This window comes from Triticum aestivum, chromosome 1B, assembly GCF_018294505.1.
Source record: "Triticum aestivum cultivar Chinese Spring chromosome 1B, IWGSC CS RefSeq v2.1, whole genome shotgun sequence".
Taxonomy (NCBI): Eukaryota; Viridiplantae; Streptophyta; class Magnoliopsida; order Poales; family Poaceae; genus Triticum; species Triticum aestivum.
The window spans coordinates 413,573,209-413,717,387 of record NC_057795.1 but is presented as its reverse complement, the minus strand read 5'-3'; positions in this window follow the sequence as shown (position 1 = coordinate 413,717,387).

The window sequence follows — 144,179 nt, the reverse complement described above, 5'->3', positions numbered from 1 at the left end:
TTTTGAGCACTGCGACTCTATTACACGAGCACCACGCAGCACTTCGCCAAAATAGTGCTCGGCGGGTAACCGGTTATCGTCCGAACCCGGGGTCGCAACAGCGGTGGCATCCATCTCTGTCCAATGTGTCTTCACACGGGCGAGTGCCATCCGCGCACCCTCTATGCAGGCCGACCGCTTCATCGCCTTGATATGCGGCACCGCCCCAAGAAATTGCTGCAATAAGCCAAAGTAACTCTTCGGCTCGGGCCTATCCGGCCAGACATGGGTCACTATATCCGTCATAGCAAGCCCGGACAACCTATTTAGCTCAGCCCACTCGGCCAAACGGTCGGTCAGCGGAAGTGAACACTCCGGACTATGGAATTGAGACCAAAACAGCTCTTCCGTCTTGTGATCCTTCTGGCTTCGAAAATGCACAACGGCATCCGCCGCACTCGCTGCTAAGTCCATATAAGGGTCCTCTGGACCCCACAGTTGGCCCAGCTGAGCATACTTTGGATCCGTAAACCTTCGGCGCAGCAGAAAAGGCTTGCCAGCTACAATTTCTCCGGCCTGGCGCAGCTCTTCCTTTATAGCCCGCATTGCAGAGCGGGCATCCTTGGCTTCGGCGGTGGCCTTCTCCAGGTCTTCTTGCCCCGCTAGGCGCTCCTTCCCAAGAGCCTCATTGCGGTCGGTAGCATCTTTTAACTTCACGGCCATTTCGGCCATCTCTTCCCTGCTCCGGCAGTGTGCGGCCCTTTCGGCCGCTAACTCCTCGGCCGCCCTCGAGGCTGCCGCATTACTCCTTCTGGCCTGCTCCTTGGCTTGAGCAAGTTCGGCCCGAAGGCTCTCCACAGCAGCGGCACTATCTGCATTTCACGCACATGTTGTAAGGAGCTGGCTTCGGCCCCCTTACCAAGTGACCGCACAGAAACACTTACCTTGCGACTCATCAAGTCGCCTGTTGACCAGCGTGATGTCCGCATCCGCAACAGCGAGTTGCCGCTTTAGTTCAGCAACTCCATCAGTCCGGCTGGCCCCCGGACGACCCGCCACCTGCATCGGCACGGCGGAAATTTAAACCTGCGATTTTGATCCTCGGCACGCTGTCGATTTCGACAACCTACCGAGTCTCAGGGGCTACTATCTATACAGGGCGCATTCTATATGCTAAACTGTTAAAAGGTGTGTCATTTTTACGCACCTCAAACCCCGCCAGCAAACTCCTGACGGCATTATGCAACCCGCCTTCGGCGGACGAAACCCTTTCAATCACCATGCTCATCAATGCGTGGTGATCTTCTGAGATAGACGCCTTCTCAAGCAGATCCTTCAGCCGTACACCAGTTGGCGCCGAACTATCCGGCTTTGCCAAACCCGGGGGCTCCCTCCGTGACGACACTTCAGGCTCGTCCGCCCTATCCGACGGCGCCCCGGACGGAGGCGTCTCGCTCTCCATCATCTCCGGACGAAGGTCCCCCGAAGACGAGCTCATTTGCGAAGGACGGAGATCCGAACTACAAGGTAAAAACTTTAGTTATCCTCAGAAGCACAAATAGGGATGTCCCTTATTATAAAACTCCTTTCTTTCTACTTACGGCTCGTTGGAGGGCTGACTCTTTAAGGGAGATTGTGCGGCCGGGGCCTCCCCGGACGCAGGACCCTCTGGCGAAGATTTCTTCCCCCGTTTAGGGGCTTTTGCCCCCGGGTCCTCGGAGGCAGTCCTCTTCTCCCCTTGGAGGGAGGGATTCTCGATCCCCCCTCTTTCAAGAGCCTCCTTAGGCGAGGCAGTAGCTTTCCTGCTTTCCCCTTCGCCTTCCTCTGGAGGCGCAACCTCAAGCATCCGAACCAGCACGGAATCCGGCGCGGTCTCGGGGAGGGGGGCCGGACACCATATCAATTTTGCTTCCGCTATCCACTCCTGTTTAGAAGGAAGTTGGTCATAAGGCGAATTATCGAAAGGCAAACAAACGGTATGTCCGGACTTGGAACTACTTACTTGAGTATCCGGGCGATTGCAGCTTAGGCCAGCATCCTCGGTCAATTCCGGACGCGCCTCTTGCGATCCGAAGAATAATTTGTACATCTCCAGGGGTGTCATACCCATGAAGTGTTGAAGAATCCGTGGGCCCTCCGGATTGAACTCCCACAGCCGGAGAGGGCGGCGTTTGCAGGGCGGGAGACGCCTAATCAGCATAACCTGCATTACCACCACCATATCGACCTCCCTCGTTTGGAGATCTCGAATCCGGCCCTGCAGTAGGGGCACGTCCTTTGACGGCCCCCAGTTGAGCCCTTGGTTGACCCACGACATCAACCGTCGTGGAGGTCCCGGGCGGAATAAGGGCGGCGGCTTTTGTCTGCGGCCCCTCGGAACGGTGATATAGAACCACTCTTGCTGCCACGGGCCGAGCTCCTCTTGGAAGGAGCCAGCGGGCCACGGGGCATCGGCCCTCCTACTTATGGCCGCCCCGCCGCACTCCGCTTGACGCCCCCCGATCATCTTCGGCGCCACATTGAAGGTCTTCAGCCACAGGCCGAAGTGAGGGGTGACGCGGAGGAAGGCTTCGCAGACAACAATAAATGCGGAAATATGGAGGATGGACTCCGGAGCCAAATCGTGGAATTCCAACCCATAGTAAAACATGAGCCCTCTCACAAAAGGATCCATCGGGAAGCCTAAACCCCGACGGAGGTGGGATACAAAAACGACATACTCGCCGGGCTCGGGGGTGGGGATGGCCTGCCCTTCGGCAGGCAACCTGTGCGAAATCTCATAAGCCAGGTACTTGGCCTCCCGCAGCTTTAGCACGTCCTCCTCCGTGACGGAGGAGGGCATCCACCGGCCCTGGAGGTCGGAACCGGACATCGTTGAAGGTCCGAAGCGCTCGAATCTGGAGCTCTAGGTGCTGGAACTTGGAGCGGGGAGAGGATTCGATGGAGGATTGAAGAAAAGAAACGAGCCTTGGTCCCGTTATAAAGAGGGAGAATACCAAGAGCCGTCTCCGTGACCGTTTGGGACTCGCCTTCGATAGAGGGGGCGTGGCGACGGGCGCGGTTGGGTTACCCACGTCCGTATTGATGAGAATCCCGGATTAAGGGGGAACACGATCTCTGCTTCGACAAGACGTGCCAAGGAAACCGCTTCGCTAAATGCGCTGAGGTGGTAGAGTAAAAAACGATTCAAGTAATGGCTTGGTAGTGGCGTGACGTCATGCCGCAAAAAACGTCAGCAGATTGAACTTGTGTATATATTATTCTCTCTACGGTGGAATGTGGAATTTATTTTGCAGAGCCGGACACTATCCTGGTGTTCACAATCTTCTATCATTCGGAGGAGGAACCCGCCTTGCAATGCCAAGCAATATACGCGCCGGACTTATCGTCATTGAAGCCTGGTTCAGGGGCTACTGAGGGAGTCCTGGATTAGGGGGTGTCCGGATAGCCGGACTACCATCATCAGCCGAACTATCATCGGCCGGACTATCATCATCGACCGGACTCCAAGACTATGAAGATACAAGATTGAAGACTTCGTCCCGTGTCCGGATGGGACTTTCCTTGGCGTGGAAGGCAAGCTTGGCGATACGGATACGTAGATCTCCTACCATTGTAACCGACTCTATGTAACCCTAGCCCTCTCCGGTGTCTATATAAACCGGATGGCTCTAGTCCGCAGGACACAACAACAACCATTACAATCATACCATAGGCTAGCTTCTAGGGTTTAGCCTCCTTGATATCGTGGTAGATCCACTCTTGTAAACATCCACAATATCAGTATCAATCAAGCAGGACGTAGGGTTTTACCTCCATCAAGAGGGCCCGAACCTGGGTAAAACATCGTGTCCCTTGTCTCCTGTTACCATCCGCCTAGACGCACAGTTCGGGACCCCCTACCCGAGATCCACCGGTTTTGACACCGACACCAGGCCTCGCTCAGGACCCACACAACCCAAGATAAGTCAAAAATAACTATCTTGCTCAGTGGCCTACAGCCCTATGGGCCCCCGCCCCGGGTGTTACTTCAAAAGCATTTTACGATCTCATACATCATAAGGGGCACCCCCTTTCTCAAATGCTCTCACAAGAATGCGTTCAAGTTATCGTGGTACAGGTCAAAGCAAAGGGAAAACACATGCCTAGTTGGACGCGCCCTCTTCATCAGCTCCATCCGTGTTGCTCGCGCCAAGAGTGTCGCCCTCTTCGCCATCATCGTCCGCGCCAAATTCTCCGGCCGCGATCACGACTGAGTTGTCCTCCGGGGCGAATTATGCTACCAAGGTGTCCACGTGGTCATCTACCCATCCGGCCAGGTTGTCCTGGACAACCGGGGGCACGGGAACTAACACAACGTCAAAGTCAAAGTGGGGGTCGCGGTTGAGGAGATGGCCGAAGACACGCAAGAATGCGCGCCCCAGAAGACCATGGCTCCTCTCCTCTACAAGCTCGCAAGATTTTACAGCCCGAGCCTCCAGGCGGGTCACGATGTCAGTGAAGAAGCTCACGTGGCTAGCGTAGTCACGCTCGCGCGGGTGAGGAGCGCTCTCGTCGCAGATGGTTCCCAAGGCGGAATTAGCTCTAAGCCTGAGGTCCTGAAGCATCGAGGCATGCTCGCGCTGCAGCGTCTGGTGGCGATTCGCTTCGTCCGCAGTCCTCTCTGCCAAGGACGCAGTGTCCTTAATCTGCTGCTGAAGGGAAGACAGTTCAGCCCGGACGGAGGTCAAGGCAGATTCAAAAGAAATAAGGGCCTCTTGAGAAGCGCCCTCACGCTGCTCCGCATACTGCAGCTCACTCCTTAGGACGGAGGTCCGGCCCTCGAACTCCACCTTGAGCAGCTCTAGGTCCAGGCGATGCCCTCCATCCAGCTCGGCATGTGCCTTCACCACCCTCTTCTCCACCTCCGCTTGGACCTGAGCTTCTCGAGCGATGATGGCATCCTCAGCAACAGTGGCCTGACGCTCCCTCACCTCCAGCCTCTCCAGCGCCAAGCTGTGTTCCACGGCCTCCAGCGTCAAGTCCTCATGGCACCTCAGGAGTTCCGCCTCGGCAAGGGCCACCTCGCTTGGTGAGGAGGCCAGCAGGGCGCGGTGCTCCTTGACTTCACGCTGCAGGGCCGCGATTGAAGACAGAAGACCTCGCTCCCGCTCCTCAGTTGCCTCGCAACGGCGGTCGGCTGCCTTGGCCTCTTCCATGGCACGGGTGCGTGCCCCGCGTGAAGCCGCGAGCGAGGCTGCCGCGCGTGCCTCGGCGTCGTCACGCTGAAGCTTCCCCAGGTTGATGGCCACCTTCAGCCGCTGCCACTCATCCTCCAAGCGGCGTTCCTCTGCCCCAAGCCTGGTGTCGACATTGGCAAGCTCCCCGACAAGATGGACCATCGCACACATCTCTTCACCAAAGAGCCTGAAGCGCACCACACTACGGCCGCGGGCAAGCCCGAGATCATCGCCAAGAACTGCACCGGCTCTGGGGGCTGTCTGACTGGCACTGGATGCCCCGCCAGCCAAAGGTCGAGGGCTGGCCGGTGTGGCCTCACAGCTGGAAGGCGAAGGTTGCCCAGGGCGCGCTCCCGTGTTGGAAATAACAAGAGGAAGGATCACTGGTGCACCCCCTGTCCCGTAGGCGGGTCCGTGGGAAGGGGGCACATGGAGCACGATGCCGGGACGCCCTTGTGGTGTCACATCGGTTAAAGCTGGCCCAACACCCCGCACAGGATCGGGGCGATGGGGGTTGCGCGCCTCCGTCAAGCTGGGGCCCTTAGGGGTGCCCGCCTCCAGACTTTTCGTCCTTGCGAGGACCCTACAAAACCACAACCATGAGACGGCACCGACCATACTGTGTTTGAAGGTCAAGAACAAAGGTACTTACTCATCAACGGCCATGTATCTCCTTAGTTTCAGTGGCCGATGGGTGCCGTCGTCACGGCACAGAGACCTCGTCCTCTTCAGAAGTGACTCAAGGCACAGGCGGCGCGGACCAGATCCCGACAGGCGATCCCCAGGAGGGGGAGCACTTGGTGTGGTATCGGGAGCAAGGGTCCCGAGGCCAAGGACACCCGGCAATACCTCCCGGCTCACAGCTTCTGGGCCGTTGGAGGGCTCCATGTCATCAGCAACCACTCCAGAGCCTTCACCCTGGGTGGTAGAGGTCCCGGCCTCCGCAGCCTAGGGCCGCACCAGCTCCGCATCAACTCCTTCCAGGGCCCCAGGAGCCTCGGCCTCCTGAGCCTCTGGCGGGGCCGGGCCTCCGGAAGATCTCTCGGCAGATTATTAAGGCGCGCGCTCCCCCACCCCCACACTCGGGGTGTGCGCGGCAGGATCAATCAGGAGAGGAGCCACGAAGACGGGGTTCTTGCGGGGGCCCTCAATGCCCTCGGGAAGCAACCCCCACTCGTCAAACAGAGGCATTTGTCCCACTAAGACCTCCTTGTTCGAGCACAGATAGAGGAGGGAGCCACCCCCCTGGGAGGTCAGCAGGCTCGGATTCACCGGTCAGGAGCTCGAGCACCCTTCCTAGAGTATCGACAGCCAAAGATGGCTTCTGCAGCCTCATCGGGTCCCTGCCGCCTAAGAAATCCCACATCATGTGGGAATGGCACTGAAGGGGAGCAATGTGCTTCTTCACAAATTCCTTCACCACCATTGGCGCAGTCACCCCCAAGTCCCGGAGCTTCGTCAACCTCCTCGAGACAAAAGCAGGATGCTGACTAGAGAGCTTCTCATGGCCCCAGCCGGAGCTGGGCGAGGCCGGCGACCCCGGAATCATGAGCAGGGGGTTGAATGCGCGGGCGTCCATCAAGAGCCACTGCTTCCGGAATCCTTTCGCGACGGGCGAAAGCTTAAAGTCAATCCTTGAGCCAGCGGTCGCAGCCACGGCTTCTAAGGACACACATCCAGAGCGCTGGCGGGCGTCCACTAGCCGAAGTAGGAAGAAATGGCGGAACAAGGCCACGAAGGGAGTGATGCCCACCATGGCCTCGCAGAGGAAGGCGAAGACAGCGAGGAGGATAACAAAGCGAGGATCCAGGTGCAACAGATGGATCTGATAATGCGACATCACAACATTGAAGAAGGGGGAGAAGGGAGGAATCAACCCAGCGTGAAGAGCATGGAGGTAGATGGGGATCTCAGTGGCACTCCTCTCAGTAATTCGCCAATACGCAGGGCAGATAGGCGTCGCCTTCCTTTTGTTGGAGTCAGCGGCGAGTGCGTGGCGAACCTCGTCCACCCCCTCTTTACTGATCACCGTCGACTGCTCGAGGGCTGGCTCCAAGGTCGGTGAAGGGTCGGCCGGCATGAGCAGCTTTCCCTTCTTCTTCCTCGTCTTGGAAGCCATGGCGAGCACTAGGAGGAGATAAGGCGCCTGTATCGATCTACGGACGCGGCGGCAAGATTGGAAGGGAGGAAACAGGAGCCGGGCGCATAGATTTGCAAAGGGTGAGCTGCTCTAGCATGGGGGACTGCCGGGCCTGCCGGATATCAAGGCGGCGCGGGGAAGCGGAGTTGCCCACATCCCATCAATCGCCACGCGTCATCAAGGCCGCAGGCGGTTAGGGCCTACGGCGCTCCTGACTTGCCCTTTGGCTTCGCCTCGAAGCCAAGTCCGAGCACGCCTTGGGCCCGGGGGCTACTGTCGACGTCCTGGACTTGGGGGTATCCAGTCCTGCCTGCCCGCGGCCCACCACGTGGCTTCATCGACAGCCTGGTACGTCCCAGCTTCAGCACCAACATTGCAAGACCCTCGTGAGGGGCCAAGCCTCGCGAGGTGGACGACGCCAAGACCCCCGAAGGAAGAAGCCTCCTCAGGAGGGCTCCTGAGGGGCGGAGAGTTCTATGCAACTACCTCATGAGGCTCAGCTAACGTGAGCCATGACGACCAAGGCCAGGCGGGCCCAGAGCACATGTTTCCTCTTTGATGCAAGGGAGGCAAGCCGCAGGCGCGGAGTCCTAAGGAATCAGCCAAAGGTTTCCATTCTGGTGCAATGAGACCAAGACCGCCAGGACGGCAGGACGGAGGTCATCACGGAGCCCACTGCAGCGTCACGACCAGAGGCTTTTCGCAGGCGATGACTACTTTTGTCATGATAGATTGTACTACTTGTCCCCTTTCAAATCCCATCGTTGTGGAATCCCTTCCCACTCATATTTGGGAAGAGGACCAAGGCCACTATAAATAGGACCTAGCCACCACCATAGAGGGGGGATCAATCGGTTCCAACTCGAGCACGCACCAGCTCAAGAACTCCTCACCTCCTGAGGCTAGTTCATCCTTTATACTTGTTCATCCATAGCCCCTCGAGGCAATCCACCACACCACACTGGAGTAGGGTATTACACCACAATGCTGGCATGAACCAGTATAAATCTTTGTGTCTCTGTGTTTCTTTGAGCTCGACGCGCTAGGCCTAGTGAGATCGCGAGTAGTTAGGCTGGGCAGGTTGAGATCTCCGCACGCACCCTAGAGTTCAAACCTTTCACAGGTTGCCGGATCCCAAAATCTGACAAAGACGGTTTTTAATTCTCAATAATATAGAAAGATTTTTTTCCCTGATTTAAGAACGATTTTCAATTCTCATTTAAGGAGAAAGGTAGACGTCAAATTTTTTGTCCTTTTAAAGATGGAGAGAAGGTAAGCTTTTTTGCAGAAAAAATATTGACAACGGTGTGATTTGAACCCTCAACATCTCCATTGAGGATTGAGTAAGATAACCACTAGATTTTCTAATCATTTGTGTGATTTGACTAATTGAGATCTAATTTATAGACATGTGAATCACACTAGAAAATTTGAGTATTGTATTGAAGAGAGGCTTGGTAGAAGAGATTTTTTGAGGGAACTTGTGTAGTGAGATCTTTAGAGGTACGGTCATCGGACTAACGTGATTAGAGCTTATGTGCCGCAGAGTTGTGGTAATTTTTTGTGTAAATATCTCTCTGGTAACTTTTGTGTCAATAGCATGATAACTAACACTTCGCAGACCTGATAACTTATGTACCCCAGTCCTGATTGTTGGAAATACGCCCTAGAGGTAATAACATTTGTATTATTATATTTTCATATTCATAATTAAGGAGTTTATATCCTATGCTATAACTGCTATGATCCTGGAATATGCGATTCAATGAAAAACTCATATGCATGTGTTGGATGATAAACGGTAAATAAAAAAGGTTTCTAGTCTCGCCTCTAAAACTAGCTCAAGTGTTGTTGGTGATCACGTTTTCCGGATCTTAGGATATCGTTAAGTGTAACAATGATCCTAAAATAACTTTGAGATTATGACGTTAGAAGAACGATCATATTGAATCGACTCAATCTTGTTTGTTACCAGTTGAGTTAATATCGTCTGTATTCAATTGTAATAACACGGAATGTTAACGTGTGATATTGCTCCTTATACCATGAGAGTATCATGGTCACTTCTTACCATATGGTGGACTTTGTGGTTGCTCAAATGTCACCTGTAACATGGTGATCGTAACAACAAATTATAGGTTCATCGGAAAGTTTGACAAGTGACCAGATAGCTTGAGAGTGGGATTTGCTCCTCCGACGATGGAGAGGTATTCTTAGGGCCCTCTAGATGTGGCAGCATCAAGCATCATCTAGCCGTATACACGTGACTTTGTTAGGGCGATGCCGGAACACAGTAATGAGAAAGAAGAACAAAACTAGTAATGAGGATTTCGTTATAGTGAGCATGTTTATGACTCATGATGTGTGACGCCCCCGCCTCGATCATGCACTAATCATACACGCAAATGCACATGATCAAGATCAGAGACTCGCGAGAATATATCACAACACAACTCTAAGACACAAGTATGAACATAAAGCCTTATATTACAAGCCAGGGTCACGAGGACCCGAATACATGAGTCAGCGAAAGCAACAATATCTGAGTACAAACATAATTAAATAAGTTTGCATTAAGAAGGCTAGCAAAACAAACTAGCGCAGACCTCCTGCCTAGGGCCTCCTAACTACTCCTGGTCGTCAATCTCCACGTAGTAGTTGGCTCCGTCGGTGTAGTAGTAGTCACCGGCGGGATCAACTGGCTCCTGAGCTCCGTCATCTGATCACAACAATCAGGTAAAAGGGAAAAAGGTAGCAAATCAACCATGGGTACTCATCCAAAGTACTCACAATAATTACATCAGATCTATGCTAAGTATGCATGAGTATCAAAGGGAAGGGCTTGAATGAGGACTATACTGTAGAAATGCCAAAATAGAAGGGAAAACCTAGCGTAACAAAGACTAGCCTCTTGCAGCATCTTGCAGCAATAGAAGAGAGTAGAGTAACATATCATATAGTAACAAGTATACAATAGCAATGCCTAGAGATCCTTCCTCGTCTACCCCGTGAGGAAGCGATCCTAGAGCCATCATATCTGTTTACTGTCACAAGTATCCAGTTCTAGTTGTAGTAGATCGGGATACAACTTTGAGCGTCCATTACCGTGGATACAACTATTCGAATGGATTACTTCCCTGCAGGGGTGCACCAACTTACCCAACACGCTCGATTAACTTCAGTCGGACACACTTTTCTGGGCTATGCCCGGTCTCGGCTGATCGACACGCCATAGTCCTACCTAAACTCAACAGAGAGGTCAACACAATATTCTAAATCCTAAGTGTGAAGGCGTCGTGGACCGATCGTCCTAAGCACTCCTACAATCACATGACTGACCGGGTACCAGGTCCACCTCTTCATCCGGCCTGCTGCCCACCCCAATAATCAGCCTACCTTTCTAAACTATGACATCTGAAGAGCTTTTGGGAGAATTATACGATGCCGAGTGCCCATAACTTATTCCGCATGGTGGTTAGTGTGAAAAGGCTAGAGGCCTACTCAGATCACATATCCAAACCAGTTAGTGTGTTGGTAGCTTGCAATGATGATCAGTACTCCTGTCGCCCCATCTCGCAGACTTACGACAAGGGCCAGGCCCATCCCTTTCTAGGGCGGTCTGCCTGCCTGGTCGTGTCGCGTTATTATCTCGCGGTTACCCTCGTGGTCAACCCATCTTCAATAACTCTTGTCGGTACCCAATGGGTCGACCCAACTTCAACAAAGGGCTGAGGTGAAGGTCCAAGTATTCGTGTGTCCATAATATCGAGGGGGAATCTAAGGAATCACCCTTGAAGGATTCCTACTCGACGTAACTGTCAAGGTGACCTTGGAGGAATCACCCTTGAAGGATTCACACTTGAGGTGTTGCACGACAGAGTCATCATCGAGAGTGGTGAATGAGGAATCACCCTCAGTAATCCACGACCGATTAGCTATACTACAGAGATATCATCAGGAGTGAGGTTCGAGGTATCACCCTTGGCACTCGGTAGTAGCTCTTTAGAGTCGTACAACAAAGGGGGTGCCGGTGATGTGTTAGTCTCTGCACCTCGATCACATTGACCGAGTTATCTGGAAGCAAAGCATGGCAACACGGACAAGGGTGCGGCGCCACTGATGGATCCCTAACCAACCTATACTAAGCATATATGATAACAAGTAAAGTAACAACAACAGGTTACAAAAGCAAGCTATGCATCAGAATAGGAACTATCGAACAACAATAGCAAAATATAATGCAAGCACAAGAGGGAAAGAATGGGCGATATAGGAATGATCAAGGGGGTTTGCTTGCCTAGAGCTCTGCTGAGAGGGGCTGGACGTCAGGAGCGTAGTCATACTTGGGAGTAGCATCGGTCTCAAGGTCTACCGGAGAGAAGATGGGGAAGAAATAGTAAATACAAAGCAAACGAATGCAGCACAATGCATGTCATGACAATATGTTGTGTTAGGGTGACCTAATGCAATGCTAACTGTTACAGACGGAGCGAGAAAATATCCGGAAATGTTTTCTCGGCTCCAGGACTTTGTCGGTGAGACGATCCAGAGGGGAAGGTTCCATGATTGCTGCGTTGGGGGTATGTGTCAGGTATGTGGATGGCGTATTCGGTTTTGTCTTACTTTTCTTATCATTTTTCATATATAAATTATTTTCATCCGAGTTATGGTTTATTTTCTATGTTTTTTCAAAGTTTATTTGAAATTCTGTAATTAATTTAATTAGAAAATCAATTAAGTACTAAATGCTAGGGGTACACAGAAGTGTACCCAGCAGAGTGCTTTGTGAGGCTGACAGAGGGGGCCCAGCCGCTGAGTGAGCAGCTGACTGGGCTGGCCTTATCCACTCGAACAGTGCATGGGCCCCACATGTCATTGACTCACTTAACCAAAAGGTTATTTAGCTAGCGAGGGCCTAGTAGCTAGTGACTAATTAGGGTTAGGGGTTAATGTTAATTAGTGATTAGGCCCTAAGCTAATTAACAGATCAACGGGGCCCATTAGTCAACGAGCCGGAGCAGCGGTGGATGACAGCCGTGAGAACAGCGCGCTGCAGCATTGCGGATCTCGCCACTCTGGTGACCAAATCGGGCGCGGGGCTACCTACAGGATGAACGCGTTACACCGTGTCCAACGGTCCAAATGACTCCTACTAAAATGGTCGGAAACCATGGCGGCCATGAGGCCGAGTGACGGTTATGGGCGGAGCTCGATGGACTCGACAATGGAGAGGGCCAAAAATAAAAGGGAGGAGCGCCATTGATGCAGGGGCTCATAGTGAGGTCAGTGGGGGGCTCAGGGGAGCCTGGGGTGGTCGGAGATGAGCAGATCAAGCAATGAGGTGCGGCGGCCGTGGCAGAGGAAGACGGGTTGATGGCGGCGCTTGACGACTTCCCGGCTCAAACTTGAGGGTGGAGACGACATGGATGAGCCCAGCAGAGCTCCTGGACATGCTCGCACGGCTCAGATGGCTCCTGGCCATGAAGAAAAAGACGACGAGGCAACGGTCGTGCTGCTGCGAGTGGTTGAGCAAGGGGGAGAGAGCGTGGGGATGCGAGGGGGAGGACTGCAAGGTGGAGCAAGTGCGGGGAAACCCTAGAGGCCAGGGGGCACTATTATCCTCTCCCGCATCGCTACATTGCACGGAGCCGAGTGCTCGATGGCCATGGCATGGCCTTTATAGGGTGCGATGGGAGGTAGGGGAAAGGCCAACTGTTAGGGCATATCTCTCTCTAAGTGGTTTTGGTGTTTGATGACAATGCATTTGCGAACTAATCGTGTGCATTGAGCATTTCAGATATTCATTCATTAGCATGAGACGGTTTATTCCCATCGGAGCTCAAAGTGAACATTGTGTAGTTCTCTTTGGTTTCGGTTTTGGTGGACTTGAGTTGTAGGAGACAGGTTTTGGTGTATCTGAAAGGCTAGGGTGGAATCAACACATACACATCTGTGTCACACCCCCAGCTCCTTCCCTCATCCTTGAAGTATGCTTGTTATCGTGGAAGTTGCATAATGAAGGCGCCAGTGGTAGTACTGCATCCCCAGAGTGGCAGTACCGCTGAAAGCCATAAGCGGTAGTATCGCTATTTCACAACGGTAGTACCTTCCATGGCCATAGGTGGTAGTACGGCTTTGGTTCCGTGCGAGTACCGCCTCAACTCGATACCTACGTGTCTCGTGTCAGGTTCAGGGGCAGTAGCAGCGGCAGTAGTAGTGGTAGTACCGCTTGTAAGAGGTAGTACCGTCGTACTACTGCTACTAGTGCCGCTCAATGGTCGTACCCTCTGTTCCTTCTCCCTTAGACGTTGTGCGAGGTCCCAGCGGTAGTACCACTGGGCAGAGCAGCAGTACCGCTGGGCAGAGCAGCAATACCGCTGCGGCCAGCAGTAGTACCGCTCATTAGAGTAGTAGTACCGCTCGATGCGGGTTGAATAAGGGGATAACGGTTGGATTGTTTCCCCCACTATATAAGGGGGTCTTCTTCCCCAAGAAGACCTACCTCTTTTCCTCCAAGCTCCATTGTTGCTCCAAAGCTCATTCTTGCCCGATCTCTCTCCCTAGCCAATCAAACTTGTTGATTTTCTAGGGTTTAGTTGAGAAGGCCTGGATCTACACTTCCACCAAGAGAAATTTGATTCCCCCCACTAATCCCTTGTAGATATTGTTACTCTTGGGTGAGCACCCTAGATGGTTGAGGTCACCTTGGATCCACATTCCATTGTGGTGAAGCTCCATGGTATCGTTGGGAGCCTCCAATCAAGTTGTGGATATTGCCCCAACCTTGTTTGTAAAGGTTCGGTCGCCGCCTTCAAGGGCGCCACTAGTGGAATCACGACATCTCGCATTGTGTGAGGGCATGAGGAGAATACGGTGGCCCTGGTGGCTTCTTGGGGAGCATTGCGCCTACACACCGCTCCAACGAAGACGTACTTCCCCCAAAGTGAAGGAACTTCGGTAACACATCCTCGTCTCCACCGGCTCCACTTGTGGTTATCTCTTCCTTTACTTTGTACAAGCTATTGTTGTGTTGTATTCTTTGCTTGCACTTGTTGTTGTTGTTGTTGTTGTTGTTGTTGTTGTTGTCGTTGTTGTTGTTGTTGTTGTTGTTGTTGTTGTTGTTGTTGTTGTTGTTGTTGTTGTTGTTGTTGTTGTTGTTGTTGTTGTTGTTGTTGTTGTTGTTGTTGTTGTTGTTGTTTGCATCATATAGGTTGCTAACCTAAGTTGCACATATAGACAACCTATTTGTTGCTAAACCTAATTTGTTAAGAAAGGCTAAAAATTGGTAGTTGCCTATTCACCCCCCCTAGTCAACCATATCGATCCTTTCAATTGGTATCAGATCCTTGTCTCTTTATTAAGGGTTTCACCACCCGAAGAGTATGGGTGACACCGAGGAGGAAGTGCCCAAGGCCGTGGAGTTGACTTCGATCACACGTGATGACTTAAATGAAGCTATGGCTTCACTTAATACATCCATGACGACCAAAGTCAAGTCTATGCTTAAAGAATTGCTTGAGGGGATGAAATCCACTCCTGATCCCTTGCTTGTGGTTAATCCCACGACATTGGAGTCGGAGGCCAATTCCATCAAGGAAGCGGCTAAAGGTACTCATGACAATAATGGTATGGGAACCTTTGCCTCGGTTCCCCCTCCCCCGGTTTATGGAGGACTGGTCTCTACACCTCGCATTAATAATTATGGTCCTCCACCCAAGCTTATTAAGGGTGATTTTGCTAATTGGGTCTTTCGCGTTAAGTCCCATTTGAATCACTGATCAACTAACCTTTGGAGAATCATTGAGCAAGGCTTCTACCCGCATGATCCAAACAACTTCACCCCAAGGGAAGAAGTGGACAATCAATACAATCACTCCGCTTTGTTCATCCTTCAAGATGTGGTCTCACCCAAAGATTTATCTCACTTACGTCCTTTCACTCATGCAAGGGATTTTTGGGAGCACATTGTTTCTATGTACAAGGGGAGCTCAAGCATCCAACGGTCCAACTTTGAAGTGGTCCTTGATGAGGCCGATGAATTTGTGATGATAGAAGATCATGATCCACGTGATCTCTACCAGAGGGTGACTACTCTTGCGGTTGCTCTCCAAGACCATGGGAGCAAGGATATGGATGACACTTGGATCAAGGGCAAGTTTCTCAAGGCCATCATGCCATTCAACAAGGCCATGTCTTCCGTGATTTGTCAAAGGCATGATTTTCACACGTTAACCTCAAGTGAAGTGGTGGATGAGTTTATTGCCATGAACATCATGAACAAGACCGCCAAAAATGCTCTTGCTCGTGTCCGGTCAAAGAAAAGCACTCCCACCCTTGCTTTGAAGGCCAAGGCCATTCCGGAAGAAGAAGAGGAGTGTGGCCCCGAGGACACCAAATATGCTTACCATGAGCTCATGGCTCTTGCGTCAATGCAATTTTGGAGCAACAAGAGGAACTCAAGGCCCAACTTCACCAAGAACAACACAAGTGGGTCAAAGAACAAGCAATGAGTAAGGACTTGCTACAATTGCGGCAATGTGAGTCACTTTGTAGTGGATTGCCCTTACGAGAAAAGGGAAGACAATGGTGGCAAACTCATTTGCAAAGACAAAGCCAAGTATTTCCCTAGCAAGAATAACTTCACCAAGAAGTCTCCTCCAAAGGGCTTGGTGGCACATGAATAGTACCCCTCCGATGATGATGAGGAAGATACAAGTGGAGAAGGAATGGCAACGGAAACCATTGCCATTGCTACATTCTCCCCCTCCAAGGTGTCTCTCTTTGGTGCCCCCAATGAAAACACCATTGCCAAGTGCCTCATGGGCAAAGGTATCAACAAGGTAACTCCTAACATTAGAACCACCATCATTACTACTCCTTCATTGTTAGATTGTGTTGATGATAGTGAGGTGGAGAAAGTTGATGAGAATGAGTTCACCAAGTTTGTGAGCAAGCTCAAGGGTGAGTCCAAGAAGCACTTTGTTGCTCTCTTGGAACAACTTGGTGAGGCCAATGATATCATTGAGTCGCATGAGGATACTATCTCCAAGTTGGAGGGGCATAGTCGTGACTATGCCGATGAGATTGCGGATCTTTCCATTGCTCTAGAGGAACAACGAGATCTTCGTTTGACTCTTGAGGAGTAACACAAGATTGATCATCCTAAACTGCGAAAAGATCTTGATCATGCTACAGTTCTTACTCGTGTGCTTAAATCCGAGAAAGTTGCACTTGGGGTTGGCCATGATAGACTCAAGGAAGAATTTGATACACTTGACAAGGCTCACAAGGTCTTGACGGGTGTTCATGCTTCTCTCAAAGAGTCTCATGATCAACTCCAAGTGAAGCTAACCAAGGAGATTTCCACTTGCCCTCCTTTCGTTCTAATTGATGATGTCCATGCTACTAACCCTTGTTGTGAGCATGTGCATCCTGTGGAGGAAAATGCCAAGTTGAAAGAGCAACTTGAGAAGGGCCTTGTGACATGCATACAAGGTGAAAAGAACCTCAATGACCTTTTGACGAGCCAAAAGGAAGTTGTAGGGAAGGATGGACTTGGGTTTGAACCCAAGTCAAAGAAGAAGAAGAAGAAGAAGAAGAAGAAGAAGAAGAAGAAGAAGAGGATTGGCTTGAAGCTATGCACGATGAACTCAACAAACTTCAGGCGCAATCAAGTTTGGGAATTAGTTCCAGGGCCAACGGAGGAACACAATGTCATTGGGACCAAATGGATCTTCAAGAACAAGCAAGATGCGAATGGTGTGGTTGTTTGAAACAAGGCAAGATTGGTGGCAGAAGGCTACTCCCAAGTCGAGGGTATCGACTTTGGTGAAACCTTTTCCCCCGTTGCACATCTTGAATCAATTCGCATGTTGCTTGCATATGCATCTCATCATGATTTTAAATTGCAACAAATGGATGTGAAAAGTGCATTTCTTAATGGTCCTTTGAATGGGTTGGCGTATTTCAAACAACCTCCGGGATTCGAGGATCCCAAGTTCCCCACTCATGTATACAAACTCAAAAAGGCGCTTTATGGCCTTAAACAAGCCCCACGTGTGTGGTATGAGCACCTTACCGAGTTGTTGCAAGATCGTGGGTTTGAAATTGGGAAAATCGATCCCACTATTTTTACTAAGAGGGTCAAAGGGGATTTGTTCATATGCCAAATATATGTTGATGATAATATTTTTCGTTCTCCTAACAGATCTTTCAATCATGAGTTTGCCACACTAATGCCCGAGAAGTTTGAGATGTCTATGATGGGAGAGTTGAAGTTCTTTCTTGGGTTCGAAGTCAATCAAAGAAGAGAAGGAACGTTCATCAACCAAGCCAAGTATACCCAAGACATGCTCAAGAGATTCAAGCTAGATTATGTCAAGCCGATCAAGTTTTCAATGCCCACCAAATGCAAGGTTGACAGTGATCCCAAAGGTAAAGTGGTGGATCAAAAGGTATATCGTTCCATGATTGGATCCTTGCTTTACCTTTGTGCATCTAGACCGGATATCATGTTGAGTGTGGGAATTTTGTGCACGGTTTCAAGCTGCACCTAAGGAAAGTCACTATGTTGCGGTCAAGTGAATCTTTTGATATTTGGCTCATACCCCAAACTTTGGTATATGGTACCCCAAAGGAGCAAGCTTCGATCTCATGGGTTACTCGGACTAGGATTGGGCGGAATATTGTGTGGACAGGAAGTTAACTTCTGGAGGGTGCCAATTCCTTGGTTGCTCTTTGGTAAGTTGGTCTTCTAAGAAGCAAAATTGTGTGTCTCACTTATCCAGCGAAGCCAAATATACAGCCGCCGCAAGTTGTTGTGCACAATTTCTATGGATGAGGAAAACTCTAAAGGATCACGGTGTCACATGTGACAAAGTGCCTCTTCTACGTGGCAATGAAAGTGCTATCAAAATTTCTCGCAATCTAGTGCAACATAGCAAGACAAAGCATATTGAGATTCATCATCATTTTATTCGGGATCGCATAAAGCATGGAGATATTGATATCATCTACATCAACACTCAAGAGCAACTAGCAGATATTTTCACCAAGCCTCTAGATGAAGCAAGATTTCGTGAGTTAAGGCATGAGCTAAATATCATTGATTTGAGCAATGTGGCTTGAATCTAGGCACACCCCACCACACTCATCATTATATATTGTTCTAGGTGTAGGCATGGACATAGGGGGAGTGTCGTTCTCTCAATGAACTCTCCCTCCCCCCATTATGCATAAATCGATCATGTATTCCATATTAGCCATTTTTTATGGTACTTGTGCTTCAAAGGTGAGTTTTGGTCATGGGCCCCAGGTTAAAATTTTCACGGTGCCATACCAATTGACTCAAACATAGGTGGCCTCGGCCACCGCCTTGAGAGGTGTTTTGTTTTCTTTTTCCTCGAGTTGGTTTGGTTTGTGCTTTTGATGTGCTTTGCTTTAAGTCTCTCCAAGGGTGCTTCTCTTGTTTTTGGTTGTCTTTTGCTCTTGGAGTTGCTCCCTCGGTTCGTCTGTGTCTTTTTATTTCGTAGCTAAGCCTTCGTTTTTCTTGTGTCTTGCCTTGTTGTCGCTGGGCGATGATGTTTGCTTGAACTACATCGGTGTTTCCCCAAAGAGGAAGGGATGATTCAGCATAGCAACGGTAGGTATTTCCCTCAGTGATGAGATCAAGGTTATCGAACCAGTAGGAGAACCATGCATAACTACGTAAATGGTACCTGCACACAAAGATCAAACTTGCAACCCGACGTGTACAAGGGATTGTCAATCCCTTTCGGGTAGCGGCGCCAGAAATTGGCTCGTGGACGGGAGAAATTTGTAATAAATTGATAGATGCAAATAAAAGCAAATAAAATTCAGCGAGGTATTTTTGGGTTTTTGATAATATAGATCTGAAAATAAAAGTGGCAAATAAATAAAAAGACAAATAATAATATAGATCTGAAAATATATGATGAGAAAATAGACACGGGGGCCGTAGATTTCAATAATTACTTCTCTCAAGAAAAATAGCATATGATGGGTAAACAAATTATTGTTGGGAAATTGATAGAACTTCAAATAATTATGACGATATCCAGGCAATGATCATTATATAGGCATCACATTCAAGATTAGTAGACTGACTCCTGCCTGCATCTACTACTATTACTCCACACATCAACCGCTATCCGGCATGCATCTAGTGTATTAAGTTCATGGAAAAATGGAGTAATGCAATAAGAACAATGACATGATGTAGACAAGATCTATTCATGTAGGAATTAGACCCCATCTTGTTATCCTTAATGGAAACGATACATATGTGTCGGTTCCCCTTCTATCACTGGGATCAAGCACCGTAAGATCAAACCCATCACAAAGCACCTCTTCCCATGGCAAGAAAAATCGATCTAGTCGAGCTAACTAAACCAAAGATTCGAATAGAAATACGAGGCTATAAGTAATCATGCATATAAGTGATCAAATGACTCAAATAACTTTCATGGATAAAAACATATAGATCTGATCATAAACTCAAACATCGGATCACAACAAACACACCGCAAAAAGAGTTACATCAAATATATCTCAAAGAGACCATTGTATTGAGAATCAAAAGATAGAATCCATCTAGCTATTAACTACAGGCCCGTAGGTCTACGATGAACTACTCACGCATCATCGGAGAGGCACCAATGAGGATGATGAACCCCTCCGTGATGGTGTCTAGATTGGATCTGTGGTTTCTGGAACTTGTGGCGGCTGGAATTGATTTTCGTTGACTTCCCTATGGTGTCTAGAATATTGGGGTATTTATAGAGCAAAGAGGCAGTACAGGAGGCGGCTGAGGTGGGCACAACCCACCTGGGCGTGCCTAGGCCCCCAGGCGCGCCCTGGTGGGTTGTGCTCCCCTCGAAGCCCCCCTCAGGTACTTTCTTGGACCATCGTGTGTCTTCTGGTCCAGAAAATATCACCAAAAAGTTTCACTGCATTTGGACTCCATTTGGTATTGATTTCGTGCAAAGTAAAAAAACAAGCAAAAAACAGCAACTGGCACTGGGACTATGTTAATAGGTTAGTCCCAAAAAATGATATAAAGTTGCTATAAAATGATTTCAAAACATCCAAGAATGATAATATAACAGCATGGAACAATCAAAAATTGTAGATACGTTGTAGACGTATCAGGCGGCACTACCACTGAAGAAGGGCGGTACTACCGCTACCTGGCATCAAGCGGTACTGCTGCCCGTCCGAGCGGTACTACTGAGGTGGGGCGGTGATACGTCCATTTTGCATCATGTTTACCTACTGTTATTTATGTTGTTTTATTGTATAATAATGCTTTTTGGAGTAACTCTAATGCCTTTTCTCTCATAATATGCAAGGTACACACAAAGAGGGAGAATTCCGGCAGCTGGAAATCTCGCCCTCGAAAAGCTACGTCAGGCCACCTATTCTGCACAACTCCAAACAAGCTGAAACTTTACGGAGAATTTTTCTGGAATATTTGAGGAATATTGGAGAAAATAAGTACCGGAGGGGCCACCCTGGTGAACACAAGACACCAGGGCGCGCCTGGGCCCCCAGGCGCACCCTGGTGGATTGTGCTCTCCACGGCCCATCTTCGGTGCCCATCTTCTGGCACATCAATCATTTTGACCTAGAAAAAATCAGCAGAGGACTTTCAGGACGAAGCGCCGCCGCCTCGAGGCGGAACCTGGCAACGAGCACTTTTGCCCTCCGGTGGAGCGATTCCGCCGGGGGAACTTCCCTACCAGAGGGGGAAATCATCGCCATCATCATCACCAACAACTCCCCATCTTCGGGAGGGCTATCTTCGTCAACATCTTCAACAACACCATCTCATCTCAAACCCTGGTTCATCTCTTGTGTTCAATCTTTGTACCGAAACTATAGATTGGTGCTTGTGGGTGACTAGTAGTGTTGATTACATCTTGTAGTTGATTACTATATGTCTTATTTGGTGGAAGATTATATGTTCAGATCCATTATTCTATTTAATATCCCTCTGATCTTGAGCATGATTATCATTTGTGAGTAATTACTTTGGTTCTTGAGGTCACGGGAGAAATCATGTTGCAAGTAATAATGTGAACTTGATATGAGTTTGAAATTTTGATCATATGTATGTTGTGATTCCCTTAGTGGTGTCATGTGAACGTCGACTACATGACACTTCACCATATTTGGGCCTAAGGGAATGCATTGTGGAGTAGTTATTAGATGATGGGTTGCCAGAGTGACAGAAGCTTAAACCCTAGTTTATGCGCTATTCCGTAAGGGGCCGATTGGATCCAAAAGTTTAATGTTATGGTTAGAATTTATTCTTAATACTTTTCTCGTAGTTGAGGATGCTTGCGAGGGGGTTAATCATAAGTAAGAGGTTTGTTCAAGTAAGAACAACACCTAAGCACCGGTCCACCCACGTACCAAATTATCAAAGTAGCGAACACGAATTAATCCAACATGATGAAAGTGACTAGATGAAATTCCTATGTACCCTCAAGAACGCTTTGGTTATCATAAGAGACCGTTTTGGCCTGTCCTTTGCCTCAAAAGGATTGGGCTACCTTGATGCAATTTTATTACTACTACCGTTACTTTCTCGTTACAAATTATCTTGCTATCAAACTACTCTGCTACTTACAATTTTAGCACTTGCAGACATTACCTTGCTGAACACCACTTGTCATTTCCTTCTGCTCCTTGTTGGGTTCGTGTAACATCCCAAATTTTCAATTTGGAATGTTATACACTAGATCATCATTGCATATCATATTTTATTGCTTTTGGCTTGATCCTAAAATTTTACGCAACTCAAGGACCCTCAGAGAGAGTTGGGAATTTCGTTATTTTCATATTTGAGTTTTCTCAATTTTTGAAAATAGGATCATTTGATTTATTTTATTTTATCTTCAATTATTTCTATTATTAAAATATGAGAGAGGGAATAAAATGACTTTTCCAAAATAAAGAAATATTTAGGATTTAATTAAAAAATCAAATAAGTTTTGCTTCGGAGTTTTTGGCATTTTATTTGAATCTAGGAAAAATTGCACGTTTTTCAAAACTGCATTTTAGGGCCAAGAAAATGTTCATCTTGTCCTAAATATTTTATTTAGACGGTGAAAAGTTGTTTTGGCATTTTTAAAATTTTATATTTTATTTTCTAGGATTTTTTTGTTCGGCGGAATTGTTTAAAAAAAAGTTATCAGCGCCCGACTGGGCCGAAGCCCAGCCGAGCCGGCCCAGCTCCCCGCGCCGCCGTCTCCTTCAGGAGACCACGCGACTGCTGCCACCGCTCGGACCCCAAGTCCGACCAGGACTCCCCCGCCGCCTTGCCCCCAGGCCACCACCTCCCCCAATACTACCCCACCCCACAGCCAAACCCCGTCTCGCCCACCGCCGCCGACGCCCGCAGCCCCGCCGCCCCACACCGCCCATGTCGCCCCACCGGAGCCGTCCCACCTCTCCGGAGCGCCTCGTCGGAGGTATACACCGCCGCCCGCCGCCGTGGTCCCGTTTTTTAAAAAAACCGATCCGGTTTTTTAGAAAACCCTAGCTTTTTTTAGATCAGTTTATTTTTTTCCAATTTATTTTATTTAGCGAGCGTTCGCTCGTTCGTTCGTTTGAACAGACGAGTTCATCGTTTAGTTTCAGTTAGCGAACGTCCGTTCGTTAAACTGTTCGTCAGTTTTTCTTTTCCTCGGATTTTCCGCGATTATTCTAGATCGTGATTTCTGATCCGATTTTCATTTTAGTTTATCTTTTCGCTCGTTTATCGGAATCAGGCGATTCAAGCGCCTAGAGTTTCGTCTCGAAACCCTCTTTCCGTTTAACCAACTCAAACAAGTTTTTTCTACTGTAAAATTTGACTTAGGTCCAGATTAGTAAATGAAGCTTTTTTCTTTCGCTGTTTGAGTTTCGTTGCTTCGTTCGATTTGATTCTTTCTGCAAACCGGAGTTCTTAAGTTGAACTTTCTAGTTAGTTCTTTTATTTGAGTTTTACATGTGCATTAGATGAGTACTTATTGTATGCTTGTTTGCTTCTTTGTTTTTGACAGAGTATCCGGAGTGTGCCACTTGCTACTTTGAATCTCTAGGTTTCATGGATCATCAGCAAGGCAAGTAACACTTTGATCATACCTCTTTACTACCCAGTTTTATTCCATTAGATCAACCCTCAAACAATTGCATGATTAGGATCTGATTAATATGTGGGTTTTGGGAAGTAGATGAGGTAGAACCTATTATCCTGTTATATTATCAAACCCTTGGGAGTTACTTCTACGTTTGCTTATATTGTCATGCTATGCTAGTAGATGTGGATTGGCTGAGTGTATCCATGACAGATGTGAGATTGTTATTAATGGTTTATTTAAGGTGGCAACTTTAATACACATCTGGGTGGATTGAGGCACCTGGGTATTCCAGCGATTGCCTGTTTTCTTTATGGACCGCCACCCAGGCTCAAAGGGATCATGAGATTATTCATGCTAGAAACTTCCGTGTGCAGCCACAAGCTACTATGGGCTCTAGCATAGTTGATTAAGTCGTGTGAACTCTTACAGTGGTAGACTAGCAGATGTAGGGGATGTAGGTTGGTACTGTCTACCCGTTCGTAAGGTGCAAACGCTTCTGAAAGACTATGTCTCGGTCATCCGTTTCTCAAACACCATGTAGTGCGAGAAATCCAACGGAGGAGATCGAGTCTTGTGGGGAAAAGTGCGCAAACCTCTGCAGAGTGTATAAACTAATCATGGTTAGCCGTGTCCCCGGTTATGGACGTTTTGAGTATCTAGTACTTGGATTATCATGTGAATCTCATCATGTTACTTTTAAATTAATTTGTTGGGTTTAATGTTGATGCTTAATTGGGATTGAGAGGGTGTCTACACTCTCAATGTTTAACAACCACCATGATAGATAAATAAATTTTATTCCTTTGTAGTAGGGAAAAATTGGCTTTACGCAAAACTGTAACCATAGAGCTTTCCACCAGCCATATATGCATGTAGTATAGCATATCTCTGTTCATTACTCTCTATGTGTTACATTGCCAGCATATTCCATGTGCTGACCCGTTTTCGGGCTACAACGTTCATGTTGCAGACTTTTCAGACGACGAGTAAGATGCCTTAGGATCGTGGTCCTATACTCAGTGATGCCGTTGGAGTTGATGGACTCACTTATCTTCCAAGCCTTCCGTTATTATCGTTATTAGATGGCCTTAAGCCATATTTATTGTAATAAGTTCTCCTTTGGAGCTCTTCGATGTAATAAGTGTGTGATTGCTACTCTGTTATAAATCCTTCAAGTAATGTGCATGTCAGCATTACTGATCCAGGGATGACACTAAAGCACAGAGATCAGACTATTTGAGGTCTGGTCGCTACAAGATGGTATCAGAGGCAGGGTTGACTGTAGGACACGACCACTAAGCTAAAGCCCTAGATCACTAATCACTCTTCTCATTTCTGACTCCTCATCTTTTCTACTCTTTTAGGATGGCGGATGCAAGGGACAAGTTCACGCAACTGGATGAAGATACACCCTTTGGACGCCACTTGAAGGAAGTCACTAAGTACCTGAACATCGAAGTACCAAGTTTCACCGGGACCTACATCGCCACTCTACCGGAAGAGGAGCGTTGGATAATTCAAGTTCAAGTTCCACGAAGGACGTTCATGCCAGTCACCAAGCCCATAGAGTTTTCCTTTGATGCACCAACTTGGAGTCTAGGAAAAAGCATGGCAGCCCACATCACAATGGGACGCATTGGAGAAGTTTACCACAAGGATCTCAAGGATACTATCTACCAGATTTGTGAGCGCCGAGATGAGCAATGTGAGATGATCAGCACCCGGAAGGATAGATCAATTACAGCTTTCATCCAGGAGTTAAACCAGAACATTCGTCGCCAGGAGAACCAGATGTGTGCAGGCATGATAGATCTAAAGAAGGCTATGACCAAGATCATGGAATTGGAGGAAGAACTCAAGTCTACATGCGATGGATATGAGGAGGAAATAGCAACACTCGTGGAGAAGAATGAAGATCTGAAGAAGAAGCTGAAGGTGTTTACGGGATTTCCCGTGATTGGAGGAGAAGACGATGATTGCACTTGTCCAGAGAACTACATCATCATCGACGACACCGACTCGGACCTAGATGATAGAGATGATGACTATGTGGATGAAGCGGGAGCAGATATCATGGAGTCTTCAACGGAGCAGTTTTTCTAGTCGACCACCATAACAGTAGTAGTATTTCCCCCATTTATCTACTATAGTCCGAGCACTTTTGTAACGACAGTTAGACCATTGTATGCCCTTGTTTGAATTGAATGAAGTGATTTGTTTGCATTTGTCTCATGTGCATATGGGTAGTGTTTTCTCTCTAGACCTCATTCTATTCTATATTCTCATCTTTTGTAAACCCTCAGATGCCTCTGAGACGTGACAATGGATTTGCTTTCCCATCGGAGCTCACTCAGTTGATCCAGCAGCAGAATGCATTGATGCAGTTACTAGTCCAGAATCAGAATCAGGGGAACAACAACAACAACAACAACCCACCACCACCACCTGTTGATCACTTAGCCCGTTTCTTGAGACTGAATCCGCCGGTGTTCTCCAGTAGCACCAGCCAATAGTTGCAGATGATTGGCTCCGCAAGACAGGAAGGAGTTGACCACTGCAGGATGCACAAATGCGGAAAAGGTGCGTTTTGCCGCACATCAGCTTGATGGACCCGCAGCATCATGGTGGGAGAATTTCACAGCCACATATCCTATCAACATTGTCACATGGGATCAGTTTCAGGAGGCTTTCCGTACTGGCCATGTTTCAGCAGGAGCTATGGCCATGAAGAAGCACGAGTTTCACAATTTGCGCCAAGGAGGACGTACTGTTGGCCAGTATGTGGATGATTTTAGTAATCTTGCACGTTATGCCCCTGATGACGTTGTTACGGATGCAGCTAAGCAGGAGAAGTTTCTGGAAGGACTGAATGATGAGCTGAGCATGCAGTTGATGGTAGCAACCTTCAACAATTACCAGGAGTTGGTAGATAGAGCTCTCATGATTGAAGGGAAGCAGCAGCAGATTGACAACCGCAAGAGGAAGTATGGACAAGGAAAGTACAATTCTGGAGCTCAGCAGAAGCCTCATTTTACCCCGAAGTCGGGCGGACAGTTTCAGCATACTCATGGAGGAGGGAGCTCGGACAATCAAAATGGCCCAAAGCATGGGAATGGGAATGGAGGAAGCAACGCCCAGAACCGTACCAACCCATCAACCCCAGCTAAGAGAGACCTGAGCCAAGTCACTTGTTTTAAGTGTCAGAAGACTGAACATTATGCCAATGAATGTCCTGAAGCCCAGAATGGAAATGGCAATGGAAGCTCTGGGAAGAAGCCGAACCCTTTCAACAGGGGACAGGTGAACCACGTTAACATGGAGGAGGTTGAAGCCTAGCCAGATGCAATAATAGGTAAGTTTTTGGTTAAGTCATTTACTGCAATCGTTCTTTTTGATACTGGTGCATCGCATTCATACATATCAAGGGGATTTGTGGATAAGTACAAACTAGCAACCCAAGCCCTTAGGTCACCCATGTTAGTAACCTCGCCTGGAGGAGAGTATACGGCTAGTTTATGGTGTGATCGGTTGCCATTAAGGCTTGGTAACTACGTGTTTCCCTCGGACCTAATAGTATTGGAATCGCAAGGATTGGATGTGATATTAGGCATGGATTGGTTATCGAAGTATGGAGGGAACATTGAATGCGCCAATAAGTCGATTTTGCTTACCACCCCAGAAGGGAGAAGGATCAAGTATGTATCCCGGCATGTGCCGAAGAGGACTCAAGTAAATTCCTTATCAGGAGTTGTACAGGAGGAAGTACCAGTTGTAAAGGATTTCCCTGACGTATTTCCAGAGGATTGCCAGGCATGCCACCGGATAGAGACATCAAATTTTTGATTGAGCTTTTGCCAGGCACATGTCCAATATCTAAGAAACCATACAGGATGCCTGCACAAAATTTGGAGGAAATTAAGAAGCAGATTAAGGAGTTATTGGATAAAGGCTATATTCGCCAAGTTCTTCACCTTGGGGATCGCCAGTACTTCTAGTGGAGAAGAAGGATGGATCATTGAGGATGGTTGTTGACTATCGAGGATTGAACAAAGTGACTATCAAGAACAAGTACCCACTGCCGATGATCAATGATTTATTGGACCAGTTGCAAGGAGCTAAGGTATTTTCAAGATCAATCTGCGATCAGGATACCACCAGCTGAAAGTTCGAGAGCAGGATATACGTAAGACGGCTTTTACCGCCAGGTACGGGCTGTATGAATATACTTTTATGTCATTTGGTCTGACTAACGCGCCTGCATATTTCATGAACATGATGAATAAGGTGTTTATGGAGTTTTTGGATAAGTTCGTCGTGGTGTTCATTGATGACATTTTGGTCTACTCGAAGAATGAAGAAGAGCATAAGGAGCATTTGCGTTTGGTACTTGAGAAGCTCAGAGAACATCAGTTATATGCCAAATTCAGCAAATGTGAGTTTTGGTTGAAGGAAGTTGGATTCCTCGGACACGTTATATCCGGAGAAGGAATAGAAGTAGACCCCACCAAAGTTGTCACTTTGACAAATTGGGTAGCACCAACAACAGTTGGAGAGATCCGGAGTTTTCTTGGACTTGCAGGATATTACCGGAGGTTCATTGAGAATTTCTTGAAGATTGCAAAGCCCATGACGGAGTTGTTGAGGAAGGATACCAAGTTCAAATGGACTGAGGAATGTGAGGCTAGTTTCCAGGAGTTGAAGAAACGTTTGGTTACATCACCCGTGTTGATTCTGCCTGATCAGCGCAAGGATTATGAAGTATATTGTGACGCTTCTCGTCGAGGACTTGGAGCAGTGCTTATGCAGGAGGGAAGAGTTGTTTCGTATGCCTCACGACATCTTAAGCCCCATGAGTTGAAATATGCTACCCATGATTTGGAGTTAGCAGCCGTAGTGCATGCATTGAAGACCTGGAGACATTTTTCTTATCGGAAATCATTGTGAGGTGTACACGGATCACAAGAGTTTGAAGTACATTTTCACACAAAAGGAGTTAAATCTCGGGCAAAAGAGATGGTTGGAACTCATCAAAGATTATGATATGAGATTGCATTATCACCCCGGAAAGGCTAACGTAGTAGTCGATGCATTGAGCTGCAAGAGCCATGTCAACACTCTCATGACCGAAGAGTTGCCAAGGGAGTTAGTTGAGGATCTTCGTGAGCTATGTTTGGAGATAGTTCCGAGAGGCTATGTTGTAGCATTGGAGATTCAGTCGACTTTGATGGATAAGATCAGAGAAGCTCAGTATACAGACAAAGAGATTGCCTCTATAAAGGAGCGGATGAGCAAAGGAAAAGCTAAAGGATTTCGTGAGGATGATCACGATACCTTATGGTTTGAGGACCGCGTTTATGTGCCTAATGACCCGTAGATCAGGAAGTTGATTCTGCAGGAGGCCCATGATTCGCCATATTCGATTCACCCAGGAAATACAAAGATGTACCTGTATTTGAAGGACACTTTCTGGTGGACCGAATGAAGAAGGATATTGTGGAGTACGTAGCAGTTTGTGATGTATATCAGAGAGTGAAGGCAGAGCATCAGAAGCCAGCAGGATTGCTACAGCCATTGCCGATACCCGAATGGAAGTGGGATAAACTAGGCATGGATTTTATCATAGGTTTGCCCAGGACTCGTTCAGGCTATGACTCGATTTGGGTTGTAGTCGATCGTTTGACGAAGGTAGCTCATTTCATCCCAGTAAAGACCACTTACACCAGTGCTAAGTTGGCAAAGATATAAATGACCAAGATCGTATGTTTACATGGAGTTCCGAGGAGCATTGTATTAGATAGAGGAACCCAGTTTACCTCAAAGTTCTGGAATCAGTTGCACGAAACTTTGGGTACCAGGCTAGAGTTTAGTACAGCCTTTCATCCGCAGACAGATGGACAGACCAAGAGAGTCAATCAGATTTTGGAGGATATGTTGAGATCTTGTGCGCTCGATTATGGATCTAGTTGGGACGACAATTTGCCATATGCAGAGTTCTCTTCCAACAATAGTTATCAATCTAGTTTGAAGATGGCCCCTTTCGAGGCCTTGCATGGAAGGAGGTGCAGGACCCCGTTGTTGTCGGATTAGGTTGGAGACCGCCAGTTGTTTGGACCAGATTTGATTAAGGAGTCTGAACAGAATGTGAAGTTGATTCGCGATAGGCTCAAGGTAGCCTAGTCCAGGCAGAAGAGCTATGCAGATTCAAAATGCAAGGAGACAGCTTACGAAGTTGGATACAGAGTTTATCTTCATGTATCTCCACTTCGAGGAGTTAAGCGCTTTGGAGTTAAGGGAAAGTTAGCACCACGTTTTGTGGGACCATACAAAGTTTTGGAGCGTATGGGAGAAGTTGCTTACAAGTTGGAATTTCCCGAAGGATTGTCAGGAGTTCATGACATGTTCCACGTTTCCCAGTTGAAGAAGTGCCACGCAGAGATGGCTGATATACCGCTGAGAGATACAATGCCTCTGGAGGCGATTCCGCTGGATAGTGATTTAACTTACGACGAGAAACCAGTCAAGATTCTCGAGTATGCCAGCCGAGTCACCCGCAACAAGGTTATCAAGTTTTGCAAAGTTCAGTGGAGCCACCACACCGAGGATGAAGCCACCTGGGAGCGAGAGGAAGATCTGCTAAAGGACCACCCTCACCTATTTTCTAGCCAACCCGAATCTCGAGGACGAGATTCATCTTAAGGGGGGTAGGTTTGTAACATCCCAAATTTTCAATTTGGAATTTATACACTAGATCATCATTGCATATCATATTTTATTGCTTTTGGCTTGATCCTAGAAATTTTACGCAACTCAAGGACCCTCGGACAGAGTTGGGAATTTTGTTATTTTCATATTTGAGTTTTCTCAAATTTTGAAAATAGGATCATTTGATTTATTTTATTTTATCTTCAATTATTTCTATTATTAAAATATGAGAGAGGGAATAAAATGACTTTCCCAAAATAAAGAAATGTTGAGGATTTAATAAAAAAAATCAAATAAGTTTTATTTTGGAGTTTTTGGCTATTTTATTTGAATCTAGGAAAAATTGCACGTTTTTCAAAACTGCATTTTAGGGCCAAGAAAATGTTCATCTCGTCCTAAATATTTCATTTAGGCAGTGAAATTGTTTTTTGGCATTTTTATAATTTTATATTTTATTTTCTAGGATTTTTTTTGTTCGGTGGAATTGTTAAAAAAAAGTTGTCAGCACCCGACTGGGCCGAAGCCCAGCCGAGCCGGCCCAGCTCCCCGCGCCGCCATCTCTTTCAGGAGACCGCGCGACCGCCGCCGCCGCTTGGACCCCGAGTCCGACCGGGACTCCCCCGCCGCCTTGCCCCTCCCCCAAGCCACCACCTACACCCCCTACTTTAAATACTCCCCCACCGCACCGCCAAACCCCGTCTCGCCCATCGCCGCCGAACCCGCCGCCGCCGACGCCCGCAGCCCTGCCGCCCCACGCCGCCCACGTCGCCCCGCCGGAGCCGCCCCGACTTGCCAGAGCGCCTCGCCGAAGGTATACACCGCCTCCCACCACCGTGGTATGTTTTTCTTTAAAACCCGATCCGTTTTTTTAGAAAACCCTAGCTTTTTTTATATTGGTTTATTTTTTCCGGTTTATTTTATTTAGCGAGCGTTCGCTCATTCGTTCATTTTAACGGACGAGTTCATCGTTTAGTTTCAGTTAGCAAACGTCCATTCGTTAAACTATTTGCCAGTTTTTCTTTTCCTCGGATTTTCCGCGATTATTCCAGATCGTGATTTCTGATCCGATTTTCGTTTTAGTTTATCTTTTCGCTCGTTTATCAGAATCAGGCGATTTAAACGCCTAGAGTTTCGTCTCGAAACCCTCTTTCTCTTTAACCAACTCAAACAAGTTTTTGCTATTGTAAATTTTGACTTAGGTCCAGATTAGTAAATGAAGCTCTTTTCTTTCGCCGTTTGAGTTTCGTTGCTTCGTTCGATTTGATTCTTTTTGCAAACCGGAGTTCTTAAGTTGAACTTTCTGGTTAGTTATTTTATTTGAGTTTTACATGTGCATTAGATGAGTACTTATTGTATGCTTGTTTGCTTGTTTGTTTGTGATAGAGTATCGGGAGTGCGCGGCTTGCTACTTCGAATCTCTAGGTTTCACGAATCATTAGCAAGGCAAGTAACACTTTGATCATAACTCTTTACTACCCAGTTTTATTGCATTACATCAACCCTCAAACAATTGCATGATTAGGATCTTATTAATATGTGGGTTTTGGGAAGTAGATGAGGTAGAACGTATTGTCCTATTATATTATCAAACCCTTGGGAGTTACTTCTACGTTTGCTTAAATTACCATGCTATGCTAGTAGACGTGGATTGGGTGAGTGTATCCATGACAGATGTGAGATTGATATTTAATGGTTTATTTGAGGTGGCAACTTTAATACACATTTGGGTGAATTGAGGCACCTGGGTATTCCAGCGATTGCCTGTTTTTTTATGGACCGCCACCCAGGCTCAAAGGGCTCTAGCATAGTTGATTAAGTCGTGTGAACTCTTACAGTGGTATACTAGCAGATGTAGGGGATGTAGGTTGGTACTGTCTACCCGTTCGTGAGGTGCAAACGCTTCTGAAAGACTATGTCTCGGTCATCCATTTCTCAAACACCATGTAGTGCGAGAAATCCAATGGAGGAGATCGAGTCTTGTGGGAAAAGTGCACAAACCTCTGCAAAGTGTATAAACTAACCATGGTTAGCAGTGTCCCCGGTTATGGACGTTTTGAGTATCTAGTACTTGGATTATCATGTGAATCTCATCATGTTACTTTAAATTAATTTGTTGGGTTTAATGCTGATGCTTAATTGGGATTGAGAGGGTATCTACACTCTCAATGTTTAACAACCACCATGATAGTTAAATAAATTTTACTCCTTTGCAATAGGGAAAAATTGGCTTTACGCAAAACTGTAACCATAGAGCTTTCCACCAGCCATATATGCATGTAGTATAGCATATCTCTGTTCATTACTCTCTACAGCATATTCCATGTGCTGACCCGTTTTCGGGCTGCAACGTTCATGTTGCAGACTTTTAAGACGACGAGTAAGATGCCTTAGGATCATGGTCCTATACTCAGTGATGCCGTTGGAGTTGATGGACTCGCTTATCTTCCAAGTGTTCCGCTGTTATCGTTATTAGATGGCCTTAAGCCATATTTATTGTAATAAGTTCTCCTTTGGAGATCTTCAATGTAATAAGTGTGTGATTGCTACTTTGTTATAAATCCTTCAAGTACTATGCGTGTCAGCATTACTGATCCAGACACTGAAGCACAGAGATCAGAATGTTTGAGGTCTGGTCGCTACAGTTCGACACTCTTACTTAACGAAAAGGCTACAATTAACCCCATATACTTGTGGGCCATCAAGCCTATTTTATGGCGCCTTTGCCGGGGAGTGAAGCGCTTTTGGTAAATTGAAATTGGTAAGGAAACATTATTACTACATGCTGAAATTTACTGTCACTTGCTACTATGGAAAACAATCCTTTGAGGGGTTTGTTCGGGGTATCTTCACCTCGACCGGAACCACAATTAGTTGCTCCGCAACCTACTGCACCTACTGAAAATATTGGATATGAAATTCCTTCGGGTATGGTAGAACAACTGCTAGCTAGTCCTTATGCAGGAGGTGGTACCGAACATGCTGATATGCACTTGATATATGTGGACGAAATTTGTGGATTGTTTAAGCTTGCAGTTCTACCCGGAGATGAACCTAATAAGAAGGTTTTACCTTTATCTTTGAAGGGAAAATCATTGACATGGTATAGGCTATGTGATGATATTGGATCTTGGAACTGGAATCGGTTGAAAATTGGAATTCCATCAAAAAAAATTATCCTGTGCATCTAGTTCATCGTGATCGGAATTATATATATAACTTTTGGCCTCGTGAAAGAGAAAGTATCGCTCTAGCTTGGGGGAGGCTTAAGTCTATGCTATATTCATGCCCCAATCATGAGCTCTCAAGATAAATTATTATTCAGAATTTTTATGCTAGGCTTTCTCATAATGATCAATCCATGCTCGATACTTCTTGTACTGGTTCTTTTATGAAGAAGACTATTGAATTCCGATGGGATCTTTTAGAAAGAATTAAATGCAACTCTGAAGATTGAGAACTCGATTAAGGTAAAAAGTCAGGTATTGAACCTAAGTTTGATTGTGTTAAGTCTTTTATGAATACCGATGCTTTTCAAAAGTTTAGCACTAAATATGGACTTGACTTTGAGATAGTAGCTTCCTTTGGTGAATCTTTTGCTACTCATGTTCATCTCCCTAAGGAGAAGTGGTTCAAACATCACCCACCTATTAAATAATAAATTAAAGAACTGGTAAAGCTAAAGAAGAAACTATCATTTACAATGTTGATCCAGCTGTTCCCACTGCTTATATTGAAAAACCACCTTTCCCTGTTAGGATGAAGGAACATGCTAAAGTTTCAACTGTGGTCAACAAAAGTTATATTAGAACACCCAAACCAGCTGAAATAATTAGAGTTGAACCTAGTGTTGCTATGGTTAAAGATCTCTTGGTCGATAATATTGATGGGCATGTTATTTACTTCTGTGATGAAGTTGTTAGAATTGCCAAACCCGATGAAAAAGATAAACATAGACCAGTTGTTGGCATGCCTGTTGTCTCAGTTAAGATAGGAGATCACTGTTATCATGGTTTATGTGATATTGGTGCTAATGTGAGTGCTATCCCATTTTCCTTATATGAAGAAATTAAGAATGAAATAGCACCTGCTGAAATAGAAGACATAGATGTTACTATTAAACTTGCCAATAGAGATACTATATCACCAATTGGGATTCTTAGATATGTTGAAGTCTTGTGTGGGAAAATAAAATACCCTATGATTTTTTTGTTCTTGGTTCCCCACAAGATGACTTTTGTCCCATTATCTTTGGTAGACCTTTCTTGAACACCGTCGATGCTAGAATAGATTGTGAGAAACAAACTATCAGTGTTAGCTTTGGTAATGAATCTCATGAATTTAATTTTCCAAGTTTAGTAGAAAACCTCATAAGAAAGATTTGCCTAGTAAGGATGAAATTATTGATCTTGCTTCTATCGATGTACCTCCTACTGATCCTTTGGAACAGTATTTGCTAGACCATGAAAATGATTTGCATATGTGTGAAAGAAATGAAATAGGTAGAATCTTGTTCGAATAACAACCTCTGCTTAAACACAATCTACCTATTGAAACTCTAGGAGGTCCTCCTCCACCTAAGGGTGATCCCGTGTTTGAATTAAACCAATTTCCAGGCACTCTGAAATATGCTTATCTTGATGAGAAAAAGATATATCCTATTATTATTAGTGCTAACCTTTCAGAACATGAAGAAGAAAGATTATTAAAAGTTCTAAGGAAGCACTGAGCTGCTATTGGATATACTCTTGATGATCTTAAGAGCATTAGTCCCACTCTATGTTAGCACAAGATTAATATGGAACCTGATGCTAAACCCGTTATTGATCGCCAATGTCGGTTAAATCTAAAGATGAAAGAAGTGGTAAGAACGAAAATATTGAAACTTCTAAAAGTAGGTACAATCTATCCTATAGCTGATAGTAGATGGGTAAGTCCTGTTCATTGTGTCCCTAAGAAGGGAGGTATAACAGTTGTTCCTAATGACAAGAATGAACTTATTCCACTAAGAATTGTCATAGGCTACAGAAAGGTAATTGATTATAGAAAGTTAAACAAAGCAACTAGAAAAGATCATTACCCTCTGCCTTTTATTGATCAAATGCTAGAAAGATTATCTAAGCGCACACATTTTTGCTTCCTCGATGGATATTCTGTTTTTTCACAAATACCTGTTTCACAACCTGATCAAGAAAAAGACCATTTTTACTTGTCCTTTTGGAACTTATGCTTATAGATGTATGCCTTTTGGTTTATGTAATGCACCTGCTGCCTTTCAAAGATGTATGACTGCTATATTCTCTGATTTTTGTGAAAAGATTGTTGAGGTTTTCATGGATGACTTTTCTATTTATGGGAAGTCTTTTGATGATTATTTAAGCAATCTTGATCTTGTTTTGCAGAATTATGAACAAACAAATATTGTCTTGAATTGGGAGAAGTGCCACTTCATGGTTAACGATGGTATTGTTTTGGGACATAAAATTTCTGAAAAGGGCATTGGGGTGGACAAAGACAAGGTTAATGCAATTGAGAAAATGCCTTGTCCTACAGATATCAAAGGTATTCGTAGTTTCCTTGGCCAGGTTGGTTTCCATAGGAGCTTTATCAAAGACATTTCTAAAATTTCTAGGCCTCTTACAAATCTTTTGCAAAAGGATATTCCTTTTGTGTTTGATGATGATTGTATGGAAGCCTTGAAAACACTCAAGAAAGCCTTAATTACTGCACCTATTGTTCAACCACCTGATTGGAACTTGCCTTTTGAGATTATGTGTAATGCTAGTGATTATGTTGTTGGTGATATTCTAGGACAAGAGTTGATAAGAAAATAAATGTTATCCATTATGCTAGTACAACTCTAAACAGTGCTCAACAAAATTATCCTACTATTGAAAAAGAACTCTTACACTACTGCAGGATGTTGCTAACGCGACACTAGGATCAGAGACCCTTTGAGAAACTGTGTATGATGCAATAATTGCAAGTGGTGGTGTAAGAAAACTGTCAAAAATGTGCAAGACTTTTGCGATGACGGATGCATCAAACACGGTTCAGATTTTAGTTGCGTGTGCGATGCAGGGCATATGGATCAGTCTAATGAACTATTTGCGATGAGGAGGAATAAAAGAAACGGGCAGCCAGATGAAGGTGTGTGCGATATACAACATACGATTCACTTGGATGAACTATTTGTGATTAGGAAACACAAAAGAAACGGTCAGGCAGATCAAGGTGTGTGCGATATACGACATGCAGTTCACTCGGATGAACCGTTTGCGTTGAGACAAGAGAACAGAAACAGTTCAATATAACAAGATGTGTGTGATATGTGGCAAACAGGTCTGTAATCAGAAATGTGTGCGAAGACCGATAATAACATAGATGATTGCTTCTAATAAGACGTATGTGATATGCTCTGTCTACACAACATATATTGGCCATTGGGGGATGGGCGGTCATCCGGATATGCCATAAGGATGCGAAGAGGCATCCTATATCAACAAGGACTAATTGTTCCACCTGTAGCTCATCTAAGAGAACTCTCAAGTTAAGTGTGCTAGGGCTGGAGTAGCCATCAGATGGGTGACTGGATGAGAAGTTGTGTTGATGTTAAATTAATTGATAGGATGGGTCATTTCGGTCATTTGACCGAAATGACCCATTCCCTCAGGTAATTTAACCTCGAGGTCCTTGTTTTTTATTTTATTTTATTTTTTAACATATGTTAAAGAAGGTCTACCGCACTACTTTTTGACAATGTGTATACGTAGTATACAGTTGATCCATCCGACCTGTTTGTGATGGAATAAGCCATGTGTGTTGTGGGAAAATGCTTGCTAGTGTACAACCATTTGCGGTTGATGAATTCATCACCGATGGGTTCCCTAGTGTGGTCCATGTTCATCTCACCATCATCTACTTCTTGTGCTAGCTCGATGTTCCTTATACATGCTAAGTTTCCATTAATTGATGGCATTCTATGAACACGCCACCGTTTCCCGCCATTTCCTCACCTGTTTCCTGCCACCCAGCGATATTGCACATAAACCTAGGCGCGGTGCAACACATGAAGGCAACAAGTGCAGCCTATAGCACATCCACCTTTTCCAAGCATGCCAACGCACCAAAGCGCCAACTCTGCCATCAATCTCGTCGACAAGGAAAACCAGAAGGCGCCACGACCCGTTGAGGCCGCGGTGCTCTCCGGCAACGCGATGGACGATGTGGCGATGCGCGTCATCGCTAGGGTTGAGCAGACCCTTGGCGCATGGTGCTTCAACACCATGGATCAAGATTGGCATGTCAGCGCCGAGAGGCTGCAGCTTGCCACACAACATGATCGATGGCGCGTCCGTGCCAATAGGTTGCGGATCGCCACACAGCGAGAGCATTGGAGCACCGCAGAGTGAGAGGCACGGTGCACCGCACAACAAGAGCGGATCCATCGGCACTTGCGTGTTGTCGACAAGGCGTCGCAGCTAGGTACACGTCCTGTTAGTACCCCCATTCCTCGCTAGGAGTTGGCACATGCCCTCTGCGTCGTACTTGCACTAGAGGCCGGCGGCGCCATACTTGCACTGGACGCCCGCCGCGCCGTTCACATGGGCCGCACTGTTCACCTTGTCCGCGGCCCGCTCGATGCCAATGCATTGATAGGTAGGCTCAACCGCTTCCTTGGCCCAGGTGTCCACCTAGGCACAGTAGAGGAACATGGCCGTCGCATCCTCGTGGTGGTGATCTCCGATGAAATAGCCAACTTGGAGCCCGAGATCACGCTCCAGATGTACCATGAGCGTGTCGACCTCTTGGACGAACGCCTGCACGAGTTCAGGCAGAGCCAAGAGATACCGTAGGCAAGGGCTGCTGGTCATGGTCTCATGGACGCGTTTTATTTTGTTGAGTCGTTTTGACGTGGATAGCTATGTATTCACAACAATCATACTATTACTCTGTTTATTGCTCTGTTTCAATGTGTGTACTTTGTTTTCCGTTCTTATATGTTCTGTTTCAATGTGTGTTTATACGCTCCATTCTGTATATGTGGATGATAACAAATATATTCAAATTAGTATAAAAAATAATATAGAAAATGGAATTTATAATATAATAACAAATAGATTCAAATTAGTATATAATATTAATTCTTCATTAGTTCATCGCAGAATATATATAATATCATCACATATACGTGATGATACTTAACTACTAGGTACAATGCATAAAATTGAAAATGAACATCACTAAAACTAATAATCCCTCCTAGGGCCAGTATTCCGGCAGCCCCACGCCAGCAGCTCCCTGGTGCGCGACATCTTCCCAGAGCGGAGGTAGTACTCCACCTCCTCCACCTCGCAGCGCTTGACATGTCGATCTGCCTCTTGGAGGCAGACGCACGCGAACGATCTTGCCATTTTGTTGGGCGCCCACCGGAGCTCCTCGTCGGTGGCACGCTGGAGCTTATCAGCCCACTCCACGTGGAGATGAGGCACCTAGCCCCTCTGACCTTCCTCACGAAGTACTCATCTTTGTACACCTCCTCCGCATGATGACATGCCCGCCCCCAAAGCTCCGCCTCCTCCTTTTTCCACGCGGCATCACGGCCTTCACAGGCCGCCTGGTACCTGGCATCCTCCTTCGCCATCTCCTTCTTGAAAGCCACTTGCCTGGCTTTCTCAGCCAGTGGCAGTGACTTCCAAATACAAAGATCGTACTAGCCCCAAAGCCAACCGAAAGTTGGGGGGGTCCAACGCAACCTTGTACGGCAGCGCGTAGGTGTCCTCGTCGCTGCTCTTCGAGTGAGTGTCCTCAGGGGGAGGCGACTCCTCGTCTGCACGTGGGCAGACCAGCGGCGCCATGGCAGAGATTTGAGAGAGAGAGAGAGAGAGAGAGAGCAAGGGGAGGATCTAGATGAGAATGCAGGCGGGACGACGTGAGCAAGGTAGTATTTGTTGGCGACCAGAATCTAGATCGATGGTTACAGTACACACGCCGGTTGCCGGAATTTACGAGTACTGTAGTGTGAATTACACACGATTCCCGCAGGAAAATCCGTGTGTGAATATAATAGCTTATGGTTCCCAATGCAGAACCGTGTCCGATTAATAAAGCCCGCTACTCACCTTCCAAACCTCGAGGCACGAAATAGAGTGCCAATCGTGTGGGGCCGGTTGTCTTGCCAGATTTTGCATTTTCTTTTTTGAACACCAGATATTTATATCGTCTGATAATTTATTAACTCGCACACAAGTAGACAAATATGATTTTTCTAACCGTTATGGTTAGCCGTTGCATGTAGATGTAGTTAAAATTTGAATTACGGTCATTAAATGGCTACAAAATCACTTAAATGTCTTCAAAAGGTCAAATGACCCCTGAAATTTTCCAAATTTTCACATGACAGTTGTATTAGTGCATGTTACATGTAGAAAAAAATTGAAGGCCGTAAGAGGAAGCTATCTGCCATTCGTCATTAAACGTGCATTGTTCCCTTCTCAGAACCATGAGACTTCTAGTGAGTTGCTCCGGTTTGTGAGGGGTGTGTGTCCAAACTTTCATCCAACAGGTCAATTTTTTACCACATCATCTTGGTGGCATGACATTACATCAAGCAAGGTTTCATGTTTTTCTGATAATTTTTTAATTTTTGGAATTAAAATGTCATGGCACTCCATGCATGTGTCCATGCCGTGAGACCAATATGTTTTAAAATTCCTTCTAATTTACTGCACATGGAATTAACTAACACATAAGTACACAAATATGATTTTTCAAACCGTTATGGTTACCCACTGGATGTACATCTAGTTCAAATTTGAATTACGGTCATTAAATGGCTAAGAAATCACTTAAATGTATTCAAAAGGTCAAGTGACCGCTGAAATTTTCCAAATTTTCACATGACAGTTTTGATCAGTGCACATTACACGCAGAAAAATTTTGAAGGTCGTAAGAGGAAGCTATCTGCCGTTTGTCATCAAACATGCATTGTTCCTTCTCGGAACGACGAGCCTTCTAGTGAGTTGCACCGGTTTGTGAGGTGTGTGTGTGTCCAAACTTTCGTCAAGCAAGCTCATTTTTGTACCACATCATCTTGGTGGCATGACATTACATCAAGCAAGGTTTCATGTTTTTCTAATCATTTTTAAAACTTTTGGAATAAAAATGCCATGGCACTCCTTGCATGTACATGTTTCCATGCCGTGAGACGAATATGTTTGAAAATTCCTTCTAATTTACTACACATGGAATTAACTCGCACGCAAGTACACGAATATGATTTTTCAAATTGTTATGGTTAGCCATTGCATGTACATCTAATTCAAATTTGAATTACGGTCATTAAATGGCTACGAAATCACTTAAATATCTTCAAAAGGTCAAATGACCCCTGAAATTTTCCAAATTTTCACATGACAGTTTGTATCAGTGCACATTACACATAGAATTTTTTTGAAGGCCGTAAGATGAAGCTATCTGCCATTCGTCATCAAACATGCATTGTTCCCTTCTCGGAACCATGACCTTCTAGTGAATTGCTTTGGTTTGTGAGGGGTGTGTGTCCAAACTTTCATCAAACAGGACAATTTTTGTACCACATCATCTTGGTGGCATGACATTACATCAAGCAAAGTTTCATGTTTTCCTGATCATTTTTTAATTTTTTGGAATTAAAATGCCATGGCACTCCATGCATGTGTCCATGTCGTGAGACCATTATGCTTGAAAATTCCTTCTAATTTACAGCACATGGAATTAACTCGCACACAAGTACACAAACATGATTTTTCAAACCGTTATGGTTAGCCGTTGCATGTACATCTAGTTCAAATTTGAATTACGGTCATTAAATGGCTAGAAAACCACTTAAATGTCTTCAAAAGTCAAATGACCCCTGCAATTTTCCAAATTTTCACATGACAGTTAGGATCAGTGCACATTACAGGTAGAGAAAATTTGAAGGCCGTAAGAGGAAGCTATTTGCCGTTCGTCATCAAACATGCATTGTTTCCTCTCGGAACCACGAGCCTTCTAGTGAGTTGCTCCGGTTTCTGAGGGGTGTGTGTCCAAACTTTCGTCAAACAAGCCAATTTTTGTACCACATCATCTTGGTGGTATGACATTACATCAAGCAAGGTTTCATGTTTTTAATTTTTTGGAATTTAAATGCCATGGCACTCCATGCTTAATTGTGTCATAGCCGTTAGACCAATATGTTTGAAAATTCCTTCCAATTTACTGCACGTGGAATTAAATCGCACACAAGTACACAAAATATGACTTTTTAAACCGTTTTGGTTAGTTGATGCATGTACATGTAGTTCAAATTTCAATTACGGTCATTAAATGGCTAGAAAATCACTTAAATGTCTTAAAAGGTCAAATGACCCGTGAAATTTTCCAAAATTTAACATGACAGTTGTATTAGTACTACAAATTTTCTCGTACATATAAAACACCACCTGTTGCCACTTTACTCCAAATTCGTCTTTCACAGCTAATAAAAAATATCTACAACATCACACACGTTTGTTTTGTAGGAATCGTTTGCGATGAAAAAATTTGGGTCTATTTAAGTCTTCCTCCTTAAGCTTCGCCGGCTCGTCTGCTCCGGTGCCGGCAACCCCCGAATCCACAAATACCGATCCCCATTCCCGCTCCCCCTTCTTGCAAACATGACGCCGTGGAAATGCTTCGTGAAGGCCCGTACGATGCCCCCCCGAGCACAGCCGCCTGCGCCGAGAGCGTGGCCGCCGATGCCGAGAGTGCCGCCACATCCTCATTGAGCGTGGCCGCTTCCACCGAGAGGGCGTCTGCGGCAGCCGACAGGGCAGCTGCAGCAGCCAAGACAGCTGCAGCTGCTACTGCGACGGTGGCTGCAAACACTGAGAGCGCTCAAGCTTCCGTTCGTGCCACCGATGTCGCCCTTGCCTGGGTCGAGGCCATCCACGCCAACATATTCTAGACCACCTTGGAATCCAGCATGCAACCTACATATGAAAAGGCGACGGTGACCATGGAGCACCTGCTTCCTCATGAGGTCGTCGAGCGGCAGCTAGAGATGCAGGAGGCGGCGGAGATCGAGTAGCGCCAAGAGGAGGAGTTGCGCGTGGCCCAGGTCGAGGTAGAGAAGAGTCTGTCCGTCGAGGAATCGGCTGTGGAGTACCAACCCGAGCTCTGGCGCAGCCACTACTACGAGTGCTACAACCTTGAGGGCGGCACCAAGGATGAGGATGAGGACGCGGTCGACTTCAGCAGGAGGGACGCGGAGTCCACCAACGGCGCCATGTCGCCATGACAAGTCATCAATGTCTCATCTCACACCGGCGATGCATAGGCCGGCGCGGCGGCAGATTTGTTAAAATTATTCGTACTTCAGCTTTGTAATGCCAGTCTTTTGTTAGAGCAATGTTTAGGTGAACTGTCTCTGTTTAATTACTAAAATTTCTCGATTCAGTAAGTCTAGTCTGTGTGTTGCATGCTCTTTTGTGTGCCCAAACTAGCAAGCGATGTTAAATTATGCAATGACATACGCAGAGAAATTTCCACCAAAATTTTAATTATCAAACTCATCACATGCGCGTTAAGCAGAAGAATCGTTTGTGGCGCACACTATCGTTCAAGGTGAATGGTGTCCAGCGGCACCGCGCGCAAAGTTTCCCTCCACATTTCGAAATTTTTGGCCTACCACCGAAATATCTACCCTCCCCCCTCCCCATCCCCTTTTTCCCCCGATCACAAGTCACATTTCCCCTGTTTTCCCCTTCCTTCCTTCCTAAGCTATTGCCGCTTCCTCGCTTGCTTCCTCGCTCTCGTCGTCTCGAATCCTACCGCCTAGGTCGCCATGGTCTTCTTCAAAGACCTCTCCAGCGGTTCCTCCTCCTCCGACGACTCCTTCACCACCCGGGTATGCCTCTCTTCTCTCTCTCGGGCTATGGCTTGGAATTGAGGATTTTTACCCGGCGGTCGATTTGAGTCATTTCTTCCTCTTGTAGTTCCCTAGGACCATCAGTTGCAACGAATGGAGCGGGGTGGCTGAAGATCTATCTGCTCGTTGTCACCATCAATCTCCATGCGTGAAGCTAGTTGCGTTTGAATCTGTGGACAGTGGGAGGAAGTTTCTGGCATGTCCAGAGAAGGTTAGACCCTCTTTCGTTGTTACAAATCATTTGTTAGATTTGATTTAGACACTGTCATGGTCCCAACCCATTCATACCACACCTTCAACCAAAGCATCCTAAGGCAGTGTCACAATTTGTACCTAGTATCTAAAAATGTTGTCATCTCATCAGCGGTGCCATTAGAAAATTATTTGGCACCGCTTCAGCAGTTTGTGGAGCCAACTTGTCCACACATGAGCAGCCAAGCAGTAAAATACTAAATCTTTATGGCACGAAGGAACTGGGCGTCAGAGCAAGTAGGTGCTCTGGAGTTTGGGTCCCTGATTTTTTTTCTGCTGCATCGTCTCGCTAGTGCAGGGCACCGGTGCTAGATGTAGCAACAGTTGTCTTTACACTGGTTCTGGCATACATAGTGGACGCCTTAGTGCTATTAGTTCTATGTTACTAAATTTGTGCATGTACACACATGTTAGTATCAATTTGCTGTCATCCAAACACTGTCGCTATGTTGTTGCAGTTATATTTACCTTCTTCTTAAAATGTTCAATTTGTTATTTATAGTACATGAGTAAGAACGTGTAGCGTTGTTGTAGTTAATTATAGCTTCTGATGTTTCAGAATTTGGTTGTTGTGTCAGTAGCAATTAATTCATTTGCACATTGATCTTTTTGAGAAGATATGTCATAATTAACCTGTTTAATCAGTTTTTCAAAATAAGTATTGGTGATTTTCTATGTTGCTATAAACCTATTTTCCCTACAATTGTTACTGATCTAGTTTTAAATATTATAGGATGAACGGAAGTGTTCTTACTTGGAGTGGGTTGATCAAGAGTGGCCACAGTCTTTGAAGATGTGCCTAGCAAAGCTCTAGAGCATGTATCAGGAAGAGAACAAAGGTAGGCTTAGAGAAGGTGTTGTCAACGCTGAAGAATATTTGAAGATGCGGAATAAAAAGAGGAAGGTGGAGAATGAGCTCAGGTTTTTTTAAATCAGACTTTGCTAAGACGGTGTTGGCGAAGGAGGAGGCACTTTCCCAGTTGGCCAGTGCAAAACAGGTTCTTACTAAACTGAAAGCAGAGGTGGATAAGGCGAGCCTGGATGTTTTCGATTTGGGAAATAGATATATTATTCTAATATTGTTCTTATGAAGTTGAACTATCTATATGTTGTACTGTGCTATTTTCCGGTAGCTATCGTACTGTGATGTTAAAATATATCTATGTGCCTGATATGAAATTGGCAAACAACTATTCAATATGAAATGTGAATTTGTGTAATACTGGATTGTTAATTGTAAACTAATAAACCTGCGAAATGGGTCATGGAACTTTGCAAACGGTTCTAGAAGTAAAAGCGCTTGTGATGGATAGCCCAATGCCACACAGTTTTTCTTCATCAAATTATGTGTGATGTAGTTGATAAAAGCAAATGGTTAACCAAGGCGGAGCGTGTGTGATAGTTACACGTACCACACATGAGACTATACATCAACCTATGTGGGATGTACATACGAATGGAAACGTTTTCCCTGGATTGACTGTGTGGGATGTACATACGAACGGAAACATTTTCGTTGGATTGACTATGTGGGAAGTACATACGAACGGAAATGTTTTCCCTGGATTCACTATGTGGGATGTACATGAGAATAGAAACGTTCTCCTTGGATTGACTATGTGTGATATACATACGAACGGAAATGTTTTTTTGAGGTTCACCGTGTGGGATGTACATACGAACGGAAACAATTGGCTTTCGATGCCTCACCCGATCACACACAAGTCAACTTGTGTGCTAGGAGGGCCTATTCCCAAAGGTTTCTGGGTCATGTGGGAAGGACCCCCCTATATCCCACACTCACTTGGCGAAGGTTCCAAATGCCGTTGCGGAAAGGGGTTAAAAAGCGTTTGTATAGCACCGACGCGTACCAATGTTAGTAGTGGTGTTTGCTTGTGATAAATTTAGATCCTACATTGTTGATTCCAAAGTGAACGTGCACACCGATCATGCTGCTAGAAAATATCTTATGGAAAATAACGATGCTAAACCAAGACTCATTAGGTGGGTTCTTCTCCCTTTTACTTTTATGTATTTACTTTCATGCAAGAGTCAAAGTTCTTCTCTCTATTCCTTTTTATTTTCTCCTTTCGCAAGCATCATGTGGTGGGGAAAGATCTAGGCACATATATCCAGTTGAATATGGATAGGTTAAGTTATTATTGTTGACATCACCCTTGAGGTGAATACATTGGGAGGCGAAACTATAAGCCCCTATCTTTCTATGTGTCTGGTTGAAACATTTTGCTCATGTGTACGCGGTGGGTGTTAGAAATCATAGAATACTAAATGATGGATGAGTATGTGGACTTGCCTTAAGGCTCCGATACATGACCCTTCCTAAAAAGATTATGAATTGTAGTTGCAAAGTTGACTAAGAACATAGTATTGGTTTCCAATAGAGTTTATGCTTTATACTTGTGTGATGAATTGTCACTTGTTCATGAGAAGTCTATGATAAAATTTCTATGATAAAAGCTTTATGTTAAAGTTTTTTTCTGTTATAATAAGTTACATGATGCTGCTATGTCCGTATTTTTATTTTTATCGACATCTCTCTCTCTCTAAGCATGTGGACATGTTTTCTGATTTCGGTTTTCGCTTGAGGACAAGCGAGTTCTAAGCTTGGGGGAGTTGATACGTCCATTCGTATCATGTTTACCTACTGTTATTTATGTTGTTTTATTGTATAATAATGCTTTTTGGAGTAATTATAATGCCTTTTCTCTCATAATATGCAAGGTACACACAAAGAGGGAGAGTTCCAACAGCTGGAAATCTGGACCTAGAAAAGCTACGTCAGGCCACCTATTCTGCACAACTCCAAACAAGCTAAAACTTTACGGAGATTTTCTTATGGAATATTTGAGGAATATTGGAGGAAATAATTACCAAAGTGGGCCACCCTGGTGAGTACAAGACACCAGGGCGCGTCTGGGCTCCCAGGAGCACCCTGGTGAGTTGTGCTCTCCTTGGCCCACCTCCGGTGCCCATCTTCTGGTACATAAGTCATTTTAACCTAGAAAAAATCAGGAGATGACTTTTGGGATGAAGCACCGCCGTCTCGAGGCGGAACCTGGGCATGAGCACTTTTGCCCTCCGGTGGAGTGATTCCACCGAGGGAACTTCGCTCCCGAAGGGGGAAATCATCGTCATCATCATCACCAACAACTCTCCCATCTTGGGGTGGGCTATCTTCATCAACATATTCGATAACACCATCTCATCTCAAAGCCTAGTTCATCTCTTGTGTTCAATCTTTGTACCAGAACTATTGATTCGTGCTTGTGGGTGACTAGTAGTGTTGATTACATCTTGTAGTTGATTACTATATGGTTTATTTGGTGGAAGATTATATGTTCAGATCCATTATGCTATTTAATACCCCTCCGATCTTGAGCATGATTATCATTTGTGAGTAGTTACTTTGGTTCTTGAGGTCACAGGAGAAATCATGTTGCAAGTAATCATGTGAACTTGATATGAGTTCAATATTTTGATGATATGTATGTTGTGATTCCCTTAGTGGTGTCATGTGAACGTTGACTACATGACACTTCACTATATTTGGGCCTAAGGGAATGCATTGTAGAGTAGTTATTAGATGATGAGTTGCGAGAGTGACAGAAGCTTAAACCCTAGTTTATGCGCTATTCCGTAAGGGACCGATTGGATCCAAAAGTTTAATGCTATGGTTAGAATTTATTCTTAGTACTTTTCTCGTGGTTGCAGTTGCTTGCAAGGGGGTTAATCATAAGTAGGAGGTTTGTTCAAGTAAGAACAACACCTAAGCACCGGTCCACCCACATACCAAATTATCAAAGTAGCGAACACGAATTAAGCCAACATGATGAAAGTGACTAGATGAAATTCCCGTGTACCCTTAAGAACACTTTGTTTATTGTAAGAGACCGTTTTGGCCTGTCCTTTGCCTCAAAAGGATAGGGCTACCTTGCTTCACTTTTGTTACTACTACCGTTACTTGCTCGTTACAAATTATCTTGCTATCAAACTACTTTGCTACTTACAATTTTAGCACTTGCAGACATTACCTTGCTGAAAACCACTTGTCATTCCTTCTGCTCCTCGTTGGGTTTGACACTCTTACTTATCGAAAAGGCTACAATTGGCCCCATATACTTGTGGGTCATCAGGTGGGACTGGGGGTTATGAATCGGGTAGGGGAAGTTTTACTCCCCCATACTCATTCATCTCCCCCCCTCGTTCGTTCCTCTCTCCAGCGACAAACTCGCCGCGGGAGGGCCGCCTTCTCTGAGCCGTCCTTCATGTTTCCAACCGGTGGGATCGATTCCCACTCCTTCCTCTTGCCATGGATGCTTGTATTTCCCCCGCTCTTCTCCTTGTTGCTTCTAATTTTCGGTTCTAGGCTTTTGGGGCAATAGTCTTGGCATTTATCGATTTTTGGCCAAATCGAGACATGAGTAGGACATTGAAGGCTGCTAGACTAGGTGGATTCGAGTTTCGTAGGAGGAAATTTGGAGTTTGCACCCCCAATTGTACCGGATCCAACATCGGCAGTGGTCAGGCTGTCGTTCTCCGCCTTGGGTGGTACTACCGCTCTCCTGGAGCGGTACTACCGCTTGTTGGCTGCACTACCGCTCTCTGAAGGCGATACTACCGCTTGGGGTGCCAAGTTCCGTTTCTCTCATACAAATCCTTGATTCCTCTTGCTTTTTCTGCTAGCTTATGCTTGTTTTTTCGTTTGTTTTCTTTGTTGGTGTGTGTAGTTCTAGGCGATGGCACTTCAGAGTACCATGTCCATCGTATCCACCCCGGGCGTCCTGGAGGGTTAAAGCACTATCGCACCTCTGAGGCAGCAGTTGCATCTTCAAGTGTTCCTCCAACTCAGCCCAAGCCTCCTTCCAAGCAAGTTGCGAACAAGCCCAAGCCAACGGCCAACTCTATGACAGAGATGACTGCTAAGGAGTTCTGTGTGGCTCGTCGCTGCAACCCGTATGCTCAAGATCCAGATCCAGCTCTTGTCAACTGCCCCTTTTGGAACCGATTTCAGTGGTCTATCTACTTTGATGTGCTCAAAGAAAAGAAGAACCTTTTTGTGGATGCTCGTTCCATCGATATCCCTTATTTGAAGAAGGACCATGCCTATTTTGGCGAGGCACTTGATATGTGTGGTCAACTAAACATTCTCAAGCTCATGGATTTCAACAAGGATTTTGATGCTGACATGGTGGCTCAATTCTATGCCACTGTTCATCTTGGCACTAATGAGGAAAGGACCTTGACTTGGATGACCAATGGCAGACTTCTCATAGTCAAATGGAAGGCGTTCATGGAACTTTGGGGTGTTGAAGATTAGGGGCTTGATAACCGGTTGGATTTCTTCCTCACAAGAATGTTACTTCTACTCACAAGTCAGCTCTTTGGCCATACATCACCATGAAGATTCACCCCAACATGCAGAAGAAGACCTATGAGTTGTTTCCTTTCCTGGATATTCTTCATCGCATATTCAGGAACACCCTTTGTCCTCGTATTGGCAATTTGGATCGGGTTCATTCTTACCTGGTGGATATGTTGCTCTTTTGCTAGCATGACAAGGACAACAACACATGAGAGACTCTGGATATTTTGCATGTCATGTGGTCAGAGACTCTGGATGTTGCTTATTGAGAAGGCATGGGCACACTCTTATCTTGGTGTCAGGCTGGAGACTGGTGAGATGGTCTCTCATGAGATTAAGCGACTGAGACAAAAGGAGCATTGGGGCACTCCTATTCCTGAGACTGAGATTCTATTAGGAGCTAATGAGGCTGAGGCTGATGATGATGAGTATTATGAACCCTCTGGAGTGGAGCCTTCGTGGGTAAAGAAGCTCAAGCACAACAAGAAGAAGCTATTCTGCATGGAGTCTAACGGGCTGTACATGACACATGTGTCTGAGAAGAAGTTCCGTAGCCGTCACAAGGATCTTATGCGTCAGCTTGGTGCTGAAGTTAACAGTGGGTCTGAGGACAAGATCAAAGATGAGGAGGAGTGATTTCTCAGCACTGTCCCCGGATGGATTCAAAGACTGAGCAGCCTACTGCCGATGACGGGGGCGCGGGCGACCATGCAGGGATGTGATGATGGAGATCTTTGGCTTTGCTATCACCAGTGATCATAGCAGCACTCTTTGCCATTTTGGTGTCTCAATGCCAAAGGGGGAGAGAGTTTAGGGATTTGTCGAGTTGCGAGTGCGTCTTTTTTGCCTTGTCTTTCTCTCTCACAAACTCTTTTATCGGTTGTTTGCTTTGGTTTGGTTTGTGCTTGTGAGACCTGGTTACCCTATCATATGGTGTGAGACATAAGCTATCCTATTATTATCTTATGCTTGTCTAGTACTTTGGTAGTATGTGAGTTACATGATTATCTTGATTCTCTTATGCTCACTTACTACTCCTTGCATCCTAGCTTATATTTCCCTTATTATAGATGCAAGTGTTGTCGGTCTATAAAATATAGGGGGGGGGTGTTGATCCTAGTGTGTGTGCTTTGCATTCCAAAAGCATTCCTTTTAAGGTGCACACATCTAGGGGGAGCCCGTCTATCTTTTGTAGACCTTGGGGTTTGCTTATTTTCTTGTTATATCTCTATGCAAATCTTGTGTTGTCATCAATCCACCAAAAAGGGGGAGATTGTCAGGGCATATCTCTCTCTAAGTGGTTTTGGTGTTTGATGACAATGCATTTGCGGACTAATTGTGTGCGTTGAGCATTTCAGATATTCATTCATTGGCACGAGACGATTGCTACGTCTCCGTCGTATCTATAATTTTTGAATGTTTCATGCCAATATTCTACAACCTTTGTATACTTTTGGCAACTTTTTATACTATTTTGGGACTAACATATTGATCCAGTGCCCAGTGCTAGTTCCTATTTTTTGCATGTTTTTTGTTTCACAGAAAATCCATATCAAACAAAGTCCAAGCGCGATAAAAACTTACGAAGATTTTTTTGGACTATATGTGATTTTTGGGAAAAAGAATCAACGCGAGACAATGCACGAGGAGGCCACAAGGCAAGGGGCACGCCCTGGGCCCTCGTGGCCACCCCGTAAGGCGGTTGGTTCCCTTGTTCGGTCACAAGAAAGCTAATATCCGGATGAAAATTGTGTTAAAATTTAAGCTCAATCGGAGTCACAGATCTCCAGGAATTTAAGAAATGGTGAAAGGCCAGAATCTGGGGATGCCGAAACAGAAGGACACACACACACACACACACACACACACACACACACAGAGAGAGAGAGAGAGAGAGAGAGAGAGAGAGATCCAATCTCGGAGGGGCTCCCGCCCCTCCGCCACCATGGAGGTCGAGGACCAGAGGGAAATCCTCCTCCTATCTAGGGGGGAGGTCAAAGAAGAAGAAGAAGGAGGGGGCTCTCTCCCCCTCTCTCCCGGTGGCGCCGGAACACCGTCGGGGCCATCATCGTGACAGTGATCTACACCAACAACTTTGCCGCCGTCATCACCAAATCTCTCTCCCTCTATGCGCGGTGTAACCTCTCTTCTACCCGCTGTAATCTCTACTTAAACATGGTGCTCAATGATAACCCACAAGTATAGGGGATCACAACATTTTTCGAGTGTAGAGTATTCAACCCAAATTTATTGATTCGACACAAGGGGAGCCAAAGAATGTTCTCAAGTATTAGTAGCTGAGTTGTCAATTCAACCACACCTGAAAGACTTAATATCTGCAACAAAGTATTTAGTAGCAAAGCAGTATGGAAGTAGCGGTAAAGGTGGCAAAAGTAACAGTAGCAATTTTGTAGCAACCGTAACAGTGGCAACGGAGAAGTAACTAAGCAAAGATCAATATGAAACGAGATCGTAGGCAATGGATCAATGATGGATAATTATGTCGGATGGCATTCATCATGCAATAGTTATAACCTAGGGTGACACAGAATTAGCTCCAGTATCAATATAATGTAGGCATGTATTCCAAATATAGTCATACATGCTTATGGAAAGGAACTTGCATGACATCTTTTGTCCTACCCTCCCATGGCAGCGGAGTCCTAATGGAAACTAAGGGATATTAAGGCATCCTTTTAATAGAGAACCCAGACAAAAGCATTAGCACTTAGTGAATACATGAACTCCTCAAACTACGGTCATCACCGGGAAGTGTCCCGACTATTGTCACTCCGGGGTTGCCGGATCATAACACATAGTAGGTGACTATAACTTGCAAGATAGGATCAAGAACACTCATATATTCATGAAAACATAATAGGTTCAGATCTGAAATCATGGCACTCGGGCCTAGTGACAAGCATTAAGCAACAAAGTCATAGCAACACCAATCTTAGAACATAATGGATACTAGGGATCAAACCGTAACAAAACTAACTCGATTACATGGTAAATCTCATCCAACCCATCACCGTCAGCAAGCCTACGATGAGATTACTCACGCACGGTGGTAAGCATCATGAAATTGGTGATGGAGGATGGTTGATGATGTCGATGGCGACGGATTCCCCTCTCCGGAGCCCCGAACGGACTCCAAATCAGCCCTCAAAATGAAGAATAGGGCTTGGCGGCGGCTCCGTATCGTAAAACCTGATGAATCCTTCTCTCTTATTTTTTTCTCCCCGAACATGAATATATGGAGTTGGAGTTGAGGTCGGTGGAGGTCCAAGGGGCAACGAGACAGGGGGCATGCCTAGGGGTAGGGTGCACCTCCCACCCTCATGGCTAGGGTGTGGGCCCCCTTCGGTTGATTCTTTCGCCAGTATTTTTTATTAATTCCAAAAATTACCTCCGTGAAGTTTCACATCATTCCGAGAACTTTTATTTCTGCACAAAAATAACACCATGTCAATTCTGCTGAAAACAATATCAGTCTGGGTTAGTTCCATCCAAATCATGCAAATTAGAGTCCAAAACAAGGGCAAAAGAGTTTGGAAAAGTAGATACGTTGGAGATGTATCAACTCCCCCAAGCTTAACCCATTGCTTGTCCTAAAGCAATTCAGTTGACAAACTGAAAGTGATAAAGAAAATTTTTTACAAACTCTGTTTGATCTTGTTGTTGCAAATATGTAAAGCCGGCATTCAAGTTTTCAGCAAAGATTATGAACTAACAATATTCACAATAACATTTAGGTCTCACGTTTACTCACATCAATGGCATAATCAACTAGCGAGTAATAATAATAAATCTCGGATGACAACACTTTCTCAAAACAATCATGATATGATATAACAAGATGGTATCTCGCTGGCCCTTTCTGAGACCGCAAAACATAAATGCAGAGCACCCCTGAAGATCAAGGACTGACTAGACATTGTAATTCATGGCAAAAGAGATCCACTCACAGTCATACTCAGTATCAATTAATAACAATGCATACAAATGACGGTGGTGCTCTCTAACTAGTACTTTTCATAAGAGGATAATGACTCAGCATAAAAGTAAATAGATAGGCCCTTCGGAGAGGGAAGCAGGGATTTGCAGAGGTGCTAGAGCTCGAGTTTTGAAATAGAAATAAATAATATTTTGAGCGGCATACTTTCATTGTCAACATAACAACCAAGAGATATCGGTATCTTCCATGCTACTTGCATTATAGGTGGTTCCCAAATAGAATGGTAAAGTATATACTCCCCCACCAGCAACATGCACATTCCATGGCTAGTCCAAAACAACGGGTACCGTCCAACTAACAACAATCCTGGGGGAGTTTTGTTTGCAATTATTTTTGATTTGATTTGAGCATGGGACTGGGCATCCCGGTTACCGGCCATTTTCTCGTGAATGATGAGTGGAGTCCACTCATCGTGAGAATAACCCACCTAGCATGGAAGATATAGACATCCCTAGTTGCTACATGAGCGATTCGAGCATGCAAAACAGAATTTCATTTGAAGGTTTAGAGTTTGGCACATCCAAATTTTATTGGAACGGCAGGTAAATACCGCATATAGGTAGGTATGGTGGACTCATATGGAACAACTTTGGGGTTTATGGAAGTGTACGCACAAGTAGTATTCCCGCTTAGTACAAGTGAAGGCTAGAAAGAGACTGGGAAGCGACCAATTAGAGAGCGACATAGTCATAAACATGCATTAAGATTAACCAACAATGAGTGCAAGCATGAGTATGATATAAATCACCATGAACATAAATATTGTGGAGGCTATGTTGATTTTGTTTCAACTACATGCGTGAACATGTGCCAAGTCAAGCCACTCGAATCATTCAAAGGAGGATACCACCCTATCATACTACATCACAACCATTTTAATAGCATGTTGGCACGCAAGGTAAACCATTATAAACTCCTAGCTAATTAAGCATGGCATGAGTAACCATAATCTCTAATGGTCATTGCAAACATGTTTCATTCATAATAGGCTGAATCAGGAATGATGAACTAATCATAGTTACAAAAACAACATTGGCCGAGTTCATACCAGCTTTTCCTCATCTCAATCATTTCATCATATATCATCATTATTGCCTTTCACTTGCACGACCGAACAGTGTGGATAATAATAATAGTGCACGTGCATTGGACTAAGCTGGAATCTGCAAACATTTACTCAAAGGAGAAGACAAGGTAATATGGGCTCTTTATTAGATCAACAATAATGCACATGAGAGCCACTCATCATTTTCATCGTGGTCTTCTCCTCTCGACCCCCAAAGAAAAGAAAAGAATTTCAAAGAACGAGAAAAACTATTTACACGGGAAAGCTCCCAACAAGCAAAAAGAAGAATGAGAAATCTTTTTGGGTTTTCTTATTGATACTACTACTACAAGCATGAAAAGTAAACTACCTAGAAGTTATAACTAATATATTTTTTTAGTTTTTCTCAAAGTTTTTCAAACACACAAGAATTAAGAAAGAAGAAAATAAACTAGCATGGATAGTACAATGAAAAAGTATGAACACCGACAACTAGAATGAGTGTGTGAACATGAATGTAATGTCGGTGAGAAATACGTACTCCCCCAAGCTTAGGCTTTTGTCCTACGTTGGTCTAAGCCCATGGATCAAAGTCGCCCTCTCCGGTGTACTGAGGAGGATCCTCGGGGTTCCACTGGTTAATGAGCTCCTGCGGATCCCACTGATAAATAGAGTCCTGATATGGATCAGGTGATGGCTCTGGCTCCGGATATGGGGATCGTGTCCCCCTCCAATATGCGTGAATATCCACAGGCAAAACAAAGTGCCTGCCTGAATGAAGATCGAACAAAGTAGGTGTAGGCAAGGTAACAATCTGAAAATTATCCTCGTTAAATATCAGGTTATAAATAAGTATCTTTTCCTTGTCATGTGCTACCATACTTTGATAATCTAAGTTAATAGCGGGTGATACGTCTCCAACGTATCTATAATTTATGAATTATTCATGCTATTATATTATCTGTTTTAGATGTTTAATGGGCTTTGTTATACACTTCTATATTATTTTTGGGACTAACCTATTAACCGGAGGCCCATCCCATATTGCCGTTTTTTTGCCTATTTCAGTGTTTGGCAGAAAAGGAATATCAAACGGAGTCCAAACGGAATGAAACCTTCAGGAGCGATCTTTTTGGAACGGAAGCAACCTAGGAGACTTGGAGTATACGTCAGGGAAGCAACGAGGAAGCCAGGAGGCAGGGAGGCGCGCCCTACCCCCTGGGCGCGCCCCCACCCTCGTGGGCCCCTTGTGGCTCCCCTGACAGACTTCCTTCGCCTATATATATCCATATACTCTAAAAACATTGAGGAACACAATAGATCGGGAGTTCCGCCGCTGCAAGCCTTTGTAGCCACCAAAACCAAATTGGGACCCTGTTCCGGCACCCTGCCGGAGGGGGGATCCCTCACCGGTGGCCATCTTCATCATCCCAGCGCTCTCCATGACGAGGAGGGAGTAGTTCACCCTAGGGGCTGAGGGTATGTACCAGTAGCTATGTGTTTGATCTCTCTCTCTCTCATGTTCTTGATTTGGCACGATCTTGATGTATCGCGAGCTTTGCTATTATAGTTAGATCTTATGATGTTTCTCCCCCTCTACTCTCTTGTAATGGATGGAGTTTTCCCTTTGAAGTAATCTTATCGGATTGAGTCATTAAGGATTTGAGAACACTTGATGTATGTCTTGCATGGGATACCCGTGGTGGCAATGGGGTATTCTATTGATTCACTTGATGTATGTTTTAGTGATCAACTTGCGGATTTCGTGACCTTGGGAATCTTTGCATAGGGGTTGGCACATGTTTTCGTCTTGACTCCCCGGTAGAAACTTTGGGGCACTCTTTGAAGTACTTTGTGTTGGTTGAATAGATGAATCTGAGATTGTGTGATGCATATCGTATAATCATACCCATGGATACTTGAGGTGACATTGGAGTATCTAGGTGACATTAGGGTTTTGGTTGATTTGTATCTTAAGGTGTTATTCTAGTATGAACTCTATGATAGATCGAACGGAAAGACTAGCTTCGTGTTATTTTACTACCGACTCTTGAATAGATCGATCAGAAACGATAACTTTGAGGTGGTTTCGTACCCTACAATAATCTCTTCGTTTGTTCTCCGCTATTAGTGACTTTGGAGTGACTCTTTGTTGCATGTTGAGGGATAGTTATATGATCCAATTATGTTATTATTGTTGAGAGAACTTGCACTAGTGAAAGTATGAACCTTACGCCTTGTTTCCTAGCATTGCAATACCGTTTACACTCACTTATATCATTAGTTACCTTGCTGTTTTTATATTTTCAGATTACAAATACTCATATCTATCATCCAGATTGCACTTGTATCACCATCTCTTCGCCTAACTAGTGCACCTATACAATTTATCATTGTATTGGGTGTGTTGGGCACACAAGAGACTCTTTGTTATTTAGTTGCAGGGTTGTTTGAGAGAGACCATCTTCATCCTATGTCTCCCACGGATTGATAAACCTTAGGTCATCCACTTGAGGGAAATTTGCTACTGTCCTACAAACCTCTGCACTTGGAGGCCCAACAACATCTACAAGAAGAAGGTTGTGTAGTAGACATCAATCTCTTTTCTGGCGCCGTTGCCGGGGAGGTGAGTGCTTGAAGGTATATCTTTAGATCTTGCAATCGAATCTTTTAGTTTCTTGTTTTATCACTAGTTTAGATTATAAAATAAAACTACAAAAAAATGGAATTGAGTTTGCCTCATACGCTTCATCTTTTTAATATCTTTCATGAGAATGATGGAAAGGAAAATTGTGCTCAAGGGCTAGAAGAAGAAATCTATAAAATGTTTGGCACTAAATATGTGAATGATGAGCATGATTGCAATGTTGTTAGTATGAATTCTTTGAATACCCATGATTCTAATGATATGCAAAGCCACAAGCTTGGGGATGCTATGTTTGATGAATATGATATTTTTTGTACCCCAAGTTTTGATGAGCAAATTTATTATGATGACAACATGCCTCCTATTTATGATGATTATATTGATGATACATATGCTATAGAATAATGGTAACCATGAAACTTGTCATCATGATTTTAGTTTTAATTTGGATTATGCCTCACATGATAATTATTTTGTTGAGTTCGCTCCCACTATTATTCATGAGAGGAAATTTGCTTATGTGGAGAGTAATAAAAATTCTATGCTTGTAGATTATGAAAAGAATGCTTTAGGTGCTGGTTATATGGTTGATTTCATTCATGATACTACTGAAAATTATTATGAGGGAGGAACATATGCTTGTAGGAATAGAAATAATATCAAGTTCCCTCTCTATGTGCTTAAAGTATTAAAGTTATGCTTGGTTTGCCTTCCTATGCTAGTTGATTATTGTTCCCATAAATTGTTTGCTCACAAAATCCCTATGCATAGGAAGTGGGTTAGGCTTAAATGTGCTAGTAATATTCCTCATGATACTCTCTTTATTTTTCAATTCTTATCCATTATGTGAGCATCACTGAAATCATCATGCCTAGCTAGGGGCGTTAAACGTTAGCGCTTGTTAGGAGGCAACCCAATGCTATTTTTGTTCTTTGATTTTTGTTTCTTTTTAGTAATAAATAATTCATCTATCCTCTGGTTAGATGTGGTTTTATTATTTAATTAGTGTTTGTGCCAAGTAGAGCCTTTGGGAAGACTTGGGTGAAGCCTATATGATCTTGCTCTAAAAAACAGAAACTTTGCGCTCACGAGATTAGCTGCCCTGTTTTAATGGAGAGTTATTTTAGGTTGATTAGTTTTGAAGATGATTAATATACAAATTCCTCATGTCCACCAATTTATTCCAGAATTTTTAGAGTTCCAGAAGTATACGTTTGATACAGATTACTACAGACTGTTCTGTTTTTGACAGACTCTGTTTTCATTGTGTTGTTTGCTTATTTTGATGAATCTATGAGTAGTATCAAAGTGTATGAACCATAGAGAAGTTGGATTACAGCAGGTTTAACACCAATATAAGTAAATAATGAGTTCATTACAGTACCTTAAAGTGGTGGTTTTTTTTCTTGTACTAACGGAGCTCATGAGATTTTCTGTTGAGTTTTGTGTTGTGAAGTTTTCAAGTTTTGGGTAAAGATTCGATGGACTATGGAATAAGGAGTGGTAAGAGCCTAAGATTGGGGATTCCCAAGGCACCTGAGGGAGTCCTGGACTAGGGGGTGTCCGTATAGCTGAACTATCATCATCGGCCCGACTCCAAGACTATGAAGATACAAGATTGAAGACTCCGTCCCGTGTCCGGATGGGACTTTCCTTGGCGTGGAAGCCAAGCTTGGCGATATGGATATGTAGATCTCCTACCATTGTAACCGACTCCGTGTAACCCTAGCCCTCTCCGGTGTCTATATAAACCGGATGGCTTTAGTCCATAGGACGAACAACAATCATACCATAGGCTAGATTCTAGGGTTTAGGCTCCTTGATCTCGTGGTAGATCTACTCTTGTAATACCCACATCATCAATATCAATCAAGCAGGACGTAGGGTTTTACCTCCATCAAGAGGGCCCGAACCTGGGTAAAACATCGTGTCCCTTGTCTCCTGTTACCATCCGCCTAGACGCACAGTTCGGGACCCCCTACCCGAGATCCGCCGGTTTTGACACCGACATTGGTGCTTTCATTGAGAGTTCCTCTGTGCCGTCGCAATCAGGAGGGATGCCTTTTCCCGTCTTTAAAGACGGCACCGTCGTCAAGGGAGCTTTGGCCCTCGGCCAAACTATCCGGCTAGGCGGTTTTCTTATGACCGCCTGTTCGGCCGCCGCTCCGACAATGACCTCTCGAGTCATCAAAAGCGATCTTCACGTCAACTCGGAATTCGCCGAGCAGCTAGATCCGATGGGGCTCTCCTCCGTAAATGAGCTCTTGGATCGCATCACCGCCCTGGGAGTCGCCACAGACTACGATCAGATTGGGCTTAAAACTGATCTGAGAGAAAGTAACTCTCCCCAGGCTACCCACCACGTTGTCGCGGTAGAGGAACAACGCGGCGACTCTTCCTCTATGTTAAAAACCAGTTATGTCCGGATTCCCGATCCCTTCACGCTGGATTCCCGTGAAAGGACGGACATCAATCAAGTATTGAACCTAAAGTCAGGCATCGGACCAGATTTGTTGGATAACATCCAGCAATCCAAGCTTCCAAATCCGGAAACTTCTCGGCCTTTGAGCCTCAGACCGGGCAGGGTTCCGAATTCAATTCCGCCCGCCCACACAAACATAAGCGACTTATCTCAAATACAGCAAGAGCTCGATGAAACAGTACATCACTACTGGGCCAGATTCCTCCTGGTCATGGACAGGATAAAAGACTGTCGTGAGGAAAGCGCAATCTCAATTTTCTACAAAAATTGCACAGACAAGGGAATCATGAACGCCATAAGTCGTCGCGAAGTTACACGCTTCGCCGATCTGGCGACCATAGTACAAAAATACTATGCGATGGAGAGTGCCTGGAAAACCAAAACCAGGTTTTGGGACAATCTGGCCCTGAATACAACCCTAGTCCGAAATAAAAGGGTGCGTCATACTCAAGCACCTGGGTTAAAAACCAAAAAGCAAAAAACCCCTAAAGGGCACGGAACCGTACTGGAGGGATGGCTCAACGGACCTTGTAAAATCCACAGTACGGAGGGTGCCACTCCAACACATAGCCTTCGAGCATGTTGGATACTACGGCAGGTGGCCAAAAGTGGCGAAAGCTTTCTAGCCTCGGACAACCAGCCCAACAGTACAAGTACGGTATTAACAGTGTTCGAGACTTTCGCATCAAATAACATGCGGAAACGAACAATCCGCAGCCTCACCGAAGTCTGCCAAGTAGCAACAACAAATCCATGGAGCGACACGGCTATCACCTTCAATGCCAGCGACGAACCTAAATTCCGAACAGCTCGAGCACCAGCCGCATTGGTCCTCAGTCCGATAGTGGAAGGCTTTCGTCTTACCAAGGTACTCATGGATGGCGGCAGCGGATTAAACCTCATCTACGAGGAAACCCTCCAAAAAATGGAAATTGTCTGGAGCCGCATTGAGCGAAGCAGCACAACCTTTAGAGGAATAATCCCTAGTCGAGAAGTACACTGCACAGGAAAAATCACACTAGACGTAGTGTTCGGCACGCCGGACAACTACAGGTCTAAAGAGGTCACGTTCCAAGTGGCCCCATTTGGCAGCGGATATCACGCCTTGTTAGGGTGAGAGGCATTCACAATCTTCCAAGCTATACCCCATTACGGGTACATGAAGCTCAAAATGCCCGGGCCCAATGGAATAATCACTCCTGTAAGTGATCCAGATATAGCACTCCGTGCTGAAAATAAAATGGCCGCATTGGCCCTAGAGGCATTATCCAAAGCCCTAGTGGCAGAAGAACTCACTGCGCTGCGCTCCACGGTGGATAGGGACGATGTGATACTCGATAAGATGTCCAAGTCCACCTCTTTTAAACCAGCAGATGAAATAGTCAAATTCCAGGTCCATCCAACGAACCCTACAAAGACGGCCTCCATGGGGGCACAATTAAACCCTGATGTAGAAGCCGCACTACGAGAATTCATGTGGGAAAATTGGGATATTTTTGCCTGGCACCCTTCAGACATGCCAGGAATCCCACGCAGGCTGGCAGAACACAACCTAAATATCCTAAAAGGATACAAGCCAGTCAAACAGGCTCTTCGGTGATTTTCCGAACCCAAAAGACAGGTAATGGGAGAGGATCTAGCCAAACTCTTAGAAGCCGGATTCATCAGAGATATAAAACATCCGTACTGGCAAGCCAACCTGGTAATGGTACCAAAAAAGGACAAATCCTGGCGCCTTTGTGTCGATTTCAAAGACCTAAACAAGGCATGTCCAAAGGACCCTTTCCCTATCCCTCGCATCGACCAAATCATCGACGCCACCGCAGGGCACGATTCATTGTGCTTCCTCGACGCATACTCCGGATACCATCAAATTAAGATGGCGGAAAAAGACCAGGCCGCAACGGCATTCATTACTCCGTACGAACCATTCTGCTTCAACACAATGCCCTTCGGACTCAAAAACGCTGGCGCAACATATCAGCGCATGATTCAGACATGTCTGGCCACCCAGATAGGCAAAACAGTGGAGGCGTACGTAGACGATGTGGTCGTTAAGACCACACACGTCGAAACTCTAATAGACGATTTGAGGCTTACATTCGACAATCTCCGAGCATACGACATTAAGCTCAACCCGGAAAAATGTGTTTTCGGCGTACCAGCCGGAAAGCTCTTGGGCTTCATTGTATCCGGTAGAGGAATTGAAGCAAACCCAACCAAGATCCGGGCTCTGTCACAATTGGATATCCCAAAAGACCTCAAACAAATACAAAAATTGATGGGATGCGTGGCGGCTCTAAGTCGCTTCATCTCCCGCTTGGGAGAAAAGGCGCTGCCCCTCTATCGCCTCCTCCGGTGCACCGAACACTTTGAATGGACGGATGCTGCCACGGCCGGACTCGAAGAAATTAAGGCCATATTGGCAACAAATCCGGTCCTGGCCGCGCCCAACTTGGGTGAGCCTATGTTATTATATATCGCGGCAACAAATCAAGTTGTCAGCGCCGTACTCATCGTCAAACGAGAAACAGAAGGGCGAAAATTCCCTCTTCAAAAACCAGTGTACTACGTATCCACTGTCTTAACTCCATGCAAGTCCCGGTACCCACATTATCAAAAGATAGCATACTCGGTGTTCATGGCATCCTGGAAGTTGCGACACTACTTTCAAGAGTGTTCCATAACGGTGGCCTCCGAAGAACCTCTCAACGATATTATAAATAATCGCGACGCGACGGGCAGGATTGCAAAATGGGCCATTGAGCTCTTACCATTTGACATAACCTACAAACCACGGCGAGCTATAAAGTCACAAGTTTTGGCTGACTTCATCGCTGAATGGACCGAAGCCGAACTCCCTAAAGAGTACGGCGCATACTCCAATTGGATCATGCATTTCGACGGCTCTAAAATGTTGGCTGGCTTGGGGGCTGGCGTCGTCTTGACGTCCCCAACCGGAGACACAGTCCAATACGTACTTCAAATAATGTACATGGACTCCAACAATGCAGCCAAATACGAGGCCCTTCTACACGGCCTCTGGATGGCAATCTCCATGGGTATTCAACGCCTAGAGGTGCGCGGGGATTCAAACCTTGCAATATCCCAAGTAAATGGAGACTTTGACGCCAAAGATCCGAAAATGGCAGCCTACCGTAATGCCGTCCTAAAAATGTCAGCCCGGTTCGAAGGACTCGAATTCCACCATGTAGCCCGGGATAATAACCAGGCAGCAGACATGTTGGCACGCATCGGCGCAAAACGCGACGCCGTCCCTCCAAACATCTTCCTGGAATGGCTCTTTAAGCCATCCATATTATGGGAAGAGGAGTCCGGAAATAACAACCCGGAACCAACTTCACAACCCAACACAGAACATTCTGACACAATTGGTGGCTCAACCAATGAAATAACACCTTCAGCCCACGAAATAATGGCAGTAATTGCCCCGTGGACGGAACCATTCTTAGCCTACTTAATTAGGTAGGAACTTCCCAAAGACCAAAATGAGGCCCGCCGCATAGTTCCGCGATCTAAAGCCTACAAGGTCCATGAGGGAGAATTTTATAAGAAAAGCACAACCGGAGTCCTTCAAAGGTGTATCTCCGAAGAGGAAGGGCGAAATCTCCTGGCTGAAATTCACGCCGGACTCGGCGGGCACCACGCTGCAGCCCGGGCCCTTGTAGGCAAGGCCTTCCGTACAGGATTTTATTGGCCGACAGCCCGGGCAGATGCTCAGGACTTAGTCCAACAATGCGTTGGTTGCCAGCTCTTTGCTAATCAAAGCCACATGCCACCCACCGCCCTCAAAACTATACCCATCACTTGGTCGTTCGCGGTCTGGGGGCTTGACATGGTTGGACCCCTTAAAGGGGGAACCCACAAGCACAAATACTTATTGGTCATGGTGGACAAATTCACCAAATGGATAGAGGCCAAGCCGGTTAAAACGGCAGAATCCGGACCTGTGATAGACTTCATATCCGGGGTAGTACACCATTTTGGCGTCCCCCACAACATCATCACTGATAACGGCACGAATTTCACGGCCGACGAGGTTAAACTCTGGTGCAAAAACATGGGCATCAAGCTCGACTACGCTTCAGTCTACAACCCTCAAACTAACGGTCAAGTGGAACGAGCAAATGGTCTAATCATGAGCGGCATTAAACCCAGATTACTGCGGTCCCTGACAGAATCTAACACGCACTGGGTAGAGGAGCTCGACTCCGTACTCTGGGGGCTGCGCACCACGCCAAACCGCACTACCGGATTCACACCCTTTTTATGGTATACGTCGCCGAGGCAGTTTTGCCCTGCGATATAATTCATGACTCACGTCGCGTGCGCATGTACGAAGAAAGAGAAGCCGAGTTGGATCGGTAGGACAGTTTGGACGCCTTAGAGGAGGAGCGCGACGTGGCAAAATCCCGTTCCGCATTCTATCAGCAGCAGGCTCGAATATATCAAAGCAGAGAAGTACGGGCCAAAACTTACAATGTTGGCGAGCTAGTTCTACGCCTGTCGGACAAGAAAAAGTACAAACTTAAGCCCAAGTGGGAAGGTCCCTTCATCATCGACCAAGTCCTTACCGGCGGTGCATACCGTCTATGCAACGCATCTAACAATCGACTCGAGCCACACCCATGGAACGCAGCCCGTCTCCGAAGATTCTACGCCTAGCGCCGGACTCAGAGTTCGTCTCCTTCCTCCGTCCACCTTTCATATTTTTCCACTGTCTTTGTTTTCCATCCTTTTTCCTCCCTCTTTAAATACAAGCCTCTTGAGGGCTGATCTGCGCTTTGTTCGCACTCACTCGATGTGCTACTCGCACTCGTTATACCTGGGGGCTTCTATAACAGAGGCTTATTTATATGGGCCTCATGCCCAACACATGTGTCATACTTCCGCATGTACCTTTTACTCACCATTATATGCATCGCTATGACTTAAGTTTTGGCCAAGCCGGGTTGCCTGGCTCCTGTGCTTACCCCTACGTTCCCGATTGTTCGGCTAGGAGGTAAAGGGAGCACCTCTGCGATTGTTACTGCCGGGTAAGCCGGATGTGTACCTCAGACTGGGTGAAGCCGAAGGCTAGCGTTCTTAATGGAATATTCGGTCGGTGACCTGAAAGATGATTTATTACTTATTTATTTATCTGCCCCCAGATGTTTTTTCTGCTCTTTTCGTAGTCCGGTCATGCACTTTAGGGCATGCCCCCTAGGGAAAGGAACCCTTATGGAACTATTCTCCCTGGAAGATGTTTCTTACTAACCATGTAATATAACATAGCTAGTTGGGCACTTGTCTGATAAAGCACTTATGACCCCTACGCCTTGTCTCCATGCATGCCCCGGTTTCTCTTTTTTTATAACCGTAAGGGTATTCGGACACACTCCGGACTTTCGGGTCCCGAGGTTGAAGCGAAAAGGTCCACAAAGACAAACGATCTACAATCCGGCTTGAAGGCATTTTACATGTCATTTTAAATTGCATCGTCAAACTGACTGATTGTACTCCTCATCAATCCCATCTAACAGGCTGTCTAATTTACAGTCCTGTTGGGAATATTTCACGGCCAATTCTACTTGGCCGTACATTAGGCTCACAGGGATCTCCTTCCCATCGGGTCCCGCAGGTCCGACCTCGGCCATGTGGTTTGGATCAGCCTTCGGGTACCGCGTCTTCACCATGGCCCAGGCCTCCCTGGCGCCTTGACGGCAGGCCGATATCTTCCATAGACGGAGATGCCGCCGTACTCCCTGAAGCTTCTCAGCAAGCCCTCCAAGACCCTCGGGTAGGGAGACGGAAGGCCATAAGGCCTGAACGACGCCGCTCATCGCCTGCCAAACACGTTCGTGCAGTTGCAGCAGCTCGGGAAGAGGGTCTTCCGTGGAACCAGGCATCTCTTCCGCCGGACGACCAGTGAGCACACCTACAGACACATTTCTGTCAATCGACTTCCTCGCCGAACTCTTCTCCTCGAAATAGTTTGCTCAAGCACTCACTATAAATGCCGCGACAAAGCCGCCGATTCTCCTTTACGGAGTTAGACAGCTGGACCCGAACATCTTTTAGTTCTTCGCCCAGCTGGGTGTTGGCATCTTGGAGTTTGTTCCTCTCCTGCTGCACCCTCATAAGCACCTTCTCGCCGGCCTTCAGCTGGCGCAACAGATGTTGCTTGTCCGGATCTAGTCCGGCACCCGCTGCAAAATTAGTGTCAGACTATACACACGCCGCACTTCATAAACTATTTATCTTTTCGAAATATGAATTACTAGAGGGGGTCTCTGTGGCTCCCGCGGCAGCGGCTAGTGCAGCCTCAAGTTGGGCCTTACATTCTTGAAGCTCCTGGGACAGGTGGGTATTCTTCTCTGTAAGATCCTGCATAACAAATGATCCTTAAATCAGTTAGTTTAACTATTTTAAGTCTCGGGGGCTACTGGCATATATAACTACTAAAATTCCTCACCCGTATGTCTTTTACATACTGCTCCGTGGCTCTGGTTAAACCATCTTGAGCAGCACGGAGGTGCGCGTCTCCCGCATTAAAGGCATTCAACGCCTCCGGGGAGAAACACGCGTCACGAAGAACTGTCCGACGGCGCCTGTGATTCATGGCGCTCTCCACCTCAGATCTGGTGGCGGACAACCTGTCGCCATCCTCCGTTGGAGGAACATTCGGCTCGCGCCTTGCGCTCGCCTCCCTCTCTGGACCAGGCGTTGGAGCCTGGCTGGCGGAGGCTTGGTTAGCAACCTCTCCGGACTCAGTCCAGCAAGTACTCTTTCTCCTGGAAGAATCATGAGCATTAATATACCTCCTAGGAGTCTTTCCCTTAAAAGACAATGGTGCGCCATACCTTTGCGGCGACGTTTCGATTCACGCCGCACTCCTCTTCCGCTTGCTGGACCGCACTGACCTTGGTTGGTCGGTCGCCGCGGGCTCGGCTTCCCGCCGTAAAGGCCCCTCCTGCGAAGCACCGTTGGTACACGGTGGTCAGAAATAAGCATTAAACAGGTGACGGTGTCAGGACTTCGGTCGTACTCACCTGGGAAGCCGGGGATAAACCGGGGTAGTCAGCCGTAATGGCGACTAGAGCATTGTCTATGCTGAGCTGGTGGAACACCCCGTCAATCAGTTCCACCGTTATGTCCGGATCCTCCCCGGAGGCCGGATCAAGGGATCTTCTCGGATCCTCGGGTTGCGGAGTCGGGCTTTCTATGCCCTCCACATCCCGGCGCAGTTCCTGCGTCGAAATCATAAAGTAAGACGCTTATCTTTGAAGGCACGGATCAGATATATAAACGTCCTCTTACCCAGCTCCGAGGGTTATTCATAGAGAATCCATTCAATGGATTCGTTCGGAGGAAGTCCTCCTTCTCCCCCTTGTACAAGCCGGACAGGATCTTCACCAGATCGGCGGCCGATCCCGGCCCCTTGCGGCCATGACGGGTGGTGTCGTTCTCCCTGTTGAAATCCCACATGGGGTGGCCCCTATATTGGAGCGGCTGCACCCCTCGCATAATGCATGTGGCCATGACTCCAATCATGGTTAATCCGGAATGGGCCAGTAGCCGTATCCAGCCCATCAGATAGTGGACGCTCCTATCATCTTCCCGTTGAGGGCTCCGCGGGCGCCAACTCAGGCGTTTCTTCAGAGGAGCGTTGCTAAACTCCGGGAGGCCGATCCGAACTAGATCCGGCAGCGGGGCGTCTTCCATATAGAACCACTCCGAAGGCCAGTCTTCGGACGCCTTCCTCGGGGTTCCGGATAGATATCTGGTCCCGGCGATGCGCCATATTTCGGCTCCGCCCACTTGATATATCGACCCCTCGTGAGAACGGGGTAGGAGGCAAAACAGTCTCTTCCACAGTGCAAAATGGGGCTTGATGCCCAAGAACAGCTCGCAAACAGCTACAAAGCCCGCGATGTGTAAAATGGAGGCCGGTGTGAGGTGGTGAAGTTGGAGTCCGTAGAACTCCAGGAGCCCCCAGAGAAACGGATGTATGGGAAATCCGAGTCCCCTTATTAAGTAGGGTACGAAGCATACCCGCTCTCCTTTGGAGGGATTGGGGACGCTCTCCGCCTACTTCCCACCCTTGTAGGTGGCCAGTCCGGCTCGAACCAGAACCATAAAGGCTAGGGGAAGGTATCCCTCTACTTGGAGCGTCACAAATTCGCTATGCGGGACTGAGCATCTCCTCCAATCTCCTGGCTGAGGACTCGAAGTGTGAGAAGAGGAGCCGCGTCGACTATCCATGTCGGAATGGATTCTTGTCAGATGCGCTTCGATGAATACTTGCGGAAGGAGGATGATGTGATTCGGATCTGGATCCACGCCTCTCTTATAGGTGGCTTATTCGCGCAGCTAGGGGGGTAAAATGTAAAAATACCCTGGCTTTTCGCATTCGTGCAACACGTGGAAGAAGGCCATTATTGGACGTGGAAGCCAAGGAGCGCGACATTTATGAAGAAACCGGACACTATTCGGCTAACACATGGAACGTGGAGGAGAACCTGCCTTGCAAACGCCGACAACAACATACGCGCCAGACTCGTCGTCATTGAAGCCTGGTTCGGGGGCTACTGAGGGAGTCCTGGACTAGGGGGTGTCCGGATAGCCGAACTATCATCATCGGCCGGACTCCAAGACTATGAAGATACAAGATTGAAGACTTCGTCCCGTGTCCGGATGGGACTTTCCTTGGCGTGGAAGGCAAGCTTGGTGATACGGATATGTAGATCTCCTACCATTGTAACCGACTCCGTGTAACCCTAGCCCTCTCCGGTGTCTATATAAACCGGATGGCTTTAGTCCGTAGGACGAACAACAATCATACCATAGGCTAGATTCTAGGGTTTAGCCTCCTTGATCTCGTGGTAGATCTACTCTTGTAATACCCACATCATCAATATCAATCAAGCAGGACATAGGGTTTTACCTCCATCAAGAGGGCCCGAACCTGGGTAAAACATCGTGTCCCTTGTCTCCTATTACCATCCGCCTAGATGCACAGTTCGGGACCCCCTACCCGAGATCCGCCGGTTTTGACAGCGACAGCACCCCAAGGTAATATTCAAGGATAACCAAGAGCCTAAGCTTGGGGATGCCCCGGAAGGCATCCCCTCTTTCGTCTTCATTCATCGGTAACTTTACTTGGAGCTATATTTTTATTCACCACATGATATGTGTTTTGCTTGGAGCATCATTTTATTTTGTTAGTATTTGCTTGATGTTATTTAGAATAATGTTTTCATCTATATTTTCAATAAAAATGTCAAGGATAGCCTTTACCATGCTTATTTTGCAAGTATACATGTTGCTGTTTCAAAACAGAAAGTTTACCGCTGTTGCAAAAGTTCCCTATAAAAGTCAGAGAATGATATAATGTTGAAACTTTTTGCATATTGAGCTCTGATAAATCTTCTATAGTGTACTACTTTTCTCATAGCTTTTGGAGTTGTGGAAGTATGATGAATCTTCCATTCTTTACAGACTATACTGTTTTGGCACATTGCTATTATGTTTGCATTGTTTGCATATGTTTGCTTGTTTAATGATTCTATTTGAGGATAGGAGTATTAAATATGCAGATACATTTAGTATGCAATGTTGAATTATAATTTTAGTTATTTTTTACAGTAGAAAATGATAAGGTTTTTGCATTGGTTTATAGTAACTTATCTCACGAGTTCTTGTTGAGTTTGGTGTGGATGAAGCTTTCAAGATTTAGGAAACCGAGATATAAAAGGAATTAAGGAAACACAAAAGCTCAAGCTTGGGGATGCCAAAGGCACCCAAGATAATATTTCAAGAAGTCTCAAGCATCCAAGCTTGGGGATGCCCCGGTAGGCATCCCACCTTTCTTCTTCAACAATTAACGGTTAGTATTGGTTGAACCTAAGTTTTTGCTTCTTCACATTAGTTGTGCTATCCTTGAAATGTCATTTTGTTTTGATTTGCTTGTTGCTTGAATAATATCCCAAGATCTGAAATTATTAAATGAGAGAGAGTCTTCATATAGCTACATAATTATTTAACTACTCATTGATCTTCACTTATATCTTTTTAGAGTAGTTTGTCATTTACTCGTGTGCTTCACTTATATCTTATGAGTAAATGGTTGAAAGAATTGAATATCATTAAATCTGAAATTATATGTTTCATATGCTTACCCCATGGGGAGTAATGACTTCACATATAAGAAGTAGAGGTAGTAAATTTATTGAAAGTTAGCAAACATTGTATTGGTCACTTGAACGATTCATGAAAGAATATTGAAGGAAGAGAGATTTCACATATAAATATACTATCTTGGACATCTTTTGTAATTGTGAGCACTCATTAAAATATGACATGCTAAAAGGTTGATGTTGGACAAGGAAGACAACGTAATGGGTTATGTTTTCCTATATCTGAAAAGTTATATTGTCTTGGGTCATCCAACATGTTGAGCTTGCCTTTCTCCCTCATGCTAGCCAAATTCCTTGCACTAAGTAGAGATACTACTTGTGCTTCCGAATATCCCATAAACTAGTTTTGCCATGAGAGTCCACCATACCTACCTACGGATTGAGTAAGATCCTTCAAGTAAGCTGTCATCGGTGCATGCAATAAAAATTGCTCTCTAAATATGTATGATCTATTAGTGCGAAGAAAATAAGCTTTATACGAACTTGTGATAGGGAAGAAATAAAAGCGACGGACTGCATAATAAAGGTCTTTATCACAAGCGGCAATATAAAGTGACGTTCTTTTGCATTAAGATTTTGTGCATCCAACAATAAAAGCGCATGACAACCTCTGCTTCCCTCTGCGAAGGGCTTATCTTTTACTATTATCTTCTACCCTTGTACAAGAGTCATGGTGGTCATCACCTTTCCTTTTTACACTTTTTCCTTTGGCAAGCACTTTGTGTTGGGGTGATCTGGATATATATATCCACTTGGATGTAGGCGTTCATAAATTATTATTATTGACATTACTCTTGAGGTAAAAGGTTGGGAGGCGAAACTATAAACCCCTATCTTTCTCTATGTTCGATTAAAACTTTGAACCCATAAATATCACGTGAGTGTTAGAAATTGTGAAAGATTAAATTATAGTTGAGTATGTGGAGTTTGCTAAATTAAAGCTCTAAGATAGACCCTTCCTGAAAAATAAGATGAATTGCAATTGTTTGATGTCTGAGAATGAAGTTTGCTAGTTTTCAAGAAAGATTATGGTTTATGCTTTAACATGTGAATAGCTTGTTACTTGATCATGAAAAGTTTTATGAGATGAGCTACTGTTATGACATATAATGATGCTAGAAAACGTGATTGAAATTATCATTGATCAAACTTGTGCACCTGCTAGCATTCACACTTCACAAATTCTTTCTTTTATCATTTATCTACTTGAGGACGAGCAGGAAGTAAGATTGGGGATGCTGATACATCTCCAACGTATCTATAATTTATGAAGTATTCATGCTATTATATTATCTGTTTTAGATGTTTAATGTGCTTTATTATACACTTCTATATTATTTTTTGGACTAACCTATTAACCGTAGGCCTAGCCCATATTGCTGGTTTTTTGCCTATTTCAGTGTTTCGCAGAAAAGGAATATCAAACGGAGTCCAAACGGAATGAAACCTTCGGGAGCGATGTTTTTGGAACGGAATCAATCCAAGAGACTTGGAGTATACGCCAGGGAAGCAACGAGGAAGCCACGAGGCAGGGAGGCGCGCCCTGCCCCCTGGGTGCGCCTCCCACCCTCATGGGCCCCTCGTGGCTCCCCTGACCGACTTCCTTCACCTATATATATCCATATACCCTAAAAACATCGAGGAACACAATAGATCGGGAGTTCCGCTGCCGCAAGCCTCTATAGCCACCAAAAACCAATTGGGACCCTGTTCCGGCACCCTGCCAGAGGGGGGATCCCTCACCGGTGGCCATCTTCATCATCCCGGTGCTCCCCATGATGAGGAGGGAGTAGTTCACCCTCGGGGCTGAGGGTATGTACCAGTAGCTATGTGTTTGATCTCTCTCTCTCTCTCTCTCGTGTTCTTGATTTGGCACGATCTTGATGTATCGCGAGCTTTGATATTATAGTTGGATCTTATGATGTTTCTCCCCCTCTTGTCTCTTGTAATGGATTGAGTTTTCCCTTTGAAGTAATCTTATCGGATTGACTCTTTAAGGATTTGAGAACACTTGATGTATGTCTTGCGTGGGATACCTATGGTGACAATGGAGTATTCTATTGATTCACTTGATGTATGTTTTGGTGATCAACTTGCGGGTTCCGTGACTGTCGTGGTGGGCGCACGGCAAATGCCAAGGGATGGCTAAAGAGAGGAGGAGGCTCGAGGGGGCTGGTGGGCTCTAGAGGCGAGGTTGATATGCGCGGGCGCGGGATGCCGGACATACCCAGGTTCGGTGCTCTCCGGAGAGATAACACCCCTAGTCCTGCTGAGTTTAGTTGGATGATCGATAGTATAATGTCGCTCCTGGAGGTGTATGGAGGAGGAAGGAAGCTGGCCAAGGCTTGGGCTGTTCCTTCTCCCCGGTGTTGCTATTGGGTGGCTAGTGCTATGCTTGCCTATGTTTCTCTTACAAGTGTCTCATATTGCTTTGCCTCTCTTTCCTTTCGTCCCCCTGTAGGCGTGGGCTCCTGGGGGGGGTTTATAGCTCAACCCTCCCATGGTTACAATGATAATATGACGAGTCGGTGGGTCTGTATTGTCGGTGTCCGAAGTACCGGGCTGGGTCCCGCTTGTGGGCTTGTGGTTCGCCGGGTTCCCCTAGGTGCGGGCCCCGCGTGCCTAGGGGGACTGTGCGCCGTCTTGTCGATTGTCAGGGCGTGGCCGAGTTGAGCCGTGTACAGTGTTCTCCGTCAGGCCGCCGCTTGCTGTCATCAGCGGTGAGGGCGGGAACACTGTTGCCATGCCAGCCCTGGTCAGCGGGTAGGTAAGGGGCACTGTTGCCACACTCCGGCTGACCATAGGCATGGGCGGGAACACTGTTGTCTTGGTCATCGGTGATTGAGGTCTCGTCCCATCATACGGCCTGGATGGGACGGGAGCTGACCCGTGGCTGGGTTCACATGGACGCAACGGGTGGGTTGGCTTGCTGGGGAAGCCATGGCTACGCCGGGTTGAGTTGTCTTGCACCAGCTGCTGCGGCCGGGTCGACGTTCCTTGCCGAGTCGAGGGTCTTGGCCGGGTTGCGGGCCTTGCTAGGTCGAGCGACCCGGCCAGGCGCGTGCCAGTTTATGGGGTGATGTGGGCCCCGCTGTTTTTGAAATGGATCTGGGTTCCGTTGCCTGCCTGGGGTTCACCCCCCAACAGTAGTCCCCGAAGCTGTGAATGTCCGCCGTCTTCAGATGAGTGGGCCTTCACAGTTTCCCCCTTGAGCAAGGCGGAATCTGCGAGCGCCGGGTCCGGCAACACCCACTGTGTGCCGGTTTTCTCGGAAACCGAATCGCTGCATCCCGGCCGTGGCGGGAACCGAGGAGTCCGTCGAATCTTGAGGCGACCCCTCGGGCTTCACGCAGGCGCCACAGGGTGCCCGGAAGTCGGAGGGGCCTGACAAGCCACGCATGTGACGGGACTAGGCGACGGGCCGGGGCCCGCCGTCGAGCGCCCTTGGCCCACGCGCGTGGATTTATTGCGGCGTCTGGGGGCCGGTTGCACTTCCCCGAGCAGTTAGTGCGCGTGTACGTGCGCACTTATTGCAGGGTAGTGGAACGGGCGTGTGTAGACGATCCCACTCACCCACGTTTGAACCAGGGATTATAAATTGTTGGGGGCAAGGGGGCGGCGGACATTATTCTCGCTCGCGCCCTCCTGTCCCCCTGCTCCTGCTCTGCTCTTCGTCATCGACGCACAGCTGCGCCTGCGGCCCCGAGCAGAGATCTCTCCGTCGTCCATATTCTCGCTTTCTCTTCCGGCGATGTCGCTGCCGTCGGGCTCCTGGATGGGCTCGACCGTCACCGTCGACGACATCACCTATCTTCGGTCTTCACGATGCCTATCACAGGAGACGGACGTTGGTGTCCGTCTGCCGCGCAGCGAGCAGAGGCCCCGGCCCGAGGGGCAGGAGCGCGTCGTCTTCCTCACGCATTTCGAGCATGGTTTTGGGCTGCCGGCGAGCACCTTCTTCCGCGCGTTCTTGGAGTTCTTCGGGCTCCAACCGAACCATCTTGGCGCCGGCGCCATCGTCCAGCTCTCCGGCTTCGTGACTCTATGCGAGGGGTACCTGGGGGTCGAGCCGACGAGACCTCTGGGCGCGCTTCTTCTCCTTGAAGCAGCAGGGCCCGTCAGCCGGGGAGTTCGAGGACTGCGGGGCTGCCGTCATCTCGAAGCGGTCGGGGTGGACTTCCCCAAGATCCCGCTCCAGGATTCTGCCAAGAAGTGGCAGAACTCCTTCTTCTACGTCCGCAACCACGGTGCGGACCACATTAATCTTCCTCCATTCGTTGTCGCGCCGCCGCAGGCGAAAACGAACTAGGCCTACTCGCTCCGGCGCCCGTCGCAGGAAATCGTCAATCACTGCGAGCGGCTCACAGTGATGAGGACGCAGGAGGGGCTCACCGGCACCAACCTCCTTGCCGCGTTCATCACCCATCGGGTTCTCCCGCTTCAGAGGCGCTCCTGCCTCATCGGCGAGATGATCGGGCTTCAGGACCCCAACCGGATGGGGTCGACGTGGCTGTCTATGGAGCAGGTCGCGCGTGGCGTGAACAACATCTCCAAGGCCAGCCTTGGGGATGACTAGCGATTCTGCAAGGCACCGTACAGCCACGCGAACCCGGTGCCTCAGGTGAGCGTCTGGTCTTCTTATTTTGCCGCCGTGCATCTTCTCATTCGTCCTGACGCATCACGGGAGATACTTCTGAACGCAAGCCGGCATCCTTACGCCCGGGCTCCGTCGCAGGTGGCGCCGGTGGCACCAGAGGAGCCCGCGGCTCACGGTGGTGGGGAGGTGGCCGAGTCCGACGCCGGTGCTGGGCGTCCTGCGGGTATGTCTTGAATCTTTCCTTCTTCATTTGTCTTGAATAGTTGGTCACATCGCGGCGCAGGCGACACTGACGCCGGTTGTTGGTGTAGCGGTGTTGGGTGGGGGAGGCGGCGAGGCGGGCGGAGCCGGGTCCTCGCATGGGGTGGCGCCGAGCCGCCCGCATGGGAAAGACAGCATCGTGCCGCGACCCCGGGCTCCAAAGCGCACGACGGACCCGGCCGAGCCTGGGAGGCCAGCCAAGAAGAAGCGCGGGAAGCCGACCCCGGTCCCGGTCTTGACGGGGTAAGCCTTATTTCCTGCTTGCGCCTGGATTTCTTGAGCCAGTCTTGTCTCTTGTTTGCTTATTCTGCCTTCTTCTTCAGGTCACCAATCGAGCTGGCGAGGGCGGCGGCGGAGGCCGTGGCCGCCGATGGGGTCGCGTTCCACAGGAGCCGGTCCGACCTCGCCGGCCTGGCCGAGGAGGAGGGACGGGGCGACTCGGACCTCGGCCTGGAACCGGACGACGCCGAGGCCTTGGCCTGGCGGGACCGGAACCGGGCCGAGGCAGAGCTGGAGGCGGCGTCGGTCCAGGCTTGGACCGACACAGCGGCGGCATGGGCGCGAGCCGACACGGAGCCGGCCTGACGCGAGATGCCGGAGGGCACGATGGTGGCGGCAACGGTCTTTGAGTCGTCATCGGTGAGGGAGCGCGGCCGTGGAGGCCGGGTTGTGGTGGTGGTCCTCGACCGGGAGGTCGTGGAGGTGGGGGGCGATACCAGCCGCGAGCCGATGTGGTCGAGCGCGCGGGGGCCGATGGTGGCGGAGGCGGCGTCGTCTTGGAGGAGGCGTCGCGGACGGCGGCGCCGGAGGTGCCGCCGGCTATGGAGGAGGCACCGCGGGCGGTGGTGCCTGAGGTGGTGACACAGGGTGTCCCGGCGTCTGGGTTGCTGACGACGCCGGGAGGAGCGTCGGAGGAGGTGCTGGCCGCGTCGCAAGCGGCCAGCGGGGGGCACGCCTTGGTGCTCCGTCAGGGAGGGTGCCGAGCTGCCATGCCGCAGCCTGCGCGGAGCGGGGGCGCGGCCGTCTTCAGGCCTCAGACCCAAGAGGAGGCAGCGCTGGACGCCGTCAGCCGTCATCTGCGAGGCCGGACGGAGCATCTTGAGGCCTTTGCCCAGGCCGAGGTGGAGCGAACGTGCGACCTGGAGCGCCATCTTGGTAAGTCTTCTGTCTTCTGTTTTCTTGCAATTTCTTCTTTGTGGGGGCACGCCAGTGCACCCACTGGGTGTAGCCCCCGAGGTTCGGGCCAACTATGTAGTAGTTGGGTCGAATCTTATGAGCATTGGCCTTGTTCTGACTTTTGTCTGTTTTCAGCATCTTGACGCCTTCTGGGTTCCCACCTTCAACCAGCTCCTAGGCAAGCATTGGGAGCTCAAGGAGCAGCTTGCTGCCAAGGAGGAGGAGCTTCGCGTCGCCGTAGGTACTCTTGTGCTCTTTTCTAGTGGGGGCGCGCTAGTGCACCCACTGGATGTAGCCCCCGACATTCGGGCCAACTGTGTAACAGTTGGGCCAAATCTTAACTCTTGTCTTTTTTCCTTCTACTGAATTCTTCTACTTTGCAGCCGAGGTGCTGTCTTGGAGGACCCGGCTGCTCGGTCTGGTCATCATTATGATCGGCTTGTTGCCGATACCGGCCGTCTTGGCGTCGAGGCGGCGCAGGCGAGGTCGGAGGCGGCCGCGGCCCGACGGTCTCTTGACGAGGCCAACCGGCTGCATGAGCAGCTAGCGGGTCACAAGAGCCGCCTCGAGGCCGAGGTGGAGCTTCTTAAGGCGGAGGCCGCCAAGGTGGTGGAGATGCAACAGGCCCTGGTCGAGGCAGACCAGCAGCACGGCCAGCTGGCCGACGACAAGGGCCGGCTCCAAGTCGAGGTGGATCCTCTGCGGGAGCAGGCCACCGCGGCTGAGGAGGCCCGTCAGGACGAGACTCGCCGCCGTGAGGCGGCCGAGAAGGCGGCCGAAGACAAGGATACCGAGCTGAAGGCGGCCCTTGCTAAGGCGGCCAATCTAGAGAAGGCACTGGGGAGCACGACCGCGTCTTGGAGCGGGAGCGATGTGGTACGTTGCTCGAGGCGCAGCACCTGGAAGAGTCCTTCTCCAATAAGTGATGCTTCTCGTAGTTTGCCGAGTCGGGACCCGGTCCTTCCTTCCTTGTTGTTCTTCTGACTCGCTTCTTCTTTTGTGACAAGGGCCTTCCTGGAGATGCAGCGGCTGGCGGAGGAAGCCGTCCGCTATCAGCGCGACCTGACCGGCGTTGCTGGGTCCAGGACGGATTCGTTGACGGCCTGGACCTTCCTGGAGATCATCACCACTGCTGAGGCCCGCCTGCAGGTCTCTGGGACATAGATGGAGCGGCTTTCCCGAGCCGGTACCGCGATGACGATGGCCCTGTGGCTGGACTCCATCCATCCGCGCAGCTTCTCGCGCCTGGCGCGCTGGTTAGAGATGGGCCCGGACCGCCTTGGCGACTGGCGTGTTTCTGCCGCCCTGGTCGGTGCTGAGATGGTGCTCCGGATTGCGCTGTCTTGGCATCCGAATCTTCAACTGGACGCGCTGATGGGCCAGCGCACTGGTTTGGAGCAGTTGCTGCAGGAGCAATCCGGCCGGATCGCCTCCCGGGCCAACTACATTGCCGAGTTCGCCTTCCACGACAAGTTCCATCCGGAGCGGATGGAAGACGGTGGGGTCGTGGATGGTGACGACTACTGCTTGCTTCTTCGCGACCCGGAGGGGAGCTCAGAGGAGACGGGTGTCTACGGTGATGCGGAGGCCGAAGAGGACACTGGTGCCTCGCTGGACCTGGAGGCCGGCAGGGGAGAGCCGTCGACATCGTGGCACGGCGCTGGGGATGCCTAAGAAACTTTGTCTAGAAAACTTGTTAAGTAGCAGGTCCACCCACCCACTGGGGTTTTTTTAGGGTGTAATGAACTCGGGCCGTGGGCCTTTGCTTTTAAACATTTGTGTGTAAATGTTGTGAGTGATTGTTTGCTTTTTACCTTCTGCTTTTTTCGAACTCATTTCATGCGCTTTTCCTCTCTGAAACCTCCCCCCCCCCCCCGCGAGTCAGACGGCCGAGGCTCCGGTCCGTGACAAGGAGTTCGATTCTTTGAGAGGGGCGCGCAGGACTTGGGTCCTTAGAAGCGTTGAGCGCAAGCGAAACACCCACTGGGCCGGCTGGCGGCAATCCGGCTCGGCCGGTTGGTGAGCAGCCGGTCGTGCGGCTAACTTAGTTGATGAGCGACGGGCCGGGTTGATCGACCCGGTGGCCTTTGACTTAGTGTATGAATCGTAGGGGAGCTTTGGCCCGTTGTGCTTGCCCGCCGTCAGCCAGAGCTGGATCTGCGGTTTTAGGGCAAAGTGAGGGACCGTGGCATCCTAACTTTATCAGGAATCACAAAGTAAAGCGGCGGGGTGGTGACCAAGCTGGCCTGCCCCCGAGCCCCCGGGTCGAGCGAGTCGAGCCAGCGGCCGGGTTCAGCAGTAAAGTGATGCAAAATATGGACGCAATAAATTGGTCGGCAAAAGGCAGCCCCCGAGTCTCGTTCGGGGACCCCAAAGTTTCATACGTTTACCAAAGGCGACGATACATACACTCGTGCGGCTAACTATAAAACGGGTGGAGGAGTTCCGTGTTCCACGGCCGGGTTGTTTCTTCGCCGGCGGTGTCCCTCTTGAGCTTCTTCGACTTGCGTGCGTCGATGAGGTAGTAGGCGTTGCGATCGCGTGAGGCCCTGCTCACGATGAATGGGCACTCCCATGGAGAGGACAGCTTGTGTTGGCCTGCCTGCTCTTGGATGAGTCAGAGGACGAGGTCGCCTTCGCGGAATGCGAGAGGCTTGATCTTCTTGCTGTGGTAGTACCTCAGGCCTTGCTGGTAGATAGCCGAACGGCTAAGTGCTAGAAGGCGCGCTTCTTCGAGCAGGTCGACACCGTCTTCACGTGCCTCTCTGGCTTCGGCTTCAGTCTACATCGTGACGCGCAGCGAGTCAAACTCGACATCGGTCGGGATGGTAGCTTCGGCTCCATAAACGAGGAAGAACAGGGTGAACCCGGTCGACCGGTTCGGTGTGGTGCGCCGACTCCCGAGAACTGCAGGCAACTCGTCAAGCCAACTGCCGGGTGAGTGGATGAGTGGCTTGACGAGTCGCGGCTTGATGCCGGACAGGATGAGTCCGCTGGCTCGCTCGACCTGCCCGTTGGACTACGGATGTGCCACGAAGGCCAGGTCGACGCGGATGCCGGAGACGGAGCAGTATTGTTCGAGCGCGCCCTTGGCGAAGTTGGTGCCGTTGTCGGTGATGATGCTGTTTGGCATGCCGTAGCGTACCGCTATGTCCTTGATGAACCGGACGGCTGTTGGCCTGTCCAGTTTCCTGATTGGTCTTGCCTCGATCCACATGGTGAATTTGTCCACTGCCACCAGCAAGTGCGTCATGCCGCCTCGAGCGGTTTTGAAGGGTCCCACCATGTCGAGTCCCCAGACCGCAAAGGGCCAGGCGATCAGTATGGTGTGGAGTGCTAACGTCGGCTGGTGGCTGTGTTTGCTGAAGCGTTGGCACTCTTTGCACTTGAGGACGAGTGACTCGGTGTCTTCGAGGGCTGTTGGCCAGTAAAAACCATGGATGAATGCCTTGGCCACCAGGGATCGTGATGCGGCATGGTGCCCACACTCGCCCTGGTCAATGTCGAGGAGGATGTCGATGCCGCAATCCTACTCGACACAACGCTGGAATAGACAGGTAGAGCTACGCTTGACAAGCTCGTTGTTGATGATGTTGTAGGCGGACGCCCGGCGCTGAACTTGCCGAGCTTCGGTCTCGTTTATGGGGAGAACCCCGTTCTCCAGAAACTCTGATATCGGCAGGGCCCAAGATGGGGCCGCGACCACGGTGAAGACGACCACCTGGGTGGGTTCCGAGTCGGCGGCCCCTGGGCCGGGTTGAGCAGCCCCCTGGTTGGGGACGGCGACGGCCGGGTCCGGGGTGATGGTGGCCGGGTTGAGCTGAACAGGCCTCGGGCCGGGTTCAGCAGCCCCCGGGCCGGCTTGTGGTGCGGCCGGGTCTTCTGTAACGTGGATGGACTCGGAGCCCGACGATGGCTTGACGGACGGCTTGCACAGGTGCTCAAGGGAGACGCCAAACGGGATGGCTTGATGTGACGAGGCGATCTTGGCGAGCATGTTGGCTGCCTCGTTCTCTGCACGCGGGACATGGAGGAACTCGCAGCCCTCGAAGGATCCGGACAGCTTCTGGATGAGGAAGCGGTAGCTTGCCATGTTGGAGTCGCGGGCGTCTCACTCATCGGAGCACCGCTGCACCACCAGGTCCGAGTCGCCGTAGCACAGGATGCGCCGGATGCCGAGTTCCTTGGCAAGCCGAAGGCCGTGCACAAGGGCTTCATATTCGGCAACGTTGTTGGAGGCGGTGAAGTGGATCTACAACCTGTAGCAGAGTCAGTAGCCCTTTGGAGATGACAGTACGATTCCGGCCCCTAAGACGAGTTGCATCTTGGACCCATCGAAGTGCATGCGCCAATGCGTTGAGTCGGGAGGCGGCGGCAAGTACTGGGTCTCGGTCCAGTCGATGAGGAAATCGGCCAGGGCCTGAGACTTGATCGTGGTGCGGGGCTCATAGAGGATGGTGTGGCTGGCTAGCTGGATCGCCCATTTGGTGACCCGGCCAGAGGCGTCCCGGCACCCGATAATTTCTCTGATAGGCACCATGCTGACGACGGTGACGACGTGCTCTTGAAAGTACTCCTTCAACTTCTTGGCGGTGAGGTACACGCCGTAACACATCTTCTGGTAGTGTGGGTATTTCTGCTTGGAGGTGGAGAGCACTTCGCTCAGGTAGTAGACCGGGCGCTGGACGGCCTGGATCTTGCCCTTCTTAGGTCACTCGACCACCAGCACCGTGCTGACAGCCTGCAAGGTCGCGGCTATGTAGAGCAACAGCGGCTCCTTGTCGGTCGGCGCGGCCTGGACTGGTGCGGTGGAGAGCACGCGCTTGAGGTCTTGGAAGGCTTCGTCCGCCTTGCCGTTCCACTCGAACGGGCTTGTCTTCTTCATTAGTTGGTACAGGGGTAGCGCCCTCTCGCCCAGCCGGCTTAGAAACCGCCTGACCGAGGCCAAGCAACCCGTGAACTTCTGGACATCACGCAGCCGAGCTGGCTTGCGCATGCGCTTGATGGCCTTGATCTTCTCCGGGTTCGCCTCAATGCCGTGCTCCGAGACGAGGAAGCCGAGCAGCTTTCCGGCCGGGACGCTGAAGACGCATTTTTCCGAGTTGAGCTTGACCTTGTATTCACGGAGGTTGGCGAATGTTTCCTTCAGATCGTCAAGGAGTGTGAGGTGCTTCTTGGTCTTCACCACGATATCGTCCACGTACACGTGGATGTTGTGGCCGAGTTGCGGCAACAAGCATTTCTGCATGCAGCGTTGGAAGGTGGCGCCGGCATTCTGCAAGCCGAACGACATGGTGATGTAGCAGTACGCCCCAAAGGGCGTGATGAAGGACGTCTTCAGGGCATCGGCCGGGTCCAGCTTGATCTGGTGGTAGCCGGAGTAAGCGTCCAGGAAGGATAGGAGCTCGCACCCGGCGGTCGAGTCGATGACTTGGTCGATCCGCAGGAGAGCGAATGGATCCTTGGGACATGCCTTGTTGAGGCTGGTGTAGTCGATACACATGCGCCAGGTCTTGTTCTTCTTCAGGACGAGGACTGGATTGGCCAGCCACTCGGGATGAAACTCTTCTATTATGAAGTCGGCCGCCAAAAGCTTGGCGACCTCTTCACCAATGGTTCTTCTCTTTTCTTCGGAAAATCGCCGAAGGGGTTGACGGATAGGCTTGGCGTCCTTGTGGACGTGGAGTTTGTGCTTGGCGTACTTCCATGGGATACCCGGCATGTCTTTGGGGGTCCATGCGAAGATATCCCGATTCTCACGGAGGAAGTCAATGAGTTCGCCTTCCTATTTGCTGCCGAGGCGGGTGCCTACGACAACGTAATTGCTATAGATGGGGTCTTCCGGGTTGAGCTTCACCTTCTTGGTCTCCTTGGAGGGCTTGAAGGCGGCCTCGTCGGCTGGGTCCAGGGTTGGGATCGACGCAGCGGAGGCCTCGCTGGCCAGGGCGACGATCCGGTCAAGCTAGCGTCGCTCCTCGGCAATGACCAGCGACTCGGCCAACTTGGCGCCGTCTCGGGCGCACTCCAGGGACTTGCGGTAGTCGCCGGCGACGGTAATGAGGCCCTTGGGACCCGGCATCTTCATCTTCAAGTACGCGTAGTGGGGAACCGTCATGAACTTGGCGAGCGCGGGTCGGCCCAGCAATGCATGATACGTGCTGGACAGGTCCACCACCTCGAACCAGACTAGCTCGCGTCGGAAGTGGCAGCTGTCACCGAACAGGACCTCGAGCCGGACCCGGCCAATGGGCGAGCAAGAGTGGCCGGGTACGATGCTATGGAAGACTGTCCGGGTTGGCTCCAGGTCCTCGGCCTTGAGGCCGAGATTGGTCATTGCTACGTCTTGAGCTAGCGTTGGTTTTCCCCGAAGAGGAGAGGGTGATGCAGCAAGTGTAGCATAAGTATTTCCCTCAGTTTTTGAGAACCAAGGTATCAATCCAGTAGGAGGCTCCTCCAAAGTCCCACGCGCCTACACAAACAAACTGAGAACTCGCAACCAACACAATAAAGCGGTTGTCAATCCCTTCACGGCCACTTGCGAAAGTGAGATCTGATAGAGATAGTATGATAAGATAAATATATTTTTGGTATTTTATAATATAGATGCGAAAAGAAAAGATGCAAATAAAAGTAGATTGAAAGCAAATATGATAAGAGATAGACCCGGGGGCCATAGGTTTCACTAGAGGCTTCTCTCTAGAGCATAAGTATTACGGTGGGTGAACAAATTACTGTCGAGCAATTGATAGAAAAGCGAATAATTATGACGTTATCTAGGCATGATCATGTATATAGGCATCACATCCATAACAAGTAGACTGACTCCTGCCTGCATCTACTACTATTACTCCACACATCGACCGCTATCCAGCATGCATCTAGAGTATTAAGTTCATAAGAATAGAGCAACGCATTAAGCAAGATGATATGATGTAGAGGGATAAACTCATGCAATATGATATAAACCCCATCTTTTTATCCTCGATTGCAATAATACAATACGTGTCTTGCAACCCTTTCTATCACTGGGTAAGAACACCGCAAGATTGAACCCAAAGCTAAGCACTTCTCCCATGGCAAGAAAGATCAATCTAGTAGGCCAAACCAAACCGATAATTTGAAGAGACTTGCAAAGATAACTCAATCATACATAAAAGAATTCAGAGAAGATTCAATTAATATCCATAGATAAATCTGATCATAAACCCACAATTCATCGGATCTCGACAAACACACCGCAAAAAGAGATTACATCGAATAGAGCTCCACAAGAGAGGGGGAGAACATTGTATTGAGATCCAAAAAGAGAGAAGAAGCCATCTAGCTAATAACTATGGACCCGTAGGTCTATGGTAAACTACTCACAACTCATAGGAGGGGATGTAGAGGCCCTCCATGGTCGATTCCCCCTCTGGCAGAGTGCCGGCGAAGGCTCCAAGATGGGATCTCACGGATACAGAAGGTTACGGTGGTGGAAATTGTGTTTCGTGGTGCCCCTGGATGTTTTCAGGGTCCGTAGGTATATATAGGAGGAAGAGGTACGTCAGTGGATGCCCGAGGGTCCCACGAGATAGGGGGGCGTGCCCTATAGGGGGGGCACCGTCCTATCTCGTGGAGGCTCCGGCTGTTTCTTGACTTGTACTCCAAGCTCTCCGGATCTTGTTCATTCCAAAAATCACGTTCCCGAAGGTTTCATTCCGTTTGGACTCCTTTGATATTCCTTTTCTTAAAAATACTGAAATAGGCAAAAAAATAGCAATATGGAGTGGGCCTCCGGTTAGTAGGTTAGTCCCAAAAATGATAATAATGTATAAAATAAAGCCCATAAACATCCAAAACAGGTAATATAATAGCATGGAACAATCAAAAATTATAGATACGTTGGAGACGTATCAAGCATCCCCAAGCTTAATTCCTGCTCGTCCTCGAGTAGGTAAATGATAAAAAGAGAATTTTTGATGTGGAATGCTACCTAGCATAATTCTCAATGTAATTTTCTTTATTGTGGCATGAATGTACAGATCCAAATGATTCAAAATAAAACTTCATATTGATAAAAGAAATAGTAACACTTCAAGCATACTAATCAAAGTAATCATGTCTTCTCAAAATAACATGGCAAAAGAAAGTTCATCCCTACAAAATCATATAGTTAGGCTATGCTTCATTTTCGTCACACAAAGATGTTCCCAACTTCTATACCCCCGATGACAAGCCAAGCAATTGTTTCATACTTAAATAATCTCAAACTTTTTCAACCTTCACGCAATACATGAGCGTGAGCCATGGATATAGCACTATGGGTGGAATAGAATATGATGATGGGGATTGTGTGGAGAAGACAAAAAGGAGAAAGTCTCACATTGACGAGGATAATCAACGGGCTATGGAGATGCCCATTAATTGATGTCAACATGAGGAGTAGGGATTGCCATGCAACGGATGCACTAGAGCTATAAATGAATGCTCAACAAAAGAAAACTAGTGGGTGTGCATCCAACTTGCTTGCTCATGAAGACCTAGGGCATTTGAGGAAGCCCATCATAGGAATATACAAGCCAAGATCTATAATGAAAAATTCCCACTAGTATGAAAAAGATAACTTATGAGACTCACTATGAAAAACATGGTGCTACTTTGAAGCACAATATATGAGACTCACTACATGAAGAACAAGGTGCTACTTTGAAGCACAAGTATGGAAAAGAGATAGTAGCATTGCCCTTTTTATTTTTTTTATTTTTTTTCTTTTTTGGGGCCTTTCTTTTTTTCTTTTGGCCTTTCTTCTATTTTTTCTTTGGGCAATGCTCTAAAAATGATGATCATCACACTTTTATTGATTACAACATATGAATTACAACTCGAAACTAGAACAAGATATGACTCTATATGAATACCTCTGGTGGTGTACCGGGATGGTGCATGAAAAAATAATGCATGGTGGCTTTGCTACAAATACGATGTCAACTACATGATCATGCAATGGCAATATGACAAAAGTAATGTATGTCATGATGATGATAAACGGAACGGTGGAAAGTTGCATGGCAATATATCTCAGAATGGCTATGGAAATGCCATAATAGGTAGGTATGGTGGTTGTTTTGAGGAAGATGTAAGGAGGTTTATGTGTGATAGAGCGTACCGTATCATAGGGTTTGGATGCACCGGCGAAGTTTGCACCAACTCTCAAGGTGAGAAAGGGCAATGCACGGTACCGAAGAGGCTAGCAATGGTGGAAAGGTAAAAGTGCGTATAATCCATGGACTCAACATTAGTCAAAAGAACTCATATACTTATTGCAAAAATTTAGAAGTCATCAAAAACCAAGTACTACGCGCATGCTCCTAGGAGGATAGATTGGTAGGAAAAGACCATCGCTCGTCCCCGACCGCCACTCGTAAGGATGCACAAGCCAGGTACACTTCATGCTTCAAATTTGTTACATAACTTTAACCATACGTGCATGCTACGGGACTTGCTAACTTCAACACAAGCATTCTTTAAATTCATAATCTCCCAACTAGCATGACTTTAATATGACTACCTCCATATCTCGAAACAATTATCAAGTATCAAATTGATCATAGCATCCAATTCACTTTCTATGATAGTTTTTATTATACCCAACTTGGATGCTCATCATTCTAGCACCAAATTATAACCATAGAAAATACCATGCTGTTCTAAAAGACTCTCAAAATAATATAAGAGAAGCATGAGAGACTAGAAATTTCTATAAAATTAATCCACCACCATGCTCTAAAAGATATAAGTGAAGCACCAGAGCAAAAACTATCAAGCTCAAAAGATATAAGTGAAGCACATAGAGTATTCTAGCAAATTCTAATCAAATAGGCTTCTCCCAAAAGGTGTGTTACAGCAAGGATGATTGCGGTAAACTAACAAGCAAAGACTAATATAATACATGACGCTCCAAGCAAAACACATATCATGTGGTGAATAAAAATATAGCTCCAAATAAAGTTACCAATGAACGAAGACGAAAGAGGGGATGCCTTCCCGGGGCATCCCCAAGCTTAGGATTTTGGCTATTCTTGAATATCTTGGGGTGCCTTAGGCATCCCCAAGCTTATACTCTTGCCACTCTTTATTCCATAGTCCATAAAAGCTTTACCCAAAACTTGAAAACTTCACAACACAAAACTCAACAGGAAATCTTATAAGCTCCGTTAGTGAAAGAAAAAAAACCACCACATAAGGTACTGTAATGAACTCATTCTTTATTTATTTTGGTGTTAAACCTACTGTATTCAAACTTCTTTATGGTTCATAGACTGAATTACTAGCCATAGATGCATTGAAATAAGCAAACAACACACGAAAAACAGAATATGTCAAAAACAGAACAGTCTGTAGCAATCTATAACTAACGCAAACTTCTGGAACTCTAGAAATCTTACCAAAATAGGAAGTACTGGAAAATTTGTTTATTGATCATAAGAAAAAATAATCAATGCAAAATAACGTTTCTGTGATTTATTGAATATTTTCTCGTGAGTGCAAAGTTTCTGTTTTTCAGCAGAATCAAATCAACCATCATCATAGTTTATCCTATAGGTTCTACTTGGCACCAACACTAAACAAAAGATAAAAACACATTTAAACATAAAGTAGAAACAAAATTTTAACACTAAACAGGAGCAAAAACAAAAAACATAAAGAAAATTGGGTTGCCTCCCAACTAGCGCTATCGTTTAACGCCCCTAGCTAGGCATAAAAGCGAAGATAGATCTAAGTAGTGCCATCTTTGATTTTCAGTTTCTTAGCGGAGTCATGCTCAAATCTGGGAGATTCTTTACGTTTCCCTTCATACTCGGAAATTTTTAGGTCCAAAGAATCCAACTGCTTATTACAAAGGGTAATCAACATATTCATGCGGTGAAGATTTCCGCTAACACTTTTAAGAGGCTCAAGAGATTTTTGTAAAAAAATTGTTACTTTGCAAATCTTTCAAAACACTTGGGTTTCTTCTTGGGTAGGATGTGGTCCTCCCTTTTGAGGTAGTGTTCCCACTATTCCCTCTATAATTTCATGCGCAATAATAGGATCAATTTCAATAAAGTTTCCCTTGGCAATGTAGTCCAAGAGTTGTCTATGCGTCATGTTTAGCCCAACATAAAAATTGAGAAGAAGAATTCTAAAGTTCACTTCTAGGGTGCACTTGCGATAAGATTCCATCATCCTATACCAAGCATCTTTCAAATTTTCTCCTTGCCTTTGCTTGAAGTGAAGAACTTCAAACTCGGGAGACATAGGAGCAGATAAGGAACTAGCCATAGTGACAAGGCAAATGAGCAAACACACGGGCAACGGAAAAAGGCAAGCGGAAAAGAGAGGAGGAGATTGGGAAAGAGAGGGCGAATAAAACGGCAAGGGTGAAGTGGGGGGAGAGGAAAACGAGAGGCAAATGGCAAATAATGTAAATGCGAGGGAGATGAGTTTGTGATAGGTACTTGGTATGTCTTGACTTGAGCGAAGACCTCCCCGGCAACGGCGCCAGAAATCCTTCTTGCTACATCTTGAGCTAGCGTTGGTTTTCCCCGAAGAGGAGAGGGTGATGCAGCAAGTGTAGCGTAAGTATTTCCCTCAGTTTTTGAGAACCAAGGTATCAATCCAGCAGGAGGCTCCTCCAAAGTCCCACGCGCCTACACAAACAAACTGAGAACTCGCAACCAATGCAATAAAGGGGTTGTCAATCCCTTCACGGCCACTTACGAAAGTGAGATCTGATAGAGATAGTATGATAAGATAAATATATTTTTGGTATTTTATAATATAGATGCAAAAACTAAAGATGCAAATAAAAGTAGATTGAAAGCAAATATGATAAGAGATAGACCCGGGGGCCATAGGTTTCACTAGAGGCTTCTCTTGAAAGCATAAGTATTACGGTGGGAGAACAAATTACTGTCGAGCAATTGATAGAAAAGCGAATAATTATAACGTTATCTAGGCATAATCATGTATATAGGCATCACATCCATAACAAGTAGACCGACTCCTGCCTGCATCTAGTACTATTACTCCACACATCGACCGCTATCCAGCATGCATCTAGAGTATTAAGTTCATAAGAACAGAGCAACACATTAAGCAAGATGATATGATGTAGAGGGATAAACTCATGCAATATGATATAAACCCCATCTTTTTCTCCTCGATGGAAACAATACAATACGTGTCTTGCAACCCTTTCTGTCACTGGGTAAGAACACCGCATGATTGAACCCAAAGCTAAGCACTTCTCCCATGGCAAGAAAGATCAATCTAGTAGGCCAAACCAAATTGATAATTCGAAGAGACTTGCAAAGATAACTCAATCATACATAAAAGATTTCAGAGAAGATTCAATTAATATCCATAGATAAATCTGATCATAAACCCACAATTCATCGAATCTCGACAAACACACCGCAAAAAGAGATTACATCGAATAGATCTCCACAAGAGAGGGCGAGAACATTGTATTGAGATCCAAAAAGAGAGAAGAAGTCATCTAGCTAATAACTATGGACCCGTAGGTCTATGGTAAACTACTCACAACTCATAGGAGGGGCAAGGATGTTGATGTAGAGGCCCTCCGTGGTCGATTCCCCCTCCGACAGAGTCCTGGCGAAGGCTCCAAGATGGGATCTCGCGGATACAGAAGGTTACAGTGGTGGAAATTGTGTTTCGTGGTGCCCCTGGATGTTTTCGGGGTCCGTAGGTATATATAGGAGGAAGAGGTACGTTGGTGGACGCCCGAGGGTCCCACGAGATAGGGGGGCGCGCCCTACAGGGGGGGCGCCCTCCTATCTCATGGAGTCTTCGGTTGTTTCTTGACTTGTACTCCAAGCTCTCCGGATCTTGTTCGTTCCAAAAATCACGTTCCCGAAGGTTTCATTCCGTTTGGACTCCGTTTGATATTCCTCTTCTTCGAAATACTGAAATAGCCAAAAAAACAACAATATGGGTTGGGCCTCCAGTTAGTAGGTTAGTCCCAAAAATGATAATAATGTATAAAACAAAGCCCATAAACATCCAAAACAGGTAATATAATAGCATGGAACAATCAAAAATTATAGATACTTTGGAGACGTATCAGTCATCGTGTCGCGATAGAGGATGTTGATGTGTTGCCGCCTTCGATGAGGACTCGAGAGAACTCGCACGTGCGCCGCGTGATGATGGTGGGGTTGAGGACGAGGGCGTACCCACCCGGACTTGGCATGAATGCCGAGTGATCCTCCCAGGTCCAGGTGATTGGGCGATCCGACCAGTGCATGAAATCCGTCTTGGCCGGGACGACGGTGTTCACCTCCTGCCGAAGGAGGCGCTCGCTGCGCTTGTCATTGCCGAGGTTGGTGAAGACGACGTAGGCCGTGTTCTGGTCTGTGTAGGCGTCGTTCCGCATCACGCCGCCGGCAGGAGGAGGCGATGAGGTCGGAGGCGGTTGTCCTGCGCCTGGAGCTGGAGCCGGAGCCGGAGGAGGCGGAACGTCTCCCCTCATGATGCGCTTGGTGATGGCGCACTGCCGAAGCATGTGCGTGGAGGGTCTTGCGCCATTGTGGTGCTTGCATGGGGCATCGATCATCTCTTCAAAACTCATGGCGGGCTGCCACGCCATCTTCCCGGTCTGCTGGCGCTTCGCTGCCGGGTCTGCCGCGGGCTCGGCGGCCGCGACGAGCCGGTTGTCCTGTCATTGTGCCGGTTGGTCGGCCTTGCGCTTCTTGTTCTGGTGATGCTGTTGCCGGCTGCTTTCGCCGGCCGGCTTCGGGGAAGGAACCAGTTTCGCCTTACCGGCTTCATCCAGCGCCACCTGGATCTTCATGGCGGAGTCGGCATTGGCGTACTTGTCCGCCGTCACCATGAGCGCGGCCATGGTGGCCGGCTCGGAGCGTAGGAGCTTGTGCTTGATGAGGGTGCCGTCTCGGCACCCACTGACGAAGTATTGGATCTCCTGGACTTCATGGACGCCCTCGCAACTACTCCGGAGCTCGGTCCAGCGTGCGAGGTACTCGCGGACGGTCTTCGTCGGCCCCTGCACGCACATGGCGAGCTGGCTGGGGTGACCGGGCCGCTTTTATGTCCCCGTGAAGTTACGGACAAAGGCCTCCCCGAAGTTGACCCATGCATTGATGCTGCCCATCGGCAGGCTGTTCAACCATGTGTGGGCTGACCCCTGGAGCATGAGCGGTGCGTAGCGCACGACGAGACGACGATTGGCACCGGTGATGCCAATGGCCGTGGTGTATTCGGTGAGCCAGTCTTCTGGCTTCACGATCCCATTGTACTTGGGGGTGTCGTGGGGGAGCACGAACCCCTTGGGGAAGGGATCCTCCCGGATGCGTGGGCCGAAGCATGCCGACCCGATAGCACCGCTCTCCTCCACCTCCAGGGAGCGAGCGAGCTGATCGACATGGTGGCGCGCGTCGACGTCGTCGATGGCGCACGGGCCGAGTCGACTGGCGGCCAGGCCCCGAAGGGCTGGGTCAGTTGGAGCCGGACGCCGGCCATGCTGGTCGGGTCCGCGCTGGGTCTCTGGGGTGGGCTCGTTGCCTAGAGCGTCGGCGGCGGTGGCGGCCGGGTTGCGCCGGGTCCGGGCTTGGCCGGAGTGCGCCTCGTCGGGCGGCGAGGAAGCCGTATGCAGAAGATCACATGTCCGCCAAGGCGGGCGGAGCCGGACCTCTCTGGCTTGGCGAGCTGGTTGAGGCAAACCTTCTGGGTGTTGGCGGCGTGGAGGAGCTCACGCATCCGCTCGATGCGTTCCTTGAGCTCCTTGCCCGTGAGTTGGTCGAGGCCGACCGCGGCTACCTCCGCAGCGCGCATGTTCTTGACTAGGGTCTCATAGACGGTCTGTACGGCACCGAAGGCCCGGCCGATCGCTCCTTACCGGGTGCGAGTATTAGCGACCCGGCTTGGCTCGGCCACGGCGGGCGTGAATCCGTGGGCGGCGTCATGCTCCATCTGAGTGGCCTCCAGGCGACGCCTGGTGGCGGCCAGCGTCTCGGACAGGTCCAGCATCTGCTGGCGCTTGTGCTCGAGCTGGGTTCGGGCTTCGGCGATGTTGGTGGCATCGACATCGGTGCCGATGGGGATGCGGAGGCTCTGCATCGCGGCACGTAGCGGGTCAGACGGCTCGGTCCGTGCCGCCGCGGCCGCGGCCGCGGCTTCTGCGATCCTCCTTGCCTTGCTCGACGAGGAAGAGGCGCCGTCGCCGGTGATGAAGACCTCCACATGGGTGTCCATCTCCCCGGCAGTGAATCCGCCGCTGAGGGAGAGCAGAAAGTCGGAGTAGCTGAGAACCTCACTGGGGTACTCGTCGACCGCGAACGTGTCGAAGATGCGCAGCGCGGTGAAGGAGGCGGCAAGTGCGCCCATGATGTCATCCGCCAGAGCGACGGACTCGTCGGAGTAGGAGAAGGGCCCCGTCTTAAGCATGCTCTCGGCCAGCTCCTCGAGCTGCCCCATGGTGGGCGCCAACTGTCGTGGTGGGTGCACGGCAGATGCCAAGGGATGGCTAAAGAGAGGAGGAGGATCGAGGGCGCTGGTGGGTTCTAGAGGCGAGGTTGATATGCGCGGGCGCAGGACGCCGGACATACCCAGGTTCGGGGCTCTCCGGAGAGATAACACCCCTAGTCCTGCAGAGTTTAGTTGGATGATCGATAGTACAATGTCGCTCCTGGAGCTGTATGGAGGAGGAAGGAAGCTGGCCAAGGCTTGGGCTGTTCCTTCTCCCCGGTGTTGCTATTGGGTGGCTAGTGCTATGCTTGCATATGTTTCTCTTACAGGTGTCTCATATTGCTTCGCCTCTCTTTCCTTTCGTCCCCCTGTAGGCGTGGGCTCCTGGGGGGTTTTATAGCTCAACCCTCCTAGGGTTACAATGATAATATGCCAAGTCGGTGGGTCCGTATTGTCGGTGTCCGGAGTACCGGGCTGGGTCCCGCTTGTGGGCTTGTGGTTCGCCGGGTTCCCCTAGGTACGGGCCCCGTATGCCATGGGGGACTGTGCGCCGTCTTGTCGATTGTCAGGGCGTGGCCGAGTTGAGCCGTGTACAGTGTTCTCCGTCAGGCCGCCGCTTGCTGTCGTCAGCGGTGAGGGCGGGAACACTGTTTCCACGCCAGCCCTGGTCAGCGGGTAGGTAAGGGGCACTGTTGCCACGCTCCGCTGACCATAGGCATGGGCGGGAACACTGTTGTCTTGGTCATCGGTGATTGAGGTCTCGTCCCATTGTATGGCCTGGATGGGACGGGAGCTGACCCATGGCTGGGTTGCCGTGGATGCCACGGGTGGGTTGGCTTGCTGGGGAAGCCATGGCTGCGCCGGGTTGAGTTTTCTTGCGCGAGCTGCTGCATCCGGTTCGATGTACCTTGCCGAATCAAGGGTTGCGGGCCTTGCCGGGTCGAGCGACCTGGCCAGGCGCGTGACGGTTTGCGGGGCGATGTGGGCCCCACTATTTTTGAAATGGATCCGGGTTTCGTTGCCTGCCCGGGGTTCATCCCCCCGACAATGACCTTGGGAATCTATGCATAGGGGTTGGCACACGTTTTCGTCTTGACTCTCCGGTAGAAACTTTGGGGCACTCTTTGAAATACTTTGTGTTGGTTGAATAGATGAATCTGAGATTGTGTGATGCATATCGTATAATCATACCCACGGATACTTGAGATGATATTGGAGTATCTAGGTGACATTAGGGTTTTGGTTGATTTGTGTCTTAAGGTGTTATTCTAGTATGAACTCTATGATAGATTGAACGGAAAGAATAGCTTCGTGTTATTTTACTATGGACTCTTGAATAGATCGATCAGAAAGAATAACTTTGAGGTGGTTTCGTACCCTACAATAATCTCTTCGTTTGTTCTCCGCTATTAGTGACTTTGGAGTGACTCTTTGTTGCATGTTGAGGGATAGTTATATGATCCAATTATGTTATTATTGTTGAGAGAACTTGACTAGTGAAAGTATGAACCTTAGGCCTTGTTTCCTAGCATTGCAATACCGTTTACACTCACTTTTATCATTAGTTACCTTGCTGTTTTTATATTTTCAGATTACAAATACTCATATCTATCATCCATATTGCACTTGTATCACCATCTCTTCGCCGAACTAGTGCACCTATACAATTTATCATTGTATTGGGTGTGTTGGGGACACAAGAGACTCTTTGTTATTTAGTTGCAGGGTTGTTTGAGAGAGACCATATTCATCCTATGCGTCCCACGGATTGATAAATCTTAGGTCATCCACTTGAGGGAAATTTGCTACTATCCTACAAACCTCTGCACTTGGAGGCCCAATAACGTCTACAAGAAGAAGGTTGTGTAGTATACATCAGCGGGCATCAACTTTTATTCTTTCTCAAAGTGTCTAATAGGATCTCAAAATATTTAGCAAGACAAGAAGCATAGATACCTCCGAAAATGGGGCCCTTCGTACGGTTTAAACTCAACTGTTTAGCAACCATAGCACCTAAACTGAAAGTTTTATCACGAATTAAAGCATGGCACAAAATGGCAAGGTCGTGAGCACTGAGACCCCCACTGTTTCCGTGACCAATTAAACATCTACTAGCAAAAATTGAATAGTAGCACAGGATAGGAAAATGTATACTAGTAGTTCTTGCATCCGACACTTTTCTCCTTTCCCCTAGAGTAATTTCTCTAATAAAATCTCCCACATCACTAGGATGTGGCTCCTCGACGCTGCCCTCAAAAGGAAATTTTCAAACCTCACAAGAATCATAGGGCGACATCTCCTTATACTCATCATATAAATTAAATTCTACCGATGGTGGTGGTCTCCTAGCATGAAAGTGAAAATTTTGCACGAAAGTATTAGTGAGTAGGAGATACTGATCACACTTATCATGCATAAAGTCGGTGATGCCTCCACGGTGTGAGGAAGGTTGTACTTGGGCTTTTCATCCTCTTCATTCACCTTCTCCTTCGAATCCCGGCTCGAGGAGCCTCTCAACAATCTCCTCAACATTTTTCTTCCTCTGAAAAATTCTGAAATTTTTAGTGACTCAATATAAAAGTGAACCCAACTCAACAAGATTGATAGCAACTACTCCCACAAGTGCCTAGAGACTATATCATGCATTGAAACTACCTTAGACCATATAAATTTGACATGCAAGCTCAAGAAGAGGGTCACCTCAGCAGCAAAAAATTGCAATAAATAAAGCACTAGAACAAAAACTAATTGGACCATCGAAGGAGTAACATACTGAAGAACAATCCCCCAAAGCAGTTTTGTGAATGGAGCTTTGAGCAAGGAGATCAAAAATGGCAGCAAAATGAGCAAGAAAACGAGTTTGAGCTACGGGATGATTTTTTCTGGAGGAAGACGAAGTGGATGGATGCTGGAATAAGTGGAGGGGGCATGTGGGGACCACGAGGTAGGGGGCGCACCCGGGGGGGTAGGGCGCGCCCTCCACCCTCATGGTTCACTGGTGCATCCCCCTGCTGTGTTCTTAGTGGCAAAAATTCTCAAATATTCTATAAAAAATCATACTAAATTTCCAGGGCATGTGCAGAACTTTTATTTTCAGGGTATTTTTTAATTGCAAGGACAATTCAGAAAACAGACAGAAAATACTATTTTTGCTTTAATTATTCTAAGTAACCGAAAGTGAAAGGAGGATACAGAGTGTTGTGCTTTCTAAATTCATCCACCTCATGCTCATCAAAAGGAATCCATTAACAAGGTTGATCAAGTCTTATTAACAAACCTCTTTCGAATAACATGAAACCGGAGAATTTTCGAGTAACACTAGGTTACCTCAATGGGGATATGCATGTCCCCAACAATAAGAATATCATATTTACTTTTGACAGTAGGAAGATGGAATTCAAAACCTCCAATAATAATAGTTGAGATTTTTCCAATAGAATTGATACTATGAACTTGAGGTTGGTTCTTCGGAAAATGTACTGTATGCTCAATACCATTAACATGAAAAGTGACATTGCCTTTGTTGCAATCAATAACAGCCCCTGCAGTATTAAAAAAGGGTCTACCAAGGATGATCGACATACTATCGTCCTCGGGAATATCAAGAATAACAAAGTCCGTTAAAATTGTAACGTTTGCAACCACAACCGGCACATCCTCACTAATACCAATGGGTATAGCAGTTGACTTATCATCCATTTGCAAAGAGGTTTCATTAGGTGTCAACTTATTCAAATCAAGTCTATGATATAAAGAGAAAGGCATAACACTAACACCGGCTCCAAGATCACATAAAGCACATAGTTTCTTTTAGTGGAGCATGGTATATATAGTTGGTACTTCGGGATCTCCAAGTTTCTTTGGTATTCCACCCTTAAAAGTATAATTGGCAAGCATGGTGGAAATTTCAGCTTCCGGTATCTTTCTTTTATTTGTAACAATATCTTTCATATACTTAGCATAAGGATGCATTTTAAGCATATCAGTCAAATGCATACGCAAAAAGATAGGTCTAGTCATTTCAGCAAAGCGCTCAAAATCCTCAACATCCTTTTTCTTGGATGGCTTAGGAGAAAAAAGCATGGGTTTCTGAACCCATGATTCTCTTTCCCTGCTGTGCTTCCTAGCAATGAAGTCTCTCTTATCATAACGTTGATTCTTTGATTGTGGGTTATCAAGATCAACAGCAGGATCAATCTCTACATCATTATCATTACTAGGTTGAGCATCAACATGAACATCATCATTAACATTATCACTAGGTTCATGTTCATCACCAGATTGTGTTTCAGCATCAGAAATAGAAATATAATTGGGATTCTCTGGTGTGTCAATAACAGGTTCACTAGAAGCATGTGAAGTCCTATCAGTATTCTTTTTCTTTTTATTAGCGGGACTAGGTGCATCAGTATTAATTCTCTGAGAGTATTGCTCAACTCTCTTAGGATGGCCTTGAGGATACAAAGGTTCCTAGGTTATTTTACCACCTCTAGTCATAACTCCAACAACATTATCATTATTCTTATTATTTAACTCATTGAGCAAATCATCTTGTGCCTTAAGTGCTTGTTCTAGTTGAGTCGTAACCATGGAAGCATGTTTACTAATAAGCTTAAGATCAATTTTAACTCTAGACATATAATTACTCAAGTGATCACCCATGTAAGCATTACGTTTCAATTTTCTACCAACATAAGCATTGAAGTTTTGTTGTTTAACAATAATGTTGTCAAACTCATCCAAGCATTGACTAGCAGGCTTATTATGAGGAATATCACCTTTATCAAATCTATAGAGAGAATTTACCTTTACTACCTGTGTCGGGTTATCAAGACCCATGTATCTCTTCAATAGGCGGTAAATTCTTAACATCTTCAGCTTTAATACCTTTTTCTTTTTCTTTCATACATTTCTTTGCCTCTTGCATATCTTCAGGACTGAGAAATAGAATACCCCTTTTATTCGGAGTTGGCTTAGGAGTTGGTTCAGGAAGTGTCTGATGCCTGCTTGAACTACGTCGGTATTTCCCCAAATAGGAAGGGATGATGCAGCACAGCGACGGTAGGTATTTCCCTCAATGATGAGACCAAGGTTATCGAACCAGTAGGAGAACCAAGAAACACAACGTAAACAGCCCCTGCACACAAATAACAAATACTCACAACCCAACGTGTTAAAGGGGTTGTCAATCCCTTTCGGGTAACGATGCCTCAAATTGGCGAGAAGACGTGATAAAGTTGTAATATATAGGATACATAGATCGCAAGATAAATAAAGTGCAAAAAGGTATTTTTGTATTTTTGGTTTAGTAGAACTGAAAATAAAAGCAAAGTAAAATAGATCACAAAGGCAAATATGATGAAAAGAGACCCGGGGGCTGTAGGTTTCACTACTGGCTTCTCTCGAGAAAAATAGCAAACAGTGGGAAAAAATTTATTGTTGGGCAATTGATAGAACTTCAAATAATCATGATGATATCCAGGCAATGATCACTATATAGGCATCGCAAAGGCAAATATGATGAAAAGAGACCCGGGGGCCGTAGGTTTCACTAGTGGCTTCTCTCGAGAAAAATAGCAAACGATGGGAAAACAATTATTTTGGGCAATTGATAGAACTTCAAATAATCATGATGATATCCAGGCAATGATCACTATATAGGCATCACGTCCAAGATTAGTAGGCTGACTCCTGCCTGCATCTACTACTATTACTCCACACATCAACCGCTATCTAGCATGCATCTGGTGTATTAAGTTCATGGAAAACAGAGTAATGCAATAAGAACGATGACATGATGTAGACAAGATCTATTTATGTAGAAATAGACCCCATCTTGTTATCCTCAATTGCAACGATACATACGTGTCGTTTCCCCTTCTGTCACTGGGATCAAGCACCGTAAGATCGAACCCATCACAAAGCACCTCTTCGCATTGCAAGATAAACATATTGAGTTGGCCAAACAAAACCCAAATATCAGAGAAGAAATACGAGGCTATAATCAATCATGCATATAAGAGATCAAAGAAGACTCAAATAACTTTCATGGATAAAAATATAGATCTGATCATAAACTCAAAGTTCATCGGATCCCAACAAACACACCACAAAAAGACTTACATCATATGGATCTCCAAGAGACCATTGTATTGAGAATCAAGAGAGAGAAAGGAAGCCATCTAGCTACTAACTACGGATTCGTAGGTCTACAAAGAACTACTCACGCATCATCGGAGAGGCACCCAATCAACATGATGAACCCCTCCGAGATGGTGTCTAGATTGGATCTCGTGTTTCTGAAACTTGCGGCTACTGGAATTGATTTTCGTTGACTCCCCTAGGGTTTCTGGAAAATTGGGATATTTATAGAGCAAAGTGGTGGTGCGGGAGGCCACCGAGGTGGGCACAACCCACCTAGGCGCGCCTGGGCCCCCAGGCATGCCCTGGTGGGTTGTCCTTCACTTGGAGCTCCCCTCGGGTACTTTCTTAGCCCACTGGATGTCTTCTGGTCCAAAAAATTCCACAAAAAGTTTCGATGCCTTTGGACTCCGTTTGGTATTGATTTCCTGCGATTTAAAAAACAAGCAGAAAAAAGCAACTAGCACTGGGCACTATGTCAATAGTTAGTACCAAAAAATGATATAAAATTATATAAAAATGATTGTAAAACATCCAAGAATGATAATATAACAAAATGGAACAATAAAAAATTATAGATATGTTGGAGACGTATCAGCATCCCCAAGCTTAATTCCTGCTCGTCCTCGAGTAGGTAAATGATAAAAACAGAATTTTTGATGTCGAATGCTGCCTAACATGTTTATCACATAATTTTTACTTTATAGCATGGACATTTGGACTTCCATATGGTTCAAAGCAATAGTCTAGTTTTGACATGAAGACTTTAATACTCAAGCATATCAACAAGCAACCATTTTTTTCAAAATATCAACACTAAAGCAAGTTATCCCTAGCCCATTGTGCTCAACCATTGATCCATTCATGAAACACACTCGAATATTAGCTAAACTCAATGCTCAAATACGATCATGTGCCCCTTAGTTGGTGCTTTATAAGAGAAGATGGAGACTCAAATTCAAAATAAAAATTGCATAAAGTAAAAGAAAGTCCCTTCGCAGAGGGAAGTAGGGATTTGTAGAGGCGCTAGAGCTCAAAGCGAAATTGAGAGATAAAAACATTTTGGAGGCATACTTTTCCCATCAACGGAAACGACTTAGATCTCCCAACACTTTCCATGCTAGATAGATCATAGGCGGTTCCCAAACAGAAAATAAAGTTTATTCCTTTTTCCACCATTACTTTCACTTTCCATGGCTAACCATATCCACGGGTGCCCTCCATACCAACACTTATCAAGGAATTTATTATTTGACAACATAATGTAAATTCATTTTTCATTTTGGGACTGGGCATCCCTAATGCCTTTGTCGTACTCTCGTGCAATGACAAGTGAATAAACACTCATCGTGAGAATAACACATCTAGCATGGAAAATATTGGCCACCCCTCACTGCCTCGCGAGCGGTACGAGCACACAAAAGAGAAATTTATTTTGAAAATTAGAGATGGCACATGAAAATTTGCTTAGAACGACACTGAAATACTGCATATAGGTAGATATAGTGGACTCATATGGCAAAACAGGTTTAAAGGGTTTTGGATGCACAAGTAGTGATCATACTTAGTGCAAAATGAAGGCTACAAAAAGATTGAGAAGCGACCAACCAAGAAACGAAAAATCTCGTACCCAAGCATTAAGCATAAGTAACACCGAATAATGCACCACAAGTAGGATATAAATTTCATTGCATAACTATTGACTTTCGTGCTTGCATGGGGAATCACAAACCTTAACATCAATATTCTTACTAAAACACAATTACTCATCAATATGACTCACATATCATATTGTCATATCTCAAAGCCATTACTAAGAATCAAGTTTATGTTGTCCAATGATCTTCATGAAAGTTTTTATTATATCCTCCTTGGATATCTATCACTTTGGGACTATTTTCATATGTTGCTTTTGATAAGCTCAAACAAATATAAGTGAAGATCATGAGCATAAAATCTGTTTCTCTCAAAATAATCTAAGTGAAGCAAGAGAGAATTTCTTAAAAAAAATACAAACACCCAAATAAATCTAAGTGAAGCATGAGAGCATTTCTTCAAAACTAGCAAAGCACACCATGCTCAAAAATATATAAGTGAAGCACTAGAGCAAATCCATGGCTCTAAAAATTTAAGTGAAGCATAGGAGCAAGCATAGCATAATTTTTGGCTCTCTCAAAAAGGTGTTTCTAGCAAGGATTCTAGAATTATAACACAAAGAAAAACAAGCAAAGACTCATATCATACAAGACGCTCCAAGCAAAACTCATAATATGTGATGAATAAAAATATAGTTTCAAGTAAGATACCAATGGTTGTTAAAAGAAAGAGGGGATGCCACTCGGGGGCATCCCCAAGCTTAGTTGCTTTCTACTTCTTGAACTTGGGGTGCCTTGGGCATCCCCAAGCTTAGCCTTTTGCTAATCCTTATTCCTTCATCCATCATAAGATCACCCAAAACTTGAAAACTTCAATCACACAAAACTCAACAAAACCTTTGTGAGATCTGTTAGTATAAGAAATCAAATCACTACTATAAGTACTATTGCAAACCCATTCATATTTTATTTTTGCATTATATCTACTGTATTACAACTTTTCTATGGCAAAAAATCTTCAAAGAAAACCATAGAATCATCAAAAGAAGCACACAACGCAAAGAAAATAGAATCTGTCAAAAATGGAACATTCTATAGAAATCTGACTACTTCGAATACTTCTGTAAGTCCAAAAATTCTTAAAAATTAAGACGACATGAATAATTTGTTTATTAATCTTCTGCAAAAAGAATCAACTCAAAAGCACTCTTTTTATAAAAATGCAAAATATTTTTGTGAGCACAAAAGTTTCTGTTTTTCAGCAAGATCAAATCAACTCTCATTCAAATCATCCCAAAGGCCTTGCTTGGCACAAACACTAATTTAAACCACAAAAACACATCTAGCCAGAGGCATAATTGTGTATTTTATTGAAAACATAAAGAAAACCAATAAGAAAAAAGATACAAGTTGGGTTTCCTCCCAACCAGCGCTATCGTTTTACGCCCCTAGCTAGGCATAACGTGTAGGATCTAAGTTTTGTCATCCTTAGCCTTGTTTTCCTTGGAGGTATTTGTGTCGGGAGGTTTTGTGAATAGAACAAAAAAGACATTATCCATGGAAACCTTAGCACTACCAAGTTGCTTTTTATAATAACCTTCTGATTTCCGACAGTAATCCAAGAATAGTGTTGATTAACATCATTGAAAACTTGTTGGATCATGTCTAAAACGGGGACTTGTTTTTTAAGATTCTCATCAAAGATTTGGTTATCTCCAAGAAAATGTCTCAATGCATAATCACTATTATAAAGAATTTCATCAATCATGAGTTTTTCATCATGCCATAAAAATCAAAGATTTCCCTTGCTTCTCGTATTATGTAGTCAAATTCATTCATCAGCACAAGAGTGGCTAACTTTTTAGCTTTAGGATTCTTTATAACGGGCAACTCATAGAAAATTCTTTGCAAGGGAGGATGAGTATGAATAAATCTAGTTTCAAGTTTCTGAACAAGTGCCGAAATAGCTTCCGCATAAGTTTTAGTCCTTTTAAGTATAGGAATACCATCAAGACTTAATTTTCTGACACAATTTAAAAATTCTTGGATATGTTCTTTTCCCATAAAATTCCCTTGCCCCAAGACAAATTTTTTGGCATCCAGATTACCCGTACGCTCCATTTTAGGAGGTCGGCCATCATCTGTTTCTACCATACCAAAATCACTCATGGTGACTTCACAACAAGATTGCACTCAAAAACAGATCTGACGAGAAAAAGGCAAACGAAAAGAGGGCAAATAAAACGGCAAATTTTTGTGAAGTGGGTGGGAGGCAAATGGAAAATAATGTAAATTGGGAGGAGATGAGATTTGTGATTAGGAACCTGGTTGATGTTGAAGATACTCCCCGGTATTTCCTGGTTGATGTTGAAGATACGGCGCCAGAAATTCCTTGTCAGCCTGCTTGAACTACTTCGGTATTTCCCCAACGAGGAAGGGATGATGCATCAGAGTGACGGTAGGTATTTACCTCAGTGATGAGAACAAGGTTATCGAACCAGTAGGATAACCAAGTGACACAACAGCCTCTGCACACAAATAACAAATACTCGCAACCCGACGTGTTAAAGAGGTTGTCAACCCCTTTCGGGTAACGACGCCTCAAATTGACGAGAAAACGTGATAAAGTTGTGATAGATAGGATAAATAGATCGCAAGATAAATGAAGTGCAACAAGGTATTTTTGTATTTTTGGTTTAGTAGAACTGAAAATAAAAGCAAAGGAAAATAGATCGCAAAGGCAAATATGATGAAAAGAGACCCGGGGGCCGTAGGTTTCACTAGTGGCTTCTCTCGTGAAAAATAGCAAACGGTGGGAAAACAATTATTGTTGGGCAATTGATAGAACTTCAAATAATCATGACAATATCCAGGCAATGATCATTATATAGGCATCACGTCCAAGATTAGTAGACCGACTCCTTCCTGCATCTACTACTATTACTCCACACATCGACCGCTATCTAGCTTGCATCTAGTGTATTAAGTTCATGAAAAAATGGAGTAATGCAATAAGAATGATGACATGATGTAGACAAGATCTATTTATGTAGAAATAGAACCCATCTTGTTATCCTTAATAGCAATGATACATATGTGTCATTTCCCCTTCTGTCACTGGGATCAAGCACCATAAGATCGAACCCGTCAGAAAGCACCTCTTCCCACTGCAAGATAAATAGATCAAGTTGGCCAAACGAAACCGAAATATCAAAGAAGAAATACGAGGCTATAATCAATCATGCATATAAGAGATGAAAGAAGACTCAAATAACTTTCATGGATAAAACATAGATCTGATCATAACTCAAAGTTCATCGGATCCCAACAAACACACCGCAAAAAGACTTACATCATATGGATCTCCAAGAGACCATTGTATTGAGAATCAAGAGAGAGAGAGAGAGGAAGCCATCTTGCTACTAACTACGGACCCGTAGGTCTACAAAGAACTACTCACGCATCATCGGAGAGGCACCAATGGACATGATGAACCCCTCCGATATGGTGTCTAGCTTGGATCTGGTGTTTCTGGAACTTGCAGCGGCTGGAATAGATTTTCGTCGACTCCCCTAGGGTTTCTGGAATATTGGGGTATTTATAGAGCAAAGAGGCGGTGCCGGAGGCCAGCGAGGTGGGCACAACCCACCTGGGCGCGCCTGGGCCCCCAGGCGCGCCCTGGTGGGTTGTGCTCTCCTCGGAGCTCCCCTCAGGTGCTTTCTTGGCCTAGTGGATGTCTTCTGGTCCCAAAAAATCCATAAAAAGTTTCGCTCCGTTTGGACTCCATTTGGTATTGATTTCCTGCGATGTAAAAAACAAGCAAAAAATAGAAACTGGCACTGGGTGAGGGAGTCCTGGATTAAGGGGTCCTCGGGCGTCTGGCCTATTGACATGGGCCGGACTGATGGGCTATGAAGAAACAAGACCGGAGACGCTCACCTGTGTCCGGATGGGACTCTACTTGGCGTGGAAGGCAAGCTTGGCACCTAGATATGAAGATTCCTTTCTATGTAACCGACTTTGTACAACCCTAATCCCCTCTGGTGTCTATATAAACCGGAGGGCTTAGTCCATAGAGGCAATCATAATCATATAGGCTAGACTCCTAGGGTTTTAGCCATTACGATCTCGTGGTAGATCAACTCTTGTAATACTCATATTCATCAAGATCAATCAAGCAGGAAGTAGGGTATTACCTCCATAGAGAGGGCTGACACGTCTCCGTCATATCTATAATTTTTGATTGTTTCATGCCAATATTCTACAACTTTCATATACTTTTGGCAACTTTTTATATTATTTTTTGGGACTAACATATTGATCCAGTGCCTAGTGCCAGTTCCTGTTTGTTGCATGTTTTTTGTTTCGCAGAAACCCCATATCAAACGGAGTCCAAACGGGATAAAAACGGACGGAGCTTATTTTTGGAATATTTATGATTTTTGGGAAGTAAAATCAACGCGAGACGGTGCCCGGGGTGGCCACGAGGCAGGGGCAAGCCTGGCCCCACTAGGCGCGCCCCTGACCCTCGTGGGCCCCTCGTAAGGCGGTTGCTGCTCTTCTTTGGCCGCAAGAAAGCTATTTTTTGGAAAAATATTTGGGCAAAGGTTTCAACCAGTCGGAGTTAAAAATCTCCGGATATAAAAGAAATGGTGCCAGGGCAGAATCCAGGAACGCAGAAACAGAGAGAGACAGAGAGACAAATCCAATCTCGGAGGGGCTCTTGCCCCTCCCACGCCATGGGAGCCAAGGACCAGAGGGGAAACCCTTCTCCCATCTAGGGAGAAGGTCAAGCAAGAAGAAGAAGGGGTGGCTCTCTCCCCCTTGCTTCCGGTGGCGCCGGAACACCGTCGGGGTCCATCATCATCACCGCGATCTACACCAACACCTCCATCATCTTCACCAACATCTCCATCAGCTTCCCCCATCTATATTCAGCGGTCCACTCTCCCGCAACCTGCTGTACCCTCTACTTGAACATGGTGCTTTATGCTTCATATTATTATCCAATGATGTGTTGCCATCCTATGATGTCTAAGTAGATTTTTGTTGTCCTATTGGTGATTGATGAATTGCTATGATTGGTTTAATTTGCTTGTGGTTATGTTGCTGTCCTTTGGTGCCCATCATATGAGTGCGCACGTGGATCACACCATAGGGTTAGTTGTATGTTGATAGGACTATGTATTGGAGGGCAAGAGTGACAGAAGCTTCAACCAAGCATAGAAATTGATGCATACGGGATTGAAGGGGGACCAATATATCTTAACGCTATGGTTGGGTTTTACCTTAATGAACGTTAGTAGTTGCGGATGCTTGCGAATAGTTCCAATCATAAGTGCATAGAATTCCAAGTCAGGGATGACATGCTAGCAGTGGCCTCTCCCACATAAAACTTGCTATCGGTCTAGTAAAGTAGCCAATTGCTTAGGGACAATTCCACAACTCCTACCAACACTTTCCGCACTCGCTATATTTACTTTATTGCTTCTTTATATAAACAGCCCCTACTTTTTATTTACGTGCTCTTTATTATCTTGCAATTCTATCCAACAACACCTACAAAGTACTTCTAGTTTCATACTTGTTCTAGGTAAAGCGAACACTAAGCGTGCGTAGAGTCGTATCAGTGGCAGATAGGACTTGAGATAATATTTGTTCTACCTTTAGCTCCTCGTTGGGTTCAACACTCTTACTTATCGAAAGAGGCTACAATTATACCCTATACTTGTGGGTTATCAAGACCTTTTTTCCGGCACCGTTGCCGGGGAGTCATAGCGTGGGGTGAATATTCTCGTGTGTGCTTGTTTGCTTTATCACTAAGTATTTTTTATTTTCTGTTCTAAGTTGTTCTCTATCTTTAGGTATGGATATGGAACACGAAATACAAAAAAATAGGTGTACTTGCTACTCATGGAGATGGGGAACCTCCTAAAACCCTCGATGCTCATTATGTGAAATATATTATGTACTACTTCGATAATCTTGAGAAACCCCCATTCAACTTTATAATGGGAGACACGTTGGATCAACGTGAATACTTTAGGGATTATCGCTTGATCCAAAAAGGGAAACTATTATGGGATCAAATTTATATGTTGCGTTGGTATGCTCCGGATCTATGCTTAAGATATGATTATACTTGTTGCTCTAGGATGAAGGCTCCACACCTTCCCTTTTCATGCAAATTTAATGATAATAAAACCTTGGCTTCTTATGCTAATGGTATATATGATTACTATGATGTGGAACAAATAGAAGAATTCGTTGATTTTAAGGGTGCCTATGAAATTGAATCTTTGTTTGAGAAGTATGAAGCTTTTTGATGATGATGTTTATAGGCCTGAAAATTATGCTATATTGAAATATTGCTATGAGAATTATGAATATAACTCCAATATTGATGCATTTATTGAGAAGGTCTCCGTTGTCCAAGAAGAGACTAATATTTTGCAGGTGTCTATGGAAGAATAAATTGATGAAACTGTGAGCTCATTGGATGAAAAAGATGAGGAGGAGAGCGAAGAACAAAAGGAGGAAGAGCGGATTGATCACCCGTGCCCACCTTCTAGTGAGAGTAACTCTTCAACTCATACATTGTTTAATTCCCCTTCTTGCTTACCGAAGGATGATTGCTATGATGATTGTTATGATCCCTTTAATTCGTACGAAATATCCCTTTTTGACGATGCTTGCTATGCTTATGGCTAAGATGCCAATATGAATGATTCTTATGGAGATGAACTTGCTATAGTTCCTTATGTTAAACATGAAATCATTGCTATTGCACCTACGCATGATAGTCCTATTATCTTTTTGAATTCTCCCTACTACACTATATCGGAGAAGTTTGCCCTATTAATGATTATGTTGATGGGTTGCGTTTTACTACTACACATGATGATTTTGATAGATATAATATGCATGTGCTTGCTGCTCCTACTTGCAATTATTATGAGAGAGGAACTATATCTCCACCTCTCTATGTTTCCAATATGATAAGATTGCAAGAAACTGCTTATATTATGCATTGACCTTTACTTGGTGTGCATGAATTGTTCTTTTATGACATGCCGATGCATAGGAAGAGAATTAGACTTTGTTTTTGCATGATATATGTTACTTTGTGCTCACTACTAAATTACAAATCATTGTTAGTTAAAATTGGCTTCGATATACCTTGGGATCCGGGTGGATTCATTACTTGAGCACTATATGCCTAGCTTAATGGCTTTAAAGAAAGCGATGCCAGGGAGACAACCCGGAAGTTTTAGAGAGTCATTTATTTCTGTTGAGTGCTTTCATATAGTCTAAAAACAAAAAATAAATAAAGAGGGGAACCCAAAACTTTTCAAAAAGGAAAGTGGAAGTGAGAGAGACAAGCACTGTTGAAGTGGGAGCTAGCCTTGAACTTTGTTCATGCTCACAGAAACTTTGTGAATCTTGATTACAGAAACTTTTCATGAAAAATAATTATCCCCTTGTACAATTTCTTTGTATTATAAAAATAATGTGCCAAGGTTTGCCTTTAGGATGTTTACTATGCTTGTTGGTTTGTACGGTGCAGGACAGAAACTTTGGCTGTAGTGCTCGATTTTAATTTTTTTGCTGCAATGTCAAACGGTTCTGATTCTTTTTGCACTCTCTTGCTGTACAAATTATTTATTTTCCTAATTTTGGTAGAATTTTTGGGGTACCAAAAGTATGGTGAATGTTCAGATTGCTACAGACTATTCTGTTTTTGACAGATTCTGTTTTTGATGCATAGTTTGCTTGTTTTGATGAATCTATCAATTTATATCAGTGGATTAAGCCATGGAAAAGCTATATTACAGTAGACACAATGAAAAAACAAAATATGAATTGGTTTTCTACAGTACTTAGAGTAGTGATTTACTTTATTATACTAACGGATCTTGCCGAGTTTTCTGTCGAAGTTTTGTGTGGATGAAGTGTTTGATTGAGGAGGTTTAGATATGAGGAAAAGGAAGAGAGGCAAGAGCTCAAGCTTGGGGATTCCCAAGGCACCCCAAGTAAATATTCAAGGAGACTCATGCGTCTAAGCTTGGGGATGCCCTAGAAGGCATCCCCTCTTTCTTCAACAAGTATCGGTATGTTTTCGGATTCGTTTCATTCATGCAATATGTGCAAGTCTTGGAGCGTATTTTGCATTTAGTTTTCACTTTTCTTTTATGCACCATGCTGGTATGAGATAGTCCTTGGTTGATTTATAGAATGCTCATTGCACTTCACTTAAATCTTTTGAGTATGGCTTTATAGAATGCTTCATGTTCTTCACTTATATCATTTGAAGTTTGGATTGCCTATTTCTCTTCACATAGAAACCCGCCATTTGTAGAATGCTCTTTTGCTTCACTTATAATTGTTAGATCGTGGGCATATCTTTTGTAGAAAGAATTAAACTCTCTTACTTCACATATATCTATTTAGAGAGATGACAGGAATTGGACATTCACATGGTTAGTCATAAAATCCTACATAAACTTGTAGATCGCTGGATATGATATGTTTGATTCCTTGCAATAGTTTTGCGATATGAAGATGGTGATATTAGAGTCATGCTAGTGGGTGACTGTGGATTAGTAGAAATACTTGTGTTGAGGTTGGTGATTCCCGTAGCATGCACGTATGGTGAACCATTATGTGATGAAGTCGGAGCATGATTTATTTATTGATTGTCTTCCTTATGAGTGGCGGTAGGGGATGAGCGATGGTCTTTTCCTACCAATCTATCCCCTAGGAGCATGCGTGTAGTACTTTGTTTAGAAGGCTAATAATTTTTTGCAATAAGTATGTGAGTTTTTTATGACTAATGTTGAGTCCATGGATTATACGCACTCTCACCCTTCCATCATTGCTAGCCTCTTAGGTACCGTGCATTGCCCTTTCTCACCTCGAGAGTTGGTGCAAACTTCGCCGGTGCATCCAAACCCCGTGATATGATACGCTCTATCACACATAAGCCTCCTTATATCTTCCTCAAAACAGCCACCATACCTACCTACCATGGAATTTCCATAGCCATTCCGAGATATATTGCCATGCAACTTCCATCATCATCATATACATGACTTGAGCATTCACTGTCATATTGCTTTGCATGATCGTAAGATAGCTAGCATGATGTTTTCATGGCTTGTCCGTTTTTTGATGTCATTGCTATGCTAGATCATTGCACATGTCGGTACACCGCCGGAGGCATTCATATAGACTCATATCTTTGTTCTAGATATCGAGTTGTAATATTGAGTTGTAAGTAAATAAAAGTGTGATGATCATCATTATTAGAGCATTACCCCAGTGAGGAAAGGATGATGGAGACTATGATTCCCCCACAAGTCGGGATGAGACTCTGGACTTTAAAAAAAAGGAGAGGCCAAAGAAGCCTAAATAAAAAAGGGGAGGCCAAAGAAGCCTATTAAAAAAAGAGAAAATAAAAAAATGAGAGAAAAAGAGAGAAGGGGCAATGTTACTATCCTTTTACCACACTTGTGCTTCAGAGTAGCACCATGTTCTTCATAGAGAGAGTCTCCTATGCTTTCACTTTCATATACTAGTGGGAATTTTAATTATGGAACTTGGCTTGTATATTACAATGATGGGCTTCCTCAAATGCCCGAGGTCTTCATGAGCAAGCAAGTTGGATGCACACCCACTTAGTTTCAGTTTGAGCTTACATACACTTATAGCTCTAGTGCATCCGTTGCATGGCATTCCTACTCCTCGCATTGACATCAATTGATGGGCATCTCCATAGCCCATTGATTAGCCGCGTCGATGTGAGACTTTCTCCTATTTGTCTTCTCCACACAACCTCCACCGTCATACTCTATTCCACCTATAGTGCTATATCCATGGCTCACGCTCATGTATTGCGTGAAAGTTGAAAAGGTTTGAGAACATCAAAAGTATGAAACAATTGCTTGTCTTGTCATCGGGGTTGTGCATGATTTGAATATTTTGTGTGATGAATATGGAGAATAGCCAGACTATATGATTTTGTAGGGATAACTTTCTTTGGCCATGTTGTTTTGAAAAGACATGATTACTTTATTAGTATGCTCAAAGTATTATTGTTCTTATGTCAAATGATAGACTATTGCTTTGAATCACTCATGTCTTAATATTCATGCCATGATTAGACATATGATCAAGATTATGCTAGGTAGCATTCCACATCAAAAATTATCTTTTTTATCATTTACCTACTCGAGGACAAGCAGGAATTAAGCTTGGGGATGCTGATACGTCTCCGTCATATCTATAATTTTTGATTGTTTCATGCCAATATTCTACAACTTTCATATACTTTTGGCAACTTTTTATATTATTTTTTGGGACTAACATATTGATCCAGTGCCCAGTGCCAGTTCCTGTTTGTTGCATGTTTTTTGTTTCGCAGAAAACCCATATCAAACGGAGTCCAAACGGGATAAAAACGGACGGAACTTATTTTTGCAATATTTATGATTTTTGGGAAGTACAATCAATGCGAGACGGTGCCCGAGGTAGCCACGAGGCAGGGGGCGCGCCTGGCCCCACTAGGCGCGCCCTGACCCTCGTGGGTCCCTCATAAGGCGGTTGCTGCTCTTCTTTGGCCACAAGAAAGCTATTTTTTGGAAAAATATCTGGGCGAAGATTTCAATCCAATCGGAGTTACGGATCTCCGGATATAAAAGAAACGGTGCCAGGGCAGAATCTAGGAACGCAGCAACAGAGAGAGACAAAGAGACAGATCCAATCTCGGAGGGGCTCTCGCCCCTCCCACGCCATGGGAGCCAAGGACTAGAGGGGAAACCCTTCTCCCGTCTAGGGAGAAGGTCAAGGAAGAAGAAAAAGAAGGGGGGCTCTCTCCCCCTTGCTTCCGGTGGCGCCGGAACGCCGTCGGGGGCCATCATCATCACCACGATCTACACCAACACCTCCATCATCTTCACCAACATCTCCATCACCTTCCCCCATCTATATTCAGTGGTCCACTCTCCCGCAACCCGCTGTACCCTCTACTTGAACATGGTGCTTTATGCTTCATATTATTATCCAATCATGTGTTGCCATCCTATGATGTCTGAGTAGATTTTTGTTGTCCTATCGGTGATTGATGAATTGCTATGATTGGTTTAATTTGCTTGTGGTTATGTTGTTGTCCTTTGGTGCCCATCATATGAGCGCGCGCGTGGATCACACCATAGGGTTAATTGTATGTTGATAGGACTATGTATTGGAGGGCAAGAGTGACAGAAGCTTCAACCTAGCATAGAAATTGATGCATACGGGATTGAAGGGGGACCAATATATCTTAATGCTATGGTTGGATTTTACCTTAATGAATGTTAGTAGTTGCGGATGCTTGCTAATAGTTCCTATCATAAGTGCATAGAATTCCAAGTCAGGGATGACATGCTAGCAGTGGCCTCTCCCACATAAAACTTGCTATCGGTCTAGTAAAGTAGTCAATTGCTTAGGGACAATTCCACAACTCCTACCACCACATTCCACACTCGCTATATTTACTTTATTGCTTCTTTATATAAATAGCCCCTACTTTTTATTTACGTGCTCTTTATGATCTTGCAATTCTATCCAACAACACCTACAAAGTACTTCTAGCTTCATACTTGTTCTAGATAAAGCGAACGCCTGAGTTTCCACTCGTCCAAAATTGCACGTGTTCTAGATACTCAACCCCTCGTCCGGACAAAAAGGATGCACCCTTGCGGGTCGCCCTATCCAATAGTAAAGAAATCGAAGCCCATTATAGGGCACAGAACCATTCTGGAGGGATGGCTCGATAGGCCACGCAAAATACACACAACACCGGATACCATACCAACCCACAGCCTTAGAGCATGTTGGATACTCCGGCAAGTGGCCAAGAGCGGCGAGGATCTCCTCACCAAAAATACCGTAGAGAAACACCCCGCGGAAGACGACGACCTCAGAGTATTGACGATCTTGAGAGTTTCTCCTTGAACAATAGGCCCAAAAGGGCACTCTGCGGCCTCGCTGAAGTCTGCCAAGTAGCGGCAATAAACCCCTGGGATGACACAGCCATAACTTTCAATGCCGATGACGAACCAAAATTCAGGACAGTCCGGGCACCAGCCGCCTTGGTCCTTAGTCCAATCATGGACGGCTTTCAGCTTACCAAAGTTCCCATGGACGGTGGCAGTGGACTAAACCTCATTTACGAGGAAACCCTCAACAAAATGGAAATAGACAAGAACCGCATTGAGCAGAGTAGCACGACCTTCCGAGGAATCATTCCCAGTCGGGAGGTGCGATGCGCGGGAAAAATCACACTCGACGCGGGAAAAATCATTCCCAGTCTAGAGAATTATCGGTCCGAAGAGATAACCTTCCAAGTAGCCCCTTTCGATAGTGGATATCACGCCTTACTAGGACGAGATGCATTTACATGCTTCCAAGCAATACCTCATTACGGATACATGAAGGTCAAGATGCCCGGGCCCAATGGTATTATCACTCTCGCTAGTGATCCGGACATAGCACTCCGTGCCGAAAACAAAACCACAGCCTTGGCCCTCGAGGCATTATCTGAAGACCTCGCGGCCGAAGAGTTAACCGCACTACACTCCCCAATGGATAGGGATGACGTGATCCTGGACAAGCGACCCAAATCCACCTCGTTTAAACCAGCAGATGAAATAGTCAAATTTCAAGTCCACCCGACGGACCCCAAGAAGACAATATCCATCGGGGCACAGCTGGACCCAATGGTTGACGCCGCGCTACGAGAGTTACTGCGCGAGAACTGGGACATATTCTCCTGGCACCCTTCTGATATGCCGGGAATCCCATGCAGGTTGTCTGAAATAGCCTAAACATACTGAAGGGATATAAACCGGTCAAGCAAACACTGTGGCGCTTTTTCAAACCCAAACGACAAGCTATGGGGGAGGAGCTAGCCAAGTTAATCAAGGCCGGATTCATCAGAGAAATAAAACATCCGGACTGGCTGGCAAACCTGGTGATGGTGCCAAAGAAGGATAAATCTTGGCGCCTATGCATCAATTTCAAATACCTCAACAAGGCATGCCCTAAGGATCCATTTCCCCTCAGATGTGAGTGCGGTGCTCGTCGTCGGATGAAAGGAGGACGGACACAAATTCTCGCTTCAGAAGCTGGTATACTATGTATCCACTGTCCTCACACCATGCAAATCCCAATACCCTCATTACCAAAAAATAGCATACGCGGTCTTCATGGCATCCCGGAAGCTACGACACTACTTTCAAGAGTGCTCAATCACGGTGGCCTCCGAAGTTCCACTCAATGACATAATAAACAACCGCGACGCCACGGGCCGGATTGCAAAATGGGTCATTGAGCTCCTCCCATTTGACATAACGTACAGACCGCACCGGGCCATTAAATCCCAAGTACTAGCCGATTTCGTCGCCGAAAGGACAGAGGCTGAACTCCCTAAAGAGTACGGCACATATTCCAACTGGGTCATGTACTTCGAGGGAGCCAAAATGCTGGCGGGCTTAGGAGCGGGCGTTGTCCTAACATCCCCCACTGGAGATACAGTTCAGTACGTACTCCAAATATTATACACAGACTCCAACAATGCAGCCAAATACGAGGCCTTATTGCATGGTCTTCGGATGGCTGTCTCCATGGGTATACAACGCCTGGAAGTGCGTGGGGATTCAAACCTCGCAATATCTCAAATAAATGGAGATTCCAATGCCAAAGATCCAAAAATGGCGGCTTACCATAACACCGTTCTCAAAATGGCAGCTCGGTTCGAGGGGCTCGAGTTTCATCATGTGGCTCAAGAAAGTAATCAAGCGGCGGATGTCCTTGCTTGCATCGGCGCCAAGCGCGACCCCGCCACACCTAACATCTTTCTGGAAAGGCTCTTCAAGCCATCCGTGGTGTGGCAAGGGGAGAGCGGCAACACCAGTCCGGATCCGACTATAACCCCAGATTCTGAACACACCGATATCATCGGGGGCTCAGCCATCGAAATAACACCATCGGCCCATCTTATCATGGCAATCATTGCCCCATGGACCAAACCCTTCTTGGCCTACCTTAATAGGCGAGAACTCCCTGAGGATCATAATGAGGCGCGCCACATTGTCCGGAGCTCGAAAGCCTACAAGGTTCATGACGGAGAACTCTATAAGAAAAGCGCTACCGGAGTACTTCAAAGATGTATCTCCGAGGAAGAGGGGCGGCAGCTCTTGGCTGAAATTCATGCCGGTCTCGGTGGTCACCACGCCACAGCTCGGGCCCTTGTAAGCAAGGCCTTCCGTATAGGTTTCTATTGGCTGACGGCCCGAGCAGATGCACAGGACCTTGTCCAACATTGCGTCGGATGGCAGCTTTTCGCCAACCAAAGCCATATGCCACCCACCGCTCTACAAACAATCCCCATCACTTGGCCTTCCACAGTATAGGGGCTTGATATGGTCGGACCCCTTAAAGGAGGAAGCCATAAGAAAAAATATATGTTGGTCAGGGTGGATAAATTCACTAAGTGGATAGAGGCCAAACCAGTTAAAACAGTCGAAGCCGGACCAGTGATAGACTTCATATCCGGTGTTGTGCACTGTTATGGTGTTCCGCACAGCATCATCACTGATAACGGCTCCAATTTCACTGCCGATGAGGTGAAAACCTGGTGTGTCAATCTGGGCATTAAGCTCGATTACGCCTCCGTCTATCACCCGCAAACAAACGGTCAAGTTGAACGAGCCAATGGTCTTATTATGAGCGGCATTAAGCCCAGACTAGTGTGGTCTTTGAAATAATCAGACAAGCACTGGGTTGAGGAGCTCAACACCGTACTCTGTGGGCTGTGGACCACGCCCAATTGCACTACCGGATATACACCTTTTTCATGGTGTACGGCGCGGAGGTTGTGTTACCCTGCAACATTATTCATGACTCACCTCGAGTGCGCATGTATGAAGAGAGAGAGGCCGAGCTTGATCGGCAGGATAGCTTAGATGCCCTGGAGGAGGAGAGCGACATCGCAAAAGCCCGTTCCACATTTTATCAACAACAGGCCCGAAGATATCAAAGCAAAGAAGTGCGGGCCAAGACTTACAATGTTGGCGAACTCGTTCTACGCTTGCGAGAGAATAAAAAGGACAAACTCAAGCCCAAGTGGGAGGGTCCCTTCATCATTGACGAAGTTCTCACTGGAGGAGTGTACCACCTGCGTGATGCATAAGATAATCGCCTAGAGCCGAACCCATGGAACGCGGCCAGACTCCAAAGATTCTGTGCCGAGCACCGAACTCTTTGTTAGTCTCCTTCCCCCTTTTGTTTCCATTATTTCTTTTTCTTCCCTCTCTTTTACTTTTTCCTTTTTTAAGCCTTAAAGCTTTCATGCGGTTAAACCGTGCACCTACAATGTACACATCCCCAAATATGTATGTCCATTATACCTGGGGGCTTCTATTTTGCGAGCATCAAGCTCACCACATATGTATCTTTTCGCTGTATGTACCTTTTCTTCGCCATTATATGCATCAATATGACTTAAGTTTTGGCCAAGCTGGGTTGCCTGGCTCCTGTGGTTATGCCCTACGTTCCCGTTAGTTTGGCTAGGGCATAAAGAGAGCGCCTCTATGATTGTTACTTTCGGGTCATGCGGATGTGTACCTCAGATTGGGTGAAGCCGAAAGCTAGCATTCTTAAGGGAATATTCGGTTAGCGGGCTAAAGATGTTTTTTACTAATTACAATATGAACCCCCAGATGTTACGTATACTATGATTTTTTCAATCACAGTTCGGGCATGCACGTTAATGCATGCTCACCAGGGAAAGGAACACCTAATGGAATTATTCTCTCTGGAAGATGTTTCTTACAATCACAATGTAATATAACATAGCTAGCCAGATACAACTTGTCTGTTCAAGAAACTATAACCCCTACGCCTGGTTTCCACGCATACCCCGGTTTATTTTGCCGCTCAGATATTCGGAAACGCTCCGCACCTTTGGGTCCAGAGGTCGAAGCGAAAAGGACTTCCATGACAATCATTTTACAATCCAGCTAGGGACAATTATGTCAAGGAAAGTACATAGTCACTTGGACTCAAAATTTTCCTCTTCTATGCCGTCCAACAGGTTGTCTAGCTTACAATCCTATTGAGAATATTTTGCGGCTACTTTTACCTGGTCATATACCAAACTAACGGGAATTTCTTTTCCATCTGACCATAAAGGTCTGACCCGGGCCATATGATTCGGATCAAGCTTGGTATACCATATTTTCACCATGGTCCATGCCTCTCGCGCACCTTCTCGGCACGCTGATATCTTCCATAATCGGAATGCCACTGCGCTCCCTTAAATAGTTGTACAAGCTCCTCCATACTCCCTGGAGGGGAGGCGGAAAGCCATAAGGCCTTGTCAACACTTTGCATCGCCTGCCGAGCTTGCTCATGCATTTGTGACAGCTCTGTAGCAGATTGCCTGCAGATCCGGACATCTCCTCTTCGGGATGGCCAGTCAGCATACCTACAGACATAAGTCTGTCAGTTCCTTTCCTTGCCGAATTACATGGAGGTAAGTTTGAACACATACTAAATATGTCGCCTCGGAGCCTCTTATTTTCCTTCACCAAAGTCAGCCAGCTGGGCCCGCACATCTTTCAATTCTTCGCCCAGCTGGGCGTTGGAATCCTGGAGTTTGTTTTTCTCCTCCCTGACCCGTGTCAGTATATGTTCGCCCGCGGCAAGTTGCCTTTTTGGCTTCTTGTATACCTTCTTGTGCGACTTCCAGCGTCTCTCCCGGATGATCTGACGATCCTGCCATAAGATACACAACTGTGTTAGCATTGATGGTATATAATTATGTTTTTCTCGATGGAGGGACACATTACCAGGCGATTCCTTCTTTGATTTCTCCAGTTCGGCTATCGTAGAGGTTAGTTGGGTCCAACATGTTTCCAGCTCTTGAGACAACTGGTTGTTCTTCTCCGTAAGCACCTGGTTTTATAATGATCCTTAAATCAACTAAATCAAACTGCTTCAAGTCTTGGGGCTACTAGTATATAATTATCAGGTTTATACAATGTGAGCTCACCCGCATATATTTCAAATATTGATCTCTGGCTCTGGCAAGCCCGTCTCGAGCAGCTCGGATGTATGCATCAGCCGAGCTGAAGGCACTGAATGCCTCTTTTGTAAAGCCAGGGTCGTAGAGGGCGGCCCTCTAGCACCGATGGTTCATGGCGCTCTCCACTTCTGAGTTTGTGATGGACACATCACCTGAATCCTCTGCAAATGGACAATCCGGAGGCATTCCCGTATCAACCATCATCGTTACGGCAGGGTTTGGAACCCAGCTGTTGGGAGTATGACTGGCAGGACTCCTGGACATAGTCCGACGAATGCTCTTCCTGATAAGACACGAACGCATAATGTTGCAGTTGGATGTGACGGCCAAAGGGCATATTTACGAAGCCATACCTTTTTGATAACGGCTCCGACATGTCTTCACTTGCCTTCCTCTTCGAAAGCTTGCCCGGTGGGGGCGCCGCCCTCTTTGGAGTCACCTCTGGTGCGGGATGGCATGCCGAGCGCCTCCCCTTTTGAGCACGAGATAGTGCGGTGGGTGAGGCAGAATGAGGAAGCTCTTTCGGAGGAGATGTCTCCTGATTACTTACGTGTGAGGCAGGAAGAAGATCGGGATAGTCGGTGGTGATGGCCACTTCCGTGTTGTCATAGCTCGCCTGGTAGAACACCCCATCCTCGAGTGTCACGAATATGTCCGGATCCTCTTCGAATCCGGGGTCAAGGTCCCGGTTGTGGTTGATACGTCCATTTTGCATCATGCTTTTATGATAATATCTATTGCATTATGGGCTGTTATTTCACGTTATGTCACAATACTTATGTCTATTCTCTCTTATTTTACAAGGTTTACATGAAGAGGGAGAATGCCGGCAGCTGGAATTCTGGGCTGGAAAAGGAGCAAATATTGAAGGACTATTCTGCGCAACTCCAAAAGTCCTGAAACTCCATGGAATACCTTGAAATAAATAAAGAAAATCGTCGCCAAAGATGAAGGCCAAGGGGCCCACACCCTGCTCACGAGGGTGGGGGCGCCCCCCCCCCCCTAGGCGCTCCCCCTACCTCGTGGGCCCCCTGGTGGCTCTCAGACGCCCATCTTCTCCTATATGAAGTCTTTCGATGAGAAAAAATCAGAGAGAACCTTTCGGGACGAGACTCCGCCGCCACGAGGCGAAACCTTGGCGGAACCAATCTAGGGCTCTGGCGGAGCTTTTCTGCCGAGGACACTTCCCTCCGGGAGGGGGAAATCATCACCATCGTTATCACCAACGCTCCTCTCATCAGGAGAGGACAATCTCCATCAACATCTTCACCAGCACCATCTCATCTCCAAACCCTAGTTCATCTCTTGTATCCAATTCTTGTCTCCAAGTCCGGGATTGGTGCTATTAGTTTGCTAGTAGTGTTGATTACTATTTGTAGTTGATGCTAGTTGGTTTATTTGGTGGAAGATCATATGTTCAGATCCTATATGCACATTATTACCCCTCTGATTATGAACATGAATATGCTTTATGAGTAGTTATGTTTGTTCCTGAGGACAAGGGAGAAGTCTTGCTATTAGTAGTCATGTGAATTTGGTATTCGTTCGATATTTTGATAAGATGTATGTTGTCTAACCTCTAGTGGTGTTATGTGAACGTCCACTACATAACACTTCACCATTATTTGGGCCTAGAGGAAGGCATTGGGAAGTAATAGGTAGATGATGGGTTGCTAGAGTGATAGAAGCTTAAACCCTAGTTTATGCATTGCTTCGTAAGGGGCTGATTTGGATCCACATGTTTCATGCTATGGTTAGGTTTACCTTAATACTTTTGTTGTAGTTGCGGATGCTTGCAATAGAGGTTAATCATAAGTGGGATGCTTGTCCAAGTAAGGGAAGTACCCAAGCACCGGTCCACCCACATATCAAACTATCAAAGTACCGAATGTGAATCATATGAGCGTGATGAAAACTAGCTTGACGATATTCCCATGTGTCCTCGGGAGCGCTTTCGCTATTATAAGAGTTTGTCCAGGCTTGTCCTTTGCTACAAAAAGGATTGGGCCACCTTGCTGCACTTTATTTACTTTTGTTACTTGTTGCTCGTTACAATTTATCTTATCACAAAACTATCTATTACCACTTATTTCAGTACTTGCAGAGAATACCTTGCTGAAAATCGCTTATCATTTCCTTCTGCTCCTCGTTGGGTTTGACACTCTTACTTATCGAAAGGACTACGATAGATCCCCTATACTTGTGGGTCATCAAGACTCTTTTCTGGCGCCGATGTCGGGGAGTGAAGCGCCTTTGGTAGGTGGAATTTGGTAAGGAAAAAATTATTTAGTGTGCTGAAATTTTCTGTCACTTGTTACTATGGAAAGTAATTGTTTGAGGGGCTTGTTCGGGGTATCTTCACCCCGTCCAGTTGAGCCAAGAGTTGCTACTCAACCTACTGAACCTACTGAATCTATTGAAAATGAAACTCCTTTTGGAATTCCTTCGAGTAAGATGGAAAAGCTGCTAGCTAACACTTTCGCAGGAGATGGAACAAAGCATCCTGACGAACATCTACGCTTTGTGGATGATATTTGTGGACTATTTAAGCTTGCAGGTATACCCGATGATGTTGTTGAGAAGGCTTTCCCTTTATCTTTGGAGGGAGACGCATTGACATGGTATAGGCTATATGATGATACGAGCTCATGGAACTATAAAAGAGTGAAATTGGAATTTCATCAAAAGTATTACCCTATGCATCTTGTTCATCGTGATCGCAATTATATATATAATTTTTGGCCTCACGGAGGAGAAAGCATTGCTCAAGCTTGGGGGAGGCTTAAATCAATGTTATATTCATGCCCCAATCATGAGCTCTCAAAATTGACAATTCTCCAGAATTTTTATGCTCGGCTTTCTGATAACAATCGCACCATGCTCGATACTTCTTGTGCTGGCTCTTTTATGATGAAGTCTATTGAATTTGGATGGAATTTATTGGATAGAATTAAATGCAACTCTTAAGATTGGGACCTCGACGAAGGTAAGGAGTCAGGTATGACACCTAAGTTTGATTGTGTTAAATCTTTTATGGATACCGATATTTTCCGTAAGTTTAGCACCAAACATGGACTTGACTCTGAGATAGTAGCTTCTTTTTGTGAATATTTTGCTACTTATGTTGATCTCCCCAAGGAGAGGTGGTTTAAATATCATTCTCCCATAGAACTAAAAGTAGCTGCACCTATTAAAGTTTAAGAAAAGATTGTCACTTACAATGATCCTATTGTTCCTACTTCTTATGTTGAGAAACCTCCTTTCCCTGTTAGAATGAAGGATCATGCTAAAGCTTCAACTGTTGTTCGTAAAAGCAATATTAGGACTTATACACCTCTTGAGCAAGTCAAAGTAGAACCCAATATTGCTATTGTTAAAGATCTCTTGTCGGATAATATTGATGGGCATGTTATTCAATTCACTGGTGAAACTGCTAGAATTGCTAAACCCTATGATAGAGAGAAGCATAGACCTGTGGTAGGCGTGCCTGTTATTTCTGTTAAAATAGGAGATCATTGTTATCATGGCTTATGTGATATGGGTGCTAGTGCTAGTGTTATACCCATTGACTTATACAAAGAAATTATGCATGAGATTGCACCTGCAGAGTTAGAAGAAATTGATGTTACAATTAAACTTGCAAATAGAGATACTATATCTCCAATGAGAATTGTTAAGCAAAGGTAGCATGACCAAAAGTGAACCAACCCCTTGGACTGCTGCGAAAACACCATCAGATTTCAAAGTAGCCCGGTCTAATTCAAAAATTTCCCCTAATTGAGAATGCCTCGCATATTTTTTTACAGTAGCAGGATCAGAATAACTTACTCCATTAAGTTCGCCACCATATAACTCCACCGTTACGCCTACTTGTTGAACACTATATTTGGATTCTATTCTTCTAAAAGGAACGTTTAGAGATGTTGAAGTCTTGTGTGGGAAAACCAAATATCCCGCTGATTTTCTTGTTCTTGGTTCTCCACAAGATAGCTTTTGTCCCATTATATTTGGTAGACCCTTCTTGTGTACTGTTAATGCTACGATAGATTGCGAAAAGAATATTGTTACTATTGGCTTGGATGATATGGTTCATGAGTTTAATTTCTCTAAATTTAGTAAACAACATCATGAGGAAGAATTGCCTAGTAAGGATGAAATTATTGGTCTTGCTTCTATTGATGTACCTCCTAGTGATCCTTTAGAACACTATTTGCTAGACCATGAAAATGATATGTTCATGAATGAAAGAAGGGAAATAGATGAAGTATTCTTTAAACAGGAACCTATTTTGCAACACAATTTACCCGTTGAAATCCTAGGGGATCCCCCTCCACCCAAGGGTGATCCCGTGTTTGAGCTTAAACCGTTGCCTGATAATCTTAAATATGCTTATCTTGATGAAAAGAAAATATATCATGTTATTATTAGCGCTAACCTTTTAGAGCATGAAGAAGAAAGATTATTGAAAACTCTGAAGAAGCACCGTGCTGCTATTGGATATACTCTGGATGATCTTAAGGGCATTAGTCCCACTCTATGTCAACATAAAATAAATTTGGAAGCTGATGCCAAACCAGTTTGTGATCCTCAACGATGTTTGAATCCTAAAATGAAAGAAGTGGTAAGAAAAGAAATACTCAAGCTTCTGGAGGCCGGTATAATTTATCCTATTGCTGATAGTCAGTGGGTAAGTCATGTCCATTGTGTCCCTAAGAAGGGAGGTATTACTATTGTCCCTAATGATAAAGATGAATTGATCCCTCAAAGAATTATCACAGGTTATAGGATGGTAATTGATTTCCGTAAGTTAAATAAAGCTACTAAGAAAGATCATTACCCCTTACCTTTTATTAATCAAATGCTAGAGAGACTATGCAAACATACACATTATTGCTTTCTAGATGCTTATTCTGGTTTCTCTCAAATACCTGTGTCAGCCAAAGATCAATCAAAGACTACTTTTACATGCCCTTTTGGTAGTTTTGCTTATAGACATATGCATTTTTGTTTATGTAATGCACCTGCTACCTTTCAAAGATGCATGATGGCTATATTCTCTGACTTTTGCGAAAAGATTTGTGAGGTTTTCATGGATGGCTTTTCCATCTATGGTTCCTCTTTTGATGATTGCTTAAGCAATCTTGATCGAGTTTTGCAGAGATGTGAAGAAACTAATCTTGTCTTGAATTGGGAAAAGTGCCACCTTATGGTAAATGAAGGTATTGTCTTGGGGCACAAAGTTTCTGAAAGAGGTATTGAAGTTGATAAAGCCAAGGTTGATGCTATTGAAAAGATGCCATGTCCAAAGGACATCAAAGGTATAAGAAGTTTCCTTGGTCACACCGGATTTTATAGGAGGTTCATTAAGGACTTCTCAAAAATCTCTCGGCCTCTAACTAATTTATTACAAAAAGATGTACCGTTTGTCTTTGATGATGATTGTGTAGAAGCATTTGAAATACTTAAGAAAGCACTAGTCTCTGCTCCTGTTGTTCAGCCACCTGATTGGAATTTACCCTTTGAAATAATGTGTGATGCTAGTGATTATGCTGTAGGTGTTGTTCTAGGGCAGAGAATTGATAAGAAATTCAATGTTATCCATTATGCTAGTAAGACTCTAGATAGTGCTCAAAGAAATTATGCTACTACCGAAAAGGAATTTTTAGCAGTGGTGTTTTCTTGTGATAAGTTTAGACCTTATATTGTTGATTCTAAAGTTACTATTCACACTGATCATGCTGCTATTAAATATCTTATGGAAAAGAAGGATGCAAAACCTAGACTAATTAGATGGGTTCTCTTGCTTCAAGAATTTGATTTGCATATTGTTGATAGAAAGGGAGCTGAGAACCCCGTTGCAGACAACTTGTCTAGGCTAGAGAATGTTCTTGATGACCCACTACCTATTGATGATAGCTTTCCTGATGAGCAATTAAATGTCATAAGTACTTCTCGTAGCACTCCTTGGTATGCTGATTATGCTAATTATATTGTTGCTAAATTTATACCACCTAGCTTCACATACCAGCAAAAGAAAAAGTTTTTCTATGACTTGTGACATTACTTTTGGGATGACCCATATCTTTATAAAGAAGGAGTAGATGGTATTATTAGATGTTGTGTACCTGAGCATGAACAGGAACAGATCCTACGCAAGTGTCACTCTGAAGCTTATGGAGGACATCACGCTGGAGATAGAACTGCACATAAGGTATTGCAATCCGGTTTTTATTGGCCTACTCTCTTCAAAGATGCCCATAAGTTTGTTTTGTCTTGCGATGAATGCCAAAGAATTGGTAATATCAGTAGACGTCAAGAAATGCCTATGAATTATTCACTTGTTATTGAGCCATTTGATGTTTGGGGCTTTGATTATATGGGACCTTTTCCTGCCTCTAATGGTTACACTCATATTCTAGTTGTTGTTGATTATGTTACTAAGTGGGTAGAAGCTATTCCAACTAGTAGTGCTGATCACAACACTTCTATTAAAATGCTTAAGGAAGTTATTTTTCCAAGGTTTGGAGTCCCTAGATACTTAATGACTGATGGTGGTTCACACTTTATTCATGGTGCTTTCCGTAAGATGCTTGCTAAATATGACGTTAATCATAGGATTGCATCTCCTTATCATCCTCAGTCTAGTGGTCAAGTAGAATTGAGCAATAGGGAGCTCAAATTAATTTTGCAAAAGACTGTTAATAGGTCTAGGAAGAATTGGTCCAAGAAACTTGATGATGCATTATGGGCCTATAGAACTGCATATAAAAATCCTATGGGTATCTATGGAAAAGCTTGTTACTTACCTCTCGAACTAGAACATAAGGCATATTGGGCTATTAAAGAGCTCAACTATGATTTCAAACTTGCCAGTGAGAAGAGGTTATTTGATATTAGCTCACTTGATGAATGGAGAGCCCAAACATATGAAAATGCCAAGTTGTTTAAAGAAAAAGTTAAAAGATGGCATGACAAAAGGATACAAAAGTGTGAGTTTAATGTAGGTGATTATGTATTGCTATACAACTCTCGTGTAAGATTTTTTGCAGGAAAACTTCTCTCTAAATGGGAAGGTCCCTACATTTTCGAGGAGGTCTATCGTTCCGGTGCCATAAAAATCAACAACTTCGCAGGCACAAATCCGAAGGTGGTAAACGGTCAAAGGATCAAACACAATATCTCAGGTAATCCTATAAATGTTGAAACTAATATTATTGAAACCATGACCCCGGAGGAGTACATAAAGGACACTTTCCAGAACGTTCCACACTCCGAAAAGGAATAGGTATGTGGTACGGTAAGTAAACCGACTCCAAAACAATTTTTAAGGCAATATTTCTCCGTTTTGGAATATTTAGAAAAATAGAAAAATAAGTAGCAGTTCGGGGAGGACACGAGGCCTCCACGAGGGTGGAGCGCGCGCCCCACCCCCCTGGGCGCGCCCCCCTACCTCGTGAGCACCTCGTGTGCCCTCCGGACTCTGTTTCCTTGCACGATATGTATTTTGGTTGGTAAAAATTCATTATATATACTCCCAAAGGTTTTGACCACTGTATCACGCAAATATTCTCTGTTCTTGTTTCGAGCTGTTTTTTTGATAGGTCTAGAGCACCATGACTTCTCCATCTTCGAGCAACGAAGACAGGGATGCTTGGCTATTGAAGATAGAGTTGAAGAGAGAAGAACCAGAAGAAATCAACAAGGATGAAAGGATCAAGAAGTCCATGGAGGTTCAAGCTCCGGTGGTGAACGAAGAATACATCCCTCAACCTTTACCTAACCTTTTCACTCCAACAGAGATTGAAGCTTTAAAGATGATTGAGTTAGCCCGGATACAGAACAAGTATCTTACACAGGAGAATATTTTGTTGAAGGACCATCTTACTGGGCTCAAGGGCATTATCCGCAAGTTGGAGGAGCTTTTACGCTCGATGTGCGATTATCCACTATCATCTTCACCACCTCCATCACCTCAGAGGAAATAACCACATGGGTATGGGCACTCCCCTTGGCGACTGCCAAGCTTGGGGGAGGTGCACTGGTATCGTATCACCATCACAACTCCTATCTTTATAGTTTTTCTTAGTTCGATCCTATTAGTAGTATCTTGATTTAGTAGAATAAAGTCATGGCATGATCTAGTTTTGAGTTTTGCTTTATGATCCTGCTTTGTAATCGAGTCCATGAGCTATATAATAAAGATTAGTGTTGAGTTAAGGGCTTGAGTATTTTGCGATGATCTTGGGTAAGTAGAAGAAAAGAATAAAAAGAATCAAGAGTTCATATTGATCTTATTGAAAGTAATGACTTCATATAGAAAGAGTATGATGATTTAAAGTTGTTGGGAGTTGGCAAATATAGCTTTGGTCATCATTGCAATTAATAGGAAGTAATAAGGAAAGAGAGGTATCACATATAGATATATTATCATTGACATCTTTTATGGTTGGGAGCACTCATTAAAATATGACATGCTAAAGAGTTGAGGTTGGACAAGGAAGACAGCATAATGAGTTATGTTTTCTTACATTCGAGATAAAGTATGTTGTCATGGATCCTCTACCGTGTTGAGCTTGCCTTTCCCCCTCATGCTAGCCAAATTCTTAGCACCAAGTAGAAATACTACTTGTGCTTCCAAACACCCTTAAACCAGTTTTGCCATGAGAGTCCACCATATCTACCTACGGATTGAGTAAGATCCTTCAAGTAAGTTGTCATCGGTGCAAGCAATAAAAATTGCTCTCTAAATATGCATGATTTATTAATGTAGAGAAATAAGCTTTGTACGAACTTTTTGTGGACGCAATAAAAGCGACGGACTGCATAATAAAGGTTCACATACAAGGGGCAATATAAAGTGACGTTCTTTTGCATTAAGATTTTGTGCATCAACCCTAAACGCGCATGACAACCTCTGCTTCCCTCTGCGAAGGGCCTCTCTTTTATTATTATCCTCTACCTTACAAGAGTCACGGTGATCCTCACCATTCCTTTTTCATTTTATCCTTTGGCAAGCTCAGCATGTTGGAAAGTATGATATACATATCTAATTGGATGTGGGGGAGCATGAATTGTTATTGTTGACATTACCCTTGAGGTAAAAGGTTGTGGGGCAAAACTATAAGCCCCTATCTTTCTCTGTGTCCGATTAAAACTCCGTAACCACAAGTATCGTGTGAGTGCTACAATTATGAAGGACTAAATGATAGTTGAGTATGTGGACTTGCTTTTAAGCTCTGACATAGACTCTTTCCGATGTTATGATAAATTGCAATTGCTTCAATGACTGAGATTATAATTGTTAGTGCACAATAATGTTTCTGATTCATGCTTTGGCTTTGTGAATAGGTCATTACTTGAACATGAGTAATCATATGACAAAATCTATTTATGTTGCTGTTATGAAATAATCATGATGCCTTCATGTCCGTATTTTATTTTTATCGACGCCTCTACAAGCGAGGACATGGGGGAGGACATATTTATTGTTATCGGCTTTTCGCTTGAGGACAAGCGAGGTCTAAGCTTGGGGGAGTTGATACGTCCATTTTGCATCATGCTTTTATGATAATATCTATTGCATTATGGGTTGTTATTTCACGTTATGTCACAATACTTATGGCTATTCTCTCTTATTTTACAAGGTTTACATGAAGAGGGAGAATGCCGGCAGCTGGAATTCTGGGCTGGAAAAGGAGCAAATATTGAAGGACTATTCTGCGCAACTCCAAAAGTCCTGAAACTCCACGGAATACCTTGAAATAAATAAAGAAAAATCGTCGCCAAAGATGAAGGCCAGGGGGCCCACACCCTGCTCACGAGGGTGGGGGCGCCCCCCCCCCCCTGGGCGCGCCCCCTACCTCGTGGGCCCCCTGGTGTCTCTCCGACGCCCATCTTCTCCTATATGAAGTCTTTCGATGAGAAAAATCAGAGAGAACCTTTCGGGACGAGACTCCGCCGCCACGAGGCGGAACCTTGGCGGAACCAATCTAGGGCTCTGGCAGAGCTTTTCTGCCGGGGACACTTCCCTCCGGGAGGGGGAAATCATCACCAACGCTCCTCTCATCGGGAGAGGGCAATCTCCATCAACATCTTCACCAGCACCATCTCATCTCCAAACCCTAGTTCATCTCTTGTATCCAATTCTTGTTTCCAAGTCCGGGATTGGTGCTAGTAGTTTGCTAGTAGTGTTGATTACTATTTGTAGTTGATGCTAGTTGGTTTATTTGGTGGAAGATCATATGTTCAGATCCTATATGCACATTATTACCCCTCTGATTATGAACATGAATATGCTTTGTGAGTAGTTACATTTGTTCCTGAGGACAAGGGAGAAGTCTTGCTATTAGTAGTCATGTGAATTTGGTATTCGTTCGATATTTTGATAAGATGTATGTTGTCTAACCTCTAGTGGTGTTATGTGAACGTCCACTACATAACACTTCACCATTATTTGGGCCTAGAGGAAGGCATTGGGAAGTAATAAGTAGATGATGGGTTGCTAGAGTGACAGAAGCTTAAACCCTAGTTTATGCGTTGCTTCGTAAGGGGCTGATTTGGATCCACATGTTTCATGCTATGGTTAGGTTTACCTTAATACTTTTGTTGTAGTTGAGGATGCTTGCAATAGAGGTTAATCATAAGTGGGATGCTTGTCCAAGTAAGGGCAGTACCCAAGCACCGGTCCACCCACATATCAAATTATCAAAGTACTGAACACGAATCATATGAGCGTGATGAAAACTAGCTTGACGATATTCCCATGTGTCCTCAGGAGCGCTTTTCCTATTATAAGAGTTTGTCCAGGCTTGTCCTTTGCTACAAAAAGGATTGGGCCACCTTGCTGCACTTTATTTACTTTTGTTACTTGTTGCTCGTTACAATTTATCTTATCACAAAACTATCTATTACCACTTATTTCAGTACTTGCAGAGAATACCTTGCTGAAAACCGCTTATCATTTCCTTCTGCTCCTCGTTGGGTTCGACGCTCTTACTTATTGAAAGGACTACAATAGATCCCCTATACTTGTGGGTCATCAGTGGTCCTCTGGCTGGGGGGCGGGGCTGTGTAGCCCCTTGGCGATCTTCCGCCATTCCTGTTATAAATGAACGGATTAATGTCCATGGAAAGTGACTCAGGGAGTAAATTGAGTATAGTGGGATTGGAACTCACCCAGCTAGGAGGATTGTACATGGAAAATCCATCTCGGAGCTTAATACGAATGAATTCCTCTACCTCCCCTTTGTATAGTTTGGCCAGTATTTTGGCCAAAGCGGCGGGGGTGTCTGGACCCTTTCGACTGCAGCGGGAGGAGTCATCTTCCCCATTATAGTGCCACATAGGAAGCCTTATGTATTGGAGTGTCTGAACCCCTCATACTATGGAAGTCGCCATTACCTCGACTATTGATAATCCGGACTGGCCGAGCATCTTTATCTTGCTCATCAATTGACGGTCTTCCATGCTATCTTCCTCCTTGAGGCTCCGAGGGCGCCAGCTGTGGCGTTTCTTCAACGGAGTGCTTCAAAATTCAGGAAGGCCCATTCGGATTGGGTCGGGAAGGGTGATGTCCTCGATATAGAACCATTCGAAAGGCCACTCTTTGGGTGCCTTCGTCGGCGTGCCGGACAGGTATTCGGTCCCGGTGATGCGCCATACCTCGGCTCCACCCACTTCAAATATTGATCCCTCTTGGTTACGAGGGACGAGGCAGAATAGTTTCCTCCATAATTTAGAATGGGCCTCAAAACCCAGGAATAGCTCGCAAAGAGAAACGTAACCTGCGATGTGCAGGATGGAGGCAGGAGTGAAATTGTGCAGTTGGAGGCCATAATACTCCAGAAGCCCTCGGAGGAATGGGTGGATTAGAAATCCAACGCCTCTCAACAAGTAGAGAACAAAGCACATGCATTCCCCCTATTCTTCGCCTGAGCCCTGCTATTGAAGGAAGTCAATCCTGCTCGAATGGGGACTAGATCCGCGGGGAGAAGAAATCCCTGTGTCTGCAGCTTCGCTAGCCAACTGTGTGATATGGAACATTCCTCCCAATCGCCTTTTCTGGGGCCATGGGGGCGGGAGGAAGAGCTGGGGACACTAGCCATGTTGGAATGGTTTCTCCTAGCAAGCTCTGAGGATTCCTCACTTGATGTGGAATAGATCTAAAGATCCCAGTCTCTTTAAATAGACGCCTTTCTTACATGGTCAGGGCTCTCCTGTTCTGACGAAGTAGAGGGATGCGGTCAACGACTGCAGCGCGACGCGGCAGGAGCTCCGGCGAGGCGGCCTCGGCGGGGACTGGTCGGAACGGACTGGGATGGCAGACGTAGGCGAGATGGTGGGGTCGGCAGGGCCCGGATCTGGCCGAAGGACGAGCTTGAGGCGGCTACGGTTGCCTGAAAACTCCATGGACACCAAGTCGGGCTCCCTGCACGAGTAGACAGAGAGAGAGAGAGAGAGATATGAGAAGGAGCAGAAGGGAGAGGAAGCAAGGAAAGGTAGGGCGGCGCGGTGGTGCTTGAGCACCAGGCGAGGTTGGGACGAGGCCGGCGGCATGACCTGCTGCTGCTGGACCCATGGTTGCCGGAGTCGCGCACACCGGTGCGGAGGAGGAGGCCAGAACAGCAAGGTCCTCAAGACCCTAGGCTTCGATGAGGTGAGGCACTGGAGGCCTCGGACGCCATGGCTTGGGGCGCGAGGAGAGCTTGAGCGCGGGACGGCGAGGTCCTGCCAGGCGCGGCGGCGGCTGGATCCTGGTATAGAGAGAACGGGAGAGAGAGATGAGATACATAGAGGAGGAAAACGGGGGAAGGAGAGGGCGCGACGGGGCTCATCTGTTGGTGGTGGTTGCCGGCGGCGAGGCGAGGTGGCCGGAGACGAGGCGAGGTGGAGGAGCACGGGGAGGCTCGGGCCTCCGAGGATACTGGCGCGGCGAGGATCTCGGGCAGGGAATAGCGGAGGAGATCGGGGCTCGGGCGACCCAATTGGTCAACCGCACAAGATGAGGGAGGCTGTCGGGGAGGATTTGGATCGGGAGGGATCCCGAGGAAATGAAGTGGCGGCGGCTGGGGAGGATCCCTAGAAAATAGGGTTAGGTCCAAAATGGACTAGGAATAGACTATATATATATATATATATATATATATATATGGTAAAAGAGGGGAGTTGGATCATCCGATCAAAATCCGACGGTCGAGAATAAATTGCTTAGGGGAGTCCAGCAAATAAACCCAGATGTTTTATAGATGTTGGGGGATGATTCGGACTCATTGGTCATGACCGCTCGGGTCGAGTTCGGGGGAGTTTCGGACGCGCGCGCGAGGGGGCTGCGAGCTGGCAAGAGAGGTTAGGTGGTCACGGTCAAGAGGGAAGCGAAACCCCGATTGGTATGGAACGGTCAACGAAAGCAAGGCGATCCGAGGGAAGGTGATGACGGCAAAGGGAGAAATGGCAACGATGAACGAATGCAAGTTTTAAAACATGACGGCAACGAAGTGCCGATGCAATGCGAATGATGCAATGATGAAATGCAAGACATGAACAAAATGCAAAACAAAAAAACCCAACCGTGGAGGGAAATAACATATCGCATCTCCGAAAAAGGCAAGAGTTGGAGTTACGAATATGGAAAGGTGTATCCGCAGCGTTACAACACTCCACCACTACGAGAGGATCTCGTCCCGAGATCTAGGATGGCACCGGAGATAAATGGAAGAGGAAGAGAAGAGGTAAAACTAAGTTGCTTATTCGACAAACAAGTGAAACCATGAACCTTGAGAGGTTGAGCAATTTAAAAGAAAGAGTACAATAGAGATGAACGAGATTGCAAACAATCCGTTAGAAAAGAGGAACAAGGAGTATTACGAGAACTTGAAGGTTGAAAGACATGGAAATAAGAGCTTCACGAACGAAAAGAATATGACCACCTCGGTATAATGAGATAGCCAAGGAACAAGAATGATAGAATTTAGACAGCACTCTGGTAGAAAATAGAAGAAAACTTGATGAGATGAAAAGATATTGAAGAGATGATACAACACTCCGGTTAAATGGATAAGCAAGAAAAGAACACGATCCTCACAAAACAAGGTGATGGGTGAAGAGCACAACATCACAATGCCTCCGTAATGAAAGAATAGAAGATAGATCATTGGAATAACATAATGGAGTAGAAAATGCCAACTTCTGCCACAAATGAACTTGGAAAGCATCCTTGCAAAGAAGAATCAAATGGAGTTGTTGGAAAATCAATAACGAGAAGCACAAGCTTGTTGTGGGCCTATGGAAAACATCTCGAGACTATGAGGTGACAACCGGCCACTAATGGAAACCGTTGATTTGATTGAGAGCACCAAAGAGATGAAAACTTCTTCCACCAAGAGGATAAAGAGCAAGCTTGGGTCATGCATAATCACCACAAATAGCAACAACCCTTAAGGAAAGGCTTTAGGTGAAATCTGACACAAGATAACTCCAACGAAGAAGTTGATTGGTTGAAAAGATCTCTTGAACGAAGAGAAAATGATGGATTTAAAATACCTCATTCCTGACAACATATGAATCATGAAACATGAAGGAAATTGTCAAGCGTGACATAACACCACCTCAAAAGATAAGGTAGAAAGAATTGCACTTCAGAATGCAAGATGAAGAATACTTGAGCTCCTCAAAACAAAACATGTGTTGAGCACCATGTTTATTTTTAGAGTATAGCTTGGATGATCTTAACTTCAAGAGAAATCTTGAAGAACAATTGAAGAATGAAAAGAATCCTTGACGAACCACCATGTAGAGCCTCCATGGAGAACTCCGGTAATAAAAGGATGATAGAAAGAAAGGGAAGTTGAAAACACAAGGTGAAGCCTTGCGATGATTTAGATGGAGCTTCACGACAAGATAATTGAGAGAGCTTGGAACTCCAAAAAGAAAGATGAAGCCTCTCAAACCGAGAATGTGATATGATGACCAACTCCGGAAAGAAAGATGAATCACTTGTAATCAAGAATTTATTCATCATGAATAATCTCTGGAAGAAAAGAATTGAATCACCTCGAGGAAATAAGAATAAGATTTATTGTATGTTTATCCTTCATCAAATTTAATTGATGACAAGCAATGGATTTGGCATACTACTTATTCCCGTAGAAAGGATGGATTAAGAGAGATATAGCGCAAACTTGGGAAGGTCTTCAACGAACCACCGGTGGGATTGGAAAGAACGAATGAATTGATATGATAACGAAGGAAGAGAAATCTTGAAGGAACCACCGTAAGAATTGAAAACGAACGAAGTAAAGGGGTGAATCACCGGTAAGAATTAGAGAACGAATGAAGATACTTGAGGGAATTTGATACAAGAGAATGAAGAGACCACGAGCTGATTAGAGAATACTTGAGCAATGCACCGGTAAGATTTGGAGAATGATAGCTACATGCTGAGAATGAAGAATTATGACATGATGGACTTCGGAGGAAAGAAATGGAAACAACTAATGAAATGCTCCGGATGGTAAGAAAAGAATTGTCACAATCAAAAACAATTATGAGGATGGCATCAAGCTAGAACCATGAATCTCTGGAAGAACGGGTAAGGATTTAAGAGGAACTCTTCTTCGGTCTTCAAAAACCCAGAATGACAAGGAGAAACACCACCAAATTGTTGAGGCACTCCGGAAGGATTAAAAGAGGAAAGATTGAGCGAAAGATGAAAATGATTTGAATGTGATCTTGGAGAAGGAATATGACTGATGAAAATTCATTCTTACCTCAAACTTCGAAAGACTTTGGAAATCGCTCCGGATAAATTAGAAGAGTCAGGTAAGATCCTGGGAAACGACCTGTGGGTTAGGGCCCACTGAAAAGAAACACCGTTGAAATAATTACTTGAAAAGGAGATTGCACCGATTGAATTAAATAGCTTGAAAGAGAGAAAAACCTTGAAGTAACTCGAATGGATTAAGAATGGAAACATGATTCTTCTGAGATATCTTGAGCACTCCGGATAAGAATAGACATAGGTGAACAATAAAGAGGTGCACCGACATGGAAAAACATTTGAAATGAGGAAAAGAATATGATGATTATCGAAAGCTTGAATTGGATCCACCGGAGAAGAAACAACAATGAAGGATGATGAACTTGAAATTGTTGAGTATCTTCATGGGAAATCGCCGGATAAGAACATTGAGAGAAAATAATGAAGAGACTTCCCACAAATAAAAGGATACATGATTAAGAAATCTGAGTCCTTGAAGAAAAGGGTGGGAGGGCGGGAAAACAAAGGCAACTTGGGGCAGATGGAATGGACACCGTTGAGAAAACTTAGAATTGATCTCGCGGATGTTGAAATGATCTGAGCCACTTGAAGAGAAGCACACCGGTCGGAAAGAATTGACATTACAATCTCGATGATCAAAAGGATTAGTACTCTCATAGAAATATGAGAACACCGCTTGAAAGGTATGGAATCAACACTTGACTTTGAAGCAACTCGGATACCAGAAATAAAACAAAACAAAGGATTGGCTTGCAGAATAAGCCAGAACAAATACATATGATAGAGATTTAGCCAATCCCATATCAGGCATCTGTCGGAAAGATATTCTAGGAGCTACTTGAATTCCCACCAATGAACTCCTGAAACTTTCTGGTTATGCAATCTGGTATTGGAGATACAGGGGAAGCAATATATCTCACCCAAACTAACAATACCTACATCCAAGTTGTATCCATCCATCAACACATAACCAAGAAACCTTCGGAAATCGTGTACCTCAACCTTCGAAAAGCATCCGTTATACTAGTTATCGCAATACTCCCAAACTCCCTAGTACTGGGTGATGTCGAGGTTATCTCACCAACAACTGCATAAAAGAGATTTTCGATGTCGGTAAAACTCAGGTATTCCAGAACTGCAACGATAAAATTATGACGACAACACCTCGGAGCTCAACTCCCCGGGTCACTACCACATAAAAGACAGGAGGCACCAAGAACAATGTTCTCATCACAAAACCATCGGAACGATTCCAAGATACCCGCGTGATCCTAAAAAAAATTTAGTGAAATTTGAGGAGAGGAAAGGCAAAACATCTACGTCAGGAGACCTCACCAGAGCGACTAAGGGACTGGGGAGTAAAAAGAATCCTACTCTCCGATATATATAATTCTAAGACTCAAAATAGTTTTCTTCTAGACTCAACAACGACCAACAATCAAGGGGGCTCCTATGGTCGGTCGAGGCTCTGATACCAACTTGTCATGCCCAATATGCGATACTTTCCTAAAGAGACTCGAAGGTCCCACCAAGGATAGAACCGCATATCAAAACTCTTTTGCAAGGTGGATATCATTACATCAACATTACATGATAGATGGGGATACATACAAGAGGCATACAATGCCACACGAATACAACATCACAATACATAAGAGCATCATCCGACTACGGATGAAACACAAACAGAAACTCAAACGACATCCACCCTGCTAGCCCAGGTTGCCGACCTGGAACCTATCCCCTGATCGAAGAAGAAGCAGAAGAAGAACTCCAAAACAAGTAACATCGCTCTCGCGTCATGATCATCGCATAACTTGTACCTGCAACTGTTGTTGTAGTAATCTATGAGCCACGAGGACTCAGCAATCCCATTACCATGGGTATCAAGACTAGCAAAGCTTAAAGGGAAAGGAAGGGGTAAAGTGGTGAGGTTGCAGCAGCGACTAAGCATATATGGTGACTAACATGCGCAAATAAGAGCGAGAAGAGAAGCAAAGGAACGGTCATCAACTAGTAATGATCAAGAAGTGATCCTGAACTCCTACTTACGTCAAACATAACCCAAAACCGTGTTCACTTCCCGGACTCCACCAAAAAGAGACCATCACGGCTACACACGTGGTTGATGCGTTTTAATTCGGATCTAGTGTAAAGTTATCTACAACCGGACATTAACAAATTCCCATCTGCCCATAACTGCGGGCACGGATTTCGAAAGTTTATACCCTGCAGGGGTGTCCCAACTTAGCCCATGATAAGCTCTCGCGATCAACGAAGGATATACCTTCTCCCAGGAAGACCCGATCAGACTCGGAATCCCGGTTTATAAGACATTTCAACAATGGTAAAACAAGACCAGCAAAGCCGCCCGATGCGCTGACAAATCCCGATAGGAGCTGCACATATCTCGTTCTCAGGGCAACACCAGATGAGACTAGCTACGAGTAAAACCAGACTTCGAGTTTCCCCGAGGTGGCCCCGCAGGCAGCTCAGTTCGGACCAACACTCGAAGGAGCACTAGCCCGGGGGGCTAAAATAAAGATGACCCTCGGGCTCCGGAAACCCAAGGGAAAAAGGGCTAGGTGAGGCAAAAGGTAAAACCAAGGTTGGGCCTTTCTGGAGGAGTTTTATTCAAAGCGAACTGTCAAGGGGGTCCCATAAATCACCCAACCGCGTAAGGAACACAAAATCCGGGAACATAACACCGGTATGACGGAAACTAGGGCGGCAAGAGTGGAACAAAACACCAGGCATAAGGCCGAGTCTTCCACCCTTTACCAAGTATATAGATGCATTAATTAAATAAGAGATATCGTGATATCCCAACATAATCCTGTCCACCATAGAGCAATCTTCAACTTCACCTGCAACTAACAACGCTATAAGAGGGGCTGAGCAAAAGCGGTAACATAGCCAAGCAACGGTTTGCTAGGAAGGGTGAAAAAGGTTAGAGGCTGACATCGCAAATTGGGAGGCTTGAAGAACAAGTGATAGGTAGCGCAGCAAAGCGATAGAACGAAGCAACTAGCATGGCAATGATAGTAGTGAGATCCAGGGTAGCGGTCATCTTGCATGAAATCCCGCTAGGAAGAAGAACGAGTCCATGAAGAAGACAAGCGGACGTGGTCGAACGAATCCTCACAACTCCGGAACGAAACCGAAGGCAACCCGGAAAGAAGCAAACAACATGGTAAACACACAAGCATAATCATGGCATGATGCACAAACAAGTATGATGCATGTCCGGTTTAAAGAGCATGGCATGGCAAAGTGCAACAAACAATACTACAAGTTAAGTGGAGCTCAATATGCAACGAGTTGCATATTGACGAAACACCACATTCGATTATTTTGTTCACTCCTGTTTAGGTACTCAACAATATTAAATGTTGTTAAACATGGCAAGAGGTGGAACATTAGTAATCTAACTATTTAGGCAAGTTTAAATGAGGCCAGAAACAACAAACAACAATTCCGGAAAATCCCCATATGCAAATTATGAATTTGGTACTGTTCTGCCCTAAACACAATTTTAGAGTTGTTAAACAGTAAAACAAAGTCCACCTAAACTAGGAATTTTTCCACCCCATTTACATATAAAGTTTATTAAATTTGGAGCTACGGTTATTTAGTTATGAAATAAGTCATTTTAGCATGGCATTTGAGCAAGTTTAATCAAACAGCATGTTTAAACATATTAACCATGGATGAAAGTAGCATATTATGAAACTAGATGAAATTCTAAGCGTTTTACATATATAAATTACAAAAGATGCATGGTTCATGAGTTATTATATGCATGAACATGGAGGGGTTTTATGCAAAACTGTAATACACTGGATAATGTTAAATTCGCAGCAGTAAAAAAACACATCAGGCCGAAACTAGCTGGAGCAGGCCCAACAGAAGGAAGAAAAAAAAGGAGGCGCTCGGGGGGTGTGGCCTCACCCAGTGGGCTTCGGCCCGGTTCGGTGAAGACAGCAGGCTGAGGGGCGGCGCGAGCGAGCTGGGCCTTGGCTCGGGCCCGATCTGGAGGGCGCTGGAGGCTGGCGCTCCTGTTCTGACGAAGCAGAGGGATGCGGTCAACGGCTGCAGCGCGACGCGGCAGGAGATCCGGCGAGGCGGCCTCGACGGGGACCGGTCGGAACGGACTGGGACGGCAGATGTAGGCGAGATGGTGGGGTCGGCAGGGCCCGGATCTGGCCGAAGGACGAGCTTGAGGCGGCTACGGCTGCCTGAAAACTCCATGGACACCAAGTCGGGCTCCCTGCATGAGCAGACAGAGAGAGAGAGAGATATGAGAAGGAGCAGAAGGGAGAGGAAGCAAGGAAAGGTAGGGCGGCACGGTGGTGCTTGAGCACCAGGCGAGGTTGGGAGGAGGCCGGCGGCATGACATGCTGCTGCTGGACCCATGGTTGCCGGAGTCGCGCACACCAGCGCGGAGGAGGAGGCCAGAACGGCAAGGTCCTCAAGACCCTGGGCTCCGATGAGGCGAGGCATGGGAGGCCTCGGATGCCATGGCTTGGGGCGCGAGGAGAGCTTGTGCGCGGGGCAGCGAGGTCCTGCCAGGCGGGGCGGCGGCTGGATCCTGGTACAAAGAGAACAGGAGAGAGAGATGAGATACAGAGAGGAGGAAAACGGGGGAAGGAGATGGTGCGACGGGGCTCATTTGTTGGTGGTGGTTGCCGACGGCGAGGCGAGGTGGCCGGAGACGAGGTGAGGTGGAGGAGCACGAGGAGGCTCGGGCCTCCGAGGATACTGGCGTGGCGAGGATCTCGGGCAGGGAATAGCGGAGGAGCTCAGGGCTCGAGCGACCCGATTGGTCAACCACGCAAGATGAGGGAGGCTGTCGGGGAGGATTTGGATCGGGAGGGATCCCGAGGAAATGAAGTGGCGGCGGCTGGGGAGGATCCCTAGAAAATAGGGTTAGGTCCAAAATGGACTAGGAATAGACTATATATATATATATATGGAAAAAGAGGGGAGTTGGATCATCCGATCAAAATCCGACGGTCAAGAATAAATTGCTTAGGGGAGTCCAGCAAATAAATGCAGATGTTTTATAGATGTTGGGGGATGATTCGGACTCATTGGTCATGACCGCTCGGGTCGGGTTCGGGGGAGTTTCGGACGCGCGCGCGAGGGGGCTGCGAGCTGGCAAGAGAGGTTAGGTGGTCACGGTCAAGAGGGAAGCGAAACCCCGATTGGTCTGGAACGGTCAACGAAAGCAAGGCGATCTGAGGGAAGGTGATGACGGCAAAGGGAGAAACGGCAACGACGAACGAATGCAAGTTTTAAAACATGACGACAACGAAGTGCGGATGCAATGAGAATGATGCGATGATGAAATGCAAGACATGAACAAAATGCAAAATAAAAAACAAAAACCCAACCATGGAGGGACATAACATATCGCATCTCCAGAAAAGGCAAGAGTTGGAGTTACGAATATGGAAAGTTGTATCTGGGGCGTTACAATGAAGCTCGCTTTCGGCTTCTCTACTCTTCCCTTCATCCTTCCCCGATGGCACTTGATATGGTGCGCGTTTAAGCATCCTGGTTAATGCAGGATTCGGCGAGCCTTCGGGAAGAGGGGCCGGACACCTGATCCTCTCTACCTTACTTAGCCAATCATGGCCGCGGATAGTTTTCAGAATAATGTTATGATAAACATGAACAGCATGTTCGGTTGCAGAGTTACTTACTTGGGTATATAGACGATTGCAGTTCAAGCCCACATCCTCGGTGGTGTCCGAACATCTTATTCGTGATCCGAAGAATAACCGATACATCCCTTCGAGCGTCATGCCGAAGAAGTGTTGAATAGTTCGCGGTTCTTCTGGGTTGAACTCCCACATCCGAAGAGGTCGATGTTAGCACGACAGGACCCCGCGGACTAGCATTACCTGAATTATTTTGATGAGACTGACATTCCTCTCAAGAAGATCTCGAATGCGGCTCTGCAATGTTGGTACGTCATTAGCAAGCCCCCAGTCTAGTCCCTCGTTGACCCATGACGCCAGTTGAGGCGGAGGGCCCGAGCGGAGGGCAGGGGCGGCCGCCCACTTTGTGCCTCGGGGAGCTGTGATATAGAACAACCTCCATTGCCATAAATCGGACACCTCCGGGAAGGAACCTTCTGGCCATGGGGCATCAGCGCTTTTGCTTATTATAGCGCCTCCGCACTCTGCATGTCGCCTGTCGATCACCTTCGGCTTTACATTGAAGGTCTTGAGCCATAGACCGAAGTGTGGGGTGATGTGGAGGAAGGCTTCACACACGACGATAAACAATGAGATGAGAAGGATGGAAACCGGAGCTAGATCGTGAAAATCTAGCCCATAATAGAACATGAGCCCTCTCACAAAGGGATCGTGACTAAAGCCTAAGCCTCGGAGGAAGTGGGAAACAAATACGACGCTCTTGTTGGGTTCGGGAGTGGGGATGACCTGCCCTTGGGCAGGAAGCCAGTGCTGGATTTCGGCGGTCAGATACCTGGCCTCCCTGAGCTTCTCGATGTCCTCCTCTATGACAGAGGAGGCCATCCACCGACCTTGAAGGTTGGATCCAGACATGATTGAAGGTCTGAAGTGCTTAGGCCTGAGCTTTGGGTGTTGGAACTCGAGGTGGCGGAAGGAGCAAGCGTGGGAAGAAAGGAATAGGTCTCGGTCCCTCTATAAAGGGGGTGAATATCAAGCGTCCTCAGCATGACCGTTTGGGACTTGCCTAAAATCGAGGAGTCATACCAATAGGCATAGTTGGGTTACCCACGCCCGTATTGATGAGAATCCCGCGATAAGGGGAAAACTATCACTGCTTCGACAAGACGTGCCAATAAAACCGCCTTGCAACACGTGTAGTGGTAGGCTAGGAAAAACAGTTCGTAATGACCGGGGCGCGGCGTGATGTCACGCTAGGAAAAGTTGTCAACTGATTAGGTTTGTGGAGTATTATGCTCTCTACAGTGGTATGTGGAATTTATTTTGCAGAGCCAGACACGATCCTCATATTCAAGATCTTCTATGGAGTATTCGGAGATGGAACCCGCCTTGCAATGTCGAAGACAATCTGTGCGCTGGACTCATCGTCATTGAAGCCTGGTTTAGGTGCTACTAAGGGAGTTCTGGATTTGGGGGTCCTCGGACAGCCGGACTATATACTTTGGCCGGACTGTTGGACCACGAAGATACAAGATTGAAGACTTCGTCCTGTGTCCGGATGGGACTCTCCTTGGCGTGGAAGGCAAGCTTGGCAATTCGGATATGTAGATCTCCTTCTCTGTAACCGACTCTGTGTAACCCTAGCCCCCTCTAGTGTCTATATAAACCGTAGGGTTTAGTCCGTAGGACAAGAACAATCATAATCATAGGCTAGCTTCTAGGCTTAGCCTCTACGATCTTGAGGTAGATCAACTCTTGTAATACTCATATCATCAAGATCAATCAAGCAGGAAGTAGGGTATTACCTCCATCGAGAGGGCCCGAACCTGGGTAAACATCATGTCCCCAGCCTCCTGTTACCATTAGCCTTAGACGCATAGTTCGGGACCCCCTACCCGAGATCCGCCAGTTTTGACACCGACAAATGGCGCCAGAAAAAGGTTAGCAGCTGACAAATGACACCGACAGTATAGGGGATCACAACAGTTTTCGAGGGTAGAGTGTTCAACCCAAATTTATTGATTCGACACAAGGGCAGCCAAAGAATATTCTCAAGTATTAGCAGCTGAGTTGTCAATTCAACCACACCTGAAAGACTTAATATTTGCAGCAAAGTATTTAGTAGCAAAGTTGTATGGAAGTAACGAAGGTGGCAAAAGTAACAGTAGCAGTTTTGTAGCAATTGTAATAGTGGCAACAGAGAAGTAACTAAGCAAAGATCAATATGAAACGAGCTCGTAGGAATGGATCAATGATGGATAATTATGTCGGACGGCATTCATCATGCAACAATTATAACATAGGGTGACACAGAACTAGCTCCAGTTCATCAATATAATGTAGGCATGTATTCCGAATATAATCATAAGTGCTTATGGAAAAGAACTTGCATGACTTTGTCCTACCCTCCTGTGGCAGCGGGGTCCTAATGGAAACTAAGGTATATTAAGGCCTCCTTTTAATAGAGAACCGGACCAAAGCATTAGCACTTAGTGAATACATGAACTCCTCAAACTACGGTCATCACCGGAAAGTGTCCCGACTATTGTCACTCAGGGGTTGCCGGATCATAACACGTAGTAGGTGACTATAACTTGCAAGATAGGATCAAGAACACTCATATATTCATGAAAACATAATAGGTTCAGATCTGAAATCATGGCACTCGGGCCCTAGTGACAAGCATTAAGCATAGCAAAGTCATAGCAACATCAATCTTAGAACATAATGGATACTAGGGATCAAACCCTAACAAAACTAACTCGATTACATGGTAAATCTCATCCAGCCCATCACCGTCTAGCAAGCCTACGATGAGATTACTCACGCACGGCGGTGAGCATCATGAAATTGGTGATGGAGGTTGATGATTATGATGGCGATGGATTCCCCTCTTCGGAGCCCCGAACGGACTCCAGATCAGCCTTCCCGATGAAGAACGGGGCTTGGCGGCGGCTCTGTGTCGTAAAACGCGATGAATCCTTCTCTTTTATTTTTCCTCCCTGAATGTGAATATATGGAGTTGGAGTTGAGGTCGGTGGAGGTCCAGGGGGCCCACGAGACAGGGGGGCGCCCAGGGGGTAGGGCGCGCCCCCCACCCTCGTGGCCAGGGTGTGGGCCCCCTTCACCTGATTCTTTTGCTAGTATTTTTTATTAATTCCAAAAAGTATCTCTATGAAGTTTCTGGTCATTCCGAGAACTTTTATTTCTGCACAAAAATAACACCATGGCAATTCTGTGGAAAATAACGTTAGTCCGGGTTAGTTCCATCCAACCCATGCAAATTAGAGTCCAAAACAAGGGCAAAAGAGTTTAGAAAAGTAGATACGTTGGATACGTATCACTCAACACTATATATTATTTCCCAATGATGTATGGCTATCCTATGATGTTTGAGTAGATCGATTTTGTCCTATGAGTTGATTGATGATCATTATTGGTTTGAGTTGTATGTTTTATTATTGGTGATGTCCTATGGTGCTCTCCGTGTCGCGCAAGCGTGAGGGATCCCCGTTGTAGGGTTTGCAATATGTTCATGATTTGCTTATGGTGGGTTGCTAGAGTGACAGAAGCTTAAACCTGAGTAAGTAGGTTGTTTGCGTATGGAAATAAAGAGGATTTGATACTTTAATGCTATGGTTGGGTTTTACCTTAATGATCTTTAGTAGTTACGGATGTTTGCTAGAGTTCCAATCATAAGTGCATATGATCCAAGAAGAGAAAGTAAGCTAGCTTATGCCTCTCCCTCATATAAAATTACAACAATGATTACCGGTCCAGTTATCGATTGCCTAGGGACAAATAACTTTCTTGCGAAAAAAAGCTCTCTACTAAAACTAATTTGGTTGTTTCTTTATCTAAACAGCCCCTAGTTTTTATTTGTGTGCTCTTTATTATCTTGCAAACCTATCCCACAACACCTACAAAGTACTCCAAGTTTCATACTTGTTCTAGGTAAAGCGAACGTTAAGCGTGCGTAGAGTTGTATCGGTGGTCGATAAAACTTGAGGGAATAATTGTTCTACCTTTAGCTCCTCGTTGGGTTCGACATTGTTACTTATCGAGAAAGGATACAATTGATCCCCTATACTTGTGGGTTATCAAGACCTTTTTCTGGCGCCGTTGCCGGGGAGTGATGTCTACTACGTAACTTTATTATTATAGACATGTGTTGGGCCTCCAAGCGCAAAGTTTTGTAGGACAGTAGCAGTTTTCCCTCAAGTGGATGACCTAAGGTTTATCAATCCATGGGAGGCGTAGGATGAAGATAGTCTCTCTCAAGCAACCCTGTTATCAAATACAAGAAATCTCTTATGTCCCCAACACACCCAATACAATGGCAAATTGTATAGGTGCACTAGTTCGGCGAAGAGATGATGATAAAAGTGTAGTATGGATAGTAGATATGAGTTTTTGCAATGCAAACAATAAAAAACAGCAAGGTATTAAGTAGTAAAATGGAGCACAAATGGTATTGCAATGATGGAAAATGAGGCCTAGGGTGCATACTTTCACTAGTGCAATCTCTCTACAATGCTAACATAGTTGGATCATATGATTATCCCTCCAAGTGCAATAAAGAATCACTCCCGAGTTCCTATTAGCGGAGAACAAAAGATAGAAATTGTTTGTAGGGTACGAAACCACCTCAAAGCTATTCTTTCCAATCAATCTATCCTAGAGTTCGTACTAAAATAACAAAAAGCTATTCTTTCTGATTGATCTAATCAAGAGTTCATACTAAAATAACACCATATGATACATATCAACCAACTCTAATGTCACCTAGATACCCCCAATGTCACCGCGAGTACCCATGAGTTAATTATACGATATGCATCAAACAAATTCAGGTTCATAATACTCAATCCAACACAAAGAACCTCAAAGAGTGTCGCAAGATTTCTACCGGAGAAACAAAGACAAGAACGTGCATCAACCCATATGCACAGATTACCCCAATGTCTCCTCAGGAATCCGCGAGTTGAGTGCCAAAACATATATCAAGTAGATCAATATGATATCCCATTGTCACCATGAGTATTCATTTGCAATACATATATCAAGTGCTCTTAAATCCATAAAAGTATTCAATTCGATAAAATGAAATCTCAAAGGGAAAACTCAATTCATCAGAAGATAGAGAGGGGAAAACACCATATGATCTGACTATATTAACAAAGCCCGCTATACATCAATATCGTGATATCTCAAGAACAGGAGAGAGAGAGAGAGAGAGAGATTAAACACATAGCTACTGGTACAAACCCTTAGTCCTGAGGGTGGACTACTCCATCCTCATCATGGTGGCCGTCGGGATGATGAAGATGGCCACCAGAGATAATTCCCCCATCCGACAGGGTGCCGGAACGGGGGCCCGATTAGTTTTCGGTGGCTATAGAGGCTTGCGGCGGCGGAACTTCCGATCTAGGGTCTCCCCGAGGGTTTTTGGAATAATTGGGAATTTATAGGGCGAAGAAGGGGTATGGAAGGCCACCAAGGTGGGCACAACCCACCAGGGCGCGCTTGGGGGCCCATGCATGCCTTGGTGGGTTGTGTCCCCCTTGGGGCACCTCCCGAGTGCTGCTTTGGCCCAATGGTTCTCTTCTAGTCCATAAACAATCCACAAAAAGTTTCGCGGTGTTTGGAGAACTTTCATTTTTGCACAAAAAACAACACCATGGTAGTTCTGCTGAAAAATGCGTCAACCCAGGTTAGTTCCATGCAAATCATACCAAAACCATATAAAATTATTGTAAACATGGCATGAATACTTCATAAATTATAGATATGTTGGAGACGTATCAGGGAACAATAGAGTGGGGTGAATATTCTCGTGTGTGCTTGTTTTCTTTATCACTAACTAGATTTTATTTGCTATTCTAAGTTGTTCTCTATCTTTAGTTATGGATATGGAACACAAAATACCAAAAAATAGGTGTACTTGCTACTCATGGAGATGGGGAACCTCCTAAAACCCTTGATGCTCATTATGTGAAAGATATTATGCACTACTTTAATAATCCTAAGAAAACCCCATTCTACTATATAATGGGAGACACGTTGGATCAATGTGAATACTTTAGGGATTATCGCTTGACTCAAAAAGGGAAATTATTATGGGATCAAATTCATATGTTGCATTGGTATGCTCGGGAACTATGCTTGAGATATGATTATACTTGTTGCTCTAGGATGAAGGCTCCACACCTTACCTTTTCATGTAAATTTAATGATAATCAAACCTTGGCTTCTTATGCTAATGGTATTTTATGATTACTATGATGTGGAATGAATAGAAGAATTCATTGCTTCTAAGGGTGCTTATGAAATTGAATCTTTGTTTGAAAAGTATGAAGATTTTAATGATGATGTTTATAGACCTAAAATTTTTGCTATACTTAAATATTGCTATGAGAAATTATGAATATAATGCCGATATTAATGCATTTATTGAGAAAGTCTCCGCTGTCCAAGAAGAGACTAATATTTTTCAGGAATCTATGGAAGAAGAAATTGAGGATACTGTGAGCTCATTAGATGAAAAAGATGACGAGGAGAGCAAAGAACAAAAGGAGGAAGAGCGGATTGATCACCCATTCCCACCTTCTAATGAGATTAACTCTTCAACTCATACATTGTTTAATTTCCCTTCGTGCTTACCTAAGGATGAATGCTATTATGATTGCTGTGATCCTTTTGATTCGTTTGAAATATCCCTTTTTGATGAACTTGATACTTGCTATGCTTGTGGCCATGATGCCAATATAAATAATGCTTACGGAGCTGAACTTGCTATAGTTCCTTATGTTAAGAATGAAATTGTTGCTATTGCACCCACGCATGATAGTCCTATCATCTTTTTGAATTCTCCCAGCTACACTATATCAGAGAAGTTTGCGCTTATTAAGGACTATATTGATGGGTTGCGTTCTACTATTGCACATGATGATTTTGATAAATATAATATGCATGTGGTTGCTGCTCCTACTTGCAATTATTATGAGAGACGAACTACATCTCCGCCTCTCTATGTTTCCAATACGATAAAATTGCAAGAAATTGTTTATACTATGCATTGGCCTTTACTTTGTGTGCGTGAATTGTTCTTTTATGACATGCTGATGCATAGGAAGAGAGTTAGACTTCATCATTACATGATATATGTTACTTTGTGCTCAGTACTAAATTAAAAATCATTGTTAGTTAAAATTGGCTTTGATATACCTTGGGATCCGG